General features: G+C 41.4%; 1 protein-coding gene and 1 long non-coding RNA gene across 5 annotated transcripts; one reads left to right on the top strand and one right to left on the bottom strand.

Annotated features, from left to right (window-relative positions):
• Positions 1 to 10,650: 10,650 nt before the first annotated feature.
• On the top strand, positions 10,651 to 23,421 carry ELOVL4 (ELOVL fatty acid elongase 4). Its single transcript, XM_082405102.1, has 6 exons — positions 10,651 to 10,799; positions 14,667 to 14,854; positions 16,346 to 16,426; positions 19,312 to 19,483; positions 20,542 to 20,669; positions 22,984 to 23,421. Exons 1-6 carry the CDS (start codon positions 10,718 to 10,720, stop codon positions 23,257 to 23,259), a joined length of 927 nt encoding a protein of 308 aa, XP_082261228.1. The 5' UTR covers positions 10,651 to 10,717; the 3' UTR covers positions 23,260 to 23,421.
• Positions 23,422 to 43,494: 20,073 nt separating this feature from the next.
• LOC309634724 lies at positions 43,495 to 60,031 on the bottom strand. Of its 4 annotated transcripts, none has more exons than XR_014248371.1 (4): positions 59,148 to 60,031; positions 54,651 to 54,692; positions 54,197 to 54,428; positions 43,495 to 52,893 (listed from the first exon to the last, which is right to left on the bottom strand). It is a non-coding gene; the product is annotated as an uncharacterized lncRNA (long non-coding RNA). The 4 variants fall into 4 exon arrangements; XR_014248374.1 differs by lacking the exon at positions 43,495 to 52,893 and having other exon boundaries at positions 53,404 to 54,428; positions 59,148 to 59,273; positions 59,381 to 60,031; XR_014248372.1 differs by lacking the exon at positions 43,495 to 52,893 and having other exon boundaries at positions 53,404 to 54,428.
• Between the last annotated feature and the right edge of the window lie 69,472 nt (positions 60,032 to 129,503).

Below are 129,503 nucleotides of genomic sequence, written 5' to 3'. Positions count from 1 at the left end.
ATCCTGGATATAGATGGAACTTTAAAAAATTCTTTAAATAGGTAAAGCAATTTCAAACAAACATATATTGATAAGTAATTGAAAAACCTCATTCTATGCAACAATTCCAATCTTTTCCAACAAGACTGTTACTAGTGCCGCCCAAGTAGTGAAAATAACAGATTCATATTTAGTCCTTTTTACTTTCTCTTATCTGCTCCATAGGAAATAGTTAAAGGAATAGAAAAACAAAGGGATACAGATATTTAAGCACCTGTTTTGACATAGCCCTGTGCTTGTTGCTATAATTCTGTACCCATTTAATGATCTACATATTCCGTGAACAACCCAGAGTTAACTATTTTGTCAAAAATAATAATAACATTAGAGAATAAGTTTATTATTCTGCAGGTGGTTTCATCGTCTTGGGCATGGTCAAGGGCAAATTATTACATGGTCAAGGGCAAATTATTACATTTTTACATGGTCTTGGGCAAATTATTCCTGATTCTTTGGGGCTTGTATTTCTACCTGTACAATTAGAAGGTTTGAGACTACATGTTCTCTTAAGGCCATTTTATTGAATCCTTGTAATAGCTCCTAAAACAATGGCTTAGATAGTCTAAACTTAATCTTACTTTATATTTTTTTCTATAGAACATAAAAATTTTATCATACATTATTACAAAAGATTTTTCAGTTATAGACACTTTATCTTTGAGCATTTCTAACTTAAATTTGGAAGTATGGCTTAAAAGTTTTGCAGAATTGCTACAAATATGCAGGCGTTGGCATATGGGGAAAACAAAAGAATTAAACGGTTTTGATGTAAGTATGTCCCTTAACTAAAGTGGTAATTTAAAAAAACTTACTTTTGTCATTTATTTTTCTCCATGGAATATTGTCATTCTTAAACAAATACGTCAATATAATATTTTATTTGTGGTCACATTTAATTAGACTATGTCTTGGAATTTGAAAGGCAAGTTCATTAATCCACTGAAGGAATCAGTTACTCACTGTTAAGTGTGATTGCATAAAGGCATTTGTGATTTTGAGTGTTTGAAGCAGTATGTTCCTCTGTTTTCATTTTATTTGTTTATCAAATAAAACTTAGGCACAGGTATGTATTGTTAAAGAATTTCGTGTATTTGCACACCTGTGTTCATAACAGCACTATTCACAGTAGCCAAGAGATGGAAGCAACCCAGATATCCACTAAAGGATGAGTGGATGAACAAAGTGTGATATATACCTACAGTGGGATATTATTCAGCCTTAAAAAGGAAGGAAAGTCTGACGCAAGCTACAACATGGATGAACCTTGAGGACATTATGCTAAGTGAAATAAGCCTGTCACAAAGAGACGAATACTGGTGATTCCACTTACATGAGGTCTCTACAGTAGTCAAATTCATAGAAGCAGTGTAGTGCGGTGGTTGCCGGGGGCTGGGGAGAGGGGGAGATAGGGAGTTGTTTAATGGGTACCAGGTTTCAGTTTTGCAAGATGAGAAAGCTGCGGAGGTTGGTCGCACAAGTGTGAATATAAGTAACACTAATGAAATGTACACTGAAAAATTATTGAGACGGTAAAGTTCATGTGTTTTTTACTACAACTAAAAAAAAAAAAGGAATTTCATATGTTATACAATTAATATAGCACCTCTAGAAATAATCTTTCTTCGGTGTTCAGTGCCGAAACAGTTGATTCTTCTATTTTATTTTTTCAGCTTACCGTAAAATGGCTTTCTTTGTAGAGTATGCATAGCTGTTGCTTAAAAAAAAAGTACCCACGTGACTAGACAGTAGCAAAGAACAAGGAGGACAACCTTGGCTTTGTATTTTGTTTTACAGTATTACCAAGAACCTCACACCTCGGGGAGTAGGCCTGGCAGGCAGTGATATTTCCATGAGTTTAGAAGTTAAACAACTTGCAGATGACAGTGTCGTGGAAATGGGTCCAAAGAGGTTGTTTCCTCTCTTCGCCCAGTGCTCTCGTCTCCCATCACGCTCACCCAGCAGGAGAGCGGCGTCCTCTGACCTGTGTACCTTCTCCTATTTTACCTTCTCTTATACTGCTTTCTTATGGACACAGTATTTAGAATGCTAAATCTGAACAAAGTCATCATACCACCAGAGGTAATCTAAAGGAAAGCAGCTGAAATGCTTAGTGGTTCTGTAAGTGCTGTCATATGAGAGTAAACTAAAAAGTGATTTTTATTTATATAAATGTATACATAGCTAAATAAATATATATAAACATAAATATTTATATATTTATTTATAAATATATAAATATATATAATATATACATTTATATAAATATATGTATATGTAGTTATATATACATGTATTTATAAATAAATATACATAGATAAATATATATACATAAATGTGTATATATGAATATATATCTAAATGTATATATAACTAAATAAATATTATAAATATATAAATATTTATAATATTTATAAATAAATACATACATATAATATATACACTTATTTATATAAAGGTATAAATGTTTTTATACATTTATACAAATATATTTATATGTATTTATTTATATGTAAATGTATTTATATATAAATAAATATACATAAATGTGTATATATATATGTGTGTGTGTGTGTGTGTGTGTGTGTGTGTGTATATGAATATATATCTAAAATATAAAGAGTGGTGATTAGCCTGAGAAGGTGAAGTTGACTTCCATATTATGGACTAGCTAGGACCGTAAGAAAAGTATATTCAAAGGGAATTATGAAAGTGTTTGCCAAATTTCATAATGCAGCAACTGGAAACTACTGTTAATTATTGAAGAGGAATTAATTAAGAATTGGCCATGGATCAGCTAATAGAACTGTGAGCAAAGAAGGTCTCGGCTCAAGTGCCCATTAAAATGCACATACATTGTCCAGTAGTTTCTCAATCTTTTTTTGTTAAAGGGAATCACCATTTCAGTTTTCTTAAAGCCTTAGGAGCGTTGGCAGCACTAAGGGTGATGTCTGGACTTGGATCTCTCCGATTAGCACAGGGAGGGTGTTTTATGACTGCTTTTTCTCAGAAGCCCAGCAAAACGTGAAAATGGGGTGAGAGGGAAAGTACTTATCTGCATTCTTTGTCTTGGCTTCTCGTATACGAGGCATCATTCTTCTATATCATATATATATGTATATTTAAGCCTATTTCTTCATCATAGAGTTGTTAAATAATACCTACCTCATAGGCATGCTGTGAACATTAAATAACATAAGGTGTACAAAATGCATATTACAGCATTTTATAGTCCATAATGATCCTATACTGGAATCATTACATCCAGCAAATACTGTTTTATTGCTCAGTCATCACAGTGAACATTGATCGAATGCTTACTGTGTGCCAGGCTCTGTGTCCAGTGCTTGGTTTGTGTTGTTACATTTTATCTTTATCTTATCTACCTACTCCTTTGGGCTCGGTATTGTTACCGTCCCTATTTTCTAAGCGAGTAAACTGACCAGACCTTATTCCATCTAGGACTAACCCTCCCAGATGAAACCTCAGAGTAATCGGTCTTCAGGTCACATCACACATTGATTCACTCACCTCATCCATGTTATTGGCTTTTCTCCTTTGAAGCTTCTGGATCTGTCCCTATTTATCTGCAGCCTAGGGGAAATTTTATAATTTCTCTCACTTTCTACCTTTATTGTGTTCTCTGTTCAGGCGAACTTCGAATCAAAATTCTTTTTTTTTCCCTGCTTTTTAACTCCTTTCTCCATTCTTTCAGGCTCTTGGGTGAGTATTATACAGCTGAGTTCATAAAACTATGTGCTGGCCATTTGCTTCTTCAGACTCCGCAACTCACCCTGGCCTTACTGGTGATGACCTCTGCTCCCTCCTATCTGCCCATCACACTCTGACCTTCGGTCTTTTTAAGCTCAGCCTCTGCCTGGTTTACATCTGAATTCTGCAAGAGCTGCCCTTTCCTTCCATTCATCCAGGTGTTCTTCCAAACTCAAACCAGCATCCTCTTCCCTGAGCACACGGGGGGTTAAAGCAGACAGACATTCCCCCGGTTCATCACCCTGACTCAGTAGGAAACTCATCCCTCAGTCCTCCAGCACCTTCAGAATGTTTCATTTCTACAGTAAGTCTTAGATGGTTACCTGTCCCCTTGTATCCAGTTGTGTGAAGACCTTTCTCCTCTGCTTCTGCCTTTTTCACCTCACTGATACCCCAGCTCTCCCTTGGCTTGGAGAATATATTAAGCATCACATTTTCGACTAGGACCTGGAAGAGACCTCACGGTGGTATTTAGTTTATCCTTGTCACAGAGATAAGATCTTTCTCAAACTCTTCTTGACAACAGTAATCTATGTTTTTCATTAAAAATTTCTTTTAACAAATGTTCGAAGGCATTGTTATAAAGATACATCAAGGAATAAAGGCTGTAGCCCCGGCCCTCATGATATTTGTAATAAATGGAGGAAGACATTGACTACCTCCTTCAGAAAAAGACTGCAGTTTCTCTTTGGGGTGCTTTTAGTGTACAGCGTGACATGGAATCACTGTTGTTTTTGCATAGTCAGTAGAGGCAAATGGATTTATAGCAATATCACCTGAATATTAGTGATTAGCTGCCAGGTGTTAAAAAACATGGAGTTGATTTGCAACTGTTGGTTCTAACTTATTAAGGAGGGGTGACTAGTTATAGAGAATAATGTATAGTATATACTTCTTGATGTCTTGACTGTACTCCCGAAGCTACTCCATGTCTCTAGCTGGTTGTTGGACTTGTGTTTTTCTTTTGTTTATGGGAGGTTAAATAGAGGCAGATGTTGTTAGAAAAAAAGAAGTGGCTGATTTATTCAGGTAGGCTCTAGGAACAAATAAATCAAACTTACATGACTTGATTATATATTATATAAAGTAGGCCCACACCTCTGAGTAGGCTAGAGCAGTTCTTCTTAGACTTCAATGTGTTAATCACCTGGGAATCTAATCAAAATACAGCTCTGGCTTAATAAGTCTGGAGTGGGGCCTGAGATTCTGCATTTCCAGTAAGCTTCCAAGAGGTGCTTTTCCGTTGTTGCAGGGACCACACTTTGAATAGCAGGAGAATGGAGTTTTCTTAATGTTTTGGGTAATCTGCTACTATGAACTACGATGGAAAAAGAAGAATTTTTAAATATTCTTAAGCTACTGATTTTTAAATTTACTTAAGAGAACCCTAGTTATTTATTTATTTATTTATTTACCCCAGCAGGGACTTTGTATTTCTTTTAGAACGATATTGATCAATAACTCTTGCTCATTTTCCCGGAATGAAAAGGGCGGTTTAGAAATGCCTTGAATGTCGAGAATGTATACACGTGTGACGCTCACCGTGCCGTGCCGCGGAGATTGGTACAACATTGTACGTCGACTCTACTTCAGTAAAAAAAAAAAAAAAAGAAGAAGAAGAAATGTCTCGCAGCGCTACGCTCACAGTAGCAGTAGCCACAATAACAGCATCTATTTTCTAGACACTTGGTGGCCTCCATTGCGCTCGGCCTCGGCCATTTGCTGGGTGCAGCCACTCTGGGAGCCTTTGTAGCTGTGCACTTAGCACATGCAACCCCTGTCCCGCCTGGTGTGGGACACACTTAAGCAGACAGTGACAGCACAGTTGCATGGCATATAGAGGCAATCACAGTGTGCTTCAAAAGTTTCAAAAGAAATACACATCTAATACTTTCAAGCGTGCAAAAAGGGTTCGTGTTGGAGAGGCTTCCTACAGAGGGTTTTTTCGTTGGAAGCTCAAAGCAGCTCTGTGATTTGGGGAATCTTATCATCCCCGCCCCCACACATTTTATTAATACATAGGAGGAAACTGTGGCTCAGAGAGTTTCAGGTTCATAGGTGTCATGGGCTAGGAAATGACCGACAGAGCTGGAATCCAGCTGCTCTTCATTCCGGTCTTGTCCCTTGCTTGCCCTGTGCCACACTCCCTCTGCCTCGTGTGACTCCGCAGGTCATCACCCACCTAGCATTGTTTCCTCCTGTACTCGTGTGCCCTTTCTTGTTAATTCTAGGAATTTGCATCTTCTAAACATTAAAATTTTTACTGATTTTTCTTTTGGGAGATGATGACCAGCTTAGACTACTTGGGGAAGAAAGTCCATTCTCACTGGTAGAAATCCTGAGTTCTAAAAAGCTTTAAAAGAAATAAGCCTTTCAAAGAAAGAGGAGGCCTATAGCAATTTTTAGGAAGTTGCTTTAATATATATAGTGATAGTTTGTTGTAAGACTCAATTACTCTTCTTTGTATATAAGTAGACGTTTCTAAGGACTTGGGTTACTTGAAAACTATTGGACTATAAATATTCTATTATTTATTAAAATCTGGTTTACATTTTCTTAAAAAGGAGCTTTTTTAAAAATAAACACCTTTTTTTCCAAATAATTAAAAATTTAGAGTTAGACTTGCTATGTATTTGCTCTCCTGGATAAATTACAAAATGTGCTGTATTCTCAGTATATAAGTTAAAAAATATTCTGTCTTCTCACTTTAAACTCTTCTCCTAAGACGAATTACTGATGGTAATTTTTCTTTAATTTGGTTTAACTCTTCTCTTGGGCCGGAGGAGGATTCAGTGGTTTGATTATCGTCGGTAGCAATGACAGTGCTGACACGTATTGAGCCCTTATTCTGCGTCAGACACTCTACATGCAGAGTCTGATTCCTCCCGACGGCCCTGTCATCACCCGAAAGGCCAGCGAGACTAGGTGACTTGCTGGGGCTTATGCAGCTGCTAAATGAGGAAGCTGGGGTTGTCAGCCTGCTGGTCTGACTTGAATGCCCATATCCAGAACCTAGGGAACTCCTCTAGGTCAGGAAGAAAAGGCCTGGAAGACATCGAAGGGCTTGACTCTTAGCGGGAGGGGCTCAGATGATCCCTGACGTAGGACACACCTGCATGGAGGGTGCAGAGGGAACGGGGTGCAGCGGAAGGAAGGGCTTTGCGGTGTCCACGTGTGCTGGGAACTCTCCCGTTTAACCATCGCCCATCCACCCTGCGAGATGGTTATTATTTCCTCATTAAAAAGAAGAGGAGAGAACAGTTGACTCTCCGTCCGTAGAGTCTGTCGCCCACCCCATGGATTTCAAAACACTGTCCTTTCTTGGTCCTCACAACATCATTTTCTCTTTTCCTTCCTCTCTGGTTGCTTCGCAGCCACGGATCCCACTCTTCCCTTAAGTGTCCCCCAGGGTTCAATCTTTGTTCCTTTTATTCTCTCGTTCTATGCGCTCTTTCCCTGTGACCTGAACTTCTGCTGGGGTTCTCATTGCCGGTGACTCCCCTGTGCGTCTGCAGCCCCGGCAGTCACCTGCAGCTCCAGAGCCTACTGGATACCCCCACCTAGGTGTCCCATGAGTGCTTCAAACACAAGCTGCTTAAAAATGCACCCGATCGGACTTCCCTGGTGGCGCAGTGGTTAAGAATCCGCCTGCCAATTCAGGGGACACGGGTTGGAGCCCTGGTCCGGGAAGATCCCACATGCCGCGGAGCAACTAAACCCACGCGCCGCAACTACTGAGCCTGCGCTCTAGAGCCCGCGAGCCACAACTACTGAGCCCGCGTGCCACAACTACTGAAGCCCACACGCCTAGAGCCCGTGCTGCACAACAAGAGAAGCCACTGCAGTGAGAAATGAGAAGTCTGTGCACCGCAACGAAGGGTAGCCCCTGCTCGCCGCAACTAGAGAGAAGCCCTCGCGCAGCAACGAAGACCCAGTGCAGCCCAAAATAAATTAATTAATTAATTTTTTAAAAATGCACCTTATCCTCTCCTTCCAGATCTGCTCCTCTTCCTTTATGCTCTGTCCTGGATCCATGACTTTACCATCTGTGCCACCAGGCAAGTCAGAAATCTGGGGGTAATCCTGAACTTTTCTTTCACTCTCACCTCTCACGTCCATGTCAACCACGACATCTGTAGATTGTGCCCCTGTGACTTTCATATCTGCCTATCTTTTCCATGACCAGTGCAGCCCCCGAATCCAGGTTTCCCTCATTTCTTGCATTATAATGGTCTCCAAGGCTGGCTTCCCATCAGCGTCACCAGGGGAACTCTGAGGTCGTAGTGCTGGGCCCCCCCCCCACAGAGATGTTGATTCAGTAGACACTGGGGTGAAGCCTAGGAATCTATATTTTTAACAAGCAGATGATCCTTCTGTGGGCAGCCTAGCAACAGACAGATACCTGAGAACCACTGATCCAGCTGGTTTCCCTGCCTTTCCCCTTCAGTCCATCTCCCACTGCCTCCGTCATGATCTGCTAAAAGCCGAATGTGGTCTCCTGTTTCTAACCAATGAAGCATCTCCCCATTATCTACAGGATAAGTTCCAGCATCTTCAGCATAGTTTGTGAGACTCTCCCAGGTCTGATCTGACCTGTAAATCTCCAGTCATTTCCTGCCATCTTTCCTTGTATATATGCTCTACCTCAGGCCTGCTTAGTTTACAAAATGAGTGCTTTATCTCTTGATTTGGGGCTCTTTATACATATGGTTCTCTCTGCAAGAAAGCCTTCTGCCCTCCCTGTCTGCTTGGCAAGTCCCTCCTCTTTCCTTCAAGGAACAGTTCAGATGTCAGCTCTGGAAGTTGCCCTTGTCGCCTCTCTCCTGTCCCGCCACTGTTCTCAGACTGGCCTCTGACATTGCTGTCATCGTCCTGCAAAGCAATTGATTTTTCATGTCTGTCTCCTCTAATAGCTGGGGAATTCTGAGAGGTCAGGGACCACATAACCTGTTGCAAATCACTTAGCTCAAAAGGGATGGAGGGTCTGACTTGAAAAGCTGTTCTATATACCATGCTGGGTGATTTTAAGATATAAATCAGGTAAAGAATAAAAGACTATTGGTGGACGGTGTTCAAGGGAAGCCCCACTTCAGATGGACCATTTTTCCTCCCATTTTTAAAATAAAGGTATAATTTATGCATGATAAAATGAACTCTTTCCGTGGATCAGTTTGTGAGTTCTGACAAACACATACAGTTGTGTAACCATTCCATGGCCTTTTAACATGGATAAAATTGTGTGATTGCTGACCAGACTAATGTTTGTAAATAAATCAGTCCCACTCGGCATGAGCTTTATGAAACAGTCAAAATGTTCTAAATGGAAGCTATTTCCTGAGAAAGAAGTTAACTCTTAAGGGTCTGGAAGGTTAAGGTAATGTGTCTTAGGAATTCTTATTATTGAAATAAAGTTTCTTGCTCCTAAACTTGACTTGCTATAATATTTAGCTTTAGGTTTACTTAGCATTAAAACTCAGAGAGGGAACTCATTACCAAGGGAGACAGCTTTTCTACTTACAGAAAAAGAGACCTCATGGTTAGAAATGTTCTGAATTTAGGTGTAATTTATTTCCCTAAAGCTCTTCTCACTGGTTCTCTGGCAATAGAGCATAAATCTGATATCTCTTTAGTATTTGATGAGGCCTCGTTTTTTCCAGGCTAGACATCCTCGGTCCTTCCCCAGCATTTAGTGTCATGTCTTCCAAAGCATCACGATCCCCCGACCAGGTCTGCCAGATGCACCACCTGTGAAAGCGTGAGCCTTGGTTTGTTTCTTTCTTGTCCTTCTTTCTGCTAAGGGGACTCTTGTAGGTCCCTCTTGTTTTCTTTCTCCTGAAGGAACATGATGGATAGTCACAATTCTATTTGAAAATTTTCTTTAAACCTATAATTTAGGAAGAAATTGATGGGAGCATTTCTCCCTTAAAATGAGTGGGTGTGGTGACTGAGTGGCCCTGGAAGAGCTGTTGGGCCACAGGAGTCTCTTGGCCTCTCTGAATCTCATTTTTGAGATAAAGGGATCATTTCTAAATCTAAAATTCTACACATCTAATTTAGATCAAGGCTTCCATGCAACATGAAAGGCTTAAAATTGTTAATAAATAGGCTCAAAAATAAGAGCAAAATCATCAAGATATAAAGGCATAGACCTGTTAATAAACATATTAATAATATAAAATATAGAAGGAAGACAATTTAGCAAACAAATCGACTGGAGTCCAATTTATATTTCTACCATATTCATTCCCCCACACCCCCACCAAAAAGAAGAGCTTTTCAAAGGGAGAATTCCCAAGAGTGTTACGTGAAACCCATTTGAATCTTGGTATTCCTTGATGACAGAATTTGACTTCAGTGGTGGCAGGAGGGATAGGGTTTCAACAGAATTTTTCTTTTTTTTTTTCCTAATAAATTCATGGTATGGAATCCCACCCATAACTGTGTAGGAGTAGGGTATTGACAGTGTACCAGAAATATATCTTCTTTTACTCTAATATGTGTAATCTACATTTGGATTCAGTGTAACTCAAATGAATAGAGGATTTAATTTACCTTCAAAAGGTTGTTAAAAAAAATAAACACCAAACTCAGGAGGAGAGGTCAGACGTATGGTTACCAGAGGTGGAAGGTGATGGGACGGGGCATTGGAGGAAGGTGGTCAAAAGGTATAGACTTCTGGTTATGAGATAAGCACTAGGGATTTGGTGTATGACGTGAGGACTGTAGCTAACACCACCGCGTGGTATGTAGGAAAGTTGTTAGAGTAAATCCAGGAGTTCTCATCACAAGGAGGAAAAATGTTTTCCTTTTTTTCTTCTTTCTTTTCTTTTTATTTTCTCTATATGAGAAGATGGATGTTAGCTGAACCTATTGTGGTCATCATGTCACAGTCTATGTAAATCAAACCATCATGCTACACACCTTAAGCTTATACAGTGATGATGTATGTCAGTTGTTTCTCAATAAAACTGGAAAAAAGCCAAAAGAAAAAGGTAAGCAAGTGCACACAGCTTTCTTAGAAGAAAGGCAACATATAAAAAATGTCATTTAAACATTTGTGTTAATGAAAAGCTGGGCAATTCATTATTTTATATAAAATAGTTCATTATTAACATAAAATAGGTAAAGCTTCAGTACTCGTGGTTTTTCTTTACTGTTCTAATCTGCCATCACTTGTTTTTGGTTCAAGACTTGGGGGACTGTTTAGTAATGGTGAATTTTCGTATCATTGTTTGATAGTATTGTGACCTACTCAGTCCTTCTTTTTCGTGGAAAAGGGAACATGTAAAAGAAGTGTAGGTTATCTTGTCAGATAGAAATATTAATGCACACAAATTCAGAAAGACACAGATAACTGCAAAGACGTGGAGAAATTTCATGCAAATGTTATCACAGAGTGGAAGTTGCTATTGTACTGTGATTTACGTTGCTGACAATGGTTACAACTTCTGTGATAATCAGTGGGGGTGGAATTTTTGAGAGCTCTCTGACCCTTGTAAACTGGAGGGCTAATCTGAGATGGATATGGTGTGAAATGTCGCCTTTTATAGGCTGGGCGTAGGGCTCTGTTAAGTGGTTGTCAAGTGAAGGCGTGACTTGCATTGTTGGGTGTTGTGTTTTTTCCCTGGAGGAAGCAATGTGGTAAAGACATTGAGCCCCATGGAGCACACATTCACTCAGTACTGGGGTGAGGTGCTGTTGACTGACTTAAGGTTAAAGCCGTGAGCCGACGTGGAGGAGGATTGGGAAGAGCTGTGGGGAAGGGTTGCTGGACTCTGAAGAAACCTCGACTATCAGTAACTATACTGTTGGGTTTCACTGAAGGGATAGACAATAAAGGACTAATATGAAAAAAAATGATCTACTCCTCATTTATTCATCAAATAAATGTTCAGGCGCCTCAACAGGCCTGGTAATACAAGAGTGAGGTACCCAGCCCCGGCCTTGAGGGAGATGGCAGTTTAAGGAAGTTTACAGGACTGTGTGATGCCCTGTAAGGGAACACACGTGCAGGGACTCTGGCTGTGAGAAGTGGGTCCCCTGGCCAGCGGAAACTGCCTATTTTCTTAATCCAGTTTTCCTTACCTTCAATTCCATTCTTCCTCCTAAATGTTATTTTAAAAAGTAACAATTTTCAAAAGTTTAAAAAAAAAATCCCAAGGGATCCCCTAGTTTTCTGATACTCAAGGACGGTCCATGATGCTCTTGGCGTAGACTCAGTTGGAACTTCCTAGAAAATGCAGAATCTTCTTAAAAATGAGCTGTACCCTGAGCTGCTGAGTCAGAACCTGCATTGTAACTGTGCCCCCAGGTAATTCTTCTCCTCATTAAAGTTGGAGAAGCACTAATCTAGTTCCCCTTCATCTCTCCATCAGGAGATGAGGACCGATTATGCCCTTAAGGGCCTACCCACAGCTACAGAGCTGGCATTGAAACTCAGCCCGACTATTTACTGATGGAGCCTCCTGTACCTTCTTGGATGCGTCTGCTACTCCTTATCTGCTCCCCTCCACCTCTTTACCCTTCTCTTGGCCTCTCTCAGTGTTTCATCTTATCAGACCTGCAGCTTCTTACTCCTGTCTCTTTAAATACCTCTGTTGAGTGAGTTACTCATACTGTGCATCTGAAAGAAGGAGCTTATTTATTTATTCTTGATTTAGGGGAAAGTTTGGCCCCATTTCCCTAGTTTTTTCCTGCTTGCTGCTCAGAACTGCCTTTGAAGTCAAGAGGAATTCTGTGTGTATAAGAGTAAGACATAATCCGTGATGTCAGAAATTAGAGTCTCCTTACAGGTGAATTTATCTTCCTGTCTTTGTTACATAGATTCTCTCATAACAGAGTCCTTTTGCTCTTTGTATCCATGGGAAAAGCAGCATCTGCCCTCTGTCTAGTTTGTGGATGGGGGTGGAGCACCCCGGCAGCTCCTTCCCTAGTGACCTGAAGTAGAGCCAAGCTTTAGGATTTAGGGGGTTTGTATTCGTGTGTTTTTTTTCCCTATAATATAGAAAAATAAAGATCTAAGTCGAGGAATACCCCATGTTTCAGGTTGGCTTTTGGCATAGAAAGATACGGTCACAGAAGAATAATACGACAACAGTAAAGAAAAGGGAACCAACCACTGGTAAGACCATAGTGGCACAGTGCCTTCAACAAAAATCAGCCCCCCATCTTTTAAGTCACTCCCTCCTTGTAAGAGGATTACTCTCTCTCCTGTCTTTTAAGTACTTTAGTTTATTTTTAATTCTGGAATATGTTTTGATTTGAATGACAGAACCATAATTTCCATGAATAGATAGAGAGTAGGCCTCCTCTGTAAGCAATAAAGTAAAATCAGTTTTTCTGGTTTTTTTGTTGTTGTTGTTGTTGTTTTCATATGTGTTTTTTTTCAAGTCACTATCCCACCCTTCTAACAACTCTTATTTTATAGAAACCATGGTTATTGTGTCACGCCCCAACTTTGGAAGCTATGTGATTAAATATTTTTGTATTTGTGTTTCATGTCATGTATCTTATTTTCTGTTGGCAGCATATAGAAACAGACTAATTTATTTTTAGGTAAAGTATTTTGAAAGACAGTTAACTTATCCAGAGCTATTTTGCATATATAGTTTTAGTAAAACTGACAGTTTAAATAAGGGGACATTGTAATGAGCAATTAAGTTAAATCCATTTAGGCTAGGTTTTAGGAGATGGCTGAAAGATAAATTTTTTCTTTTACTTTTAAAAAAATATATTATTTTCCTCAAAATAGAACATAGAAATGTCTTGCATTACCAAGAATAAGCTAGACATTAGATTCACAACCTTTAAAATGCTGTTTAGCTTTTAGAAATATAAAAATTAACTTCAGTGTCCTTTTGTAATGTAAATTTTTGTCAACCTCATATTTTATCATCATGCTTCTCTTAGAAATGTTTTGCATTACCAAGAATAAACTAGACATTAGATTCACAACCTTTAAAATGCTGTTTAGCTTTTAGAAATATAAAAATTCATTGTCTTTTTGTAATGTAAATTTTTGTCAACCTCATATTTCATCATCATTTTTCTCTTAGAAATGTTTTATTTGTGGCAAAATTCTATTATAAATTTGATGTAGGGTTGCATATTTGAATTTAAAAACAGTTGATTCATTTAAAATGAAATAACATGTTACATTTTATATATATATACACACACACACATATGTAAGGTAAATGATTTATAGCTTTAGAGAAAAGTACTTAAGTTGGTTATATTCATGGGAAAAAAGGTAGACTCATGTTCTCAAGGAAAAACAAAAATGTCTTGAATATGTGGTTGCTGTTTAAATAAGTTACAGGAATGTAATGATCTCTAACTTAATCCTCAACTTAATACACATATAACTGTACTCTTGTCTTCAGTATCCAGAAATATTCCGGGGAACGGCTTCCATGCTCCAGACCTCTTCAGTTTACTAAGTTTTTCCTGCCTTCGGCATAGGATGGAGCAGCTTCCAAACTGTGCTAATAAATTTCAGATGTTTAATATGAAAGTCAGGTTTCTCCTTAAAGTATTTATTTTCTGTCTATGAAACCTTTGATTAACTTTTCATCCCAAGCCTCTTCTGTATTTTCAATGAGCTTTGTTTCTTCTTTCTGTTCTCGAGGTTCTCTGTAAAACATATAATGTGTGCCTTATGTAATGAAACTTCATTTTCAAAAGGTACTCCCAGGAATTGGTCTCGTTTCTTTGGTTTTTACGTCATGTATTTTTGTTGGGCCTCTAAGAATCTGTATTTGGTCAAATTAGGGAAACTAAGTTGAAACATTATGCTTCCTAATAAGTTCATTTTATAGAACATTTATTGTATAAGGAATTTTATGTTCTCTCTGTAGATAAACGTGTGGAAAATTGGCCTCTGATGCAGTCCCCATTGCCTACGCTTTGTATAAGTACCCTTTACCTCCTATTCGTGTGGCTGGGTCCAAAATGGATGAAGGACCGAGAACCTTTCCAGATGCGTTTAGCGCTCATTATCTATAATTTCGGGATGGTTTTGCTTAACCTTTTTATCTTCAGAGAGGTAGGTTTACTAAAGTTCACCTTATAATTCCCCAGGTCTATTGCAAACTAAAAAATGAGATTGTGTAAAACTATCATTGTAATGTTGTGCCCTAAGATAAATGTTAGCTACTCTAAGAGTAAATTTTATGTTATTGACAGTTTTCATTTTTGGATAACAAAAATATGAAACATATATAAAGTGTAAGACAGTTGTTTAAAGTGGGATTTTGAAGCAGACAGACTGGATTCTAAAATAACGCTGACTAGCTTTTCTGACACTGGAAGTTATTTAACTTTTTTGAGATTCATTTTCCCCATCTGTAAGATGGGCATAATACCTAACTTCTAGGGTATCAGAGATAAGTGAGATAATTTTTACATAGTGTTTGGAACACATTAAGCACTCAGTAAATAGTTGTAGCTGTATGTTTATAATTCTTACTCAGCAGTTTCAGGTTTGGTAGCTGATGAAAATATGCAGATGTGAAATACCGATCTCAAGTTTAAAGCTTATTACATGGTGTCATTGTATTTTAGGTTGGACGTGAAGTGAGTTAACTGTTACACAGCTGTTGCTATTAACCACTGTCCACCTTTCTGGGCAGCAGCAAATCCTCCATGGCGTTTTGAAAGGAAACCCTAAAGGCTAGATCGGCACAGCCGTTTCTTAGGTTGTAAGAGCAAAAGGAATTTGTTTTCCAAGAGCCTCTTCATTAACGTTCTGTGTGAACCCAGAGCACTAGACTGGTGATGCTAGGAAAAAGAATAGTATCTCCTTTTTTATTTTTTTTATTTTTAAAATTTTATTTATTTATTTATTTATGGCTGTGTTGGGTCTTCGTTTCTGTGCGAGGGCTTTCTCCAGCCGCGGCAAGCGGGGGCCACTCTTCATCGCGGTGCGCGGGCCTCTCACTATCGCGGCCTCTCTTGTTGCGGAGCACAGGCTCCAGACGTGCAGGCTCAGTAGTTGTGGCTCACGGGCCCAGTTGCTCCGCGGCATGTGGGATCTTCCCAGACCAGGGCTCGAACCCATGTCCCCTGCATTGGCAGGCAGACTCTCAACCACTGCGCCACCAGGCAAGCCCCAGTATCTCCTTTTAAAAAGCTTTCTTTAATTGACAGCTTAGCCTACAGAAGCTCAACTTCATAAAAAACTTTAACTTATTTGGATACTTTACCCAATTTGTTAGATGCAACCCACTCTGGTTCAAGAGTAGAAATCCACGCAACTCTTGCTGCATGGTGCATCACAGTTTTTCTTAATATTATGAGGAAGATAGTCTCTGTCTCAGTCCAAATGTCACATGTCATTTTAAATTTAGATTTCAATTTTGAAATAAATTGACAGATAGTAAATTTTAGAAATTCCAATATTAAATGCTTAATGCATTGAAAAATTTTAAGACAGTATTGCTTCTAAAAATATTTTGGAAGTTTGCATATTGTAGGTAGTGCTTATAAATGCTGTGTCTACTAAAACTTTACTCCAAATATTATTCCCTTTTTCCAGTTACTCATGGGATCATATAATGCAGGATATAGCTATATTTGCCAGAGTGTGGATTATTCGGATAACGTTCACGAAGTCAGGGTAAGTACCTTAAAAACACTGTTAATCAGTAGAAGTTGGTTTAATATTGTAGTCCCTAGTCTGTGAAAAACATTCTTCAGTATAGTGGTAAAAGTGTACTGGATTGTTTTGAGTCAATAAAGCTATGTTTTTTTTTTTAAAAGTACATAATTGAAAATCTGTTTTCATCCCTCCAGTATCTTCTCTCATTTGGTGATGTGAGAGTGAAGGTGTGTGGGATTACTAAAATGCAGTACTCAAAAAAATAAAAAAAGAAGTTCTGTGTTTAGTATAAAGATGATATTTTAGACTTTTGTTTTTTGGGTCAAGAATAGAAACTCTTAAAGAAAGTTGAATTCATTTGTTAAGAAAGTCTGAGGAGAACGAACATCTTATAAGCTATGTAATGTTTAGTAAATTAAGCATAGCACAACTTATATAGGTATAAACTCAGTTTTTATCACATTTGCAGAAAAGTAGACTAGTGATATAATGTTATCATATTTTACTTTGCAGTCACCTACATCAGTAAAATTACCATTTTACTCAAGTCGAAGAAACAGTAAATTATCTTATTTTGATAACTATTTATTGAACTCCTCTTGTGTACTGTGGTTCATATTGAACATTACATATACATGAAACATATTTATATAGCATATATAACATATATTATATGTATGTGTGTGTTTTATGTTACATGTAATATATGTAAATATAATTTGTAGTAGCTGCCCTTGGAAAAAAGTAGCTCTTTAGCATTGGGGTTGGACAATATAAGTAGTAGTATTCATCAAGACCCAACACCAAATTGCTTTAATGTAGTTATCATTTTATGTCTCTGTCTTCATTTCCCTATTAGGAGATATAACGTGCCGATGAAAGAAAAATCACCCCTTTTGGTTGTCATTTTGGTTTTATTCATTCAGCAAATGTGTATTGAACATCTGCTGTATGCAGATAGTGTGAGGGGCCCTGGGGACCCAGGTGGAAAGGCAGACAGGATCCCTGCCTTTGTGGAGCTGACATTCTAGCAAAGGTGGAGAGGCAGACACTAGTCATGTAAACAAATGGTTAACAAGAACCTAAGACCCGTGATGCGACTGAGAGAGAATGAGAGGAGCCCCTTTATATAGATTTCTTGGCTACAGTAACCTTGCTAGAGAACCGTCCCCCTGGGTGGAGCGCTGACTCTGGTCTTGCTCAGGTCGGGGAAGGGAAAGGGAAAAGCGCTGGACTTGCTTGCTGTGAGGAGTGAACTTAGGTAAACCCTTTGGACGAAACAACTTGCTAACATTTTGGGGATAAAGTTTTAAAAATACCACTCTGGTCATTGTGAGCCTACCATCCTGGTATGCGTAAACGATCAGTTCTTTAAAAATTGAGCTATTGTGAGAACTGAATTCAAGTAGGAGAAAGGACCAGAGTGGCAGCAGATTGCATTTGAAAATTTCCTGGCTCTCTCCTCCTCTCTGATATGAGATGTGGCAGAATAAGTGTTTTACCCAAAGACTCATTTTTGTATCCATTGTTATGTAGCTAAGAAGGATCTCTTCACTTTGATGTAGCTATTCAGTTTACAAACTAAAGAGAAGGATTATTTATTACTATTCATGAGTTGTGGCTAATTTAGAGGCCCAGATGGGGGGAGAAACAAGACATTATCTCTTCCCTTCTAGATAAAGTTTGCTGCACCAAAATGTTATACTTTAAAGTACTAACATAATAGTGAATATTAAATATAGTGTTGCTGTGAGAAATTCCCTATTTCAAGCCTATTTTCAAACAACTTTATCATTTTCAACAATAGTATCACTCAAGCAAATTCAGTAAATAATTCTCAGTTTGTAAATACAATACTATTTTTTCTTTGGCCTTTCTCTTTCTTCCTTGCCTACACTTTAAAATTGTAACTTTGTTTTTCAAAAGCAAAAAGCCAAACCCAGACAAACAAAAACCCATGGCATCCAACAGGTGCAGGTATAAAATGAGGAAGGTCTCTATCAGCTCCGAAACACCTAAGCCTGGCTGTGAGTGAATCTGCCAAACCCCTGACACACAGAGGCGTATGAACAGATTTCAGTTACGTACCGCTGCCTTTGGTATTTGTGCACAGGACACATGTCATAGAAAATACTTGGCATAAAAAAGATGAATTTAGGTTACTATTTTAGTAGGATTCTTGGAAAATATTTTGAAACATATATACAGAGGTCACCTCTCACTGGGTCCTTGGATCTCTAATCTCAGCATGTAATGTAATCTTTCTGCACCATCTGGTGTCTTAATTAGAGCCCAGGAAAAGAAAAGACTTATTTATGTAAGCAGGATTGTATTTATGACCTAAGAAATATTTGTTGTATGTGTTTGTTTGTTGCAATTTATCATTTTAAAGATTTTACTGCCTAATAAAAACTACTGTGAATTAAGTATTTTGTTGAATATGTTAAAGTGAGAGAGAGAGAGACAGACACTCACAGAGCCCAGTTGATACCCAAGCACACTTTCAAGAATCTCTGAGGTATGATATAGGCTAGGCATGAACAAGTGAAATACCTTTACAAAGTAAATACCTCAGTTTCTCTGCCATGTTGAAAATCATAGCAATGTGCAAGTGTTTACAGCTCTGCGTTCAGCAGTTGGGTACCGGTGACATCCAGCTATGGAACAGACTGAAAATTTTCTCTGAATTGTTGGCACCGTGTAGATATAGATTTGGACTCTTTCTTTCCCATTATCTTCCCTGTGAATAGATGCCTAGGTTTCACACCCACTTAGACAGAAATGATTCTATGCTGCCTACATTTTGTGCAGTGAAGATTGTTGAGGACTTAGAATGTGTAGAAAACCATGTGATAGTGTCATTCTGGTGTTAGTAAAATGCTTTTTTCCCTTTCTTTCTACAGATAGCTGCCGCTCTGTGGTGGTACTTTATTTCTAAAGGCATTGAGTATTTGGACACAGTGTTTTTTATCCTGAGGAAGAAGAACAACCAAGTCTCCTTCCTTCACGTATATCATCACTGTACAATGTTTACATTGTGGTGGATTGGAATTAAGTGGGTCGCAGGGGGACAGGGTAAGCATGTTCAGGAACGTATCCCCAAGTAGTAAATTATGTAAATATGTAAGATGGAAAGTAGTGAGAATTTGACTTGGTCTATAATTTAATTTACTTTCATGGTTAATTATTTCTGTGTTAATTTCACTTTAAAGAAACTTGAAGAAAGTAGAGCTTTCGCTTTTTATCTGTGACGACTTTCACGCCTAAAGATTTGCCCCAGAGATAAGCATAAACGAATCCCAAACATAGCAAGTTATATTCTGATAGGGAGCAGTTCTCGTGGTTCTGATCCAGAGGATACCAAGATGCAGCTTCTCAGTCTGAAGGCTTTGTCTCCTGTCCAAGCCCAAAGCCCACTCCTGCTCTCAGATAGGCCCAAATGCACCTGTTGGTTCTTACTCAAAGGAAATTGTGTGTAGCCTTCTCAGTGTTGAAGAGAATCTGAATTCACAGTTTGGCCAAGATCTGCCTCCAGCTTTTCAGATGCCTGTACATTGGAGATGATTCACATCACTGAGCTGTAAACAGACCATTCCTCTGATGGGGACCCAGGGTACAAGTCAGTATATAATAGTACAGTTCACCTTGCTACCTTCCATTGAAAACTATTTAGAAAACTAAGAAATAAGTACTATTTTGTTGTAGCTGTGTATATCAGCACATGTAAAGGCAATAATGAAACATTTACAAATCTGCTTAAACAATTATATGTACCATGACTTTTTTCCCCAAGAGTAATAGAGTGCAAAGTAATACTGACAATAGTTCTGTATTGGGGCCTACTTAAGCCACTGGAGTACCCTCATTTGAAAACTTGCCACTTTGAAAGTCCTTTGCATTTAAAGAATACCCCTTTTTATTTATATGGTAAAAGCCTGAGTCTAAACTTTAAAAATACTTGGCATGATCTGAAGAGAAGGCTTTTCCATTAGAACTATTTTACAACTTTTTTTCCTCATCTGTACTCAAGATTAAATGTTGGAAAATAATGTAGATTCATTTATTTTATGTCCAAATGGTTTATCACCTAATACAGGTTTCTGTATCTTGTAATTACCTCTGTTTTTCTAAAGCATTTTTCGGAGCCCAGCTGAATTCCTTCATCCATGTGATTATGTACTCATACTACGGGTTAACTGCCTTTGGCCCATGGATTCAGAAGTATCTTTGGTGGAAACAATACCTGACCATGCTGCAGCTGGTGAGTTAAATGCTTCTAAAGTTTTTTCTGGTGAAACACTGAGAATGTTTGAATCTAATTAATTGTAAAGTGTTGAGTCATTTTCGGCAATTTTCTGTTACCAAGTCGACTTTCTCTGTGCTCCAGCTATAGGAGTTGAGACTGTTTGGTTCTGAGCTACCTGTTCATAGACCTAGTGGTCATGGCCACTCGTTTTTTAAATGTCCTTAAAAGACCAGACTCAGCTCTTGTCTAAGAGAAATATCCTTTAAACATATCTGTGAAATGGATGAGTAAAGACCTAAGCACACCACAAAGTACACAGACTCATTTATGATTAGAAAAATAATCTAACTTCTTTCTTAGGCTTTTTTTTTTTCCACTTGAAATGTTACTACTGCCTCTCTTCATCTTGCCCTTACATAAATTTTCTGTTGTCTATTCCATTTTTCCATCCTTGTGAACAGATCCCATACGTTTAGAATATGGAAGTTGTAGGAAAGGCACAGAGCCAAGGAAAGGGTGGGGTAAAGGAAGGGGCAAAGGGGGACTTCCCTGGCGGTCCAGCAGTTAAGGCTCCGTGCTTCCACTACAGGGGACGTGAGTTCCATCCCTGGTTAGGGAACTAAGATCCTGCATGCCTCGTGGCACGGCCAAAAAATTAAAAATTAATTAAATTAAATTCAAAAAAAGGAAGGGACCAAGGACCAGAGAACTCTTAATTCCCCGACACACAGTCCTTAGAGAGCAGAGCTCGGTATTCTCAAATGCTAGTCTTCAGAGCAGGCAGTTCTCAGCACCTACCCCCAGTAGGACTTCTTGTAGCATCTGGGTGCGTCAGTGCAACCTTCCAAGCTAAGCACTAGCCCAGTAACCAAACTGGAAATCCAAAACCAACCTGGTAGCTATCCTTAAGCCTTGGAATTTATTATAATTTGCCTTAATCATAGCATGTACACAGTTTTATCAGTGGAATCACATTTGGAAACATTATTCATCTCTGCTTTAAGTTTCTAAACAAAAGGCTAACCAAACAGGAAGCACAACCTTTGGGAAATGCTGGGTGTGCAGGATTCATCTGTAAGTAAAATGCTGCAGGAACCTTCCTCCAGTTTTTGTGTAAGCCGTTTATATAGCTTGTGTAATTCGTTTCTCTCAGTAATTAGTAGATGGTCCCAAGAAAATGAGGAGGTGACAAAACTCATGTGAACTCTCCATCTCTGCTTTGCTGGAGCCGCACCTGACTGTCCTTTAGCGATGCCACCCCTCACACTCACCCTTCTTCCGTGATGCACGTCCTAAAAACCATTGTGAAATCAAAAGTTCTTAAAGTCTGGATTTTGCCATGGAAAACTCTTAAAGTTTTTCAGTCTGATAGAAATTTGGGGCTTACATGGGATAAATTTTAAAACTAATATTTAATATAGTAATTAATATTGATAATGCTGTCCTTTAAAGAGAAACCACAATTGCCCTTTCCAAACAGGATGTTAATTTTGTGAAGGGTAGTGTATTTCCAATCGAGAAGTTCTCACAACAGTTAATCGTGTATGTTAATCTTGTAAAAAGCTGACCCTTGTTAGTACCATGGAATTCATAATTCTTATGTTGAGAACCATTCACTCTTTTTACACTTATTCTCAAATATCTACAAAATTTTACCAAAAAATCTTAGTCTTTAAAGGCTTGTGTCCCTTCAAATGCATATTTACCTGTCTGCTATTCTGTAAGAAACAAGTAATGAACCATTTTGTTAAGCTCATTTTTAGAAGTGTATGTACCGGCTTGCTGACAACTCTGTGGAAAGAAATCAGTCTAAAATATGGGAGGAAAACAAAAGTTGAAGAGCCGATAGTACCATTACTTTACTCTCTTAGGCCATTGATATTCCCTCTCATTAGGTAAAATTATTCAACATTATCCAAAAAATAATTCCTTGAGCCCAGACACCAGGCCAAGGGCTCGGGAATCATGGAGACCAACGCAGAGCCCCGCCCTCGGTTGTACACGAGTGGAGAGGTGGACAGTCCAGAAGTCAGCAGATGCAAAAGACATAATTCCTACGAAACAAAAAAACGCACACAAAACAAAACCCTTCGGTTAAAGGGATGGAGGTACCCTCTGGGTGGAGGTGCCTGGGTCTTAGCAGGAAGCCCTAGCTGAGGACATGTCCTTTGAGCAGCAGCCTGAGCGAGGGGGAACCAGAGAACTCTTAAGCCTTGGTTGGACCGTGGGGCGACAGCGTGGGCCTGTCTTAGCCGCACGGGAGACGCTGAGGTCGCGACGAGCTGCTTGCTGCCCACGGTGAACGTACCCGCGCTGTTCTGTTTTTCAGGTTCAGTTCCACGTGACCATTGGGCACACAGCGCTGTCCCTTTACACCGATTGCCCCTTCCCCAAATGGATGCACTGGGCTCTCATTGCCTACGCGGTCAGCTTCATATGCCTCTTCCTCAACTTCTACGTTCGGACGTACCAAGAGCCTGAGAAAGCAAGAACTGGAAAAACAGCTGCCAACGGTGTTTCAGCAAACGGTGTGAACAAATCAGAAAGCCACCCAGTGGTAGAAAATGGAAAAAAGCAGAAAAATGGAAAAGCAAAAGGAGAGTAAAGTGAACCGGGCCTCACCTGGTGTCAACAGCGAGGAAGCTCTCTCTTCATAAAAGATTTCAGGGAAACCAGAAGTAAATGAGGGTTTGGGGATGGGGAGAAAAAGACAAACGCGCTCTATGTATTAGTAACCTTTAGATTGAGTAAAGTGTTAAATACAACACCCGGATGTTTTATTTATGAAGTTTTTATTTCAAACACTTTTTTTTTTATTAGCCTTGATGTTGTCAGACCAAAGCAATCATCACGTGACTTTGGAGGCCCCTCCCCCCTGTTCATATTCGTGTGTACATTGTATGAGAGTTTTCATGTCTCTTCATTCTTCAGACTGATAATCACAAAAACATGGTCTTTATGCATTTTTTTTTTTTTTTTGGCTGAATTGCTCCTTACCTACTGATGAAAATCAGTTACCTTCCATCTTCTGGTCCCAAACTGGAAATGCAGATACTTTAAAACGTGCACATTTGAATTCATTTTGCTGACTGGAGTGGTCAAATCTCTCCACCTCTAGTCTGAAGATACCCTTTTGGTTGGAATTAAATTTTTAAAATCTGATGATCTCTGTAGACTCTTAGAGGCTTGATGTTGATGGCGTTGGTGAAAATAAGAATTACAGTAAACTCCTGCCCGGCGAGTCAAAGGTCACCGTGACCTGCAGCACAAATCACTGTGGGAAACAATTTTTGTGATGAAAAGGCAGCCTTTCAATACTCCTGTTACTACCAGATATATATTATAAAAATTAAGATTATTGTCTGGAACATGAAACGACTCATGTCTCTATTAGTAACATCATAAAGTACTTATATTTATGTGCTGTTAGAAGAGGGTATGTTGATTTTTATCAGGCTTTCCTTGTTTTGATTTGTGGCTGTTACTGATTTTTCATATGTGGAAATATACCTACCTCTTCTGTTGGAAAGAACATTTAAAATTAAATAAATTTTAATTAAAAAATCAAGGAGTCCTCTAATGTAGATTTTAATATTAACTTTCAAATTCACTAACACTGTTTTGTGTTTTTTTTTTACAAGTAGTGTCCAGCAAGCTTTTCTGTGAAACTATCCTTCTCTTTTAAAGTGTTTAATTTTGGAGTGATATTTTTCTTGTGACAAAGTTGCAAGATCTTATTTGTAACTAGATATGAAGTGTAAACCCATTTTGGTGCAATATTCTTGACTCCTTGGTGCTAAAGATCATTAAATTCAGTGCTTGATTGTTACAAAGTGTTAATTGCTAAGACATAAAATGAACGCAAAAGGGAGAGTAGCCAGAATCAGAAAATTAAATTTTCTATTTACAAATGAAGTGTTTCATGTAATATAAAAAAACAACTGGAAATTCACTAGGAAAGAACTTGCACTGTGTCTCATTACATAGGTTAAATTGCTGGTGGGTATTGCACAGGGATCATTAGAGAAAATGTGACCAAAAAAAAAAAAAAAAAAGGCATGAATATTTTTAAGTATAAGTATCTTTAACATGTCAAAACTGCATGTGCAGGATGTAATGCTGTTTGTGCAGAGTATTTCAGAATATTTTGTAAACTAGAAAATATTTATTGTGCATTAAAATTACACACTTCTTTCCCCCAAGGCATGCAGACATGAGAATTACAGAAAATTTGCAGCGCATATAATAGTTTGGTCTAAGAGGACTCAACACTTTTGCTTTTGCTGCTCAGTGTGTAATGACTAGAGATTTGTAAATCTTTGTGAACATTCTGTACTGGTTCCGCAGAGCTATTCATTCCCTGCTACCTGATTTCAGCACAATAAATATACTACTGCTGTGGGAAAAATGATTTTTTTTTTTTTTTTGGTTAATCAGTTTATTATAATGTAAATTACCTGCTAGATATTTATTTGATTCAGTTGTTAATATTCTCAGTTCTTCCCTGCTGCCAGTTTCTAATGAAGAAAAGAAATGAAACTAGAACTTGGGTATCAACAATTTCTGGTAAAAAGCTTATTTTTTTATGGTAGCATATTTTTACTTTAAAACTTAGTTGTCTTTGGAAGAACTTTTTGATCCAGACATAAAACATATCATTTTCTTCTGAATTCTTTACATTTGTCACTTCAAATGTAAGCTTTTTTCTTTTTAAACTTTTTATTTTATATCGGAGTAGAGTTGATTAACAATGTGTTAGTTTCAGGTGTACAACACAGTGATTCAATGATACATATACGTGTATCTATTCTTTTTCAAATTCTTTTCCCATTTAGGTTGTTACATAATATTGAGCAGAGTTCCCTGTGCTGTACAGTAGGTCTTTGTTGGTTGTCCATTTTAAATATAGCAGTGTGTACATGTTAACATTTTTAATGCTGTGCTTTTTTTTTTTGTTCCAAAACTAAGTTGGGGAGCCCTCCTGTTCCGATATTTAAACCCTTCGATCCTTACTATACTTCAAGTTTCTTTACCAGAGATGATTTTAAGATGTGATAAATGTAGCCTTTTCTGGTAGCCTTCATAATTTCTCTATCACCCCGCTAAATATGCATGCCTCATAAGTAAAAATCAGTGAAGGAGGATTGCATCCTCTTTTTTGGTAAAACTTTGTCACTAACTAAAGAAACGTTTTCTTATTGTAGAAAATAGGGAACTTACGAAATATTCGCATTGACTAGAAATAGCTGAGGCATGTTAGCAGTGCGTTTTCCAGTAGAATCGACAACTGTGGCTCTGCCTTTTTCCCTTTTCTGTGTTACTCTTGGCTCCATTCTGCTGGTGGATGTTGACTGGTGACTAGTTTCAGTTTTAGCATTATTAATTTAGTCATTCTCTTCTTCTCTCTTTCCACACACACTCTGAGGCATTCAAAATTTTTTCCATATGGATTATTATATTCACATTTCAGAACGTGGAATCTAGCAATGCTTTGTTATTTATCAGGAATATTTTAATTTACAGGCTTGCTCCATATAGGGGTACCCTGTCAATAAGAAAGAGAACCTAGAGATGGAGGTGATTTCTGCTGCTGTATCCATTTGATAATATAATTCAGGCATTATATATTGACCGTTGGGGCATCGCTTTTGAATCCCACCTTCCTAAGAATGTGACGGCACACTGAGCTGTTCGCAGTCTCTCGGCTCTTTCCTTGTTATAGCCTTAATCTCAGCCAGCCCTACCTGTAACACTGTCCTTACTGAGAAAAAGATGACTACAGATGTACAGGACGTAAGTGGCATGCTCCGTACAATACTCGGTGACCCAGACTTGGGATCCTGCTGGATGGTAAATAGGGTCACAGAGCTGAGGGGCACCGAGATGCTGAGCTAGCTAGCTGCATGGGCGCCCAGCGTCTGAGCAGTAAACGCAAAACCTGCGTAGTGAGATTGGTCACCTGCGACTCCGCATGCAAGCAATTTTGACAGGTAACCTTGGAAAGCAAGTCCTTAACAGTGTATTTTAGAATCCATCCTTAATCTTAGGTATTTTAGACAGAGGACCGCTGAACCAGAAGAATCATTGTGAAAAGGGAGAGGTGTAGGAACACTTCTCTTGTTTCAAAACACTGCAAGTCACACAAGTATTTTTCAAGTCGGTTTTCCTGATATAAATGACAGAGGGAAGGCACGGCCGTGAATTGAAAGGCACAGCATTTTTTTTTTTTTTTAAGTTTTTAAAATAGGAGGATGTAACATAACTCTACATTCCTGAAGGGGACTCAGAGGTCTGAATTAAAAGTTATAATTGATACACAGAACAAATACCAGATGAAGACTGAGGTTTTGGAATATATCACTAAAAGAGCACTGTGACGTATTAAGAGATGGTAATAGCTGTGTTTAAATGGTGATTAATTACCAGGAATTTTAGGTGGGCAAGGGATGATCTGAATTATCTCTTGGTGTTCTTTTAGACTTATAGGTCTAAGTTTTGCTGTATCCTTTGAGAAATTAAACATTTTTCTACCTGTTAAAAAAAAAAAAGCCCAGAACTTAGGTCTCCGTTTTTCTGTCTTTTTCATTTTACCACATAAAGACATGTTTACATGTCCACATGTGAACACATTTTCCTCCCCACCTTTATGCCTGGTCTTAAATTGAAAATTCAACTAGAATTTTTTTATTTTCCCCATTCTCATAGGTAAGGTTTTCCCAGTGAAAGTGACGTTAAAGCAATTATCTCCTTTAAGAATAAATGCATGCTGAAACAAATCACTTGGTATCTCTCTACCTAATTATAATAATCTAATGCCGCTTTCAGAAGGTCATGTTGTAATTGAACATCTGCACAAAGAATATGTCCCAGTTAAAAGCCACTGTAAGAATAAAAACTCTTGGAAGTTTTAAATAATACAGCCATCTCTAAAAAGATAGATAGTGTCTTGAAATTATTGGATATCCCACTTTAAATACAAGACTGTGGGCTGCAAAGAGTATCTGTCAGCCCACAGGAGTGTTCCGTATCCTCTGGCAGTCTCCACGTATCCCTGAATCCCTTTTCTGCAATTTTAGAGAAGCCGGTTAGGTGGTTCCTTTCCTCAGTTTAAGTTTTTTTTCTTTGAATTTGCCACGAGGAGAAAGGAAAGCATCCAGTTGAGATTCCTTCTTTGTCTTCCCTGATGCATCAAGTTTAAACTGAGTTTCTCCTCCCTGTGAGAAAGCTATCCTAAGAACCAGTCTTTCAAGAATAATGATTACCAAGCTATTTGGTAATGAGAGGGTGGGTTGCTTATGAGTCTTGCACAGTATTATGTAAGTGACATCCACACCTCGCCTTTGAATATGACTTGTGTTCTAATTTCACTAATAAATCTGGGAATCAAATACAACTTTAAAATTTTTCTAAGCAGGTTATACACACACACACACATATGGGGAGAGAGAGAGGGTTTATCAACTGTACACATATGGTTGGATTTCAAATATTTTCTGAGTTCAGTTCTCATAGTGAAAATTTAATAAAAATGTTACATGGTCACATCAAAGCTATATTTATTCAACAACATGTACGTGTTTTCAATGGGCTTGAATTATTACTGCCAACCCTTGTAAAAGTGGTATCTGGTCTTTTTTGCCAGAAAAAAAGAGTATGGTAGCTTGTGAGGCAAAAGTGCAGCCAGATGACGTGGGGGAACAAATTTCTAACTTAGAGGTGAGATTTGGAATTTACATCCTAGAGTCTTCCCTACATATTAACTACTTCAGAAATCCAGCCGCATCTTTAGGTTAGTGTGCTAGATGTTTACTGGCTCTATGAATCCATTCCTAACCCTTTGAAATGTTCTTCCTCTTTCCCTCTCCTGGTGTTACAGTCTGGAGGACTAAAAATTACATCTCTCAGACTCACGAATATAGGTTTTGTCAATGTGAGGCACTCACGAAATTTTTGGAAGGCAGAATTTGGAGGTGGGTGCCATCCTTCTGTAATAATGCAATCATATAAATAGACCCCTTACAGAGATAAATAAGTGTTGGCAACAGCTGAACTACGTGTTCTACTATCTTGGCACCAATTGTGTGAAGGCAGGAAGTGGTAATGGTGATAGCAATCATGGCAGATGTGGTCATATGAATTTGAAGTCAGAGACTTAGGGAGTGGCCTCCTGACTTTTATTCCTCCAAGTTACCAGTAATCATGTAAGCTTCTAATCCTTTGAATTAAAGCTCTTTCTGCTTGAAATACCTTGAGTGGTATCTGTTTCATGCAGTGAACCTTACCTAATTAAGTATTCAGCACCAAAATGTAATCAGGAAATGGACTGCCTAAGGTAAGAATATGGAATTGGTTATCTGACCTAGTTGAGTTTATAGGCAGTGACAACTTCATGACCAGCGGGAAACGAGATACTGTTTTCCATGAAGCAAATAGCTGACTTTTTCACCTACGGTCACCTAGAACGAAGTAACTATTGAAAGCAAAGTCTTTGGCAGACTGAGTGGCTGCAGCATTGAGATATTATGATAGAAATGAGGAATATAAAGAGTGAGATGGCTGCTTCTGATTGTCCTGCAGAGCTTTCCAGAAAGGAAATTAGCTCATTCTTGGCTGCCCTGAGAGGCCCTCTCATATCTTGCAGCGACAGATCTGAAACGTCTTAAAATGAGATCCAAAGTGGGTTGCAGAATTACCACTGAAGTTCACAGCCGCAATAAGTGAAAGTTGTGGTACTAACTGGGAAAGAGTGGGACCCAAAGAATTGGAATGGGGACATATGGATGGGTTTGGATGAATCTGAGAACCTGAATCTCTAAATCGCCTTGAATATTTCTAGCCAAGAAAAGCAGCACTTTCTTCCTTGTCAGATATTAGTCCTTTGCTGCTTGAGATCCTGTAAGGACTTCAACCAAGGTAGTTACCTTCCAAAGCAATGCTGATCTTCCTTGTGTCTGCTTTCTGATCTTTCAGTGTCATCCGATCTATAAGGAGAACTAGATCACAGCATGCCCCAGGGGGAAAAATACAGAACCTATCCTGGGAAGAGATAGCTTAGAATTATAGGATTTGGCTAATTTTCCCCTGCAGGAATATGTAAGAATTGATTCTATGAATGCAAAGCAAGCAGAAAGAAACATATCTTTGGGTTGGACTGAAATTATTTTTAAAAAAATTTTTAGGGGCTGAAATTATTAATATGGTTTCAATTACCAGAAATTCTTAATTTGAGGACATAGCTCAACAGTGAGGAGTAGCTTTAATGATTTGTCAACTGTTTAACCTGGAATCAGGAAAACCTGGAATCATTGATGGCCTACATCAAAGTGAGACATATGTTAGAAATTCATTGCAATAATGGAGGAGAGAATCCAAAGGCTAAGGGTGTTAGGAATGCTGGAGATTATTTATCATGTGCAGCCCACTTGATAACTCTCTCACTGTATTTGAGAAATACATTGGTAAATACACATTGGTGATATGTCCTTGAAAGCTTCTGTAGTGGCTATTTTCTGTAGGCTGTGTATTGTAAAGAGGAAAACTTTTCCTCTACCCTCTTAGGTTGGTGGCTGAGACCTGCGAATTAAACTGATAAAAGACAGATTAACAGGAGAAAAGGTTTATAGCTTTTGTTGTTAATATTTTAAATTTTACATGCATAGGTGAAGAAGTGAAAAACCCAAAGAAGTGGTTATACTTGGGGGTTATATACCATTTTAACAAAAGGAAATAAATTGTGGAGAAGTGACTAGACAAAGGAAAGGGAGTCTGGGCTTCTAGGGCTGATACATTGTGGGAAAGTAACTAGGAGACATATGGGGGAAACTCGTGGTAGATAAGGGTTATTTCATAAGGTTTTTTAATGCAGACTCACCTCTGTGCCTTCTCTGTTTTCAGGGATAAGAGTTGTTCTCCTTTTCCTGATACAGGAGAGGAGGGGTCAGCTTCACAAAGGAAATTGATGCCCTGCTGTTAGGCAGTCCGAGGGAGGGCAGAGAGCTCTTCCCTGTGTCTGCTTTTTCTCAGTTGCCTTCAGCTCAAAATAATCTTTATGTCAAAGTGGCGTATTTTGGGGTGACGTATTCTGATCCCCCTCAGGATGATGAAGGAGGGAAGGTGCTGTCTCTGAAATGCATTCCCTGACTTCAGTAGGAATGATGGTATTGCAGATTGCCAGAGGCCAAATGCCAGTACTTAAATGCCAGAAACAAAGTGGACATGGTTACGGTAATGGGCAGCTGAGTCTGAGTGCTTATTATTATTATCGGCCCCACCATGTGGCTTTCTGGATCTTAGTTCCCCGACCAGGGATCAAACCTGTGCCCCCCTGCAGTGGAAGTGCAGAGTCTTAACCACTGGACCTCCAGGGAATTCCCCTCAGTGGCTATTAAAATGGCTTTATCCATGAGTATCTATGGTGGCAGCTAATTTATTAGGATGTCCCTAGGCCTGAAATAGATAGGCAACCTACTTGATTTCTATTCCTCACTCTAAAGTTAGTGAACACAGGCCTGGCTCGAGTCACCACAATAGAGTCTCCTCACCAATTTTCATTTCCTGAGTCAGTTCATAGACCCCGAGCTTCCTAAATGAAGGGGATGTTGGATTCCCTTGAGAAGATGCCCTGTGACGTTGTCACAAGGATGCACTGTAAATTCTACTAGCTTTTGCCAAAAGGGAAGGGTAATAAGCAGACTTTGGGCGAATTACTAGGACACTGAGCAGATGCTGGTCATCGGGCACGAAAATTGCTACTGTGACCATCAGTCAAAACAGGGGCTTAAGGAGGCCAGGTGATAAATGTAGTTTTGGCCCGAGTCCATCTCACAGTGGCCCTGAGGATCCCCGAACCTATCCTCTCTGGTTCCTGAACGTATAGTGGATTAGTCATTCTCAGTCTTTGGCTGAATCTCGACATTGGTTCCCTGTCTCATGGAATGAGGGCTAATACGGATTAAAGGCCCAAGTCAAAGCCCCTAAAATATCCCCTCCTTCCTGAAACAGTGGACCAAAAGCAATGCCACATTTCTAGGTGAATGTTAGAGGTTCATGCCAGCATCATAGGCATGAAGGTTCAGGAGTGATGATTTTTATCATACACTCATTTAACTCTCCTCTTTGACCTGACCAGAAATTGGAGAGTCTTGGAGAATGACAGTGGATTATCATTAACTTCATCATGTAACTCTGAGTTCAGTGGCTGTTCTAGACGTAGTCAACTAACTGAAGCAAATCAGTATAATTTTGGCATCTGATATTTAGCTATTAATCTATTAAATGTTTTTCTTCTCCTTTCCAGTACAGAGATAACAAAAGTAGTTTCTTTCCCCTTTATTCCTTTGTGATCTTACTGCAGGAGAGTGTCAATTATCCAGTATCCTGCAGTAATCTAGGAACCCTGTTGGTCTCATCACGCCGTAAGATATTGCTTTGGCCCATCATACTATTAGATATGGTGAGTAGGAGGTAGAGAGTACCATGATTCCTTGGTGAGGAACAGGTGTGCCCAAGGGGTGGTGGGGGAGGGAGGCATGTAAATTCAAGGGCCATGACATCAATAGTTTGGGGCAGGCCAGTGGTCTATAGCAGGTTGAGAGATTTCCTCCTCAGTGAAAGACAATTGCTATACTTTGTTACCCATCACTATTAAAGAGGTGAATTTCTTAGATGGGTAAATTTCACTGGACCTTTGAAACAACATGCATACTCTTTTTTTTTTCTTTTTTTAATGTATCTATTTATTTATTTATTTATGGCTCCGTTGGGTCTTCGTTGCTGTGCGTGGGCTTTCTCTAGTTGCAGCGAGCGGGGGCTACTCTTCGTTGCGGTGCGCAGGCTTCTCATTGCGGGGGCTTCTCTTGTTGTGGAGCACAGGCTCTAGGTGTGTGGGCTTCAGTAGTTGTGGCACGTGGGCTTCAGTAGTTGTGGCTCGCGAGCTCTAGAGCGCAGGCTCAGTAGTTGTGGCACACGGGCTTAGTTGCTCCGCGGCATGTGAGATCTTCCCGGACCAGGGCTCGAACCCGTGTCCCCTGCATTGGCAGGCAGATTCTTAAGCACTGTGCCATCAGGGAAGCCCAACATACATACATTTGAGGGAGCTGCTTTGCCCCACTTATCAAGTAACCCATCAGGCTGCCAGTTCTGAATGGAGCCAGAGTAAGAGAAGGCTTTGTTCCTACTATGGACTGCAGTGCAAGTTACTCTGCTGTTTGAGCCTTAAGATCCAACAGATCAAATGGTTCTTGAAAAATCTGACAGAAAGCAGTCCTATAGGGGCCTCTAGCCAGCCTTGATTTAGAATTACAGTGCAGTCCTCTAGGGTTTTAGAGCAAAGCCACAACCTAGTCTCCAAATAACTTTTCTTTTAAGAAACAGATCCTGGGGGACTTCCCTGGTGGCGCAGCGGTTAAGAATCCGCCCGCCAATGCAGAGGACAGGGGTTCGAGCCCTGATCCAGGAAGATCCCACATGCCGCAGAGCAACTAAGCCCGTGTGCCACTTGAGCCTGCACTCTAGAGCCCGTGAGCCACAACTACTGAGCCCACGTGCCACAACTGCTGCAGCCCACGTGCCTAGAGCCTGTGCTCTGCAACAAAGAGAAGCCACCGCAATGAGAAGCCTGCGCACCCCAACGAAGAGTAGCCCCCGCTCGCCGCAACTAGAGAAAGCCCGCGTGCAGCAACGAAGACCCAACTCAGCCAAAAAATAAATAAATAAGTAAATAAATTAAAAAAAAAAAAAGAAACAGATCCTGGACCACTTTTGGACCATGGCAGAAATCTGTGTATCTGATCACAGACTATCGCATGGTCATGTAAGCCGAGCTGCCTGTCATGGACTGGGAATTATCTGAGTCACCATGTCATAAACTAAGGCATGCACAGCAGCGTGCTTTCATCACGTGGAAGGTTATGAAGCCACAGGTAAGTGGCATGGGCAGTGCCTCAGGCTACCACTACATCATTCCTGCTGCAGTGTCACTTTTCCCTCAACCCACATGATTGACCTCTTGAAAGTTCCTTTGAAGTGTAGGTCGATTGTGTTTGCACACCTCTGATCCCTTCTGCCTTGTTTTGTGTCCTAGGATACTGACCCATATGGACACTGCATCACTTTGTCTCCCTTGTCAGCTGGCTTCCAGTTGGTTCCAATCAATAGGAGATCAATACGTGGATGGATGGATAGAGTGGGTAGAACATCCGTTCCATGCTTTCTCCCTACTTGGGTGTTTCATCTCTGACCCTAGCTACCTCTCCCCACAGCCACAGCTACTGCTGGCAAGTCTCTTACCATAGTTTTAATTCTCACGGAGCTCCAGGAGCACTGTTTTCTTCTCTTGTTTCTTCACGTCGACGGGTGATAGTAACATCATACCCTTGCTAGTGTCTGGGTACCTCACCATCCTTTGTTTGTTCCTTTAACCTTGCCTACACCTCTATAAACGATCTCTTTATTAAAGGCTCTTCATTTAAACCATCTGGGATAAATTTTAATTTATGCTGGAACCCTGATTGAGAAACTGAAAAAGAAAATAACTGAGCCTGGTTACAAACTGTTCCACATAATATATGCAAACAAGCTGGAAATGCACTGTGGCAGTGTTACAGCTTCATTTAGGACTGGCCCTGAAAGATGTGTGGAAGGAAGATCCTCCCAATGAAAGGATTTGGGGCAGTACATCTGGTCGTCCACTGTTCCTAGAAATTACCAAAGTTATGAATTTACATTGGCTTTTGGGCAGTTGATAATGGTTTGGCCAGGTGTTCAGTAACTTGTAAGGAGTAAAATTGAGGATTGATGACAAGAAGTGTTGAGAAGCTCTGAGTGTGACATTACTGGTGTCCTCTGTAAATGCTCACCAAAGGCACCCACTGTAGAAGAGGTTCTCAATAAACAGAGGGACGGGGCGCCCTGGATGTTCTATGGATATTAGCCTCTTTTCCTAGCACCCTATATGTGCTCACTGGGCTCATAAACCAAACGAGCAGGGTACAATGCAATGGGCTAAATGGTGGCCCCCAAAGGTATCAGGGCCTAAACCCGGGAACATGTAAACGTTACCCTGTTTGATAAAAGAGTCCACGGAGATCTGGTTAAGTTGAGGATCTGAAGATGAGGAGATAACCCTGCATTATCTATGTGGGCCTTAAATGCCATCACAGGCGTTCTGATAACAGGGAGATGCGACACACACAAAGAGGAGAAGGTGATGTGAAGATGCAGGCAGAGATTGGAGCAATGCTGGTCAGGAATGCTGGACGCCACTAGAAGCTGGAAGAGGCGAGGAACGTATTCTCCTCTAGAGCCTCCAGAAGGAATATGGCCCTGTTGACGCCTTGATTTCAGACTTCTGTCCCCCCAGACTGTGAGAAAATAAATTTCTGTTGTTTTAAGTCAAGAGTATTGTGGTCATTTGTTCCAGCGGCCACAGGAAACCAATACCTACAGAAAGGAAGGTTGTACTGGGGCTTAAACGGTATGGACTTCTCAGCAAGGCTGGTCTGGCTGGACCACTGCTGAGTGCCCAGCTTGCTGTCAGCAGAGACCAGTGCTGACCTCGTGATATGGGCGCATACTTGGAACAGGAGCTGGCTCTTAGGCTGGGGACCTCCCCATGCCAGAATGAGGAGGACTGTATTTTGAGGCACCAACACCTATATTATTTGCATTAGTTCTCACCATAATTTTTTTCAAGAGATAAGCTTTCCTTTTTTTCAGTGAGGGTATCAGAAGTGAAAGTTGGTGCTGTACTACTATGAATTTTATGGATGAGAGTGGTAGAAAGGAATGGGGGTTTTGATTGTTCCATATACAGGCTTTCCAAACCCCTTTTTTCAACTCAACTTTTCATCCCCAGCCTCCATCAGTGTGGCATTTTCTGGGGGTAACGGAGGGAAAGCCAGCTCCCTGTTTCACTAGAGCCACCTCTGCCTGTGACTTGGTGACAGCTTCCTCTACTCTGCCTCATGCTTCCGTAATTTAACTACCCAATTTCCATCTTCCAGAAAATCGTTGAAATCTCTCACCTGCTGTGGCCCCTTCATATTCTCCCCATTGTTGTGGGTTTGGACATTTTACCAATCTTTCACTATCTTTGAAATAGAGCCTTGAGAGGGAATGAATATAAACAGGTGACCTTGATCTACCATCTTGAATCAGAAGGCTTTTTAATATTTCTAAAAAAGAAAACATTCTTGAAACAAGGGGGGATTTCAAATCTGAGCTGTGTTACTGATATAACCTTCAACAAGTTACTCAATCTTTCTGTTTCCTCATCTATAAAATGGAGATAATAATATCTAACTCGAAGAGTTAATATATAAGGATTAAATAGAAGAATGTATCCAAAATATTTAGTATAGTGTCTAGCTCATAGAAATTGCTTAATGTGAACTCCTTGCATTTTTCCTGGCATCTCCTTAAAAGTTCATTCTTCCTCAGATATGATAGAATTGTTTTATTTTTATTTCTTAATTTATTTTCTGGTAGTAATGGGGAGGGTTAGGTAGTTTGCAGGGTTGTTATTCTTTCCACAGCCATAAAAAGAGTATCACTGCCCTAGGCTTTTTTTCTAGTTGCAAGTGATCCACAATCTGTTTTTATGTTCATCTCCAAAAAAAGATAATTTTTCCCTCCCAAAGAAACTATTATTTTACTTATTTAAGACAATTCATGATTTTCTTCTTGTTTCCTATTCATAGCTTAAAACCTACTTCTGAAGTGGTTTTGCTATAGTTAGAAAATAGTAGAACCTTTCTTGTGAATTGATTGTATTATGCATCTTTAAATTTAAAGATAATATAATACTCTGTATATATTAACTGCTTAGTAAAGCATTCAGTGTATTGACACTTAGCTAGCGTATTATGATTCATCACAAATCACTTATAATGATGCTCTGAATTTGGGACCTCCTTAGAAAATATTTATAAGGAGATGGAAATAAAATCTCCAGTGCAGAGGGAAACCTTCAAATTAAAGAGTTGTTGTGGTGTTAACTGTACTTCTTCTGTCCTGATATTATTGATTGTGGACTAATAGACTACTACTAATAGACTAGTAATTTGAATTCAGGCAAAGAAAATCACGAAAGGAAAGAGCGTGATTTCTTAACCAAGTACTGAAGCACTTCAAAATTTATTTAATAGCACAATAAATTCAAAGAACTGTCTATATTAGCTTTTATTGTTTTATATTAGGAATTAATTTTCACTTGTTATAAGACAGTGCTGGAATAGATCTGGTTAGAATAGCAGGAGAGATAATCAGATTAGGGGATCCTGGTCAGGCACTGTGACAATAATAGAAGTTAATGACTTTAAATCCAGAGGGACCTGCCACGGATTCCTGGATTAAGGAACATTACTAATACCATGCCAATCCCTGTATACATCTATAAATCTCCTGCAGTTTGAACTTAAATATGATTTTTGAATAAAGGTGTTATAAACATCCGTGTGCAGGTTTTCGTGTGGACCTAAGTTTACGACTCCTTTGGGTAAATACCCAGGAACAAATTGCTGGTTCATGTGGCAGGAGTATATTTGCTTTTGTAAGAAACTACCAAACTGTCTTCCAAAGGAGGGGTACCATTTTGCACTCCGACCTGCAATGAATGAGAGTTCCTGCAGCTCCACACCCTCGTCAGCCTTTGGTGCTGTGTTTTGGAGTCTGGCCATTCTAATAGGTGTGTAGTGTTTTTTCACTGTTGTTTTCATTTGCAGCTTCCTAATGACATATGATGTGGGAGCCTCTTTTCATATCCTTATTTGCTAACTGTCTATCTTGTTTGGCGAAGTGTCTGTTCAAGTCTTTTTCCAGTTTTAAATTTGGATTGTTTATTTTTCTTACTGTTAAGCTTTAAGAGTGCTGTGTATATTTTAGATAGCAGTCCTTTGTCAGATATGTCCTTTGCAAATATTTTCTCTTAGTCCGTGGCTTGTCTTCTGCTGTCTTGAAGAATCATTTTTTTTATTAACTTATCATTCTCAGGGCAAACAAACTAGAGCAAACATATTCTAGATTTGTTTCATTCTTGCTGGTTAGACAGAAATTATGATTTTATAAATATATTAAGTCATCACAATCATAGACTATCATGAAGGCAACACCACTTGCTTCTTGGAATAATCAGTCACAGACATTTAACCACTTATATTTCTCATGAATACAAGTAGTTTAATTTAGATATTGTTAAATGAATCATCTTTTTTTCTTTTTTTTTTGCTATCGTTGTGCTGTAGACTGGGCAGGCAAAGGGGAAGAAGGAATTCTTTTTTCCAATAAGAATTTGAAGTGGCTTAGTTCATCCCATATTTTATTTTTGTACTTAAAATTCATGTTAGTTTGCCCACTTCTCTATCACAATCGAGTAGTTCAGGTTTTAGTGAGAATTCAATGAGATACTGCTTGAAAAGCATTTAGCCTAGGGCCAGGCATATACTAAATGTTCAATAAATAGTCAGTGTTATCACAGGGTTTCCATAATATTGTTGCCAGTGTAGTAATGATAGAATCTTACTATCATATAGTTGTAATATTACATAATAATTTTCTTGACTAATAACTTGTCTCATTTTGATTTTTACTTATCAACAATTTTGGGAAGCAGTGCTCACCTGCTATGGACTTCACAGCACCACCTGGCCAGCTCGGTTTAGGAAAGGGATTAACTTCATTATACACTAGGCTGGGAGCCTATTTCAGGCAGTAGCATCAGGAACAATTGATACACATATTATATGCAACTAGAAGAAAGGTCTGATTTTCCTATTCATGGAATTAGAAGAAGTGGGTCACCGTGACCTAATGGGACTTCTTACCACTGTGGGTGTAGAATAGTAATTATTTTCTGGTGAGTTGAAAGGGTCAAGAGTGACATGGAGAAGAGTAAAAAAATAAGATAGATATGAAGGTTATTTAATGTTTTTCTTATAGATTTACTAAATATTCAGTATAAATTAATACATTGCTTTAATCTTGGTCTGAAACTTTTATTTAAATATAAATAAATCTTGATATGTAAGTTTTATACATATATATGTATCACTGTGGTGTACGTTCCTCTTAAGATACTTCAACATGGCTATAGAATTGTATCAATCCCACCACCCGCAATTAACTGTCTTTCAAAGACAATTTTGAACATCTTTGGTGATGATTAAAATCACAATAATTTATAAAGTTTGTAAAGGTTGAGATAAAGGTTAAAATTTCAACAATTTCTGCAACCTTTACCATTTTGTATTTGGATTTTAAGTCAGAGGTTTCCTAATTGTAACCGTAATTTATATAAACTCATGGGAGTTCCCTTGTATGTTATTTGTCATTTTTCCCTTGTTGCTTTTAATAATTTTTCTTTGTCTTTAATTTCTGTCAATTCAATTACTATGTGTCTTGGTGTGTTTCTCCTTGGGTTTATCCTGTCTGGAACTCTTTGCACTTCCTGGACCTCTTTGCGCTTCCTGGACTTGGGTAGCTATTTCTTTTCCCATTTTAGGGACGTTTTCGATTATAATCTCTTCAAATATTTTCTCGGGTCCTTTCTCTCTCTCTTCTCCTTCTGGGACCCCTATAACACGAATGTTGGTGCATTTAATATTGTCCCAGAGGTCTCTTAGTCTGTCTTCATTTCTTTTCATTCTTTTTTCTTTATTCTTTTCTGTGGCCGTGAATTCCACCATTCTGTCTTCTAGGTCACTTATCCGTTCTTCTGCCTCAGTTATTCTGCTATTGATTCCTTCTAGTGTATTTTTCATTTCAGTTATTGTATTGATCATCTCTGTTTGTTTGTTCTTTAATTCTTCTAGGTCTTTGTTAAACATTTCTTGTATCTTCTCGATCTTTGCCTCCATTCTTTTCCCAAGGTCCTGGATCATCTTCACTACCATTATTCTGAATTCTTTTTCTGGAAGGTTGCCTATCTCCACTTCATTTAGTTGTTTTTCTGGGGTTTTATCTTGTTCCTTTATCTGGTACGAGGTCCTCTGCCTTTTCATTTTGTCTGTCTTTCTGTGAATGTGGTTTTGCCCCACAAGCTGCAGGATTGTAGTTCTTCTTGCTTCTGCTGTTTGCCCTCTGGTGGATGAGGCTATCTAAGAGGCTTGTGCCAGCTTCCTGATGGGAAGGACTGTTGGTGGGTAGAGTTGGGTGTTGCTCTGGTTGGCAGAGCTCAGTAAAACTTTAATCCACTTGTCTGCTGATGGGTGGGGCTGAGTTCCCTCCCTGTTGGTTGTTTGGCCTGAAGCAACCCAGCACTGGAGCCTCCCGCCTTTTTGGTGGGGCTAATGGTGGACTTTGGAGTACTTCCCAAAACTTCCCAGAACTTCTGCTGCCAGTGTCCTTGTCCCCGTGGTGAGCCACAGCCACCATCCACCTTTGCAGGAGACCCTCCCACACTAGCAGGCAGGTCTGGTTCAGTCTCCTATGAGGTCACTGTTCCTTCCCCTGGGTCCTGATGCACACACTACTTTGTGTGTGCCCTCCAAGAGTGGAGTCTGTTTTTCCCCAAGTCCTGTTGAAGTCCTGCAATCAAATCCCACTAGCCTCCAAAGTCTGATTCTCTAGGAATTCCTCCTCCCGTTGCTGGACCCCCAGGTTGGGAAGCCTGACGTGGGGCTCAGGACCTTCACTCCAGTGGGTGGACTTCTGTAGTATAAGTGTTCTCCAGTCTGTGAGTCACCCCCCCAGCAGTTATGGGATTTGATTTTACTCTGATTGCGCCCCTCCTACCGTCTCATTGTCACTTCTCCTTTGTCTTTGGATGTGGGGTATCTTTTTTGGTGAGTTCCAGTGTCTTCCTGTCGATGACTGTTCAGCAGTTAGTTGTGATTCCGGTGCTCTCACAAGATGGAGTGAGTCATGTCCTTCTACTCCGCCATCTTGAACCAATCTCTGTATATTTTATGTATCTTTATTGAAGTCTTCATTGTGTTCATGCATTCTTCCCCTGAGCTTGGTGAGCATCTTTATAATTATTAATTTGAACTCTTTATCCAGAAGATTACTTATCTCCATTTTATTACAGTCTTTTTCTGAGGTTTTTGTCTTGTCCTTTTGTTTGGAACATATTCCTCAGTCTCCATATTTTGCCTGACTCTCTGAGTTTGTTTTTTATGTATCAGGTGAAATGCCTACCTCTCCCAGTCTTGAAGCAGTAGTCTTGTAGGAGATGGTTCATGGGGCCCAGAGGTGCAATCCCCCCTGGCAACCAGAGTTAGGAACTCAAGGGCATCCCCTGTGTGGGCTGCACATGCCCTCAGCTGCAGTACAGGTGGGTGAGCTGTGGCCAGGCACAGAGTGGGTGGATCATACCCACTGGAGCTAGCAGATTAGAAGGAAAGTGTCAAAATGATGCCTGCCAGCACCAGCATTAGCAAGGTAGAATGAGATCACAAAAATGGTTCCCCCCAGCCCCTCCATCCCTGGAGAGAGTCTCAGCAGATTCCTGCCTCTCCAACAGATGTTTTAAGATTAGCAAGTGGGTCTTCTTCTTTTGTGGTCTGGGTGCTTTTCAACCTGTTGTTTTGCACTGGGTCTCGGGGTGAGTGAGTCTGCATCTGAGTCCTTTAAAAGCAGGTTTTCCATTCCTTACAGCTCTGTGGTTCTTCTGAAAGTAATCCCATTGGTTTTCAAAGCCAGGCATTTTGGGGGCTTGTCTTTCCGGTGAGCTAACCAAGGGTTGGGGTGCCTGATGTGGGGCACAAACCCCTCACTCCTCAGGGAAAAGTTCCATATTTTTGAGATTCCTTTTAATTGTGGGTCACCTTGCCTGGGTGAGGTTTCTGGAGAGAGTGTGTCCCCTCTTATCCTACCAGTCTAGCTGTGGCCCTTTCATCCTTTGTCATGGAGGTGCTGTTCATCTAGTTTTCAGGTCTTCTTCAGAGGAAATTCTTCCATATGTAGCTGCAGATTTGTTGTGTCTGTGGGAGAAGGTGAGTTCAGGGTCTTCCTGTGCTGCCATCTTGATCTGCCTCTCCTAGAAACTCTTGATACAATGTAAATGGAACATACCACTTCTCCATAAACCAATTGACGAATTCATTGACTGAAACATATGCTCATGGAAACATGAATCTGGGAGGATGTTTAATTTAAAATCACCTTATTTTGATTATGTATAAAAAAATAATCAGGATACAAACTAGAAAACTCTGAGCAAGTTCTTACAGCCAGCTAGAGCCTGCACTAGAACTCATGTTTCCTCTTTCCTAGTCTGTAACTGTCATCTTTAACACCAAAAGACATCAGTATATGTGAAAGAGGTAGATAAAATAATAAGCTCAAAGAACTAGGTAATTTGCCAGCTAGTTTCATATCTACTGGAAATGATATGAAACATTTAATATAAGAACACGGTACAATTGAAAAGAATATTTAAAACAAATATTCTTTTAACATAAGAACACAGTAGTGGTTTAATATAAGAACACGGTACAATAGAAAAGAATATTTAAAACAAGCACAGTGGGTTTTTACTATGAGTTACACATTTCTAGAGTTAATGTTGCAGAAATAAGATTGCTGATATGGTGCTGGAGAGTGCACTAAATTTTCATTAGTTCCTTTAACACATAGTTGTGGTAAAATGGCCAAATGCCAACATACCACTACAAGAGAGTACATAATAAATGCTCAAGAACATTAAGGAAAAATTCAAACATGTTAAAAATAAGACCTAGTTGAGACCAAGTTGAACCAAGTCATGCTGTAATTATTAATTTATGCAAGAGTAACTAACTAGGTGTTTACTATCCATGAAGGACGACGACAGAGTTTGCCTTGCTAAGCAAGTTTGGATTCATTGCTACGAGTTTAAATTGATACTGTGAGAATGCTCCTTGGGCGTAGTGATATTACACAATGCACTAAACATCTGTATCAGTAGTCTCCTAGTTATTGTTGGGTTGTGTTTCAAAAATTTGTTGGTCATTCATTTATTTGGCCCTCTAGCTGAAACAATGTCATACATAGATATTAAACTTCAGGCCTAATACCAGGGCCTATTGAATTTAAAGTTCATCTGAAATTAAAAGTTGTATTTGAAACTTAACCACCAAGAAAATCAGCAGCATTTATCTGGGAAACGGAGGTGCCTGTTCCACAGCTAACAACTCCACCACGATGGAAACAGGAACCCACAGAGGTTTAAACCATCGCTGGCAGGTCTAACAGCTTAGAGCAGGTCAAGGTCTGGGTATAAGGGGCAGTAAGGCAGGCAGGAAATAGACCAATGGGAAATAAACACCTCACTGGGTAATAAGCCTCTTATAAGATTGCAAGTTCTTTGAGGGCTGAGACTGTACCTTACTTGTCTTTGTTTTTTGTTGTTGTTGTTGTTGTTTTATTAATTAATTTATTTATTTTTGGCCGCATTGGGTCTTCGTTGCTTTGCGCGGGCTTTCTCTAGTTGTGGTGAGCAGGGGCTACTCTTCGTTGCGGTGCGTGGGCTTCTCACTGCGGTGGCTTCTCTTGTTGCAGAGCATGGGCTCTAGGCACGTGGGCTTCAGTAGTTGTGGCACGCAGGCTCAGTAGTTGTGGCTCGCGGGCTCTAGATTGCAGGCTCAGTAGTTGTGGCTCGTGGGCTCTAGATTGCAGGCTCAGTAGTTGTGGCTCGCGGGCTCTAGATTGCAGGCTCAGTAGTTGTGGCTCGTGGGCTCTAGATTGCAGGCTCAGTAGTTGTGGCTCGCGGGCTCTAGATTGCAGGCTCAGTAGTTGTGGCTCGTGGGCTCTAGATTGCAGGCTCAGTAGTTGTGGCTCGCGGGCTCTAGAGCGCAGGCTCAGTAGTTGTGGCTCGCGGGCTCTAGATTGCAGGCTCAGTAGTTGTGGCGCACGGGCTCTAGATTGCAGGCTCAGTAGTTGTGGCGCACGGGCTTATTTGCTCCACGGCATCTTACTTTGAAAAGATGTTTGAAGCCTTAGGGTTTGGCAAAAGCAACTGTTTAAAAATGGCTGCTGTGATTTGTCTAATAATGGCTAAAGTCATTAATATACAATTCAGCCCAGGAATAAACTGAGAGCTTGCACCACATCCATGAACCAAAAGAAAAATAGATGTCCCATTTTCAGAAAGCTTCAGATCTTGGAAATAAAATCAACAGTCCCTGAAACATAATGATTATTATTGCTACTATTATTAACTACTATTAAATATTAACTACTATTATTACTTCTATTGATTGAATACCTATTATGGCCTTCTCAACATTGCCTCATTACTCTGTTTATGCCAGCAATTTCAAATTATCCACATAAGTTATCAGCATTTTATTTTATAAATATTCTCAATTAAATGAAAATTTCTTTCAGATCAATAAACATTTATTGTGCATTTCCTTGGTATAAGATGCTATCCTAGGGAATTGGTATGTTCAGCCAGTGAAACTCAAAACTACTGATTCAGGAAGGACCATGTTTGGCTGCAAGTAAGAAAAAACAGAATTAATAGTTTAATAGCTTTATTTTTTTTCTTACAAAATCAGAAGTCTGGAAGCTGAGAGTACAGATTTGGTGCAGTAGCCATTTCTTAACAGGTTGAAGAATGTAATTCATGTAATTCGTCAAATAATTTTTATCTTTTTTCTCTACTGATCTCAAATTTATTTAAAATTTTGATATTTTGTTCATCAGGTATTTTTTGCACTAATTCTGATTTTTTTAAAATGTTGCATTAAAATGTTAATTTTGATTACTTTTTTTTTTTTTTGTATCCTCTTAAATTTTGTGCCTGAAGCAAAGACCTCACTTGCCTTCCCCTAGTTCTGGCCCTGCCTATCAATTACTATAACAATTCTTGTTAAACACATGTACATTCATTATTTTTGAATCTACCCCTTGAGATTTTTTGTTTTTTTTTTTTAAATGTTCTGAAGCATCAGAACAAAGGAAGATATTTCAGAAACAAAAAACAAACAATTTGGAGTTTGTGTTTTCAGCTATTGGAAATGGGAGTAGGACCATAAAATGTAGCTGCCTGAAATAGGACCTCTTTATTAAAGACATGACTCTTGGCCCTGGCTTCACCCTTTAGAAGCTGTGAACCAACGTGCAAGTCAGAAATCCTCTACTGGCCTCAGTTTCTTCAGCCCTAAAATGAAGTTATTAAAATCTGCCTTGCCTGTCCCTCAGAGATCTAATGAGAGCAAGAGTGTGGGGAAAAAATGTTTTTAAATGGAAAAGGGCAAAAGACATTTGTAAACTGTAAAGTACCCATTGCAGAAGTGAGCTGGGGACAGAGTGAAAATGAACAACTAAAGAATCAGAGTCACAGCATTTTGGCTATAATCCAGGCCAGCCCTCTCATTCTGATGGTGGGGAAAGTGAGGCCGGCTTGCGCACACCTGAGGCCCTACCTCAGGCCGGTAAACAGTGGCAGAGATGGGGCAGGACTCAGGTCTGCTGAGACGGATCTAGGTCCTGGGCTCTGTCTTTTTTTTTCTTTTTTTATACAATTTTTAAAGGTTACACTCCACTTACAGTTATTACAAAATACTGACTCTATTCCCTGGGTTGTACAATACCTCCTTGTAGTCTATCTTACACCCAATATTTTGTACCTCCCCCTCCCTACCCCTACATTGCTGGTCTCTTCCTCTTCCTCTAATTATGATCTCGGAGATATCAGATTCAGGGTAGAATCAGGACAGGTCCTTCTAGAAAAGGAGAGACAGATTCATGTCCTTAATGAAAGAGGAAAAATGAAAGGTGCACAGGGAGGGAGAAGAGATGGGAGACTGAGAGGTCTTGTGTCTGAGGTGTGGATAATTTCACCCGGCACTAGCAAAACTGGCGTTTCCAGGCTCCCATTATGAGGCGTGGCCACACGGACAAATTACAATGACTTCGACTGACCAGGTTTTTCAGTTCTGGTTGGTTTTGCCTGTGGTACATAGACACTGGCTTAACAGAGAGGCAAAGGTGAAAACAGGGAAACCATGATGTAAGAATTAGTGATTTATGTTTATGAGTAAATTATCTTTGAAAACGATATTTACATTAAAACGATATGGCCGTTGTATAACAATTTACTTTAGAAACTAAAGAAAAGCACCTGAAAAAAGGATTTTTTTGGTAATAAACTAAATTCCTTCTCTAAATGTCTTCATTCTCATGAAATTAAAACTTTTGCTAAGCTCCACCCAATTCCTTATTGCTATACGTGACTCATCAGCCTAATTATTAGCTTTTACCTAGTACAACGTGTGCTCTAATGACAAGTGAGAGAGTTTTTATGGACATTAGTCTTAAATGGAAAAAAATTATGAAAAGTAAGAGTAAGAGGACCGAAATTTGGCTTAATAATCATGTTAAGATTATTAATATGATAAGAGATAATAATCTCACGGCACACAAAGAAATAGTTCAAAAATTAAAGGTAAATGGCATCTTTTATCTATTGTGAGCAATGATTTTTAAGGGGACAAAATTATCTGCATCGTCCCTGAGTCATTCCTAAAGTCTCATTGATCCTTGAGTATTTATAACACACTGAGAAGCACACCAACTATTTTCTGGTTTGTGTAAATACTTAGCCTGTTTCTGCTGGACTCCACCCAAAAGACAAATTAAATTCCACTGACCTGTTCGAAATAATTATTCTAAGCCTCTAGCAAAATTACTACATCACTTTAGCAATGTCAGATTTCCTAAAGCCTGGCTACTCCTCATGAAAATATTAGGAATCCTACCTGAATTGTTTTGTCACAGATTGAGTAGCAACTACGCTTCATTCCTGAAAAAAGATGGGTCTATCCCATTTGAAGGGAAGTGTTAGGATCTACACTCCTGCCCTGAATGACTCATGTTCTCTCCATAGTTTAAAAGAAGAGATGGTGTGTATTTTGCAGTCTTGAGATGGGCATTTTTAAAGGTTGTAGTACTGTAGGAAACATAACACAAGACTATTTTTTAAAATTTTATTGCAGTATAGTTGATTTACTATGTTGTGTTAGTTTCAGGTGTACAGCAAAGTGATTCAGTTATATATATATATGTACATATATATATATTCTTTTTAAGATTCTTTTCCATGATGGGTTATTACAAGATATTGAGTATAATTCCCTGTGCTTTACAGTAGGTCTTTGTTGGTTATCTATTTTATATATAGTAGTGTGTATATGTTCATTCCAAGCTCCTAATTTATCCCCTGCACATAAGACTACTTTAATAGCATCTGCTTTCTGAGAAGTTGGGCTCACGTGGCTGCTATCATCCTATAGAACATATGGGTAGGTGGTCCCCAGTGTCATGGACAATGTTTTCTCTTCCACAGAACTTGGGAATCTAATGCAAGAAAATTGTCACTCTGTGGAAGAAACATTTAAGCCATAATACAATGTCGTTCATGATAGGAATCTTCAGATGCCAGAATGAGGAAGAGAAGAGGAAAGGAAGATCACATAAGCTAGGTGCAATTGGGAGATAATCGCCGGAGATTCTGTCCTTTGCCTGGTTACCTGGTTCAATGCTGGGTTTAAATTCTGTTTAAAATTGTTTGTTTACTCCATTCATATGAGACAGGAAGGATAAAATGTTATCCCTTAGAAGGAATATGGAATCATATCTCCTATGACCACCATCTCCACCTTTCCCATTCCTGCACCTAACAATCAAACCCCACACACCTGTTGATTATATAAAGAAAACATTGGCCCCATGAATGGAAAACCAACTTGGATAGGTATTAGACGAAGCTGAGTTGTAAAGGCGAGAATAGGTCAGAGCAGTAGTTCTAAAACTTTACCAGGTATAACCATGACAGGGAGAGATTGTTGAACACAGATGCTGGGCTCTACCTCCAGAGACTGTTGATTCAGTAGGTCTGGGTAGGGCCCAGGAATTTGCACGTTTGACAAGATTCCAGGTGATGTTGATGCTTCAGTCAGTAACTACACTTCAAGTAGTAGGTGTTTAGAGAGGCACCCCTAAGACCGGGAGACTTTACTGCAGCATACACAAATTTGGCCATTTCCATTATTATTTTCCCTTCCCATCATTCCATGATTACCTTTCAAATCTTTTAGGGGGAACCAGTTCTGATTAAGAGGATCAGGTACCCAGTAAGGAGCTCAGTGCTGCTATTGAGCATGTAGATCAAAAGAAGGAAAAATGTCACTAGGCCAGGTCGAGTCTGACCAGGTATCCAGTGTAAGAGAGTTAAAGGGAAGCTAATTTAATTACTGCGAGTTTATAATGTTCAGTGCCATGTACAGCAAATCCCTCTTATTAGCTCTTTTTTTTCCCCTGTTTTGTTATATTTGTTTTATTTTTTTAGATTTCACGTGTAAGTGATAACACACAGTATCTGTCTTTCTCTGTCTGACTTATTTTGCTAAGCATAATACCCTCCAGGTCCATCCATGGTATTGCAAATGGCAAATTTTTAATTCTCTTTTTTATGGCTGAGTAGTATTCCATTGTATATATATATACCACATCTTCTTTAGTCATTCATCTGTCGATGGACACTTAGGTTGCTTCCATATCTTGGCTGTTGTAAACAATGCTGCTATGAACATTGGGGTTCGTGTATCTTTTCAAATTAGTGTTTTCACGTTCTTTGTATATATACCCAGGCGTGGAATTGCTGGATCATATGGTAGTTCTACTTTTAGTTTTTTGGGGAACCTCCATACTGTTTTCCACAGTGGCCGCACCAATTTACATTCCCACCAACAGTGCACAAGGGTTCCTGTTTCTCCACACCCTCGCCAACATTATCAGTTACAGACTTTTTGCTGACGGCCATTCTGACAGGTGTGAGGTGATATCTCATTGTGGTTTTGATTTGCATTTTTCTGATGATTAGTGATGTTGAGCATCTTTTCATGTGCCTGTTGGCCATGTGTATGTCTTCTTTGGAAAAATGTCTATTCATGTCTTCTGCCCATTTTTTAATTGGGTTGTTTGTTTTTTTTGGTATTGAGGGCGTTGTAGCAGTGCACTCCCCTGGGGTCCCCAGAGCTGTGTGCTCTAGGGGTGCCCCCTATGGGGACTGCAGTCTGGTAGGCGTGGCTCTCCCCCAGTCCGGTGGTTGACTGAGGAACCCCAGGGGCCCCCAGGGCTAGCGCTGGCTCACGGTTGGGCAGAGCCAGTTTCTGGGGTGGTTGGTTGCAGAGCCGGGGTTCCCGAATCTAGTTTCAACCTGCTGATGAGGGGGGTCGGTTCCTGACATGGGTGGCTGTGGGTTCTGAGGTGTCTTATGCTGGTACTGGCCCACTGGTGAGTGGGGCTGGATCCCAGGGTAGTTGATTGAAGGGACCAAGATATCTCAGAGTTGGTATTGGCCTGCTGGTGGGCAGAACTGATGTCCAGGGGGTCTCAAGGCTAGTGCCTGCTCACTGGTGGGCAGAACCAGGTGCAAAAGTCTCTGGCTGCAGGGCCCTGGGAGGGGTCCCAAAGCTGGCATTGGCCCGTGGGTAGGTGGGGCTGGATCCTGGAGCTGCTGGCTGAGGAGTCCAAGGCATCTCAGAGCTGGTATTGGCCTGCTGGAGGGTGGGGCTGCAGCCCAAGGTATCTGCCTGATGGAGGGTGTGGTCATGGCCCCGGGGTCCTGGGGCTGGTATGTTGGGCTGGGTCCTGGGCCCCCTGGTGGGCAAGGCTATGTGCCAGAGCGGCTATGAGTTCCCCAGGTCTTAAGGCAGCAGGCCTGCTGGTGGGTAGGCCAATGACCCTACCCAGCTAGTTGCTTCACCTGAGGCATCCCAGGACTGGTGCCAACAGGCTGGTGGGTGGAGCCAGGTTCTGGTACTAATAAGCTAGAGGGAGGATTCCAAAACAGCACTTGCCAGCACCAGCGTTCACGCGGGAGAATAAGCTCCCCCAGATGGCGTCCACCAGTGTGTATGTCCCCAGGGTGAGCTCTAGTTGCCTCCTGCCTCCTTGGGAAACTCTCCAAAATCAGCTGGTAGACTTGAGCCAGGCTCCTATTAAACACTGCTTCTGCCCTGTATCCCAGAGCGTTTGCCCTTTAGGAGTGGAGTCTCTATCTCCCATAGGCCTCTGGGTCTCCCCACTGGCCTTCAAAGCCAGATGCCCTGCGGGCTCATCTTCCTGGCACAGGACCTTTGGGCTGGGGAGCCTGATGTGGGACTCAGACCCCTCGCTCCTTGGGGAGAACCTCTGCAATTGTAGTTATTCTCTGGCTTGTGGGTCACCACCTCGGGGGTATGGGTCTTGACTATACCATAAAGGGCTCTGTCTGTTTGTTTTTGTTTGTTTGTTTTTGTTTTCTCTCTTCCTTTTCTTCAGCTTTGCCTGAAATCTCATATTTGAGAGAGACGTATACAGACTTAGATATGACCAGACAGCTTTAAGGAAACCCTCGGAAATATCGACCTGGTACCTTGCTTAGAATGTTCCAGCAAAGTAGTCTTAAAAAAAAAAAAAAACTTATATGAGCTTATATGGTTATTCACTATTCTCATTGCACTTATGTAAATAATCAGACCAACTTTAATACGAACAAATTAGTTTTACTGTGATTATCTTTTGTTAAAAAAAATAAGGTAATTGCAGAGAGAAAAATGAGGTTTGCATTTTTGTCTGTATTAGATTTTAATCCTGTCAATTGTCTTTGAGGTTTTGTTATATACCTGTAACTGGACTGAGTCTTGAATTCTTCTAGTTTCCTCAAATACCTTGCTATAACTCTCCAAACCAGCATTTCTAATTTTCTCCCATCCATCTGATTTGGAATCACTAAGAACAAAGACAGCACTTGAATCTCCTTTGGAAGGTACTATACCAGGTCCTCTACACTACCCAGATGGCAGCCAAACTTTGGGGACTTGAGCCTAGGGTATATATCACACAGCTGAAGAAGTCTCCACCTGATATCTGGTCCTGTACACCAGCTGGAGATCTCTAAATCAAATTGACTAGGAAGAGAAGTAGCCAACATTGAGGCAGACATCTTCCTCCGAAGATGCTGGATCAAGATCTCATACTTTAACTAAACTTAAAACTCTCTCTTCTCTTTCTTTCCTTTACTCTGGAATTGGCCTGGAAATGCCATCATTTGTATCTCCCAGGCCATTGCTAAAGGGGATAACCTTTCAGACTGTTGGAATTGTCATCAAAAATCCTTATCTGTTTATGATGCTAGAGACCCCTGACCCATTTCCCTGTCTCTGGTTAATGATCCCAACTTGGGGAATGTTGCATCCAGACTCTGTACAAAAAAAGGGACACAAAACAAGGGTAACCAGAATAAAACTGCGTGTGTGGTCTACCGACACTTAACATTTTACTGGCATCCATGCTTGTCAGCCTTTCAGTCCTGAGCCACACATTCAAACAGGAATTATCAGGAGGCATTTATAGTTCAGGATTTTCTTCCTTTGGTAGGGCCCTACTTCCCTGGCCAGCACCACCTGCTGCACTTGGATTTATTCTTCCCGGGAATTTGAAACTCAGTTACTCAAGATCACTGAGCAAGCCACTTGGTTTAAAAAGGTGACTCCTTCAACAGGGTCTTCCTTTGACTTATTTGATTTTGATTGGTTTGGATCTTGGGGACCATGGCTCCAAAAAGCCCTCCAGACATCGAGAATTACCCTGCTTATAACAGTCGTAGTAGTCTCCCTAATGTGCTGTATTCTCACACTTTAAGTGCATGTTCACAGCCAATAAACACCAAGAAAATGATCTCCCTAAGACTGGAATATCAGAAAAGGAATGAAAAGAATGCCCGACTTAAAAATTGTGAACCTGAAGTCATGGCCTGTAACTATCACAGAAATTAAGCAAAAAAAAGTCATGACCTGTGAATACAACACAAAAGATCAACAAAGACTTTAAGAACTTCAGAGCAGTAGCTGAGTGCTAATGCCTTAAATTTTGATCACAGCTCTCAGTTAAGCTGAGTCTGATCAAAGGGGGAATTGTTAAAAAAGAGACAACATGCCCCAAATAGAGTCACTTGTCCTCAGCCTACATTACCAAACTGAGACTTAATACCTAATCTAATTGAAGTTTCAACCTTCCCCAAGAATGTAATCACTAGTCAGTCTGGAATTTCCTGGTCAGCACTAGTGAGAAAATCCACCTGATAGACCTCTTTTGTCCCCTAAAGTAAGGTGACCTTGCCTGAAAAGATCCGCTCTTTCCTTGGTCTTCCCCTCTTTCTGCACAGAAAAGTCTTCCATTTTGTCCCTCTCCTTTCTCTTTGCTAGATAGGATGCCGCCCGATTCATGAATTGTTGAAAAAAGCCCAATAGATCTTTACATTTACTCAGTTGAATTTTGTGTTTTAACAACATCCATGAACACACAGGTTGCAGTGATGAACTTGAGTCTCATACTCAAATCTGTCTTAACAGAGCCCATACTTTAACTCCATACTTGTATGCTCTGACTCATTATCAAAATACCTTAAAGACAGATGAATTTGATTAAATGAATAGAAGAAGGTAACAGAAGACACTAGTGTCTCTGTCCACTTACTGATACTTACGGCTCCATTCCCAGCTCCTAGGTCAGTGGCTAGCATGTACAAAGGGCTTAAGAAATCTTCGGGTCTTTTTTTTTTAAATAAATTTATTTTATTTATTTTATCCTTGGCTGCGTTGAGTCTTTGTTGCGGTGCGCGGGCTTCTCATTGTGGTGGCTTTTCTTGTTGCGGAACACGGGCTCTAGGTGCGTGGGCTTCGGTAGTTGCGGTGCTTGGGCTCAGTAGTTGTGGCGCACGGGCTTAGTTGCTCCGAGGCATGTGGGATCTTCCCAGACCAGGGCTTGAACCTGTGTCCCCTGCATTGGCAGGTGGATTCTTAATCACTGTGCCACCAGAGAAGTCCCAGGAAATCTTTGTTGAACACAAATTGGATTAAATGATAGTTAAGAGTCTTCTAAGGCAAGTACAGAAACAATGGAGCAAGAGAAGAAAAGCATCGAACAACCTAGTCTCTTCACTGCAAGCAGGAGATGAAAAATCACCTCACTCCTTGGAATTTCTGGAGTGATTGTGAGACCTGTTTCACCAGGTCATAATTTCCCTCTTGGCTTATGAAGTTAGAGAACCAGTCGCCACAGCTCGGGCTGGGCTGTCATCATCACCATCCTTTGTTGCCCCTCTGTAATTACACAACGCCATTGCAGCAGGTGTGAGTCAGGCATACTTACACAATCTTGAGTTTCCTGAAGGAGAAGTGCCATTTTGTTATATATCAACTCCTCTCCTGTGCAACCAGTAGATTTAATCTTGGATATTTAAGCAGATGACATGTCAGCAGTATAGACAGAGCTTTTATAAGGAAAGAAAGAAAAAGAAGATGTAAGAATCACTTTCTAGGTAGCTTATTCAATTACAAGAGAGACAAATTGCTAACGTGATAATACCATCTTCAGAGGGAAGTGTATCGGTGTACTAGATGAGTTTCTCACACCAAGATAAGATAATGAAGTATACGTATTGTGGGTGATGACTAAAGAAGGATAGTAATTTTTAAAGAGTATGATGGTGCAAATAGCCAAGGACGAATAGAATTGAAGGGCTCAAGAAGTAAATAATGAGGAAAAGCAAAAGCTGGTAAGAGGAAAAGGAATATTTAGTCAAAGGACTTGAAACTATCCTTTTTTGGTTCTATTTTTTAATTTTATTTTTTATTTTGTTTATTTTATTTTTTAATTGAAGCAGAGTTGATTTACAATGTTGTGTTAATTTCTGCTGTACAGCAGTGATTCCGTTTTATATATATATATATATATATATATATATATATATATATATATATATATATATATATATATTTTGGAGCCAGACTATAGTAATGACTGTTTTAACCAGATTTCCCTTTTAGGGGATTTGTCTTGAAAATTCAAAGCAAGATGATTGCTTTTGCTTGGATTCTGTGCTCTTTGGGTGGATTGAGGAAAACTGATGGAGACTAAAGGTCACCCTTGTCCCCAGTCACCCCTTAGTACTGCCACTGATGGTCGGGGCTACTAGCACGAGACTTCTGTCATTCTAGTCTATACCTGCCTTGCCTTGACCCCGTTAAAGCCAGTGAGCATGCTCTGTGACAGATAATCTTTGGTGTGGAGAAGGTTGTGATAGATACAGGTTCATTCATTCATTCATTCATTCAACAAGTAATCATGGGGCAACTATACTGAAGAAATTGTCCTTCAAGGAACTCAGGGTATAATCGGGGAGTCACCTCTGGATTCTAGAACCCAGGCTCTAGCTCAATTCCACTACCCTAGACATTACATGTGTTTCATGAAACATTACAAGCCATGTCCTGTGAAACCATCTCACATTTATCAATCCTTCAGTGCTGGCCCGACTCCAGCCATCAAGTCACTATGTGAAGAGTGGAACTGAAATTCTAAGGCCTAATTCTACAGTCATCGCTGAGGGTAAGCACTTCTGCCTTCTCTTCTCCTGATACAGCAGTCATCCTCGGAGGGTAAGAGTGGGTTTCTTTATTTTTAATTCAAAGCTGCTAGTGGATTTCAACGTCAGTTCATTTAAACATATTTATTGAGTGCCAAGCACATTACAGATAAGCGTCTCCCGGAGCTTGCTGTCTAAAAGAACACACCTTGACAAATCACTTGGGGTCAGTGGGGAGAAGAGCTTGGACTTCTCCCCAGCAGGAGATGACAACATCTATCCCACAGTCATCAGTGACGAAGTGAGTGCAGTCCAAGGTTAGATCATCACCGTTAGCTTAGGCTGTTCCAGATGGATACTCTTCCAGGGTACTTTTAACTGAAAGAAGGGAATCTCCATTTCTGCTACTGGGAATAGGGCGACTTTCTTGTGCAAAGGCCCTGGGGGAAATAGAACTCAGTTTAGCCAGCTATGAGCTCAGCAGGCCCCTTCCCCAGCCCTCGAGGACCACCGTGAGGATGTGGGCTCTGAGATCCTTCCCCAGACCCGCTCCCCGCTCGGCGGGTTTAATGTCCCTGTTGGCCACTAGAGGGCGATCAGCCCCCGGACAGCAGCAGTGTTTGAGGGACCACTGTGGTCACCTGAGCCCAGGGCCCACTTACCCCGACCCGGCTCAGGAGTCACTCCGGTGTGTTTAGAATGCCCTGGAAACAGAAACCATGAAAACAGTTAAAGGTAGGATGGCCAGACAAAATACAGGACCCCAGTTAAATCTGAATTTTAGACAAACAACAAATACGAATATTAAATCATTCCTTGTTTACCTAAAATTCAGATTTAACAGGGTGCCTCATATTTCTCTTTACTAAATCTGGCAGCACTCTCCAAAGATCAAAGGGGCCTGGGAAGAATGAAAGCCTTTCTAGGGGATGTGGAAAAAAAGACTGTTTTTACTACCTTCCTGTTACTTGACTCTAGAACAAAGCTTTGCATCCTTTAGACTAGAAGGCCTTGTTCTCTCTGCTGTTGGCAGAAAAGCAGAGATGCAGCCTGTGGCCATGGCTAGGAGAAGCATGAGGAGTGGTTCTCTACCCCGGAACACCTTCATTATCTTCTCCAAGGCCAAATGCACCAGTAAAGTCCTTCCTATGTTTAGCGTTTCTCCAAAAGATGTAAATATCTTTTTAGGAGAATGTCTCAGCTCAGGCTGCCATAACAAAATACCACAGACTGAGTGGCTTAAACAACAGACCTGTATTTCTCACAGTTCTGGAGGTTGGAAGTCAGAGATCAGGGTGTCAGCAGGGGTGGGTTCTTGGTGAGGGCTCTCTTCCCAGTTTGCAATGGCCACCTTCTTATTGTGTCCTCACATGGAGGAGAAAGAGCCCTGTTCTCTACGTCCCCTTATAAAGTTGCCAAGCCCATCATGGGGGCTCCCACCTCATGACCTTATCAAAACCTAATCACCTCCCAAAGACCCATTTCCAAATACCATCCTGTTGGGGTTAGGCCTTCAACGTATGGAGCTGGGGAGAACACAAATATTTAGTCCAGAGCAGAGGAAAAGAATATAAGCTTTGTCAATGGACTTCCCGAAAGAGTGCTTGGCAACCCGTGGGAAATCAGTACCAGACCAGAAAAAGGTATAGATTTAAAAGCCAGGATTGAGAGGCGTCAAGACAAAAATGAGGACCCCAAGAAGAGGGGGGGACCAGTGTTACAACTGCTACATTTCCAGTTGCTCATTTTGTCCAGGGCTGGAGCCCTTTTGGAGGATTTAGCATTTAGGATCTGAATCGGTGGCTCATGGCAAGTTAACAGTGACTTCTGAGGCCCGAATGCATGGCCATGATTACTGGTCACTGGCGGTAATAGTCTTCTCAGACTGAATAATCTCAATCAATCTCAAGGAGCATTTTCATTTCTCCGGGTAGCTGGAACAGAGTTCTAATGTCCTTTGTGTCCTAATAAAGTTGAAAGTAAACACGAGGGCTTGTGCTGACCATCAGCCAGCATGTCTCCGCAAGCTTTTCGTCTTGCTCGTGTTTCCTCTTCAGAGTCGACAAAGGTACATGGAATGCCGAGAAGGTTCTTAGGACAAATAACTTTATAAGAGTCACAAAAGGCAGCATTTCTTCTTTGCTTCCTTTTTCCCAAGGTCAATATCAAGCAGAGTTCCTAATTGCTGGGAGAGGCTGTGTCTGAGAGGATATTTAAATGACCTTGAATTCGCAGCACCTTCCTGCAGTCCTGGACGCTGAGGATTTTTCCCAAAAATTTAAGCTGATGACGTTAATACCAAATTAAATCAGCAGGGGGCACAATTTCTTCACAATGTATTTATTAGGCTTGGGGGGTTTTGTTGTTGTTGTTGTTTTATTCGAAAGAAAAACACCTAAGCTGTTTCTTTGTGCTGTTTTGAATTGGCCCTACCCCGTGATAAATAATCCAAATCTCAAAATGTCACGCACGTATTCATTTTCCACAGAAAAAAGGCAAACTAAGCCCTCTAAAAGGGGTAGGTGAATGTACAGACAGTGCCCTGCTAATGATATTATTTCTGCACCAGTAATTCTTTATTTTAAAAAAAATAAACAATCGTTGAGTGGGCATGTTCAGGACTGTACACGCAAAGCCCCGCAGGGGTATCTGTGGCCCATGTTTATTTCAAGCTCCTCCCTAGAAACTCCCAGCCTGATGGTGACCGCCCCTTCTCTGGGCCACTAGAAAATTAGGAGGAAGATTTCAGATGATTGATTTCGTCAAGATTTGGAGCAGTTACTTGCAGGGGCTGTGTTTGGCAGCTGTCTTGCACATTTTGAAACAGTTTGCATATTTGTAATACCTCCAAATCAGATTGACTATATTCTCTTTTTGATGTGCTAAAGAGGAACAGGAATCTATGCACTTGACTCGTAGCTGTGCCCATATGTGTGGCATACAGTGCCCGGCTGTCAGCTCCTGCACTTGTACTGCACTCAGTGCTATCTTGAATTAATCACCTTGTTTCTCTTGGCGTTAATTTTATTTTCTTTGCAAACAGAAACAGCTTCTCCCTATCACACAAGAATATTGAAAAGATTCCCAAAACCGCATCACTAAAGGGTTACTAAGAGCTCTTTAAATTTTTATTAGTAAATGAAGTACTAACAACAGCCCAAACTTGCACAGAACTTACTCTGCTTCAGGCTTGGTTTATTTGCATATTTCAACTCATCAAATTCTTCTTCAGAGAGGTTGAGAAACCTGCCCAGATTCACTGAGGTAGTAAAAGGTGCAGCAGAGATACAAAGACACACAATCTGGCTCTAAAACCTACGGGCAAGATGTAGGATTTTAAAAATTTAATTTCTGGAATAAGTCATAATTCACAGGTTTTAAAAGCAAAAATGGTACACAGTGAGAAGTGTTGCTTCCACGCCATCCGCCCTGTTCTGCCATCTCCTCTCTCCCTTGCAGTACACACATCCAGTATTTTCTGCAGTTACAAACAAAAACAAAGGCAAAATCTTATCCTCCCCTTCGTGAAACAAAAGGCATCAAATTGTGGTCCCTACGCTGAACTTTGCTTTTCGACTGAACCATCTGTCCTGAGACCTTCCCAGAGCACGACAGAGAAGGCAACCTCCTTCACGTTCAGCTGGATAGTATTCCATTGTGAGAACCTACCCTAGTTTATTTAACCATCCTCCCTCCACCTACAGAAGTGGCTTGCTTCTACACTATTAGTCAATTCCACCATACGTGCCTTGTGTGTATCCTTTTGTAACTGTGCAGAGACTTCTGTAAGATGAGTTTCCAGAAGGAGGAGAATTGGTTTAAAGAGGACAGTATTTGAGATACGTATTGCATAGATATCGCCACACAGTCTCCTCCCAAGATGGTACCATTTGCGCTGCCCCCAGAAACCCTGAGATTGCTCGTTTCCCAACGGTCTCACTCACAGGGTATGTTGTTGAACTTTTGGATTTTTACCAATATGATAAGTGAGAACAGCATCTCAGCATAGTTTTAATTAGCATTTTAAAAATTATGGGTAAGTTTGAGCATGTGTTCATTGGCTTAAGGGCCACTTATACTTCTTTTTATGTGATTTGTCTATGTCCTTGCCTGTTTATCTTTTGGCTTGTTGATCTTTTTTAATCTCAATTTCTAGAAGTTTATATACATTAGAAGAAGAAACCATTTTTACATGATAGGAGTTGCAAATATTTTTCTTGTTTTGCATTTGCTTTTTATTTTGATATTGTGAGTGCATTTTTAATTTTTCTGTGCTTGAATTAAGGTATAGGACTTTATCAAAGATAAATACTGTATGATTTCACTTATATGTGGAATCTAACATATACAACGCACTAATGAATATAACAAAAAGAAGCAGACTCACAGTTATAGAGAAAAAACTTGTGGTTACCAGTGGGGAGAGGGAAGTGGGGCAACATAGGGGTAAGGGATTAAGAGGTACAAACTGTTATGTATAAAATAAGCTACAAGGATATATAGTACAACACTGGGAATATAGCCAGTATTTTATAATAACTATAAATGAAGTATAACCTTTAAAACTTGTGAATCACTATATCGTACACCTGTAACTTATATAATATTGTACAGCAGCTACACTTCAATTAAAAAAAAGGTACGGTTTTTATGTTATAAGTTAATAATTATTCAACGTTTAAATAGATTTATTCAATAAAAATATGTTGAGAGCTTACTGCTGTGCTTCCCACCTTGTGCTAAATGTTTGGGACAAAACTGCTCCCCCGGGAATGTTCCTAATCTGGTGGGTGAGATGGTTGGATAAGTAAATTATTCCAGGGTGCCAGTGGTAAGGGTGACAAGAGAAATATGAAAAGGGGCTATAAAATTACAGATGGTTTGACTAACTTTGATAAATTTGTGAAAGATTTCATAAAGAAAGTTATTTTTAAGCAGGGTCTTGAGGGATGTGTAGGAGTTTGACAAATGAAAGGGAAGGAAGGGTAGGTTAAGTTCTCATAGCTTATCTCCTGAGGGATTAGGTCCATTGGTAGCATTTGAACAACTCTCTCCCCTCCAGACAAGATAGTTTGATTTTTCTTGTATCAATTTGCCAAAACACAGGTAATAATCCCAACTATCTCTTAACTAAATAAGAAGGGATATAGTACTCTTACCTGAAGGAAACTTACTATGTTTAGAATTCTGCAAAGGTGAGTAAGCTTGTGGTGGCTTCAGACTCTCGATGTCCACCTAATGTCACTCTCTTCTAACCATTTGATGTCAACTCTGGTATTTCAGCTCTAGAATGAAGAAAAGAAAAAAGGCCTGAAAAGGCATTTAGGGCTGGTGGGTCTATAGTCTTTGATCATGGCAACTCTAATAGCTTTTTCTTTTAGATGAGTCTCACAGTTTCTGCAGAACTGGAAATTGTCTTCACAAGGCCCCCCAATTACCTCTTCACTGGCCATTTCAAGTATGAGCTAAAGCTGAATCACAGGCAGGGAGAGAGAGTGGACTCAGATGCTGACTGGTCTTCAGGAGTAGGGAAAGCTGGGACTCACCACGTTGGTTCAAGTGGCAACACGGTTGTTGCCTACCCAACCTATTCTGCCCTCTGTCTCACCAATGGATCTCCTTTCTGGTTCAGAGAGGCAAGGAGACCCGCTCAGCAGTATGCTCTGACTAGTCTGGTCTAGTCTAGGCCAATCACGCCAATCTAGTTCCTCTCTTTCAAAACTGGATCTCTGGCCTCCATTGAAGTTCAGGGTGGTGTGACCCTGTTAGGGCCAATAATGCACAAGGGGAAGTCTGCTGGCAGGTTTCTGGGAAAGCTATTGCTTCCTAAAAAGAAAAAAAGACAAGATAGCTGGTGCCTGCCTTCACTGCTTCATCCTGCCTTGAATGCAGACGTGATGCCTGCCACTGCAGCAGCCATCTTGTGACCAAGAAACTTGCAGAACTTTTGCAGGGACATCAGCCCTGACATCATGTTGCTGACTGAACATAGCAGTTGCCTATGTCTAGACTTCTTAGCATGTGAGGAAAATAAACATCCTCCCTCTCTGTTGATCAGATTAAGTTCTCATAGCTTATCTCCTGAGGGATCAGAAAACCTGTTGATCAGGTTTTCTACCAAGCGGTCAAGCAGCAGTATGGTGGCCACTTAGAATATGATGAGGTTGGCTTGCCACACTTTGAAGGAGACATCGAGCCCAGGTGGACTTAGACAGTCTAAGATCAGCGTGTGTCAGCTACCTGTGTCCCAGTCCCACAGGACTACACCAAACCGAAAGGGCCCAGCGATGATGGTGACACGAGCAGTGGGACATTCTGTTCCTGAGGACCACAGCCAAGCAGTTTTAGAGTCTGCATCTGTTTCTGAAGACAGGGGACGGGTGAAAAGTCCCGTGCCTCCCGGGAACCAGGGGAACAGATGAGAAACTGCCTGTGGCATCTCCCACAGGTAGGGCAGTGGATGGAAAACAGCTTGGTGACATTTCCTCTCAAAACTGCCTCTCTTGCTGAGTTCCTAAGAGGATGACAGACGTTCACCAAGACAAGTCAGGCTGCGGCTGGGCCTTGCCTCCGAGGCCTGTGTGAGGACCTGGCATGCGGGAACCATGGCAGAGTTGGCCTCCTACAAACCGCAGATAAAAGCCTTTCTGATTGAGAGAGTTCTCATCCCAGGGTAGCACGGGAAGAAGCACTTAAGCTTGTTAAAGGACACATGTTTTTCGGAGGAATAATATGTTCTGTTTAGAGTTTTATCTTTTTTTGTTTTTTTTTTAAATGGGAATTATTTATTTATTTATTTTTGGCTGTGTTGAGTCTTCGTTTCTGTGCGAGGGCTTTCTCTAGTTGCGGTGAGCGGGGGCCACTCTTCATCGCGGTGCGCGGGCCTCTCACTATCGCGGCCTCTCTTGTTGCGGAGCACAGGCTCCAGACGCGCAGGCTCAGCAGTTGTGGCTCACGGGCCTAGTTGCTCCGCGCCATGTGGGATCTTCCCAGACCAGGGCTCGAACCCGTGTCCCCTGCATTAGCAGGCAGATTCTCACTGCGCCACCGGGAAAGCCCTAGAGTTTTATCTTTTGCTGAAATATTTCCCAGTGTCTCATAAGACTAATTACAAGGACATTTCCCTGCATACAAAGGTAGTGCCGAAGTACATCCCCAGGCATTGGCAAGGACTGATTCCAAGGTCTTGAGTGTGTGTGTGTAAACATGTGTGTGCAGACAAAACATTGGCAGCACACATCACAGACCCCCAACACACTGTATCAACCTGCTTTCTGCATCTGACTTTCAGAAGTGATGTGTCTTTTGACATGTTCAAATTCATCCTCAGCCATACACACTGGCTCGTCTCACTCTTATTTCTTAAATAAATCATACAGATGTTGAAATGTGACATTCCAATCTTAACAAGCCTTAAAAGAAACATTTTTACAGCCCTCGCCTCTTCATGCCTGAAAGAAAAGCTCAAATCACTGCCAAAATGGAGCACAGGTAACAAGGCTTGTTCATTTTTCACCCAAACTAGCACCGCTTGTTCATCTGTCACACCTACCACATCGGGAGACGTTACAGTTACTCGTGATTCAAAGTCTTCATAGCACATCACCTTAATGTCCTGGAGTGGAATTTATGATGTCTGTATATGACTCATCCTAGATATCCACAGAGAGATAAACAAGGTGGGCTTTTTATTGCAGAGTGGAATAGATGCTCTTCGAGTTGGAAGGGAACTAAAGATCTGAACTTCACCACCCCCCATGGTACTGGCGAAGGCAAAGTAATTAATGCAAACTGTTACTGAACCAAACTGGGGTCCCCTGGCCTGCACACAGTAAAGCCAATCTACTGACACCGGATTGTGGTGAAGGAAAGCGCAGCACTTATCGCAGGCGCAGGTGCCAAGCAAGGAGTCCAGGGCAGCTAGTGCCTAAAAGACCCGAACTCCCCGAAGGCTTTCAAGGAAAGGGTTTTAAAAAGGGTGGGGGAGGGGTTTTGCGGGGGAGGGGGATGTGATCAGCTCCTGGACATTCTTCTGATTGGCTGGTGGTGAGGTAATAGGGGGTCAACATCATCAACCAGTCTGGGGTCTACGTGCTGTCGGTCAGCATACAGTTAACTTCTTCCACCTGGTGGAGGTTTTAGTATCTGCAAAGCAGCTCAAAAGATATGGCTCAGAAGATTCTCCATAGCCCTTGAGGAGGAACTAAGGGTCCTTGACTTTGTTTAATGACTAAACAATTATTATTTTGTCTTGCTTGACTGTCTGGCTTTCTTTCTGCATTTTCTCACCTCTCTGATTAAATGTACTCTTTCACTAAAGTTTGTCTACAGACAAAAGGCAGGTGGAGGACAAGGGTGGGAGTCTCTTCTGGGACGGCTTGGTTACACAGCACCCTTTCCCCATGGGCCCAGGACAAGAGCACACGGGTGTCCCTGGGCCACCTCCCACTCCTGCCCCATGCAGCGCCTTGTGAACATGCATGTGGAAATTCCAGCCCGGCTGACCAAGCCCTTGTGCAACCAGACTATAACTGTAGAGCCACTTTTCACCATTTTCCTCCAAAGGGGATACAAGAAAAAATGTTTTCAGGTCTGATTTGCAACCTTTAAAAAAACTAGCCTACTGAATTTTAGAATCTGCTGGACAGACTGGATGAACTTTCTGGAGTTCCCACAGAAGGAAGGGTCTGAAGAACACCAGGCTGGGGGAGGTGGGAGTCGGGGCCCAGAGGCCAGAAGCAGGAGGACTCAGTGAAAGTCCAGCATCTGGCCGTGAGCCTAGCCCTCCCCAGCTCCAGGCTCATCTCTCTTCCCGGAACACTGGGAACCAGGCTTATCCTATCCAGGTGGGAAGGGGAGGACACCCCTCTGGAGAAACAGATGTACAGACACGAATATTTGAGGGTCACTTGACAAAATGACCACCTCTGCCCACAACCCCACAGCGAGGTTCACCAGAACAGGAGGGCCAGCCCTGCACAGGGCTTCCCTCGACTCCGCGGGTCTGCTCTCATATGGATGAGTAAGAACAGCTGAGGATGGGATCGATGCAGCTAACATGAAAGAGACAAAAAAGATGAAAAGGAGCCCAAAGGAGCTGGGAACTATCCAGAGAGGAGGAGAAACAAACTCCCCCAAACATCTTGCACTTGAACTCCTCAGGGAGAGACAAGAGGATACGTTACATCCACAGGATGCAAACTGGAGGGCTCTTGAAGTCAAAATCGGAAACTGAAATGGAAAGAGTCAGTAAAACTGCTAGGAGATAAATTTAAGGAAATAGAAGAGGAAGTAAAACAAAATAAAAACACCATCACACACAAAAAAAAAAGAAAGAAAGAAAAATACCCTAAAGAGTTCTAATAGGAAAATAGTAAAGAAACCATAAGAAAATTGGAGGATCAAACTAGAAAATAAACTTCAATAATTAGAACTTCTGAAAGAGAACATGGAAAGGAGGAAATGACTTAAAGAAGTCATGAGACCACCGCTATATTTAAAATAGATAACCAACAAGGACCTACTGTAACACTGCTCAATATTCTGTAATAACCTAAATGGGAAAAGAATTTGAAAAAGAACAGATACATGTATATGTATATGTATAACTGAATCACTTTGCTGTACACCTGAAGCTAACACAACAATGTTAATCAACTATGCCCCAATATAAAATAAAAATTAAAGAAAAAAAAGTCGTGAGATATTTTCAGGAATGGAAGGATGTTGGTTTTCAGATGCACGTGGCAGCCCAGCCCAGGGAATGGGAAAAGCCCGCGACCAAGGGCTTCCCAGAGGCTGTTCAGAGTGCCCGGTGACCACCCAGCTGGGTGTGAGCCCCGATCTCTCATTTGTCCTCCAGGCTCCTGCTGGGACTGGACTCTTCTGAACTGCAGGCCGCGGGTCCAGGCTGGACAGCCGTGAGTTCTGTCTCAGAGCCGGAGCTGCCCCTGCAGCTCACTTGCCGTCTGAGGACCTGCTTCGATGCAGACGCTCCTCCTTCCCCCCCATTTCAGAACGGGACCCTCATCCGACCACGGCTATCACCCCGTCTGCAGAGTGCTCTGTGTGTGGCTCTCTTGTTCACCAGAGAAAACCCTGGGATCAAGCTGCCTGCTTGGCTGGACCTCTTTCACTCCACCATTGGGAAGCTGGGCAGCCCCTTCCAAGGCGGCCACGGTGGCAGAGTTGCTTCCTGGTCCCCACCCTGCCCGTACTGACCACACCCCCGACCCCCACTGGTCCGTGTGCCCCGTGGCTCCGCCTAAAGTACTTCCTTCAACCTCACCTCATGATCTTATAGTTAAAATACATGCTGAGTAATGTCCATGAAAATAATCAATAAACAAAAGAATAGAAAAGAGTTTTATTGGAGCCAAAGCAAGGACTAGCCCAGAAGCCCACTTCCCAGATGACTCTGAGAAACTGCTCCGAAGAAGCAGGGTTTTCAGCACAGTTTTATATCTTGTCAGAACAAAGAACATTAAACAAGTCAGGGATACATTTCTTCAAGGTTTAAAAAACAAACAAACAAACAGAACAACACGTACAGCATGGCCTTGGCACCTGGGAAGGGAGTTATCGTCAAAGGAGGACCAGCACTGGCATCCCAGGAAGAGGGGCATTTAATCTCTATTTTTAACATGGACGTTCTTTACTTCTGGTCAGTGTGCCCTTTTCTTTAATAATTAAAGCAGATGTACGACGTATGTTTGACAGGCCACGAACAGGCTATTTCAGTTAGCGTGAAATTCACGTTAACTCATGGATAAGCCAGAATGCCTTCCCTATATCTCAATGTGTAAAAATCGTTTTTATCAGTACTATTTCTGGACTATGTATTTGGGCCAGAAGGAGCTCCAGGCCTTACACTATCAATATAAGATCTCAAGAAGTGAATTCCTATGTTAACAAGATTGGATTCCCAGAGAATTTGTTGGCCTAAAATATTTCTATGAGTCCATAATTACACACAGAAGCCAAATCACCCAAAATAAGGTCATTGGACAAGGAAGGCGGTGAAACACTAGAGGGAAACCCAGGAGGACTGCACAGAGGAAGCTCAGGGCGCTCCCAGCCACTGTCTTAGCCCTGGGGATGTGCAGAGGGCAAAGCAGGTCCTTTCCTCATCCAGCTTACGTTCTAAGAGGGGAGACACTAAACAAGCAAACCTCTCACTCACCTGTTTTATTTCACAAACATACAGTATGACTATGTGCTACATTCTGCTTCAAGGACTTCAAGGACTTAGAGCAACTCATTTAATCCTCCCAACAATCCTATAAAGTCGGCGCTATTAACGTCTCTATCAGAAGAGGAAACTGGGGCAAAGAAAACTGTGAGGACCTGTCCAAGGTCCCACAGCTGGCAAGTCACACATGTAGGTTGCACACGAAGGCTGCCACCTTCCCAGCGGCTGGCCTGCCCTCCTTGGGCAGAGGGAGGGGCTGGAGAGCCATGTGGGGTGCCTGCCCCTCTGGACAAGAGTGTCTTCGGTGACATGTCTGCATGGCTCTCCGTGTGCTCTGTAGCTCAGTGTCCTCTGCAAAATCTCAGGGGCGAGGGAAGTCTCTTCTCCTGTTCCACGCTCTTGATTGATTTTAAAAGAAATAGCAAGTTTCTTGCTTAACAAGTGATGTCAAACTCCTTAAACTACTCAAGGCCACAGTTGTCAGGAGCTGTGTCCACAATCGCCCTGCCAATTTTTACTTCCTTTCATGACTATAGCTTAGATTGTATAAATGACTTAATTCCCACCCTTTTCAAATATGTGATACACACCTCTGCTGCTTTTTAAGGTGTGACAGGTTTATCACTATGTGACTGTTTCTATGCTCATATTTACACTCTCTATTTGGATGTTTTTATAGTTGCTACTAAACATCACATCTGTAGGACCCCAGGAAAATATCATAGGCATTATCTACCCAGATAGATTAAGCAAAGGTTTCATCTTCCCTTTACTTTGGCCTCTACATTTCATCTGTCAGGGTTCTCATGATGCTTACCAGTGTCTACGTTTTTATTTATAGGGCTTGGTAAAGAAATTGCAGAACTAAAGTGCCCAACTTTTCCTCAGTCCTCTTGTGTTTTCTGCAATTAGGAGAATCTTTTTTTTTTTTAATTTTATTGGAGTATAGTTGATTTATATATAATGTTGTGTTAGTTTCAGTGTACAGCAAAGTGAATCAGTTATACCTATATATATCTCCATTCTTTTTTAGAATCTTTTCCCCTATGGGCCATTACAGAGTATTAAGTAGAGTTCCCTGTGCTACACAGTAGGTCCTTATTAGTTATCTACCTTATATACAGCAGTGTGTATATGTCAATCCCAGTCTCCCAATTTATCCCTTCCCCCACCCCCCGCCTTCCCCCTGGTAACAGAAGAATCTTAAAGTTAAAATGAAAGTTATGGTGAAAGCCTTTCTTGGCTGTGGCCAGCTGAGGACAGCTGTGGCAGCTGGCAGCCCCAGGTAAACTTATCTCTTCACTGTTAAATGCCATAAATTTTCATTAGGTGATCAATAGAAATGACATGATTGCTCAGGAGCTCAACCCTGATATTTAACTTTCCTCTCCTCGACCTTAACGAGGGCATATATCAGAGCCGTGGAGTGGGGTGACATTTACGGCCCTGCCACTCCGCTCTGTGATTAGACACAGATCATTCAGAGGCCGGGCTCTACGGGCCAGTGGTGAGGCCAACATGTTCTAAATGGCAGTCGTGGTCATCACAAAGCTGGCAATAAGAACAACAAACAATATCCTGTTTCTCAAGCTGCGCTTCCCTGCGCCATATCATCACAGGGTTGGTAGTTTGGAAGAAGCGTCTACTCTGTGCCAGTCCCGGAACCCAAGGCGGGAGGAGAGGAGGGACTTCTGGGACGATGAAGAAATAAAGACTAGCAGAAGTTGGGGGAGGAAACGGGAAAAGATGAAAGTCCCAGAACCTAAGTGTGTTCGTCAGGGTTCTCCACAAAGGGTTAAATTAGGTCTTGTAAGAGAGCAATCTGCGAACTTCATCTTTTTTAAGTTTTTAGTCAATTTATAAAACTTGACTCTTAGCCTTTAGGTCAAGGTATATCCGTGTTTTTCTTTTTAATTTTTAAAAATTTTTAATTTTTTAAAAATTTTTATTTATTTATTAATTTATTTATTTTTGGCTGTGTTGGGTCTTCGTTTCTGTGCGAGGGGTTTCTCTAGTTGCGGCAAGCGGGGGCCACTCTTCATCGCGGTGCGCGGGCCTCTCACTGTCGCGGCCTCTCTTGTTGCGGAGCACAGGCTCCAGATGCGCAGGCTCAGTAGTTGTGGCTCACGGGCTCAGTTGCTCCGCGGTATGTGGGATCTTCCCAGACCAGGGCTCAAACCCGTGTGCCCTGCATTGGCAGGCAGACTCTCAACCAATGCGCCACCAGGGAAGCCCTCCCAAAATTTTTTAATTTTTTAAACGTTTATTTGATTATTATTTTTTTATTGGAGTATGGTTGCTTTACAGCGTTGTGTTAGTTTCTGCAATACGGCAAAGTGAATCAGCCACACGTATACATATATCCCCTGTATAAAATATATCCATGTTTCTTCATCCCAATTTCCAGACAAAGGAGAAACCAACTAATTCAGAATCTCAAGTGGGATGTGTGCTTTACTGTGTAGCTGTAAAGGTTTCTCAGAGCTGTAAGAAAAGTGATCTATCCAAAGGATGTTTGTGATAGCTGAGAGTTCTAATACCGTTAGATCATGTTGCTGAACATTTGGGTCCAGACAAACTTCGTCATCCTTGAGACCATCTTTAGCTTTAGCAAATGTATCAACTAGTGAACCATCAGGCAAAAGCCACAGCCAATCTCTTAACTGCCAGGAGGGACCTTGAACCGAAACTGTTACAATCTGGTCTTCCTACTCTTAAGAAATGTACTTAGGGTCTTCCCTGGCGGTCCAGTGGTTAGGACTCCGCACTTTCACTGCCAGGGCCTGAGTTCAATCCCTGGTCAGGGAACTAAGATCCGCAAGATGTGCAGCACAGCCAAAAAAATTTTTTAAAAACAATTTTTTTTTTTAATTAAAAAAGAAATGCACTGAAGGGGCTGGTTACTACTCCATAAGGAACTGGGACAGTAATTGTCCTGCCCTCTGGCCGCATCCTCTCTTTCCTTCTCTGAATTATAGTTTCATTTTCTCATTGGCAGCTTTGCTTTTGCTTTTCCTCTGATGGGACAAATTTCAGATCCTGTAGAAAGTCTTTTGCATTAAGCATGGGTATCCATGTGGTATCGCTGCCTGACTTAGGATGGTGGACGCTCGAGATCCTTTCTTCCGGTTTGAGCGAAGCCTGGCTTGAGAAACTGGTCTCGGAGCTGACCACGTTCAGGACTCTGAGGCCCATGGGCAGAGGCAGCCTCCTGTGTTACTGGTCTCAGTGGCCTCCTGCGGGAGGCGGGGTAGCGTCAGTTTTGAAGCGTTCTGTTTCTTCTTTTCCTTGGACCCCTCCCTGGTCCTGTGTGTTGCGGGTAGCTGGCAAAGGGTACTTGGTAACACGGGATCCGCAGGTGCTGTATTTGGGCCAGTCCACTGTTCTGGTACATTCCATTTTTCCCTGGCCTTTACAGAATTGCAGAGGTAGTCTTGGAAACAGTTTACTGTACTTCTGATTCTCCTCTCTCCCCTGCTGAAAATATCTTGAGTCACGGTTACCTCTGATTGAGGGCAGTACATCATCATCTACATCAGTCTTGATTAGAGATCTTTTCTTAGCCTTAATGTTGACTTTGCAGCAATATTTTCCACAGACTTAGCTTCAGACAAAGACCTCACCTGTTCTGTGTGTACAGTCCATACTTTGGGCCGATCTCTCTTTTTTTTTTAAGGATGAGAAAAATGAATGCTTGGATTAGGATTTTTTTTTTCTTTTTTTAAATTGAAGTATAGTTGATTTACAATGTTGTGTTAGTTTCAGGTGTACAGCAAAATGATTCAGTCATCTATCTATCTATCTATTCTTTTTCAGATTCTTTTCCCTTATAGGTTATTACAAAATATTGAGTATATTTCCCTGTGCTATACAATAGGTCCTTGTTGTTTATCTATTTTATATATAGTAGTGTGTATATGTTAATTTCAAACTCCTAATTTATCCCTCCCCACTTTCCCCTTGGGTAACCATAAGTTTGTTTTCTACGTCTGTGGGTCTATTTCTATTTTGGAAATAAGTTCATTTGCATCTTTTTTTTTTTTAGATTCATAAGTGATAACATATGATATATGTCTTTCTCTGTCTGACTTACTTCACTTAGTATGATCATCTCTAGGTCCATCCGTGTTGCTGCTATTTCATTCTTTTTTATGTGGGCCGATCTCTATCAAGGTTACACACTCTTCATCTTCAATTCATAGCTCCCCTGCTTCTGCTAAAACTTTATCTGCTGCTCGTTTAACTTGAGCAGATCCCCAAAGACCTATTTCTAAGGGGCGTGTCTGTCTATATTCGTCAATGTCGCTGTTTCACCACGAGATATCCAAGTTCGTCTTTCCAGTCAGGTCTTCGAACCATGGGAATATTTTTGGTGGCTGCAGTAGGACATGAACAGCGGGATGAGGAAAGTACACATTATTAAGTAGGAATAAGATAGACTCCAATGTGTGGGATTCTCTGGGTTGGGTTCCTTTCCAGCCTCCCAGACCACATAGCTGGTCTCGGCATTCTCGGGCTGCTAGAATGCCTGACAGTCACCATGTCGGCCTTCAGCACCATCCCCCGGGTGTTGTACTATTGCAGAAGGCTGAGCTCACGTGTCTTGCCCTGGCGTCAGCACCTCAATGAAGCAGCGGCACTAACAGCCGGCCATGCCTATGATAGCAGCTGGGCCTCCAAGAGTCCCACACTGTGAGGCCTCAGAAAGCCACATGAGATCATCTGACTAGGCCTTTTCCCTCTTGATGTCATTGTTTTTATAAGAGCAGGGTCCAAAGTGCCTATCTACAACAATCACCTTCACTAAGAGGGGTTCTCCAAAGATTTCACAATTCACCTGTCTAAAATTGGCCTCTGGATGACCTGCTTCTCTCACAACCTTTCCCGTCTTAATAAATACAGTCAGCCCTCTACACTTGTGAGTTTGCCTCTGTGGATGCAACCAACCGTGGATTGAAAATATTCAGCAAAAAAAATTCCAGAAAGTTCCAAAAAGCAAAACTTGAATTTGCCACACTCTGGCAACTATTTGCATAGTATTTACATTATATTAGGTATTTTAAGTAACCTAGAGATGATTTAAAGAATACAGGAGGATGTGTATAGATTATATGCAAATATTATGCCATTTTATATAAAGGATTTGAGCATCCTCGAGTTTAGGTATTCGCAGGGCCACTGGGGGGCGCTGGAACAGATCCCCCCAAATAAGAGGGACCACTATAGTCCTATTCAGTTGACGAGGCTCTGAACCAGAGTTATCCTTCATTTTTCTCTTGTTCCCACCCCGTATCCAACCCAGCCAGAAATCCTGTCTCTGGTCCAAGCCCAGTCATCCCTGGGGAGGTTTTCTACAATAACCCCCTATGTGGTTTTCCCATTTCTATCTTTAGCGTCCCACCCCCCAAAACACACACACATAGTTTGGTCTTTAAACTATAGCCAGAGGATCCTTTTAAAAGGCAATTTGGATTGTGTCACTCTTTTGCCAATACGCTCTAAATGCACCGACCAACCCAAAGAAGTCCTTTCTGGGGCCTCCACGCCCTGCACAACTGTGTCTCTAGGTGTCTTTCTGACATGATTCACATACTCAATCCCTTGCTCACTCTACTTGTCACACTGGCTGGTCCTCACAACTCCCCTGCCTGTGTCTGCTCTTGTACAAGCCTGCCCCAGGTCCTTTGCACCTGCTGTTCCCACAGCCTGGAGCTTCTTCTTCTAGGCAGCCCAAAGCTGGATCCTCAATTGACCCACTTCCCTGCTCAGAGACACCTCTCCTCTAGAGAACTCTTATCTAAAATGTCACTTCCATCACCTCATCCTTCTTTATTTTTTATCATATCATTTATGGTGACCCAGTATCATATTAGATGGGAAAATTGGAACTTCAAACTGTCCTTATTTCTCTGTTTTTTCCCAAGGACAATTCTGCCTAAGGTAAGGATAATCCAGTGTACAAATAACGGGGACATCCATGTTCAGAAATTGACTGTAATTTGAACTCAGGTCCTGTTGCATCCCTTTGTGACTCCCTGTGGACTGTTGTAATGACATTCTATAATAGTCTGCCAGACGCAATTTAAAACTAAACTCTAAGTTCTTTTCCCCTAACGTTTCTGAGTAACAATCCCAGCCCTGACCATGCAGAGGGTCTGCAGGAGGTGATTTACTGGAATGGTGTATACAACAACCTGGGATTGGCACAGCGGCGTCAGTATCATATTTGCCAAATTATGTTGCTAATGAGGACATTTCCAGGGAGTTTCAATGACAGACTCTTCATTTACTTCCAGAGCTGCACGTCCAACTCCAACAGCCCCAGAAACAAGCTTGGTAACATCAGGACATAAATCACTCTTCAAGTGAGCAAAGAAAATATGTCATGACTTACATTTGCCCTATGTAATAGAAATTGAAGGAGAACATTTATTATTTACTTACTTTGTTTCCTTTAGTTTTTTTAATTGTTCTAGTTGAACTATAAAACTCTACCAAATGTTTGGGCTTCCCTGGTGGTGCAGTAGTTAAGAATCCGCCTGCCAATGCAGGGGACACGGGTTCGAGCCCTGGTCTGGGAAGATCCCACATGCCGCGGAGCAACTAAGCCCATGCGCCACAACGACTGAGCCTGCCCTCTAGAGCCCATGAGCCACAACTACTGAGCCCACGTGCCACAACTACTGAAGCCCATGTGCTTAGAGCCCGTCTCCACACAGGAGAGGCCACCGCAATGAGAAGCCCACGCAACGCAACAAAGAGTAGCCCCCGCTCGCCACAACTAGAGAAAGCCCGTGTGCAGAAATGAAGACCCAACACAGCCAAAAATAAATAAACAAAAAATAAATTAAAAAAAAAACCAAAAATCCTCTACCAAATGTCTTAGACTGACCTACATAGCAGAGTGAAGGAATTTGTAGTGGCAGTTAGAAAACTTAGATTTGTTTCCAGCAATGTGTAAACTTGTGGAAACAGCTTGCCATCCTTCTGTCCCTTATTGTAGTGGAGGATAATACAGTCAAACACTGTATTCCCATTTTCAGGAAATAAAAGTCCCATAGGCTTCCTCCTTTATAGGAAAAGAAACAGACAACTTAAAATATAAATAGAAAATACATTTATGGAACAAGATTTGACTGTCTACAAATCCCTATGTAAAGAGGGAGTTTCTCTAAAATTCTGTTTTTCTAAGTTTCCTGCATTTCTTCATGCATTTAGCCCACAAATATTTATTGAGCATCTACTATGTTCCACACACTTTGCCAAATAGAGCTAGGGCTAGGCAATGCAGAAGACAGATAGGGATGTACCCGTGTATTACTTTTATAATTAAGTTAGAAGACTATATTCTCTCTGATCAAAATACTCTTGAGTTTCATAAAAGTTTGAGGGAAAAAGTAGAAGGGATTGTCAACATTTCAAGAACAATCTTGTAAACTAACAACTCAAACAAACTGAATAGTTGGGTTGCATCTACATGGCTATGGGAGAATCGGATGGCAGAAGTTCAGAAAATATTTGCAGCTTTTGAAACTGGTCTCTGATACCCCTATAATAGTATTTATTTTAGCTCTGTGGTTTTTTGTAAATCTCTTTCATGAGGTTCTATGAACCTAGTGACCTCCCCATTGCCAGCGCCAGAGCCTCTATTGCCAAGAGCAAGGCCCAGCAGCCCAGGAATGGTGAGGCCAGAGGTCCCACGCCCTATGGAGGAATTGCTTACTGTGCATTTTTGGAAAGGAATTTGCAAGAATGAATTCTTCATCTCATATGACATTCGTGGAAAGATTTACTTCAGGTCTGGCCTTAAAAAAATTGAAGATATTGTGCTTCCCTGGTGGCGCAGTGGTTGAGAATCTGCCTGCCAATGCAGGCGACACGGGTTCGAGCCCTGGTCTGGGAAGATCCCACATGCCACGGAGCAACTAGGCCTGTGAGCCACAGCTACTGAGCCTGCGCGTCTGGAGCCTGTGCTCCGCAACAAGAGAGGCCGCGATAGTGAGAGGCCCGCGCACCGCGATGAAGAATGGCCCCCGCTTGCCGCAACTGGAGAAAGCCCTCGCACAGAAACAAAGACCCAACACAGCTATAAATAAATAAATAAATTTTTTTTTTAAAAAATTGAAGATATTATGGGAAAAGAATTTGAAAAAGAATAGATACATGGATGTGTATAACTGAATCACTTTGCTGTACACCTGAAACTAATACAACATTGCTAATCAACTATACTCCAATATAAAATTTTAAAAATAATAAAAAATTGAAGATACTGATCATGGAACCTCTGATTCCCCTTTCTGTACCTTTCTCCTTCTAAAAGATAACCTCCTCAGTTTCCTGATGCTTAATGTGTTTTGTCCACAGGCAAACCTGCTTCTTGGGAATGATTTTGATAGAGTCATTCACACCAAAGTTCAAATGTCTAATGCGTCTTTCTCCTTTTCCATAGGCATTTACGCTAACAAGATTCATCACTTCAATCAAGGGGGCTCACGTCTGGGGGACTTCCCTGGTGGTGCAGTGGTTAAGAATCCGCCTACCAATGCAGGGCACATGGGTTTGATCCCTGGTCCGGGAAGATCCCACATGCGGCGGAGCAACTAAGCCCATGCACCACAACTACTGAGCCTGTGCTCTAGAGTTCGTGAGCCACAACTACTGAGCCTGCATGCCACAACTACTGAAGCCCGCGCACCTACAGCCCGTGCTCTGCAACAAAAGAAGCCACCACAGTGAGAATCCCGTGCACTGCAATGAAGAGTAGCCCCCACTCGTGGCAACTAGAGAAAGCCCGCGTGCAGCAATGGAGACACAACGCAGCCAAAAATAAATAAATTAATTAATTATTTTTTAAAAAGAAGAGGAATCACGTCTGAATTTCTTGACCATCTGTTAATTGGAAACATAGAGTGACTTTCAGCTCTGATGTTCTGTGGTTCTAAATGTATAGCAACATTAAGGGGACAAGGAAGAGGTAACATTGCTGGTAAAATTCTTTGGGGAAAACCCTATTCTCTGTTTGTGTGATTTTCCTTACAAGTAAGGAAACACCTAGAAGTATTTTAACCAGTAAAGTCACTTAATTACTCATGTAACAAGAAGTCTAGAGGTGGGAGTTTCAAGAGTGTGTCAGCAGCTCAACACGGCTTGGCCACCGCCTCAGTCTCTCTGATTGTCTTGTCTTCCCGTCGCGGCTCCCCAGTGGTCTGCTGTAGCTCCAGGCGTCAGATCTACAGGAAAGTGTTCAAAGAAGGAAGGGGAAGGGGAGGGCAGAGGGCTGGACTCAAGGGCCTTTCGCCCTCTGTCTGAGAGGAAACTCTTTCCCAGAGCCCCCAGCAGATCCCCTGACATCACACTGGCCAGGACTGCGTCATTCCGCCCCCTCTAGTAGCAAAGAGTTGACAGACACCAATCCTGAGTTATAGCCTAGGGTTAAGTCATATTGAGACCTGAGCAAAACTGAGATTTTGCTAGCAAGGAAGCAAGGGAGAGCGCTGCTGGAAGGCAGTGCACCTGGAGGGTGTCCGCCTCAACCTCGTAACCACAACACCAAGGAGCTGCCCTGAGCAGGTCTATGGCCAGGCTTGAAAATAGCTGAGTCAGACACCTGGGCTCTTTCCAATCCCCACACTTCCCAGTTTCTTTCTTGCCAATGTTCAGGTTAAGAGGGAAGGAGGTTGTGACAGAGAACAGACGGTGATGTTCTAAATTAAAACAGAAACGAGATGTTGTAGCATTGTGTTCAACTTGCCTGTTCTTATATGGTCTCATACTTTTAATTCTTTAACTTGAATTTACCCTGCTAACCGTCTTCTTCATTCAGATCTGCAAACTTGCTAGAAAAAAGCAATAGATTTTTTTTTTTTCTGCTGGTTGGGCTACTCTCTCACCAAAATGGTCCAGAGATGATTATATTCAGTTTTATTTTCAAAATCTCCACTTATCAAAGGCTAGCACGCTAGGAAAACAGATGGTTTGATCGAAGGCTTCTTTTGTTGTAGGCAGGCTAATGTTTTAAACGTCATGCCAAGATTTGATTTGAAATTGTAAAATTGTTGTTTTCCCAGACTGAGCTTGGGGTACTATCAAAATTCTCAGATAGTCTTCCTGAGGGGAAAGCAGAATTTGTGCATGAGGGCTAATTGAAGAAAAATAAGAATGTTTAAAGGACATATTTTTTCCCCAAAGTAAAAATAGTTTTATTGATTCCAATGGAGAAAAGAGTCTCCATTTTTAGGACATATGGTACCTATTGCATTCAATAGAAGATATCAGTTTACTAGTTCTCACTTCTTTTTTAGCTATTAAAATACTGATATATTAGCATCACTGTAAAGAAGCAAACTTAGATTCATCTTTCTAATCTTTCATCTTTTATAATTGGATAGAGTTTGAGTTCATGAAATTTGTTTATACACATCATTTCATGTTATCTTTCAATTAACCTGCCAAAAATATTATTTTTCCCATTTATAGATGAGAAAACTGAGATTAAAAAAATAAATAAATAACTTTCCTGGACTTCCCTGGTGGCGCAGTGGTTGAGAGTCTGCCTGCCAATGCAGGGGACACGGGTTCGAGCCCTGGTCTGGGAAGATCCCACATGCCACGGAGCGACTGGGCCCGTGAGCCACAATTACTGAGCCTGCGCGTCTGGAGCCTGTGCTCCGCAACAACAGAGGCCGCGATGGTGAGAGGCCCGCGCACCGCGATGAAGAGTGGTCCCCACTTGCCGCAACTGGAGAAAGCCCTCGCACAGAAACGAAGACTCAACACAGTCATAAATAAATAAATAAATAAATAAATAAAAGAACGTGAATTTCTAAAAAAAAAATAATAATAACTTTCCTAAGGTCACAGAATGTTAGCCATGGGGTTAAGGCTAAAATGAGATTGTTATAGCCACTGCAGCTCTTACGAGTGCCTATCCTATGTCAAGCACCATATGACACTGGAAATAATAAAATAATATAATCAGATCTAACATTTATTGAGCACTAGATGCCAGGCCCTGTCCTAAATATTTACACGCATTACTTCATTTAATCTTCTCAAAAAATCTATGAAATAGGAATTATTAAAATTCCCATTTTGCAGATGTGGAAACTGAGTTCTAGAGGCTTGGATAAGCTCCTACTGCTAGAAACAGGGAGTTGCTGGCTCCTAATCATGTAACAAGCACAGACGTCTCTGTGCATAGGCTGCAGGAGCTGGCCACAGGTGACCTGGGCAGGCTGGAGGCATGTCTGGATGCACTAGCTGCCATGATATACAGCTGCTCTTTGCAGCCCTGCTGCATTTTTTCATGACTCTCAATTTGCCATGTTGCAAACCCAAGTCAAAGAAGCTGAAGCAAAAAAGGATGTCTTTGACTCATGGAATCCAAGCGACGGCTGAACAACCAAACCACCCACCACGAGAAGGACAGGGATACTACTGGTCTCAGGCACCGCTGGAACCAGGAACTTCAGTGCTGATTGAGTGTTTGCCGTCTCTTGCCTTTGTTTCCTTGTGCACTGGCTTCATTCTTTTTCACTACCGGTGGCTTTTTACAAATGGCAGGAATCTCAGTCTCCAATAGCTCATGAAATTCATCTTTTGACTTTCACCAACAGAGAAGGTCCGACTCTCTTGGGTCTAGTTGGAAAAAATTCCACAGAAGAACTCTGATTGGCCTGGCTTATATAAGAAGCCATCCCTGGACCAATCAAATGTAGCCAAGGAGACACATCCTGCAAGAACATGTAAGAATTGGCATGTACAGTTGTGCAGTTTGTGTATTTCACACAGGTGTCTACCCAAAGGACATGTGGGGCTTGAAATCAAGCCAATACTCTGCTCACCAAGCCATGCAGCCTGGAGTAGAAACTGTCCCAAAGGAAGGGATGCCCTTTGTTTCTCTCAGACACTGGGGCTTGTCAAGCTGGGCACCCATTGGGCTGCATCCTTTTTTAAAAAAAATTGAGGTATAATTGACATATATCATTATGTTAGTTTCAGGTATACAGTGTAAGGATTTGATATTTATATATATTGTGAAATGATCACCACCATAAGTCTAGTTATAACTGTCATAGCTATAAATTTTTTTTCTTGTAATGAGAACTTTTTTTAAAAATTAATTAATTTATGTATTTATTTTTATTTTTGGCTGTGTTGGGTCTTCGTTTCTGTGCGAGGGGTTTCTCTAGTTGCGGCAAGCGGGGGCCACTCTTCGTCGTGGTGCGCGGGCCTCTCACTGTCATGGTCTCTCTTGTTGCGGAGCACAGGCTCCAGACGCGCAGGCTCAGTAATTGTGGCTTACGGGCCTAGTTGCTCTGCGGCATGTGGGATCTTCCCAGACCAGGGCTCGAACCAGTGTCCCCTGCATTAGCAGGCAGATTCTCAACCACTGCACCACCAGGGAAGCCCGTGATGAGAACTTTTAAGATCTACTCTCTTAGCAACTTTCAAATATGCAATACAGCATTAGTATTAAAGTCACCATGCTGTACATTGCATCCCTGGGACTTATTTATTTTATAACTGGAAGTTTGTACCTTAAACCGCCTTCATCCATTTCACCCGTCCCCTGCCCCTCCTCTGGCAACCATCCATCTGTTCTTGTGTCTAAGAATGAGCCCTCATCCCTTTTCACACAACAGCATTGATTAGGTTTATGGCTGCCTTGCGTAAAATATGACAGCTTATAAGGAAATACTGTATTTGTGGATGGAGGAAGAAAAGGGAAGTATTAATTTCAGAAAAAGGGAAGATAATCAAACGATGAGGGGGAATTTAAGCCACTGGTTGTACTCTAAGATTTCTTGCTTAGAACAATGAGTGGAAATAGAAATAGGAAACTATTTCTATTTCATGCAAATTTTTTAAAAAACAATTCCACAATTAAGTCACAGAAAGGTGATAAATAGAGGCTATGATGTGAGCAAAACCCAACTACCATTTCGAGGTCTAACAGCACCTTGGGGAGTGGCTTGTTACTTTTCCAGGCAAATACACATCCATTCAGAACTTCTCTCGCAGTGGATTTCAATTAAACAATTTCATGGTTTTTACGTGAAAAGACAGTCTGACATCTCATAGAGATGCGTGATAGTCTGACAGTCTCTGCTAGCAAAGGGCTACAGGAAGCAGCTCTGGTTACATTAAAATGATGTTTTTTAGTACCAGGTTTGTGAGGCTGTAAAAGCTTTATGTTTTACACAAACTTAAGCTCTTTCTCATGGGTCAGGGCAAGGTTTTCTCTGGAATACAGTCATCCCACCTCACCCCAGCAGGCCCAGCTTGTTCTCTAAAGCCCTGGGCCATGTGGAGGTGGTAAGACTGTGTCTAACGCTGGGCAGAGAGAGGCTGCGCTTGGGGGCATGACCAGCCCCCCTGGTTCAGGGCAGGCCAACCCCGAAAGCACCATGCCAAGGGTCCCTTGTATTTATTCTGGGATGACCGATTCCCAAGCAATAATCTTCTTCCCAGGTACCATCTCAAGGGTGTGCGCTTTGCCATCATCACCAGGCAGAGAGCGGCAGGGGAAGAGTCTGATATTTCAAGGCTGAAAGAACAGACTAGCAGTTTCGTCCGCTGCAGTGTCTCCCTGTCTTAAGCAGACTCCGAATTTTAGACTCTCCGAGGCCGCTTCCGTTTTCCTTGGCCCCTTATTGTTCCTTGTTTTTTCTTCAGTTACCCTTCTTCGAGAGCCCAGGCTCAGGCGTCTTTGATATCCCCACATCCTCCTCCTCTTCCCTTCTGCCTCCTCTTGCCTAGTGGTCTTTCTTTGATTGATTAAGTAGTCAGGACCTAGAGAAAGGAACATCCAGGGAGCATCGGAGGAGGAGAAAGTTGTACCAAAGCCACCTGGAGCAAGGATGGGTGGTACCGACTGTCTTGATTCTCCTTCTTGCCTTCATTTCTCTTATATCTCTATTTGCTTCTTAAACTTCACTCATCCTCTCCTCTCCGCTTATTCTTTTACCTCTCTTCCTTTGTCTTCTCTACCTGCCACCAAGCCGTCCTTACAGACTTTCTTCTGTTAGGAAAGCTAACAGCCTGCTCAGCACATTTCAAATTTGATTATCGTTTGCTCAGTTAAAACCATGTACCCTTTAGCAAGGAACTCAAGAGATTTCCTGGGGGATGTGCGGGGTCCGTGGCAACCATCAGGCTGCACACACGCACTTGTTCTGCTGCCTTTCCCTGTGTGTCGAATCCTTTGGACCAGCGGAAGTCACATACACCACTGCTGGTGGCGGAGAGCTTTAAGGGCCTGGAAAGAGGACGGCTTTAAGCAGAGGCCACCCAATGCACATGCATGCATTAAGCATGTTGATAAGAAATAAACATTTCCTGTTTTATGCCACTGAGGTTCTTGGGCTGTTTGTTACTGCAGCTAATGTTGCAGCCTAGCTGTTACAGAACAGGACCTGATGACAACCAGGCAGACAGAATGACATGTTTCCTACTGAGTAACCCTCGTGGAACATTTGCAGCATGAAATTGCGGCTTGCAACTCACTGAGATCAGGAAGGTAGGCCAGCGACAGAGGCTTCTTCTGGTGCTTAACATCTTTAGTTTTACTTATGCTTCAGACAGGAAAGAATGGTACCAAATCAAGGACAGGCTGCTCTGTGATATCTTGTCCCCATTCTCTGTTCTCCGGCCTTCAGCAGAGGCTGGTGTTTGTTACTGGTGTCCCCCGGATGGGGCACTGCTCTCTCCTTTATTGGTTCTATGCCTGTTATGCTCCCCCAGTACACTCATCCCAATATCAGAAAGGCTCCAGAAATTTCCCTGCCTTAGACCCTTAGCCCCAGATAGAAGGAAAAATTTCTCTCCTAAGTTGCTTACAAAATCCTTATGTCTTATCCCAGGCCTGATTATTTCCCAAGATGACTGATTCTGGGAGCTGCTTCTCCTTTTGAGGAAACTCCATCCTCATCTTCACGTACCATGATCTGATCTATGGCCCCAACAAGACCATCACCCAATTGTACTGGATAGAATAAAATAGGCTTTGCTGTGGTAACAAACAACCCAAGACTTCAGAAGGATGGCTCAGGGTTCTGAAAAGGTCTTCTGTGTGGTCTGTGTACTGGTATTCAGGAAAACTTTTGAGTGTGTTTCGATAGTGTTTATTTTTTAGAATTAATTGAAATTTATTAATTCCAGGCATTTCCTATTTCTTGCCTGGAAAAATCCATTCCTTTAAGTGTCAATTTCTCTGTGAAGTTTCCCCTGAGTCTGGGCAGGATGAATCTCCTCATTCTGGTAATTCCACAGCACCGTCCTCCCTATCAAAATTACCGCATTATATTGTGATTTGCTTTTTTTTATGTCTCTCTCCCGTTACTCGAAGATACCTTCCTGAGGACAGGAATTAGGTATATTATTCCTGTGTCTCTCCTAGTGCCCAGCATGGTACTTGGGATGTAGGAATAATACCATGCATGTCAACCATGTGGACGAGGGGCATTGAAAGGCATCATCATTTCTCCATTCATTCTTGGGCTGTGCATGTGTGTTTCTCTATTGCGGGGACATGGAATATAGTCATATCTGTGTAGCATCACGTATGAAGGGATGTGTCCAAAATGGTCCATAGTGAATCTGTCAAAACAGTTCATGGGCTGAAATATACAATAGGCTTGAGAACTATTTTTGCAGACAATCACATCTGGAAAAGGAAGTGTGAGGTGCTTATTCGGCAGACAAGGTTTCCATACCCTGTAGTAATAACCCCATGTTTACCTCTGCACCAGTGCCTTTATATTTATTTATTTTTTTTAAGATTTTTTTTTTTAATGTGGACCATTTTTTTAAAGTCTTCATTGAATTTGTTACAACATTGCTTCTGTTTTATATTTTGGTTTTTTAGCCACGAGTCATGTGGGATCCTAGTTCCCTGACTAGGGATCAAACCCTCAGCCCCTGCATTGGAAGCTGAAGTCTTAACCACTGGACCGCCAGGGAAGTCCCTGCCTTTATATTTAAAATCAGAACTTTTAAAAAAATCTTCTTTTTTTTTTCCTTAACGGCACATAATACACTGTTGTATCCTTAAACTGGCAGTTCGCGATATTTTTAGTAGAAAATAAAGGAAATGGTCAATTTTTTTTTTCTTGGTAGGGATTTTTAAGCCCACATGATAAACCAACATTTTAAACATATTTCTTCTTCTGAGTTCTCCTTTTCTGGTTTCACCTCTTATTTTATTTTTATTTATTTATTTATTCTTTTGTGAGATGAGCATGGTAAACCTTGTTGAAAAACAACAAAAAAAAGAGGGAGTGGCAGATTATAACTGAGTTATTACAGAATTGCACTGCTACATCTTTTCCCCTATTATAGGCAATGATATTTTGTCATTTGTCAACTTCCTGCAAATATCCTTCTTTTCCCCCACGAGTCAAAAATGTCTTCTTTAGGGCATACAGGATAAGTTGTAATAACACATTTGATAGCTCTAAATAATTCTCTGCTATCAATGTACACAGTGAATGTTATTAATGGGAGACTCTTTGCATGGGCCCTGAAAATAGCCAATAACTCAACTTGTCAGCATTTTGATAACTACAGCCTTCAATTTAACATGAAGAAATATCAGATTCAGTTTAGCAGTTTCAAAAGCAATGAACACAGATGATGAAATTTCTTCTTTCAGGCAAAGAGACTGCAAATTATTATACATAGACATTTATTTCTAATAATGTCATTTCAATTTACTTCTCAGTTGCCTGATATTAGAAGTATTTGTCCGGGAATTGGATGAGAATTTAATCATCATTTCAGAGCTCCAGGCCCATCTCAGGGACCAACTGAACATCTTATCAGCAATTGAGCGGCAATGCTACTTATCCCTTTCCTATACTTTCTTATTTCCTTTTTCTTCTTACCTTCCAAATTTATTTCTCTTTTTCTCTTTAAATTTTTATTGGAGTATAGTATAGTTGATTTACAATGTTGTGTTAATTTCTGCTGTACAACAAAGTGAATCAGTTATACATACATCCACTCTTTTTAAGATTCTTTTCCCATATAGGTCATTACAGAGTATTGAGTAGAGTTCCCTGTGCCCTACAGCAGGTCCTTATTAGTTATCTATTTTATGTGTAGTAGTGTGTATATGTCAATCCCAGTCTCCCAATTTATCCCTCCCCCCACCCCTACTGCCTTTTCCTCCCTGGTAAGCGTAAGTCTGTTTGTTTTCTACATCTGTGACTCTACTTTCTAATGGGATTGCATTCTGCCTCTAAAACCAGCTCTGACGTAAAAAGCAGGCTCACTCTTGGGGACGGTACATTTTAACAAGGACCAGTGACATGCTGGTAAATGTTTATCAACGTAGCTGATTTCAAGCTACCAGCATGTTAGCGCTGAGGGCAGCCTTGGGGAGAGAGGTCCAGGAGCACACCATCCTGTGGTACTTCCATTATACAGCTAGAGCGTAAGAAAATGACCTCACGAGCATAGATAACAGTAAAATGTAGCGACTTTTAAAAAAATTACCTTTGTTTCTAATATAATTTATTTAATTGTATTTTAATATAATTTTTAGTAATGGCTGCAACAACTGGCTTGCAAAATTCCTGATCATTTAATAATTTTTTCCCAGGATATTACAGGAGCTGACTTCAGACACCATTGGATAGGACGCTTTTCTCAACCTGCCTTCAGTACCCAAAGCTTCCCCATCCAGCCTTGAACCCACACAGGATCGCTTTGACCACTTCTTTGCTAGTATCTTCAACCAGGAACATCTGTTGTTTGATTGGAATGACTAGCTGTTTTGGTTAGTGGCAGAGAAGTACAAAGGTTTGTAAGAAAGAGTAGATAGACCAGAAAGAAGATTGGGACATTCTTTAACTCCTCAAAACCTAGAAACTTTTACTAAGTATTGTATCTTGAGTTGCAGGTGAATAGCCTGCTTCAATTTAATATTCTTGTATTTGGCTCCATCGGCCATTTCTATGCCTCTCCACCTCCCAAGTCCAGCTTGATTTCAGTCACTCATTTTCTGGCCTATATGTCTCCTTCTCAGCCTTCTTGAATGTGCAAAAAACCTTTGAAATCCCAATTCATACCAGAATTGTCTCTTGACTTTTGGGTGAAAGGTGATGATTCTACCACCATTACTCCACTCCTTCTGCCTCCACCAACCAAATCAAATTTGCTCTTTTGTTTAAAAAAAATAACATCAAAAAACATGTATGGGCCTTGATTTTGTGAATATCTTATGAAGGTATTGACTATTTGCATTGCCCTGTTCTTTTACAAGTCCCTTTTAGACTGCCTATTCTTGATGGGCAGCGCTTGGAAATCATACCCGTTTAGTTTTCTTTGCATCTCACTTAGTAAAGAATCATGAACAGCTTTCTAAATGCCTTATCATAGCTTCAAGAATGGGGACATTTATGATGAACTGATTGATAGGTGTAGAATCATGTTTGTGAGTGACAGCATATGAAACGATCAATCTATCTTAGAGCAGGATCCCTCATTGAAGAGTGTCATGGTGAAGATAGGAATGCTTTCAAATTTCTGGCAGTCTCCATGTCTTAGCACACTATGCCTGCATCATAGCCTATGCAGAAACTGTGCCAAGCCACACTCTCAAAAATCCACAATCATTGTGTCTTTCTTTAAATGTCTTCTAAGTTATGAATATATAACGCATAAACAAGTTCTAGCTATTTTGCGCATTAAGAGTAATGAAACAATATTTCAGTTGCCTTATCCTCGAAAACAGAAACAACAGTTAGCTTTTATTTCTAAATGTTTAATTCATCACCACAACCATCATCATCTGGACTACAGATGGCAGACGTGCTTTCTGGAACACTATTTTGAAGTAAACAGCGTTTCCTTGAACAGTTTTATAAAGAGAATACACAGTATTTCTATTCCTCTCAGCACTTCTCTGCATTTTGCCCAAGTTTACAAGCATATTTGGGATGAAAATGATCTCACTAAAGAACAAGTGTATTCTGTCAAATTGGGTTAAGGAGAAAACCTAAACTGAAGACTAGAGGAAAAATCCTTTTAAAGAGGTTCTTTTGGTTGGGTTGGGGTTTTTTTGTTTGTTTAATTTACATATAGCTTACTCAGTCTTTTTGTGTCATTTCCATTCCTGTTTTCTTTGCTCATAAATACCTGACCAGACATAATTCACTAATTAACAGGTCTCTAAGTAGATTGAGTTTGCTGCCTTAGGGGATAGACACCAAAGGCCAGAAACTCCTGAGTTGGCTGGAAAGGCTCCAGAAGTGTGTAATCACACACTTGGGCTGAAGAAATAGAACAGACTGATATGCAAATGACAGAAGCAGAGACTGAGGCCACTGGGGGCAGGAAAGGAGGTAGACAGGAGGTGAGTCTCCCTCTGTCTTCCACGTCTGAAAGGCTGGCTTTAGATATGATATTTATGAACCCCGGGGATATGCACAGATCCAATGAGCTCAAAAATCAGAGCAGGCAGATGTTAGTAAAGCCAGCTTATTGGAATTTCTGGAACCAATAATCTCAACCATTTGACATGAGCCTTTAGTCATTGGAGTATGAAACATAAACCAAAATTTTAAAGAAAAATAAAATAAATAAAACGAAATGGCTGGAAACCATCAAATTACCGAATTCACTGTGCTTTCAGTAATTTACACCTGTCTATAGCATGAGTACTGAAGTTTTATTTCTGAGGTTTGCTGCTAACAATGTTGATTTCTGGGCTGCAAGATAACTGGGGCAAAGGTCACTAGGGATCCTACTGAATGAGCTGGCTGTGTCCTTTTAGAAAGCAATTCCATATTTTGTATGGTGGAGGTTAAAGTGGGACAGATGCATTGGGGGCCTGAAATGTTTATGACTGTTAATTACAGATTGTGATCAGCATTTTATGTCCTTCTCTATATTTCTTTGCTCCTAGGTCGATCTGATACTTGACCACAAAAGTAACCAGAGGGAAAAGTAATATATTTTTAAAGATAGATAGCACCACCTAAATTATCACCTGCAGTGAACGGTCAGATGTTGCTGTATGTTACCTTTTCTCATGTCGGCCCCCCAGAGCATCCCGATTAGACAGCTCAAGCTCTGCTTCTGACTCAGGGAATCTTACAAACCTGACTTCATTTATTTAAGCATCTGCTCTGGGAAAAGCACAAGGCTAGGCAGTGAAAGTAACAAGCTACAAAACTTTGAGTAGAAAAGGGAAAAAGATGTGTAGAAAAACAAATTATACTTCGCAATTTTGCAAAGAACTAAGTGCAGGTAAGCACTCCTGGCCTTGGAGGAGGGCTAGAACCACAGTCCTTTTGTTTGGCCCACTGGTTTTTCTTTTTTAAAATTGATTCAATATCTTACAATTAGGAGATTACACACACACACTCAAATTTTTATATTTCTATATTGTCTTGAAAAAGTCAGAAAGTCTGGGCGAGTATTACCAGAGGGCCTCAATCCCCCAGGTCTGAATAGTGATCCTTAGATGGCCTTGAGCTCTGCAACTCAAGACAGTCTCCCCAGGCCCTAGGGAGTAAACGACTGGTCCCGTTCCAAGCATGGCTCCTCCAATTTATCCTCCTTGCCTGGACAAGGAGACATTTGCATCTCTGTCTTTGAATTCTTCACAGAAGTTGTCCTAGAGCCTCTACTAAAACTGTGTGACTATGAGCAAATCATTTATCCTCTCTGTCTTCTGTTTCCTCATCTCTAAAACAGGGATGATAATAGTACACCTACCTCATAATGTTGAACTGAAGATCATACAACCCTGAAAAAGTGCTATACATGCGTGAGCTACTGTTGTTAATTTATTATTAAATAAGTATATAATTATATAATTAATTAATTGTTAACTGATCTAAAATCATTAAATCATATGATAGTTAAATGTTATGAATTCTACCTGATTTTTCTTCATTGTATAATATCATCAGCAATAGGTCAAGAGTAATCAATAAACTATAATTTACGGATGCAATTTGCTGGTGGGGTCAGAAGCAGATTTATTACGAAATTAACAAAATGTCAGAGCCCCTCACTTTAATGGACCATTTCCAAGGCCTGGGAGAGACCCTAAAAATGAGTTCACATGGTGGTATGATTTTCTAAAATTTGTCAAAGTAAGATATTTTCACCAGTTAAGACAATTGTCTCTTTCCACTCCAATTTTTCCTTTGTTATACTTACCCTAGGGTATCAGGGGTTTTAGAATGGCCTGGGTTTGGGGAGATACAAATAAGGGAGTTGAGTTGAGGAAACATTTATTTTTGGTTTAATGGGGCATATTTATGTAGCTTATGGTCACTTCTGGCATTGTTATTTATTGCTAGGTGTCCAGGTATATGAATGGCTTCCAGGAATACCACCATTGTCCGCCATGCTGACTCAACCAATGGTAACACGAAGTGTAGGGTTAGGGATGGTGCTGCAACGTGAAAGTACCCTATCCACTCAGCCCTTGATATAAGGACCACGTGGAAGAAACAAGGTTTGGAATTTATGGACCGCAGTTAGTCTGCAGAAATCTCTTTCAATTATCAGGCACGCAAAGCAAAACTGTAAGTGGAAGATTTGGTTCACTACAATACTTACCCAAATGGGAGTTTTGTCAGAGATAAATGAAATAATTCAGAATATACAATTTTAACTACTCTATACATTTCTTTCTTTTTTGATGGGAATCATGCAAATGAGAGTTTGCAAGAATTCTTGTGTTTATAGAGCAAAACTGTGGCAGTACCACCGCATCTGGAATGTCTGTGTGCGACATTGCATGTCTTCTGCTTTCCAGCAACAGGATCATGCATTAGCTTGTCCAGTGCATCTTGTCCTGACAATAATTCCAGATGAAACAACTTATAACATTGTTACTGATATAGTGAGTCCGCACACAAAATCGCCCAAATGCAGTTACAGGACCTGAAGAAAAGAGCGTCCCAGTGATAAAAATTCCTACACATATCCATCAACAAGTCAATGTATGTAGAATACAAGCTATTTGATAGATAACCAACAAGGACCTACTGTATAGCACAGGGAACTATACTCAGTATTTTGTAATAACTTATAAGGGAAAAGAATCTGAAAAAGAATAGATATTTAATATATATGTATAACTGAACCACTTTGCTGTTCACCTGAAACTAACACAACGTTGTAAATCAACTTTACTTCAATTTAAAGAAAAGTTGTTTGACTACCAGTTTATATAGTTCTATACAATGTAGGAGCAATTTAAAATGTATTTGAATTGCACTTAGGCAAACCTTAAATTCAGGTTAATTTTGTACATTTTTATGAATTATTGACTACATCAAAATTTAAATAAAATGGAAAGAAGTATTCTACTGTAAGCCGAAAACCTATTCTGGAAGAAAGAAGACTGCACGAGCTTTAAAATGTCCAAATTCTCTTACTATGTCTTAAGGAAATGGAAATCTCTCAGGAGCAAAATCATGAAGATAAGGAAAAGGATCAAAGTAGCCCAAAGAAGCAAACAAATGTAGTAAAAATCACAACAGAAAAGATAAATATGTTCATGAAAATGAGAATACTTTCAGAAGGAATAACAGTGAAGGAAAAGAAAAGTTAAGAGGAGAGAAATTTTAAGTCCACCAGAACACTCCAGATGGTCAGCAGTCAGCTCATCTTGAGGAATGAGTTGATTTTGTTAGGAACCATGTCTTTTTTCCTCATGTTGTTACAAAAGTCAATAAAATGTTTAACATTGTTAATGACAGTATTTTTTCCAAATTGTGATCCCAATAATATATAGAGAGAACTGAACAGAATGTAAAATAAGCAAAAAGGTGAGTCTCAAACTTGGAGAAGAAAAAAATTGTAAGTGGTTAAATTATTTTGAGATACGGGCTAGCCTAGCCCAACACTAAAATTGCATTAATTGTTTGTAAACTGTTTTCAGTGAGACAGACACAACTGACACAAGATGAGTACTCAGTCTGAATGACCATATTGAGAATTCTCAAGTCCTGGAGACGACACAGAATTCAAGGATGCTGTGTTTACTTGTTTTATATGCAAGTCAAACAAAACACACTGGACCAGGGTCTTAAAGAACAAAGACAATTCAGTTTTATTCCTGGAGTGCTAAAAAGTAGTTACAGTTGTTAAATTTTAAGTGAAAGAGTTTTGTCCTTCAAGGGTCATAATGAAAAGTGAAGTTCTTAAATGATAGAAATTTAATGGAAATCATCTAATTCTTGAATTTAATTCATTGCTCATTGCTGCACCAGGACTTGGAAAGATGTCACAGCAAAAAAACCAAATGTGACTTATTTATCCAAACACTTTACAAAAAAATAATTGAAATAATGGAAGAACATGTACAAAATGAAGTGGTAGACCAGATACCACCTACCACTCCATTACTGTAGATTCTACCCTGGTCACTGGGTAATAGTGATGCACAATTTTTGTGAAAGGAAATCCTATGAGCAGTTTTAAGCTACTATATTGTATTGTATTTTTCGCCAAATGAAAATCATCTATTTGTGAGTTTCTTCAACCAATAAAATATTTTCTGGACAATTGCAACCTGTCATGGGAAGACATTTGCCATCAGTTGTGTGGCAACCTAGCAGTTATGGGAGACGCGGACGAAGATCTGTGTGAAAATGTAACATGTGTTGTTCCTTCTCTTCACCCCATCAGGCAAAAAGTTTCCTCTCAGGACCAGAAATTCTTAATTACTGTGGTATTTTATAACAGTTTTGTTTTCTTTTCAGGTTCATCTGGTTGATGGGGCAAGTGAAACACACATGCTATCTTGGATTACTTTTGAAGAGTAAGTGTAACAAGATGGTCCACCCCTGATAACACTGGGGCTAGGAATATAGATGGGGCAAGACTGGCCTGTTTATGTTTGCTAGGGCTGGAGAATGCATTCCCTATACTGGTCTCTTTACTACTAAATATTTATATTGAAAATTCCCCATTAAAAAAGTTAATGTTTTTTTGGTTTGGTGGTAAAAGGAAAAAACTGATTTTCTGTTCATTCAAGTTATGTTCAGACCCAGATTTATTTATTGACTCACTTCCTCCAGCAGAAGCTTCATCAAACTTTGGGGGAAAACCTTAAGTCATTTCTTGCTTTTCTATAGATTTTGTGCTCAAAAGCTGATGGGCTATAAGAAAAGCAATAAAGATGAACAATGAAATAAATAGACATATTTTGGGGCACTGAGAAGCAAACTGTAGCAAAAAATTTTCAGAGCACAATAAAAGTAGTAATTCATTAAGAGATAAACTTCTAATAGAAGTAATAAATAGTATATTTGATTGTTTGCTAATCCAACTAATGGAAAAGCATGAATTATATGAACAATGAAGAAATATTTATATGCTTTGCTGATTGGACAAGAGACACTAATATCAGTGAAGGTAACCTACAATTCATAGCACAGTTCCATCACTACAGAAAGCTTCCTTGTCCCAATTTTCAGACAACCTCCCCACCCCTACCCCCATAACCAGGGGCAACCGTGTTCTGATTTTTGACTCATAGCTTAGTTTTACTGTTCTAGGGTTTAATATAAATAGAATAATATACTGTTTACCTTTTGTGAATGCCTTCTTTCAGTCAAAGTATTATTTTTGAGATTACTCGATGTTGTTGTATGTACGAAATGGGATAGAGGTGAAAATACCCTCCTAATGACTCCCACTTTCCTGTACCTTGTCCCTTTATAATGTAAAATTGCTACCTCTCCCGTCAAATGACAGGATTTATATCCTACCGCATGATCCTGGGCTGCTTTTGTGACTTGATTGACCAACAGAATGTGACGGAAGTGATACTCTTTGACTTGTGAATCTAAGCCTTAAGAGAGCTTATAGCTTCTACTTTATGTCTTGGAAACCAACAGTCAAATAAAGAAGTCCAGGCTGTCCTGCTAAAGAGACAGACTGCTTGTAGAGAGACAGAAGCCCTAGAGGATGGGAAGACCACCTGGATAAGGGGACCACATGGAGGCAGGTGCCCAGACCACCACCAGCATCAAGGCCCCAGGAGGTGGGTGAGGCTCTCTTGGCTCTTTCCGTCCCTGTCCAGGCAACAGCGGAATACAGATGCAGGAGTCAGCCTAGGCAAGGCCAGCAGAGGTGCCACTCTCTCAACCCACGGAATTGCGACAAATAATAAATTGTTGTTGTTTTAAGTCATTGTATTTTGAGGTGATTTGTTATATAGCACCACATACAATGATACACAGTGGTTTGTTCCTTTTCTTTGAGTAGAATTTCATTGAATGGATATGCCGCCATATAATTTAGCAATTTATTTCATTAATTGTTTTTCTCTTCTGGTTTTGACAGTTATGGAACAGTTGCCATGAAAATTCTCGTACAGGTTTGTTTTTTTTATTAATTAATTTATTTATTTATGGCTGTGTTGGGTCTTCGTTTCTGTGCGAGGGCTTTCTCTAGTTGCGGCGAGCGGGGGCCACTCTTCATCGCGGTGCGCGGGCCTCTCACTGTCGCGGCCTCTCTTGTTGCGGAGCACAGGCTCCAGACGCGCAGGCTCAGTAGTTGTGGCTCACGGGCCCAGTTGCTCCGTGGCATGTGGGATCTTCCCAGACCAGGGCTCGAACCTGTGTCCCCTGCATTGGCAGGCAGATTCTCAACCACTGCGCCACCAGGGAAGCCCCCAAGGTTTTTTTTTTAAATGAATATATTTTCATTTCCCTAGAAGCTGAGTTGCTTAGTTATATGGAAAGTATATGTTTAAACTACCGAATTGTTTCCCAAAGTACTTATCTTCATACATTGCCAGCAGCAATGCATGAGAGCTACATTTGTAACCCTCCCCAATACTTAGTATTGTCAGTTTTTTCTATTTTAGCTATTCCAGTTAGTGTAAATTATACTTTTGATTTGTATTTCACTGATGTTTAGCATCTTTTCATGTGTGCATTGGCCACTTTTATAATTATATAAACATAATCATTTACATTTATAATATAATTATAATTATATTGTGAAGTGTGTTACAGTTTTTGCAGTTTTATAAAAAAAATCAGCTCATTTTCTATTACTCACTAGTAGGCATTCTTATATACATTGGGTATGACTCTTTTATGAGATATTTGTATTGCAAATATTTTCTCCCAGCTGTGGCTTGCCTTTTTATCATCTTAATGATAGCTTTTGATGCAGGGAAATTTTGTATGTTGATGGACAATATTTTATAATTATTATATTTTGTCTATGAAATGTGCCATCTCTAAGGTCACAAAGATCTTCTATGTTTTCTTCTAGAAGATTCTGAGTTTTAACTTTTAGCTATATATATTATTTATATTGAAAAACATACATGTATGTACATGCCGAGTAGTCGTCCGCTTCTCTGATTGAACCCTGACAATTACACAGCTCAAGCAGCAGGGAAGCTTATATAGCAGCTTAGACCTGGAGCAGAACCTCCTTCCTTTCTCAATTCCACTTACAATTTCTAGGATTTTAGGTTAATTGGGTGATAGCGGTACACCTTTTGGCTTCAGCTAGAGGGAGGTTTCCCACATGCATATGTTAGGTTGTTCTGTTCTCAGTGGACTCCCAGCCCCTCATCTCTCTTCACGTGCTTAGAAATGGAAACACTGACTTTCTCTTCAGTTTCTTTGGAGTGTAGCTGTCTTAGTCCGTTCAGGCTGCTATAACAAAACACCATAGACTGGGTAGCTTATAAACAACAGAAATTTAGTTCTCACAGTTCTGGGGGCTGGAACTCTTAGATTAGGGTGCCATCATGGTTGAGGGAGGGACTTCTTCTGGGACGCAGACTCTCCTTGTTTCCTCCCATGGTGGAAGGGAGCCCCGTTTACAAGGGCGGTAATCCCACTCTTGACGATAGAACTCTCATGATCTAATCATGACCTAATCACCTCCCAAAGCCTGCACCCCCTAATACCATCACCTTAGGGGTTAGGATTTCTATGTATGAATTTGGGGGGGACACACACATTCAGACCATAGCAGTGGCCCTTTACCTATCAGTAGCTATTTGAACAGCAATCAGGTGTTACGAACTCAAGAAACTGAGGGTTTTAAATTATGAATTTTATGTGTTTTAAACACAAAGCTTTGGAGAAATAAAGGAAACAGAAGATAATCCTTCTTTTCTCCATCCCAATCACAAATCAACCCGTTCTCACTGCATATGGGAAATTTTTATAGCATATTAGCCTTGGGGTTTAGTATAATGGTTTAGTTTGATTAACGAATGGAATTAGTTTGGAAAAAATATATCAAGGTTGAAGGCATCTGTTTTATAAACAGAAATGCAAGTGAACTTCTTGTTCCACAGACCTGGGGTGCTGGGGAATCACTCGTCATAGCTGTCTTCCCTACAGCTATGGGTTCCCAGCAAATGCTGGCATTCCAGGTCTGCATTGTCCAAAAGCCCATCCCTCAGATATTAAGAACACAGCTCATGCTGATTACAAAACCCAACATATTTTTATGTAGCTCGTCTCCTGGGAAAGAATTTTTTCTAATCGTTTAATACAATTTTCTTTATTGCTAGCCACTAGGCTTCTGTCTTAGCTTAACAAAAGACAGAAAGAGGAGTTAGAAGATAAGTCATTTTTCACATAAAGAACAGCCTAGAAGCATTTACAAATGGGAGCAATTTAGACATATCCCTTCCCCTGATTTACAGCAAAAACCTGGAACACCTGGATTACTGCCTCTGCAGCTGTTCCATGCTTCTTTTTGATTGTCTATTTCCCAGATGAAGGAATCAATAAACTCAAATGGAATTCAAATGGAATAAATATCATTGCCTGAATCACTCAATTCCGCATAGCTTCCTGAGGATTACGTGTTAAATGGTAGCCTTTCGTTCTAGAAAAGAAAGTTAATCAAACTGTCTTGCAGCTCCCCGGCAAACTATCTAATTTGTTCCCAGAGCATGTCTTACACAGAAGTAAAAATGGTTTGCCAGTTCCCAAGCTCGTGGCATTCAGCAAAACTCTCCAGGGACTCCAGATTTTAAAATATATGTCTTTCCTTGAGCAATCTTTTAAACCATTACTTCGTTCCTTCAAAAGTAACCATAACTTTTCCCCTTTTCACTCTTCCTAGGCCCGGCATGATCAATGACTCTTCAGATATAAAGGGGTATTGTTTATCATCTCAGAGACTGCATGTCACTGTAGTGAATCTGTTGGTTCTTTGCCAGTTATGCTGTGAGGTTAAAATGCCCAAGACTTAACGAAGCAAGTGGCATTATTGTACTAGTATTTGAAGTCTGAACAGAGATATTTCCTTTCTAGGGTGATTCTAACAACTCATAATTAAATGTCAGAGTACTAATGAAACACCAAAAAATTTAAAAATAAAATGAAAAGAGAGGAAAAAACTTTCGAGGTCAACCTTTAGCTTACAAGAAACTTAGGTCCATGTAGACGTTTATAAAGGTTTATAAAAGTTTTTCCAAACAAAGCTGAACATCCGCACATACGCTACCTTACTGAGCATTTGTCTTCTGCCTACTTGAGACCTTAAGTACAATTACTCTCAGTTTCCCCAGGGAAATCACTTACCTTAGTTCCAGACTGTTCGGTTGCCGTAGGCTGGGTATAGGTGAGACAGGCTGGGACCTGGGACCTGGGACCCTTTGCTGCAATGCTTGCACATGGACACACGTCTCCTTGAGCAACAAAATACAAAGAAGCTATAAGGGACTAAAAATAACTGCATGCATGCACAGTTGGGGCAAGTTATGGACAACAAGGTACAAAAAGACCCGAAAAACCCAACTGTCACTTCTGAAGAGCTGGGAGCAAAAACAGGGTACTTCACTCAACACCACCAAACGGGTGGGCAAACCACTAAGCCACCCCTCTGGTCTGACCCCTGGACACCCCCCTACCCTCACCCCATATAAGGAACCAGCCCCCCCCCCCAGCCACTTGGGGAGTGAGCAAGGGAAACTGTTACTTGTTCTCTCTCCCACCTGCTACAGCAGGGACCCCAGTAAAGCCTTGCCTGGCTTTCTTGTCTGGCCAGTAATCAATTTCTATTTATTGGGGAAGGCCAAGAACCCTGGTGGGTATCATAGGGAGGAACTGGGCCTGTTAATGAATCTGTGAATCTTCTCTCCTCGATGTAGCACCATAGAAGTCAGGACAGATGCTGATAATTATCACCCAACCAACAGATGCCCCAGGGTCAGCACAGATACTCCCAGTTGGGAGACTTATTTCTGTGGCCACACAGTCATGGGGAGGTCTCTGTAAGAGGATTACCTTTTCCAAAAGGGTCGGAAAATGAGTATGAGAGGAAAGAACTAATCCCGTCCAGCACAAACTACTGTTTCACCCTTGATCCTGGATCTCAGATAAAGCCTGGGATTGTGGAAGGAAGAAAGAAGCAGTGTCAGGGATCTTTCAGGTCTCTGATCATGGCCTGGAGCTGTGGGACCACTTCTGTGTTCTCTGGCTTGAGGATTTCATTTCATGTTGGTGCTGGGTCCTGCCAAGTATCATCTCAAAGCCTCACATAATATCCATCCTCAAAAGCTGTCTGAGTAGCCTTCACTTACCTTCTGCAACCCCTTAGAATAGAGGAGGTCTGTTGAGTCAGAATTTCCTCTGGTGTGTCCATCGAACTAAACCAGCCCTGGAGAGAAAAACAAATACAACACAAGGAGACCATCATAGAGAACAAAAACAGAGAGCACATGTAGGAACGAAAGGTAGCAGAGAAACAAAAGTCAATGGCCCCAAATTGATGGGCTTACAAAGTCTCAGGTGAGCTGTCTATAAATAAAGAGTGAGAGAAAATTAGCCCATGCTTATTTTTAAAAATTCGAAATGAACCCAGAGCATCTCAAAGTACACAGTTTAAGGGATTAATACTAAAGGTCCATTACAAACTGTGAGTTTATAATTAGTGTAAAAACAAAGGCTTAGTATTCACTATGAAATCTTTTATTGCTCCCTAGGATGCTCAACTCTGAGCTCCAAACAGATGCCAAAATATGTACCATTTTGTCGTTAAAAATAACATCGTTCAGCCTATTTACCTGATTCATTTAACTGTTGAATACCATTTGCTGCTGAGTGTGCTATGGGTACTGAGATATTATGTATTTGTCTTCATGCCGTGTGGGTCTAGACCATTTTCTCTAGAGAGATCTCCTTATTTTTTATTCCTTTCAATTTATACCATAATTTATGATTTAGGCTAAGAAGGTTATCTACTTTGCAAGTTATTGCCAGCATTCATCTGTCACCTGGAAGCTTGACAGCCTCTTGCTAGCAGGAGGGTACACGAGGAAGGCAGGCTCATTTTGACGTCCATCACTGGAAAGATATATTTTCTGCATGAAAATTGCATCACGCTTCCAAACCCAAAAGAGTTTTTGTACTGTTTGCACGGCCTTGTTCATGTTGTCATTCATTACCAGAAAAATGGAGACTTGACCATATAAATTGTTGCATTTCACTCAGATTTTGGAACGCTTAAAGAAATGTTAATTATTTGAGCTGTTAGGTGACAAAAATGTAGCTTTTTAATATGAAAACATATGTGACTACTTCTTAGGCTTGAATGATAAAAACAGTGTGAAAGTATAGAAATCATAATTAATGATAGTTTTTTATTATACAAGGTAATATCCTTATTAGAGAAAATGTAGAAAATGCAGAACAGTATAGAAAAAATAAAAATTACCTATAACATCAGAGCTGAAGTTAACAACTTCAAATATTATTGTCTTCTCATTATATTTGTAGCATTAGATAATTTTTTTAAATTGTGATCATAGTATGTGTACAACTTTGTAGGTTCGTTCTAGATCCACATTGTCCCATATTAAGTATTCTTCTAAAACATGACCATGAATAGTTATATAAAAACCTATCATGTGTTTGTATCATTATTAACAATCTTCAACTGATATTCCAAGGAAGAAACAGAAAATATAAACTTTTCTATATCTCAGACTGAGAAAATGTTTCACCTAATTATGTGAGGTAGGAGTGAAGTGATATATTAATATTTGGCATATGTTTAGTTGTAATTCTTAATAATATTTAGTATCAAAATAACTATCTCCGTGTTTGTGCAATTTCCTTATTTGAACATATTGCACTAACATTTATATGATCTTCCAGGATTTGCTCCAAGTGCTTTCTTACATATCAGTTTTATTGTAGAGTTGGTGTGTAGTTTTTTCATTTATGTATTTTTTCTTTTTTATATAGATATAGATATATATAAATACATATGTACACTGAGGGAGCCATGGGGACTGCTTAAGCAATGCTTTAAATGTTTTGTTTGATTTTTCTCTTTGTTGTTGTTTTGTTTTTGTCTGTCTTTTTAAAAGAAGATCTGCCATTTAAAGGCTGCCTTGCACTTTTCTGCCTACAGAGACCTTGGTCACCTTGATGCAGGCGTCTTCCTTTAGGAAAGTCAATTGAGTGGTGTCCCTTTGATGATGTAAATACAAATGGTTCTCGTTATTCATGGTAGTTCTACAAAGTCACTGCAAACACTGTATTAGTGAAGATTCAACAATTGCTCCTAGGGGAAATACAGAGTTAGGTTCCTAAGAGCCTCTGGTCACAACATGTTCATTAACTGATCAATACATATCTTTCTTTTATGTGTGTTTCTGTTCAAAGAAAAGTTATTTAATATACATTGTTGATTCATTAACATTGAACTCACGGCCGACAGCACTTTAACTCACGCCTGAAGGAAGCTTGTCTAACACACGAATCTTCTCTGTAAGGCACAGCACAGCCTTCTGGTGTTTAGATACACTAGTCAGCACTTTAGCATTACACTTGGGGGCATTTAAAATAGCCAACAAAAGGGGAAATCACCAATAAAATGCACAAAAATGCAAAAAATATGGGACCAAATAGACCACAAAGGGCGATTTGCTTACAGTAAAAGAGCTGAAACAAGAAAGGAAAATAGGTATTAGGAAAAATGCTTTCCTCTAGCATAAGGGAAGTGTGCAATAAAATCCTCTGTGGCCAGACCAAATCTGGCCACAGGTCTGGTATTATTTCTATTGTTAGAAATAATACCTCTTAAGGTATAAATCTAGTGTCTGGAGAAATTTTGCATATTTGAAAATTTCTTTCATCAGAAGAACTTCCTGGGAACAAAATCATGGAGAAGTCCATTCTTTCCCTGTGGTAGTCCAACATTATTAAACTTTACCTGATGGATAGCCAATGACTCTAGTTGAGCTTCTCTGCCAGGAAAGTTGGGAGGGACTCTTGAAGGGAAACTAACCATAGGGTCTCCTGGCCTGGAAATCTGTGCTCAATACAGAAATTCTAGTTTGGCATGGAAGAGGAGTTGATCTGAAAAGAGTAGCAGAGACTAGCACCTTCTAATCTTAGCCACCCTGGTATTGGGGCATTCTTTGGGAACAATGACCATGTGAATATAAATAACAGGGCCATAGCTGTGGTGCCCAAGATTAGGGCATTTTTTCCCCAAAGTGTGGCACTTAAGGAATGGCATTATTCTCCCTAGATTAATTATTGTAATCTTTGTAGGTTTTTTAAAAGCAGCAGAATTCGTTGAATTCTCCTGATTTTCTTCCTGAATTTCTGGCCAAGATTTCCTCAACCAGGGATTTTGGAGTATTCCGTGGGCTTGGTCCTGGGAGTATCCACTGCAATAGCTGCAGATTTCTTTTGCAGAAGAATCCATCACCTTTTCTATCTTGCCTTCCTTTCCTCTGCTGAATTTAATTCCTTGAGTTCCTGGAACATGGTCTTGGGTCCAGTTCTTGGCGATCCCTTTTGCCCCAATGATTCGCATCATCCATGACTCTCAAAATTAGATCTTTAGAGCCTGACCTCTTCTCTGAGCGTCTGACGCCATAGAAAACTGCTGACTTGGCATCTCAGCCTGAATATTTAAGAGAGGTTTTAAATCAGAACTATCCAAAACAAAACTTTATTTCTGTAGTCTTCACTCACACTTTTTTCTCCTCCTATCTTTCTATCTCAGTAAAAGGCATTACCATTCATCCAACTGCTCAAAACCAAAAGACTAGGAGTCATCCTTGATTCATTTCTTTATTTCATCTATCATATCCAAACCACCAAAGTATTCTGTCAGCCTCTGAAATACGCGTCCAAATGTCCATTTTTCTCCATCTCCAGTGCTACTATCTTAATCCTTAACCACCATGATTTCTTGCTGGGATGATCCCAGTTGCTTCCCCATGACGCTTTTGCTTTTACTCTCTCTCCATCTCCTTCCACCAAGCACACAAAATTGATGTTTTAAAAATTGGGTTATATCACACCTCTGTTTAAAACCTTCTAATGGCTCAAGTACATCACCCAATATCACTGTTTCTGCAAGGCATTTCCTCACCCCCTTTTCTAATGATGCCTGACCCCTCCAGCCACCCTCTATCACATGATCACAGTATTCTCTTTATCATACTCCTATCAGTATTATTTTATTTATTCTTGTTTGTGTATTGTCTGTACCTTCCCACCCCCTCCCCCCTGAACATAAACATAGGGTAGTTTGACTTTCTTGTTCCAGGAGTATCACAATGCCTCAGCATGATGCTTGGAAGATAGTTGGTTTTCAAGAGACAGTTGTTGAATGAGTGAAAGAAAATCTTTCAAGGAAGCCCAGTACATAAAAACAGAGCTCAGAGCAAAGTTGCTCTGGTTGAATGGGAGGAGCTGGGGGAGGGAACTAGTGGTGGTGGTGGTGGTAGAGGGACCCTTACTTGGCCCTATTCCAGCTGCTTCTGAGGCTGCTTGAAAAACAGAGTGAAAATCAGGGGTGGTGTGGGGATGGGAGGAGCCAGCAAGCTGGAGCTGTCTTGGTCAACAATTTTTAAAAGAGTTTTGAAACACTGCTGAAATAAATCAGTAAAAATAGTAGCACTTAACTCCAGTGTTTATTCATGGCTCCAAACATTGCTTGCAAAATGTCTTTCTCTCATTGATATAGCAGCCTCAAATAATAAAAAGCAAAACCCCAAAACTCCCTTTGCTGCAGCCAAAACATTTTTGGTAGATAGCTCTATGATAAGTATTTGAATATTGCTTGGGGCAGCTGTCCGCCGGGGCACCAATCCTTAACCAATCAGAAGACAGTCTCCAAAAGTTGGTAGTCAGTCAATAACATTGGGGAAGCAAATTATGATCATGGTACTGTCTTCTGGGATCAAGTTATTTATTTTATCATTGACATTGTCAACAATTCACCACCCAAGAAGTTCTCTGGTTTAGAAAATTGCAGGTGACAAATTTCTTATCTGAACATTAACAAAGAGAGTATATAATAAATTAAGAATGAGATGTAAAATTTCAAGAAGTTAGTTTCTCCTATCATCCAAAAATAAATAACAAACATTTTGAAAAATACTGATTCATAGGGCTACCTTTCCCAAGGTATTTATGTGTACTGACCTTACCTTAAATAAATGTATGATATTCTGATATTATCAAGGGAATATGTCTCCTTTGAGAAAGACCACTACACTCCTCTAAGCCATGATGACATGAATCCTGGACAGATGGCTAGCCTCCCTCACAAACCCCAAAGCTCTTTTCAATTCCTGCCTCAGTGAAAGAACTAATTATTTTAGATAGTAGATTTCCTGGTTGCTCTTTTTTTTTTTCTTTTTTTCTCCTTTTCTTTTTTTCCTGGTTACTCTTGAGAAGCTGATATTTAGGATGAGAAATAAAAGATTTTTAAAGTACTCTACGTTTTCAAATTTATGTAAAAACTTCATTTAAAAATGATTTTTACAGAAACAGACTCACAGATATAGAGAACAAACTAGTGGTTACCTTGGGGTGAGGGAAGCAGGAAGGGGCAAGATAGGGGTAGGGGATTAAGAGGTACAAACTACTCTATAAAATAAATAAGCTACAAGGATATACTGTACAGCACAGAGAATATAGCCAATATTTTATAGCAACTTTAAATGGAGTAAAATCTATGAAACTTTTGAATCACTATGCTGTACACTTGAAAGTAACACAATATTGTAAACCAACTATACCTCAATTTTAAAAATTATGTTTATTTCCAAATGATGTTTTTACTTAAGTACTGTAACTGCAAGAATAGAATGATAGGTAGTGGAAAACGGAACCATACCTTGTAAGCATAGGCACAATACAAATATTGATTTGTTGACAGCTGAAAGTAGGAAAAAACAAGGAAGGCAGAAAGGGCAAACCATTGGTATTAGTCAGGACTTTTCAGCACTAGATTCAGAAGATCCATCGCAAACTGGCTTAATCCTTAAAGAGGCCCTTATTGGCTCTCAGAACTGAAACACCAGGAGCAGAGCTGGTTTCAAACACAGCTGGAATTGGGGGCACAAGGGGTGTCACTGGCTCAGTTCCTCGATGTGTCTCAGCTTTTCCTGCACTGTAGTGACCTGACAACGCTCGGCTCCGCTTGCACGGTTTTTACACCACTAGCTGCGTGAGTGGAAAGGAACACGTTCCTCTCCCTCACCCGGGCTGGCAAACGTGTCAGGGGGTTTTATTGGCTCTCCCCGAACCCATCCCTGCAGCCCATAGAGTAGCACCAATCAGAGAGCGCTGCGAAGAGCTGGGAGAACCCAGCCAGGCACAGGTGGGAGTTACAGGACCCAGACTCAGCCCGCGGAGTGAGGGGTGGGCGGAAGCACGTGCCGCAGCTGCTGCTGGTACGAGCAAGGCTGTGTGGACTTGTTTCTTCCGAGGGTGAGTTTCTTCACCTGAGCCTCGTTTCCTCGTGGAGAAAAATGCCTAGTTCATAGTGTTGGAAGGATTGAATAAGATAACATAATTAAAGCACCTAAAAGGACAGTAGACTCAATGCTTTTTTTTTTTGGAGACGAATTGAATTCTTTCCTTTGTAAAGTCTTTCTATTTTTTTATTTAAAAATTTTATAGAATTTTAAAGGTTACTTTCCATGTACAGTTATTACAAAATACTGGCTATATTCCCCGGGTTGTACAATACATCTTGAGGCTATCTTTTTTTTTTTTTTTTTTTTTGGCTGCATTGGGTTTTCGTTGCTGTGTGTGGGCTTTTCTCTAATTGTGGCAAGCAGGGGCGGGCTCTAGAGCACAGGCTCAGTAGTTGTGGCACATGGGCTTAGCTGTGCTGCTCTGTGGCATGTGGGATGTGAGATCTTCCCGGACCAGGGATCGAACCCATGTCTTCTGCGTTGGCAGGTGGATTCTTAGCCACTGTGCCACCAGGGAAGCCCCTCTTTGAGGCTATCTTAAACCCAATAGTTTGTACCTCCCACTCCCCCGCCCCTGTATTGCCCCTCCCCCTCTCCCCACTGGTATCCACGTTTGTTGTCTATATCTGTAAGTCTGATTCTTTTTTGTTATATTCACTAGTTTGCTGTAGTTTTTAAATTCCACCCATAAGTGATATCAGAAGACGAATTAATTCTTATTCCGTTTCCTTTTTGGCAGTTAAGAGTTCAGGCTTTGCACAAGTAGCAATGACCATTGTCACCAGTAGGTGGCAGTCGTGTGCTGGACGGTAATGAGCTGGATTTTTGGTCAGTGAAAATTAAGAATTGGCTGAAATGGTGATTGGCACTTGGAGGAAAGCAGTGGGGGCTGTGGGTCCAATTGCTGCTGCCCTGACACCGGCCGTTGTGACCTTGATCAAGGTCTGAATTGATCTCTGACCTGAATTTCCTCGAGTAAAACTTGGAGACCAATTCTCCATGTGGCTTTAAACATTTTTTTGTTTCTGTAAAAAGTGAATCTTGTATTTCATACTAACAATCTCAGAAGGCAAAAACTGCTCAGGAGTCTTGGTTGTTAACATATACTGTCTAAAAATATGACTGCATGAAGCATAACCCCTTCATTTATTGCTAAGTTTCTGCTACCCTGGGAGGCCTGAAAGTGTTCATGTAATTCTGTAAGGTGACTAATGGGCCCGCAGAGATGCTCTTGAGTTATACAACAGCTTGGAAAATCCTCCTACGAGGCCTGCAATTCGGAAACCTCACTATTAAAAAAGTCACGTTGAGTGGGCTTCAAAAGTATTTTCCAGTCATGTAATTGTGTTTTAATGGTAGGTTCTTAAAATGACTTGGAAAAGAAGGAGTTCAGAAAATTTCAGGTCTGAAATATGCTGGAAGTATCTGTGGCAGCAGGAGAAATCGAAAATGGTGACATTTAATTGGGCTTAAGAACGAAAGTGATGACTCCACTTTTGCGTGACTCAAACCTTATAACAAAGTTGAAATAAGACGATGTGATAAAAATGAGCATTTACCTGGTATAATATATTGGGGGAGGATATTGCATTTTTTTTGACACAGAATTCTTTACTACAGGAAGTTATGTGCTGGATCCATGTTAGTATAAAAATCTTTGCAAAAGGGAGACCCAATTGAAATTCTAAGGGTGTTCACACATTGTGCATTCCGTGGAGATGTGGAATGGCCTCATCGGAACACTTGACCTTTATTTCTCAGCATGCTTCTTTGTCAGGATAAAGCCTCTTGAATTCTTAAACCTGGCAGGTGGGGGTGAGGATTTGTTGGTGAGGTGTGGATGAGATGTGTTCTCAGGTTTCCTTCGTTTTTTATAAATCCAGACTGCGCTTTGCACAGTGCCACATAAAAGGGGAAAGAGAATTAACTAAGGTATCATTACGCAAATTTCAGAAACGGAGACCTGATTGAAATTAAAAGGTGTTTATTTGGGGTTTGCTAGGACTGTAGCCGGGGAGACACAGATTCAAGAAGCACTTGAATTGTGCTGTGTCCACTGGACTACAAAATGGGGGGGGGGGAAACCCATATAAAGGCAAAAACCACAAGGTTACAATTAGTTACATGAGTTGTTTATCAGGAATTATCATTGGAGCTGGCAAGAAGTAAGGGTGCTTGTTAAGTAAGGATTTGTTGGGGTCCGAAATGGTTGCATATTTACAGGAGGAGACCTTGAGACCATAAGGTTGCAGCTGGCAGGTTGTGTTCTGAATACGGCTGGTGGTATCCTTGGGTCTGGTACAGTTCAAAGAAAGTTGAAGTTCTCAGTGGTGCAGAGACGTGTCAGACCAGATCCTCAATAGTCACCCAGCTCCATTTTTGTCTGCCTGAAGTGTGATCACTGCGTTATCATTGCAGTTTGCCATCGGTATTTATTTTATTTTGTTGCTATAGAAGGATCTGAAAGAATGAGAGCTGTTTTGTGTTTACCTCTCCATTTTTCCTCCCCCATTTAAACGAGGGGGCTGGGACTTGAAGATCTCTTGCTTCTGGGTGATGGTGGTGAGGTTGGAACAGAAAGCCCAGGTTACTTTCAGGCCCCAAGAGGGCTTAAGACACGGCATGCTGGGCCCCTTCCCAGGGTTTCTGATTCAGCAAGTCTAGGGTGGAGTCCAGGAATTGGCATTTCTAACCGCCAGCCTCCCTTGAATACTAGATGCTGCAGGCCAGGACCACAGGTTGAGAGCTATTCAACAGCCTAGAAACCTCTCGCCCCAGCAGCCTAGAAACCTCCCTTTTCTTTCCGAAGCCTGGAACCTGAGCTTCTTGAGAGGGTTGTACTGAGGAGCATATGCACGTATGTGGGGAAGGGATGGTTGAAGGTGACTGTTGAGGGAACATGGAAGCTCTTGAAATTGAGGGACAGGACATTCCCAAGGCTCAGGGAAAACATGGAGGTCTGTAGATCCTGAACTTCTTGAGGATCAGTGCCATTTCCTTAGCCTTGCCCCAGGGCTGGACTGAGGTCAGGTGAGAATGGGGCTTGATGGGAAGCTGCTTTGCCCAGCACCAGATGATCCAGGGCACCTGTGACACAATGAGAAATTTGCTTATTGTCTGGGCACCAAATAAGCCTTTCAGATTTTGATGTAAACCCTGGGAGGAGGAGGACACATAACTAAATTTCTTGCCAATTTGTTACCAAGTCTAAGTTCATATTGCTCCCCACATGACTGATCAATAAATTGAAAGGCAAGGTGTTGGGGCAAGGAATAGCAACTTTATTGGGAAAGCCAGCAGACTTAGAAGATGCTGGACTAGTGTCCCAAAGAACCATCGCACCTGAGTTAGAATTCAGGCTTCTTTTATACTCAAAGGGGAAGGGGTGTGGCTTGTTGTTGCAAACTTCTTTGGTGCCAGAATCCTTTGTTCTTGCAGCTGTCCAAGTAGGTCTGGTTACAATGTTCCTGTAAACCTCCAACAAGACAAATGTTATTCTCTGTTCTGCAACTTTTCATCTCTATATGAATGGAAAATTGTTACACCTTTCTATCATGTATATATCAGGCTAGAGGCAACATTCTTTTACAGAAGGTGCAGAGCCAGCATGACTAAGCACAGGCAACAGAGCACAAGGGTTAGAGCTAAAGGAATAGATTCAATATGGAGTCAGGTTTGTTCTTCTCTGTTCCAAATTCAGTGGCATAGGGAATGGCAGTCAGATTTGATTTGATTTGAAGAAAGCAATTAGATATTTCTTGCCTACCCAACTTTGAGTCCATTCCACACCCACTACACAAGTTTCAGACTTATAACACATAATCCACATGCATTAGTATTTGAGGCCTCAAACTAAGTTCTGTCCCTGCAAAGCTCTGGGTCCCACTTGGAGGGGAGGAACCGGGCTTCTTCCAACAGCTGTGCAAATCTTGCCTGACCCAACACTGGGGGCTGAAATCCAGTCAGGCTGTGAGAAAAAGGTGACTTTTTCTAATTTTCTAATGTGCACACACAATTCCTGCATAATATTACATCATGAATATATTACACTTTAGGCATTTTCCTGTTGACTTTCACATGAGTTCTACCTTTCACCGCCTTAACAAATATCCCTGTGCATTTCTCCTGCCGTTGTAGATACTTTCAAATTAGATACTTAGAAATGGAATTACTCAACTACCCGACATTTTCACTTGACTTTTCTCAGACATTCTGCCCGTTAGAGATGCATGTGATATTAGAAGCAGTTTGGTTTTAAAAAAACATGCAAAAACTTTTGAGAGTGTTCAGGCCATCACCCAAGGGTGTAAATTAGCCCACGCAGGTTGCTTTCCTTTAATTTCTAGTTGAGATACACTGTCCTGAGCAAATGAAAGAAAAATTAGAGGAGAATGAGTGGAGAATTACTAAAATAGGTACATTTGGAGTAGGGATTAGGGAGCAATGCTTAGTGACTTAAATTACATAAAGGCACTGATTTCCTGAGGGTTGAACACAGGGGCATTAGAAGACAGAAAATTGTTGAAGATTAGCTTGTATCTCAAAATTATGGGTCAGTCCATTCCCATTTCCCACCAAGAACGAGGGAAAAAACACCCACTTTCTTTTCCTTGTAACCCAGGGCTCAGGTGATGTGTGTTAAGCCCCATTATGGGTTAAACAGACTTTGGGGGATCACATGGAAATTTAGATATCATTGCAGTTTTGTTTCTACGGGGGATGGATTTCTCTTTCCAAACAACCGATTTCAGTATATGCTTTTGGTGCCTGACCACTTATCAGGAGCATACGTTATGTGGTTAAAAGCTCAAACTTGAAGGACCCTGGCTTTTGGACTTTAGTAAGTACAACTAGAATGGCTGAACCAGGAAGTAACCATGCTCCAAAATCTCTAAGAGAGGTTTCAAATGTATTTACTACAATTCTTGTGCTGGGGTGGTTTGTGGTCATTTTAAAAGCTAGGCTTTTAACGAACTTATGTGCAAAACAGAAATAGACTCACAGACATAGAAAACAAACTTATGGTTACCAAAGGGGAACGGGGGGTGGGAGGGATAAATTAGGAGTTTGGGATTAACAGGTACACTCTGCTATGTATGAAACAGGTAAACAACAAGGACCTGCTGTCGCTGTCGTAGTAATATAAAATGGGAAAGAATCTGAAATCATATACATATATATATACACATAACTGAATCACTTTGCTGTGCACCTGAAACTAACACAACATTGTAAATTAACTATACTTCAGAAATAAAATAGGCTGTAACACCATGATGTATCCTGTCTTCTTTCCCCTGTAAAACAAGGTGAACCCCCAGGGCAGCTCTGTGGAAAATGGCTTCAGAAACACAGCCAGTCCGGGCCCCTCTGGACATCGAGAGTGGCGGGAGGAGGCTTGCACCACCAGCTGCAGGAAACTGTTCAATTCCTGACCTGGTTTTTGAAAATATTCAAGGAGAAAGCAGGGACACTAATACCCACACTAGCCCAGCTACGTAAGACCGCCTTCCCTTTATTATTTCACGTTAGCCACATTAGTTTGAGTAGCAGGTAAAGCATCTTTCAAAAGACTGTCCTCTGCAAGGGAAGTCATCTGTTTTACATTAATCGTCCATTAGTCTCCAAGGTTCCATCCATTAAAATCCTCAGAGTCTCATTGCGTGTATTGTGCCAAAGTCCTGCTGTCAGCTTTCAATGCAGAGCTGTTTTTCCACATCTGACTTAATTGCTCTAAGTGCCATTTCCTTTGAGACAGCTTGGAGCTTGCCAATTAATGCTAACTTTTCTTCCTTGCTAGGTTGAACAGATAAGCCTTGGTGAGGACAATCCGGCTGCTATTTACTCTAATTTATTAGATACCTTTCTGCCTCAAGCTCACACAGTGAGTATTTTTACGTCTCTACTGTTCTGTTTGCCTGATTACTTGTGAATACGTTTGGAATGGACTTAGTTTTCTAGAGTGAAAATGGTCCATACATTTACAGCCCATCCGTGCTATTGTGATGAGGGGTTGAAATTCCGTTTTCTCCTGATTAGTTTAAACATGTAATTTTTTAATGCACTCTGAAGAACAGCTTGGATGAAACTGACTTTGTTGATGGAAAAATTAAGCTTTCATCCTTTCAAATTACAGCTCAAGAGGCGGAAGCTTATGAGTTTAATTACTGTAGCTGCCTTATTATAACTGACTCACCTACCTTTAGCCCCACGGCTGCTGTTTTGAAAAAACACATTTAAACAGAGGAAGAGCAGAAATCATTGAGATGACCAACCTTATAGCAGCTTTTAGAAATTTTTGATAGGCATGGAAACAAATGAAAGTATGTAAGACAGAGAGGAACAGATTAACAGATTATTTTTAACTCTATATAGAAGTACTAGAGGCTTCCCTGGTGGCGCAGTGGTTAAGAATCCGCCTTTCAATGCAGGGGACACGGGTTCCAGCTCCGGTCTGGGAAGATCCCACATGCCGCAGAGCAACTAAGCCTGTGAGCCACAACTACTGAAGCCCATGTACATAGAGCCCGTGCTCCGCAACAAGAGAAGTCACTGCAATGAGAAGCCCGCGCACTGCAACGAAGAGTAGCTCCCGCTCACCACAGCTAGAGAACGCCTGCGCGCAACAACGAAGACCCAACGCAGCCAAAAATAAATAAATTTTTTTAAAAAGTACTAGAAAAACGAGTTTTGATTCATTTTTTTAAATTGTACTGTATTACCACTTATTGCAATTTATACATTTAATTAACATTTAAAATAGCCAATCAATTAACATAAATTTTTTTTGAGATATCCTATTACTATATCTATGAATTCAGATTTTAAATAATGATTGTTGTCATTAATTGATTTTATTACAGGTTTTAAAAAAAATTTTACCAGGATTTAGTTTCATCTTATAACTGAGTTTGTTAATGAATGGCCCTGTTAATATTTGGTAAGTACTTGGGTATTGATTTGCTTGATTATATTTAAGCAATACAAGAAAGAAGAGAAAGGAAGTAGGAGGAGGAGGAGGAGGAAGTGATAAATGCATCCCAACTGATGTACATTACAGGATATAATGAAAATCAAAGATGGAATTTTGTGTTTTCTACTCCTTGAAGATTGTTGGGGAAAGATCCACTTTTGCCCTCAGCAAACTCTTTAGAACAAAAATGAGCAACCACCCTGGGAAACATTTAAAATAAGTGAAGTCTGCCTCTGAGACCCTCCACCTTCCTTGCAAGGGACCCCTAACCTGGCAGTAACCTCTCCAACACGCTGTCCTCTACCCTTACCCATCTGGGGGGGGGGGCCAAGCCTGTGTCACATCTCAAATGGCCTTGGTTGGTACCAAGGTATTAGCAAAGCCAGCTACTAAGGTTTAGGATTTTGATCCTTTCAGAGGGTTCTCATCTTCATCTTCATCATCATCTTCAGTCAACAATTTTGAGAGCAGACTGTGTACAGAGGCTGGTGGGCCTATCAGAGTTATATCTTCCTAAATTACGACCCCTGTCGTAATTTTCTTACTGGGCTACCTCCTCTGATTAATTCTACAGGTTTTGTTTCTGCATCGTGGGTACAAAGGGTGGCCACATCCATCCATCTTTATAGAGGGAAATCTTTATCACCCCCAAATTACAGGCTAGTCTATTTCTAGAAAATTCCTTCAGTAGGTCATCTCCTCTGTAGGATATCCGTAGGATATTCCTTGAAAAATCCTATCAGCTTTTCCCTCAACAGTTTTCAGGAATAAAGTTTAGGAAAATTCCAAAACACAGTCTAACAGATTCAAAGACATATATCAGAGATTAAAAAACCTCATACACATCCCCTTGCCCTTCAGAATAACGCTTCTTAACGCTAGTTAGCTTTTACAGTGTGATTTGTATTAGCCAGTGGTGATGAGATTAGAACAGCCAAATCCACCAACCCAACTAGGAGTATTGTACATCCTACAATTCTGTGTCATCATCTTTTACATCATCTTCTTTGTTACTGTTTCATTTACCCAGGAAGGTGATGCTTCCATATGTCTGTGTTTCTGAACTTTCACCCTACTGTTTTGATTGAAAGTCTGGAGTGTTGTCCACCCATGTGGGATCTTGCTGGAAAGGATATTCTCTCCAAGGTCTTTGCTTGGCGGTTCAGTCATGCTCTTGTGCTAACTCTCAGGTGTCTTTGTATCAAAACCCTTCTTATTATGGTTGAATCTGTTCCCCACCTATGGCAGACACACCATAGGGTGATCCCCTGAGTCACACCCTTAATTCCCTCACCATGAGTGTGGGTGCAACCTGTGATCTGCTTCTACCCAATAGAATATGGCAAAGATGCAGGATATCACTCTGTGATGGTATTATTTTATATGTTAAAGGTGAAGGGATTTTACAGGTATAATTAAGGTTGATAATCAGCTGACTTTAAGTTAAACAAAAGGGAGTTTATCCAGGGTGGGCCAGACCTAATCAGGTGATCCCTTTACAAGAGGCTCCATGACTTCCTTGAAGTTACAGACTTGAAGAAGCAGAGACTGTCCTCTCTCCATTGCATGCTTTGAAGAAGCAAGTTGCTGTGAATTCTACAGCCACAAGGAAATGAATTCTGCCCATAGCCTGAAGGAGCTTCGAAGCAGATCCTTCTCTAGGTGAGTTTCCAGATAAAAATGCAATCCAGCCAACAGCCTGATTTCATCCTTGGGAGGCCCTGAGCAGAAAACCCAGTTACACCATGCCCAGATTCTTAACCCAGAACATGTGAGATAATAAATGAGTGTTGTTTTAGGCTGCTAAGTGGGAGGTAATTTGTTGTGCAGCAATAGGAAGCTAATACCCACCCTTGCAATAAAGATGTTGTATTGTTTTTATTACCCAGCATCCCTTGTACCATAACTTACATAGATAAACCTTAACCCATGGACTACATACAAGGTCTTCTTGCACTTTGTACCCAAGTCACACCCCAGGTTCCAAAGATGACTTATATGTAACCCTCATGTTTCCTATATGCTTTGATGCCAGATAACCGAAAAGCAGATTTGGTCCCCAGCATTGGGAATAGTTCCTTCAAGTACCTGGACACATCTGGTCCCTCTGGTCCCTTTACATGAGCAGTTCTCAAACATTTTGGTCTCAGGGCTCCTTTTTATCCAAAATTATTTAAGACCCCAAAGAGATTGTGCTTATGTGGTAATGTTTATCACCTACTGTATTTGAAATTAAAATGGAGTGATTTTTAAACATGAGAACACACAAGCACACATTGTGTTAGCCATCACAACAATGGCACCATCCCTCCCCATGAAACTTCTGGAAAACCCCACTGTTCTCTTGTGCGAGAACAAAAGTAACAAGCTAAGTAACATCACAATGTTATTATAAATGGACATGCAAACCTAAAAGGCTCTTGAGGACGCCAGAGATCGCTAGACCACACTTTGAGAACCATTGCTTTATATTTTCAGTTTTTACCTTTGTTCTGTTTCACATAGTAGTAATTTTTCCCCCAGCTTTATTGATATAGAGTTGACACATCACATCGAATTACATTGTATTAAGCAAACTCAAATAAGCTTATGAAAGAGATGAGGTAAACATTATTAAAAAGGAGAAACACAAAACCCCAGCTACATGATGGTGCTGGTTATCCCTTCCTCGCCCCCTGGACGCACTGTCAGAGCTTCTCTGCCCACTTCTGTGCCCCGGAGGCTGACCTGTACAGGCAGCGTCACCAGCTCCCGGCCCCCCGGCTTCCAGGTTTGGCCAATGGGAGAGCCCAAGGGGAAATGGGAGGACGGGGGAGAGCGAGGCTGGGATCATGCAGTTCCCCACTCCCTGCCATATTACAGGTCACCGGCAGCCCCTCGCCCTGGCTCCAGCCCTCAGCTGGGCTCCAGCAGCAAAGTTCCTTCTCTTTCCCCTTCAGGGCTGGAAAGGCAACGGCTTCTTGTCGCTGTTAGTCCCCAAGGGGGTGGGTCTCACCAGTTTTGTTGGCCTCTCTAATCCTTCCCACATTCCATTCATTATTAAACTCTTTTGATTATTCTGTTTCCTAAGGGATCCTGGCTCACAGGGTGATTTGAGACAATTCCCTCAAGGTACAGGTCCCCAGTTTATTTAGCTGTACAATGAAGGGGCAGCATTTGCCAAAGTGGTTTCTGCACGTCCGTCTCACCATATTCTGGTTTGTATTCTGTGATCAAATACGTTTGGGAAACACAGAACATAATGTCCCCTCTTGGAGAACCACAATTTATGGCACCATATCAAAAGCCCTGAGAGGTCGTGAAGTCGTAAGCCTGCTTAGCTCAGCATTTCCCTGACATCCCAGTGGAGCCACAGCTTTTGCAGAACACCTAGTAACATCTAGTGAACTCTGGACTAGGTCATCTCCGGGTCTGCCTCATTCTATGGAAAGGTCTCTGAATGCGTATCAGCAATGGTGGGAGTATTTGCCGGTTGTCCATCTATCCTGAAACGAGAAACACGCCCACCCATGGTGGTCATCTTACTCCAGGCACATTAATGGTGAAAACCTAGCTCCAGTCTCGCTCTCAGAGGTTCAAGAAAAAGCCTCCAGTGACAGGCTACCTCCCTTTCCACTCCTCCTTATCCTCACCCCGTGCACCCTGGAGTGGGTGATACAAGTGGGAAACAGGAGACCAAAGCCAATTTGTGGAGGTTACGGAAGATGGACTTCTCCTTCTGTGACCTCAGTCTGAGGCTGAGCTGCCCTTCTGGCTGTGACTTTAACATGGTAAAGAAGCACTCCTCTCATTATAATCAGGATTGTAAGTAGGATTCCAGAAATAGCTGAACGCAAGTTTAGATGGAGTGCAGTGGCATCTGAGCACAGTTGAGTCTGGTGATGCAAAATAAGGTGTAAATCCTACAGAAACTCCCCTATGGGTCAATAGTTGTCATGAACAGCAAAGGCTCCTGGCAAGATTTAGGGTCCTTCTCGGCTTCCCTTTACAATAAGTAGTTACCCCCTTGGTCAGTTTCCAGAAAAGCCAACATACATCCTCACCTTATTCTTATTGCCGAAGCCCCGGTATCAGGCCATCCCACTCCAGTGGCACAAACATGGGGACCTATCCCCAGTTCCAGGGGTAAATCCTGACCGAACAAAGCCAATTTTTTTTTTAAACATTTTTCTTTTTTAAATTAATTTATTTATTTATGGCTGTGTTGGGTCTTCGTTTCTGTGCGAGGGCTTTCTCTAGTTGCGGCGAGCGGGGGCCACTCTTCATCACAGTGCGCGGGCGTCTCACCATCGCGGCCTCTCTCATTGCGGAGCACAAGCTCCAGATGCACAGGCTCAGTAATTGTGGCTCACGGGCCCAGTTGCTCCGCGGCATGTGGGATCCTCCCAGACCAGGGCTCGAACCCGTGTCCCCTGCATTAGCACGCAGATTCTCAACCACTGCGCCACCAGGGAAGCCCCGAACAAAGCCAATTTGTACGGTCCCATCCTCTTTCCAAGGACAGGTTTCAGGGTGGGCTTATGACCCTCTTCCGGTCAGTGGGACCTGTAAGAGGGGTGGTGCACTGGAGGGACTTTGGGGAAAGTGTCCTTGTTTGTGAGAAAATGAACATCAGGCGCTGTGCTCCCTTTCTGCCACTCAATGTTGTTTCGTTTCTGGGTGTCTCACTTGGCCGTGCTGCAGCCATCTCGCTTCCACAGGGAGAAGAGCCTGAAAATACAACTGATGCTAAAGACAGCAGAGTAGAGGGTGAGAGGAACTGGGCAGACGGCATCACTGAGCCTCTGACTGTGCGTATGTTCCCTTCCATGAAGTTTAAGCCAGTTTGAGCCGGTGTTTTCTGTCTCTTGAAGCTCGAACCTTTCTGACAGATGCCCCCTTTAACGGAACTACTCATGGCCATTATTTTCTTTCTCAAATCCTTCCCAGGAATCCCCCATGAACGTGCAGGAAGCAGCAGAAGGTGAAACCCTGCATTTCCATGTTCTCAGGCCTACCTCCCCCTGTGCCCCGGGTGTACAGTGACAGCGGCAGTCCTGCCCCCGCAAGGTGACATGTCGGAGCAGCTCGGGAATGTGGTCCTGGAGGACAGCACTTGTCTGGGAAGGCCATCCATGGAGCATTTCCCTGCAGAAGATTTTGGAAAGACAGATACTCATGTGAATTTCTTGCTTCCAACAGCTTCCCAGGTGGAGTCTTCCCTTGACACATACTTTTAGTTATTGTGTTTACACGTATGGTTTCATGTATGCATGGCCGTCATATGTCTCTATTCTATTTGGAACAACTGGGAGGTGGGACTTTATCTTTGACATGTGTCCCTGGTGTGTAAGACACTGCACTGTAAGTTATGTGCATTCAAGAAATACTTTCTCACTAATATCCCTCCCCATCTGTAGTATACGGAAAGAGCAGCATGAGAAAATGAGTCCTTTGTCCCTGGATCAGTCAGAAGTCAATCAGAAAACAGAAACCTTTCTAGGTTTTTCAATTAGAGTTGCTAGAGGGACTGAGGTTTCCAGCTGGGTAACTAAAGATCAGAAGGTTGCTTTGGGCACATCTGGGAGGGCAGGGCAGGGTCTCAAGGGAAACTGGGGCTGCCCGTGGTGGGTGTTCCCCAGGATCTGAGCCACTGCCTGCAGCTGATACCAAGGAACACTGGCTTCACCTTCTTTACTGTCTTGGACCTCACGTGGGGGCGCCTCTCACTGGCCAGATCTAACCTGGAGCCATGTGGGGAAAGAACTTCTGGGGAAGGAGGTTCCTGGTTTTCCTGTGAGACACAGAGAAGAATGAGGTAGGAGGTAGATGGGCTCCTGGGCTGGGCAACTGGAATTTGTCAAGTGGAGTCAGTTGGAGCTTGTTTTCCCTGACACTCCAAGGACAAAGCTAATGGCAAGAGCAGAGGGGAGCTGAGCTCTGCTGGAGTAAAAAGATAACCCCATCTTTCCTTCTTGAGGTCAAGGAGACCTCTCCAACTACACATGTGCAAAAAGCCTCCTTGGGGGTCAAAGAGGGAGGGGGCACTAACCCATAATAAGTTCCGTCAATCTCCCAGAGACCCCCTCGCTGGAATACATCTTGGCTAAAAGGTGCGCATGCCTATCGGGGAGGGCCCTGGGTCAGGTCAGATGTGGGAAACGAAGAAAGATGACTGGCCAGAGGAAAACAAAGACCGGGAAAAACTGCCCCTGTACGAGTGATTTAACTCACCTCTCTGGCACACTCCTCGTTAGGGAGGACGTCCACACTCTCCTCTGGGTGTGTATTTCTGCTTTGCTTCTGCTCTAAATAAACTGCTTCTTTGTTCTCTTTGCACATACTGTGCTTCCAATAAATTCTGTGCTTGCTTTACAATGTCTCTCTGTGGAATTCTTTCTCCAAAGAAGACAAGGACCGAGGTCCTCTCACCTGCCGACATCAGGCGTATGTATCACAATGAAGCCGAGTTGTCTACAGACCACCCGGCGGCCCTCCGCCCACACCACAGAGGCATAGAAAAGAAAATCAAAACAAAAGCAAAGAACAGTTGAGAAACAACTGTCTTTAAATTATGCCAAGGGTAAGATCACTCTGGCAAAAAGCATTTGCTAAGCAGTTAATTGGTAAATGTCTGCTGTGCAGAAGCGGGGGCATGTTTTTTTTCTATTAAATTATTTCTTGCTCACATCTCACTCAGGTGCCTGGATATGACGCTGGAGCCAGATATAGCAGCATGGATCTCACTGGCACTTTCTTTAGAAGCTTGAGATGTGGAGCAGCTTTCTAAAAATGTGAGGTTCTAAAAACCCATACAGATCACAGGAAAGTTCCTCATCGGCTTGCAGCAGGCTCAAGTCCACGGTAAAGTGACAGACACAGTTTCCACCAAGAAATGAGCAAACTTTCTCCTCTTGTATCAAGAGGGAAGACATAGAGTTGGAAGAAAGTGACCATGTTTCTAAACTTCCACACACATCCACACCTACAGTTTTCTCCTGATGATCTTCGCGTTTAGAGCTCACTGGGTTTTCTACGAGAAGCCTGGGATAAAGGGAGAAAGAACAGCTAATTGACCGGAAGCTAAATGTAGCCAAACAGAAGCCTTTGTACTCATGGACCAAAGACTCTGGTGTTTCTTGCGGAAGCCCGATGCTTTGGTTAAGAAGAGAAGCCCAGGTACAGACCCAGCTTCCCAGAGAGAAATCTGCAGTCCCCTTAGTGCAGGGGTTCTGGAAGCTTCCTAGGTTTTGCATGTCCTGGGGCAAACACACCAACACAAAAAAGCACTGGGAAGTCAGAGCCCCAGAGAAGCAGATCTGGGTACATCCTGTGGTAAAATAATTGGGTGGGAGGAGAACAGGGCAAGTGTCCATGGTAATGAAGTTCGTGGTCAATTATTCACCTTTTCCCCACCCCTTTCACATATTAGCATAGAGCACTGAGAAAGGATCATCTGCATATGTATGTGGTCCAGGCAGCGGTAGGCTGAGAGGGGGCTAATGACATTCTAACCACCTTCCCTGCCCAGCAGCAAGTCCTCCTCAGAGCTGCGGCCCCAGTTCTCAGGGCTTATGCCTCAGACTTCGAGCAAGACTTCTGCTCAAACTAGCACTTTCCATCAGGTCTGTGTTGCTGCGGTCCTGGGATGTCTCTGCTGCCCTCTCCCGGGGTGGGGCAAGCTACCTCCTGCAAGTGAGGCTCGGGCCTGCCTTTCCACCCATGCGCCCTGAGAGGCACGGTCCTTCTAGCAGCTCACGCGAAGGCCCTTGGCATCCTGTAGGCCCTCTCTCACACCCACCCCTCCCCCGTACCTGTATCTGGCCCAATGGAGCTGAGTGCATACACTCAGGGCTTAATGGGGGACGTCTGAGTAAGGTAAGTAGATGCCCTATAAGGAGAAATTAGTGTATTGACAAGCATGACGGCACAGTGTATTCAAAATTTTGATGTGTGATAAATCAGGTATGTTGTTCTTTGCCACGTCAAATGTTAGGGCTTCTTATGCTAAAAGAGGGCACCCTATCCAAATAATCCTCTAGGGTCTCAGTGCACCAATAAACATGTTCATCTGGGGGGAATTAAGAGATTTGCAAAAAAAAAAAAAGATTTGCTTTGGAGCCAAAAAAATAGCAATACAATAACTGCTACATGGTAGAATTTGCAAAGCAAATATTTTGATAGTGAGTATCAATGCTTTGTATTGCCTTAGTTGGTTTAATTTTAAAGACATGACTATGAAGATAGTCATAAATATGTATCTTTGTGTTATATTTTATTTTCTAATTTCATATCTGGCAACTGGTATGTGTCTCTTGCCCTGCTGTGCTACGTCCAGAGTTTTTAAGGAGCCAAATGAGTGGCAAATCTTACAGCGTAAAGACTGGGGAACGGGGAAGCCCTTACAGCTCTGTCCCAGCTGTTCAGATATGGGCCACAATCCATGGAAAGAATGATAGACAGTGGACCGTGCAGCACAATGATAATCGAGCTATTTGTAAAGCAGCTCTGCGAGCCTAGACTGTACCCACGTCTCTGTTCCCGGGACAGTGCGGAAGGCATTGCCCGCAGAGGAAGAGCCAGGCTCTGTGTCTGCTCAGCCCCCTAGTAACCAGCCCCACCCTCTGGGGTCAGGCTGCCACCCACAGAGAGCTCAGGTGCCAGCTGAGTGCTTTCAGGGCCTGAAACCTGACCCCGTCAGGTACTCCCGGTGTGTGTGACTTTACTAACGAAGTTATGCACGCTCTCTTCTCTTTGCTTTTCCTCACGTATGAAAGGGGGCGATCACAGCCCCTTGTGGGTTAATATAGGGAAAATGCTTAGCACGATGCCTTCTGCGTGCTAAACATTCAGTACGTTTAAATACCATTATGCTTTATCTGTGAATAGCCCCTGCCTGCAAGCAGCTTACAATCTAATTGAATCGTTTTGAGAACAATTAAGGCTTGCTGCAGACCACGAAAAGCAGAAGAATTAAAGAAAAGGAGAGGAGATGAAGGCTTGAGCTAATTAGAACAGTCTTCGTGGAGAGAGTGGGACTCGATATGAGCTTTAGAGAGTAAGGAAGATGAAGAGACAAAAAGAAGGAAGGGTGCTCTGACAGGGGCAGGAAGAAGCCAAGGCCTAGACGTGACAACGACTGTGTTGAAGGCAGGGGGTGGCGAGGACATCAGCCCGTGCGGAGTAAGAATTACAGGACATGGTACCCATGGGGCTGGAGAGACAGAAACCGGCCTGCTAGAGCCAGCGGGCCACCAGCCTCCTCCTGAAACCATCCGGAAAGGAGGCTGCAGGGCTGTGATTCTTCACGTGCGGTCCCACACTAGCGGCCCCAGCGTCACCTGGAAATCTGTTGGACAGGAAACTTCTCAGACCCCGCCCCAGACCCACTGATCCAGAAACTCCGGGGGTGGAGCCTTCCAGGTGATTCCGATACGTGATAACATCTGAGGACCACTGGGCAGCGGGTGGCAAGACGGTCCCTCTCCCCACCTATTCTTCCCACTCTGGCAGGTGCCCCCTCCCACCGGCAGCCCCAGCATAGGCTGGTTGGCATTCACACCTCAAACACACTTCTGTCAGCCTGAAGGAAAAATTCCAAAGAATGAGCAATGGACGTAGAGAGCAGGCCCTCCACATCGAAGGTGACTTGCAAACATTCCGCCCTTGCATCTTCAGTGTCTTGTGGAGTGGACCTTGGGCAGTGAAGAGCTGGATAAAGAATTTTGGCTGATGGCTGGTACACTGCACTTAGTAAGTAAGCGCTTCATTTTCTTTCAAAGGTCTACTTACGAAGCTTTATCATAGGAAATATTGGAATGGCTTAGATTGTTCCAGAATACGAGGAGGCTGTAATACAGCCTCCAACCCAATCTAACTCATTTAAGAGATAGACACTCTAGTGATGGTTATTCTGAAACAATCCAGTCCCATCAGCCTCGTGAAAGCTCTTGCATTATCACCGGCTAATACAGCTTTTTCGTCTAAATGCTGGACTTGTGCAGGTGGCCATTTGGAGGATGAACTGTGCTATTTGCTGTTCTGAGCAAACTAATGGCTCCTAGATATAAAAAGCCATTTCTACCTTTGTGGGAGGTAGAGGGTCATGTGACTTCCCTCAGAAAGGAGTCTTAACACTTCTAACCACGTTTGCACAATTATTTTCAAAACGTAGACAATAAAACAGATCGATTGCTTTCACTGGCTTCCTTCATTTACCTTATTGGATCATTTGCTTGGTGCTTAAAACTCAGAGACAAGTCTAAATTCATTCAAGGGTCTACTGCTTCCGAAATAATTTCAGAGCATTTCAAATTGCATGGCTTTTTTTTTTGTTGACACATAAAATATTTTTACCTTAGACATAGTTGCCTGTTCAGAGAAGTACATAGATTTTGCAGACAGGGGTGGGGTGGGGGAACCAGAGGACAGAATTGGGCAGCAATACTTAAATCTTAAATCCCTGTTTCAACCCTTTGGGTAGGCAAAGAAAATTAGTTTATTATGTGTTGCTGCAAAACATTCATCTAAAAGCCTAGAGGGAATCACAGGTGTCCCTGTGTTCATTAGTCCAGTAGCCATCCCTTGCTGCAGCTTTGGAAATCTATCTAAACTGACAAACAAGAAATTAAAGCAGTGATGTGAACTGGTCTCTGAAACTCCTTTTTTCACTGTAAAATTCATTGCCCAATGGGTGAGGTAGAATTAGAAATGGTTGGTTGGTTGCTTAATAAAAATTCCAACTAAGATCATGTAAACTGAAGCTCCCGAGCTAGGATGTACTATTCTTCTCAGAGCTGAGAGGATGAGGAAGAGGAAGACAAAGCCCTCTGAATGGGGCGTTGTTCATTTCTGCTTGTCGGATGCAATCGATCTCCCAGTCCTGTCTTGTCTACCTTGGCACTGACACTCTTATATGATGGTGATTTTTGTTTCATTTTCTTACCATATCCTGGTCCAGAGCCTCATTATCCACTCAACTATCACGTCTTCCTGCTGCTTGTCTCACCTTGTCCCCACTTCGTGCAGCCTACACTTACCTGCTCAGTTTTCCAAGAATGCTGCCTGTCGTATCAGTAAACAAAGGATGCTGCAGCCATCAGACCATCAACTTCTGCGGCCCCCCACCACAGTGCACCCTGAGAGGATTCAGGATGGAGAAAAACAGGATACTGGGGGCTTCCCTGGTGACGCAGTGATTAAGAATTCGCCTGCCAATGCAGGGGACACAGGCTCGAGCCCTGGTCTGGGAAGATCCCACATGCCACGGAGCAACTAAGCCCGTGCGCCACAACTACTGAGCCCGCGAGCCACAACTACTGAGCCCACGTGCCACAACTACTGAGCCCGCGCACCTAGAGCCCATGCTCCGCAAGGAGAGAAGGCACCGCGATGAGAAGCCCTCACACCACAACGAAGAGTAGCCCCTGCTCGCCGCAACTAGAGAAAGCCCGTGCGCAGCAACGAGGACCCAATGCAGCCAAAAATAAATAAACTAATAAATAAATTAAAAGAAAAAGAAAAACAGGATACTGGCCCTAGATAGTTAAGGTGCATATCAAAGGAATGATTTCATTAAGCCCAGACTCTTGCATCTTCCCATACGTAGGAAAGCACTGAATTCATTCACTTGAGATGTCTGTTTTTTCTTTAATTAGCAGTAATATTTTGATGTTCAACTTCCTGGTTTCCCGTCCCCACCCCTCCCAAATTCCTATATATCCTGGTTCCTCCCTTACCTCTTCAGTCAGTGCAGTCCCTCAGAGCTATCTGAGAGCCTAGCTCCTGGGCTTAAGTCCTCAGTATATCTGCAGAATAAAACATAATTCTCAAATTTTAGGTTGTGCATTTTTTTCAGTGGGCACTAACAATTTCAGTGACTCCATACTGCCTTGTAAACCTTGTACGCTTGTATACATATATGTGAATGTAACATTGATATTGATATAATATTTGATATATATCAAGTATGATTTACGAATATACTATTTAACCTCTCCACAATAACTTTGAAGACCTCCATGAGGAGACCTCATTCTATCCTGCTCTCAAGGCACCTGGCACACTTTTTTGCACTGATTTGTTTACATGTGTACTCTCCCAACTGATCTGGAAGCTCACCCAGGGCTGCAGCCATGACTTACTCATTTTGGTCTGCATTTCCAAGGCCCGGCCAGTTCCTAGGATGTAGTGAGTTCTCACAAATATCTTTCAACTGAATGAATGAATAGAGGGTCCTGCCTTACCTGATGGAAGAAATTTAGGAAAGGACATGGCTTTCAGGCCCTGGCAGTCTAGGCCATCACCACTACATTAAAAATGGACTGGGTCAGGCAGTAAAATGACTACGGGAAAGAGGGTTCAGCAGAGTCCAGAAGATGGCTTCTGGACCAACTCAACTTGTAATCATAGAAGCTGCGGGTCTGACACACAAGGGACAAAGCAGGCTTCCGCTCAGAAGTCACCTCCTCTGACAGACGTTCTCTGGACTGTCTGAAATGTTCATCCCTCCCTGTCCCTCAAGCCTCCTACCTTGCTTTGTCTTCATCATTCTCATCACAATCTTACTGTTTATTAAGCACCCCTCTATCTATTGTCTGGTCCCCATTATAATGTAAAACCCACAAGGGTGAGAACTTTGTTGAATTCACAAGACCTATAACAGCACCAGCCACATGCTAGACCCTCAATAAATATTGGGTGAAAATAAACGAATCGATCATTTTTTTCCCCAGGAATTGATGAATTCTGTTGCTGCTTTTTCCAAGTATGATGATTAGTAATTTGATAAGCTTGGTCTCCTGGGAGTTTGAGAGGAAAGTATTATGAGATGGAATCAAAAGCACCAGTCAAAACTCAGGAGCCTGAGTGGTGAAGGAAAGAGGCCATCCTGAGGGCCGACCCACCTATGGCGGGTCACTGTGGTTCACAACATGACCTTAAATCGTGACACAGTGTGTGTTCATTGTTCCTGGGTTTATCCTTCACTCATGGACTTACTGAACTATCCAACTAATAGATCTTTTGCACCTACCCTATGGCAGATGATGCTGGACAATCTCTGGATACCCGGTGAAACGTAGGACGTTATACAAAACTTAGGCCATCAGTAAGGTTTTCTTTTTTCCTTAGAAGTCTGTTAATTATAAGTGGCATAATTCCTTGGACCATATTACATTTCATTTCTAGAGGTTGTTAACATTTACTTGTCTACCTCTATTACACCCTGGAAAAGGAGACGAGTGGCCTGGTTAGTGCATCAGATGGCTCTGAGCCAGCTATGGACCTCTACAGGGAAATCTGAGTAGACATGTCAATGGTGCTCCCTGGGTGAGGGTAAATGCAGCACAGCTTCTAGTCGGTGCTTCCAGTACCAAGTGCTCCCGAGTGAAAGATCCTGCTCCTGATAAACCGTTAATGCTCCGTAGAGACGACCACAGGTACCATGAAGTGTCAGCTGGGAGCTGCTCTGAGATCAAGGGCAAGCTGTGACACGCTGACCTCCTCCAAAACCTTAGGACACAAGGTCAAATGACCTAGACCTTCCATTATTATTATGTGACAGGGCTTTTGTTTCTTCTAATTCGATGTTTTTCTCAGATCAAGTGACAATTAATTATTGATTTGACAACTGTTCTAGTCAAAACAGACTGTTAGTGTGTTATTTTTCTGGTCCCTTTAGAAATTAAAATTTGCTAGCCCTTTCAATTATATCTGGGACCAAAAATATGTTTTCTAGAACTCAGTTTAGTTATTAAAGATGGGAAAATAGGCTATTACATAAGTGAGATAATTTCATTCTTTTACAAAGTTTGGGGTTTACTATTAAAGATTAAGAGTGCTATTGGAATCATACTTCGGAGTTTTAATGAGAGTGTGAGTTCTAATTGTTTTGTAGAAATACTTTATTTTTCCTTAAATACAGTTTAAGCTACAATAAGATAAACATTTCACTTCTCAAATTAGCAAAGATCTAAAAGTACAATAACACATTCCATTGCTGAGTGTTAGGGGGATAGGCTCTCTTACATTAATGGTAGGATATGAATTGATGGAATCTCTCTGGGTAGAAATTTGTCAAAACACTTCAAAATTTTAAAAAATTTGTATTGCATTAGGTGGGGCTGAGGAAAATAAGCCTCAATGCGCAGGGGTAGGGGTGAGGGAGCTGGGGCAGCCTGAGCCAGTTAAGGAGGAGGTCCATAAAAGAGGGTGACCAGACCCTGGGTGTCAGGGCACAGCAGGGTGAGAAGGGTGTCCAAGTGGGTGGACAGTTGTAACAATGGCCCACGGTAGGGCATCAGAGCCCAAGAGGGATGAGGAAAACATCTGCATGGTGTGGGGCAGCTTGGTACAGGGTTTCAGAGCCCAAGTAGGGTGAGGGGCCGTACTGTGGGGGAGGGGTAGCCCAGAAAAAGTCATTAAAACCCAGTGGAGATCCGGTGCAGAGTGTCAGCATCCTTATGAATTGAGGAGGGAGTCGGTACATGGGGGGTTGGGAGAGGGTAATGGCAGAGTATCAAATTAGTAAATATACTGAGTATAACATGAGGCAGGATTCTCACTGTTGGAGAATGGGGTTACAGACGTGGGAAGGGAGAAGACTAGAGTAAACCCTGTGGTGCTGGGTTATAATGGAGGATATTGGTGTGAACTCATGGTTTGTAAAAATAGTTATAGAAATAAGTATGACATAAATATATGTCAGTGTGTGTGTGTGTGTGTGTATGTGGGTACACATGGATTCCAGCTCTGTCCGCTGGGGAGGTCTGGGAGCTGCAACACCTCAATAGCAATGAACACACCTGGTGCCTAGATATTGGTTTCTAAACATCAGTCTGTACTCAAAGGAACCAAAGATTCTTGAACAAATGGCTGATACCAGGGCCGGGGTAGAGAAAGTAAAAGCTGATCCTGAACATCTTGTTATGCAAAAAAAAACACGGAAGTGCTCAAATAATGATGGGGTTATGTATGAAATAGAAAGCCAGCTTAAATGGGTTCCCATTGACCAAATCTGGATTATTTGAACATCAAAATAAGTATTGATACTAATGGATTGTAACCTATTGAATAAACTAGGAATCTAATTCTAATTGATGAACCGTTGTATTGTACTTTTTGCTAATTTGAGAAGTGAGAGGTTTATCTTATTGTAGCTTAAACTGTATTTAAGGAACAATAAAGTATTTCTACAAAACAATTAGAATTGTTCATAATGATATGAATGAATGAATGAATGCATTGAATTAAAAGTTTGAAGGGGAGTGGCATACATACATGGTTTCAAAATACCTCCCACAAAATATTTATTATAAGGGGAAAAAGAGTCACTTGCCTGGTCGACATCCCCTTAATCAAGCAAATAGGCACTAATACGCCAAATTGAAATCATGCACCATCTGATAGAATGAAAGAGAAGACGGCAGCAACGCCTCTGTGAAAGCTGGAAGGGTGCACACCTGAATCTAATCATAAGGAAACAGCAGACTAACCTCAACTGAGGGACATTCTGCTAAATAACTGAAATCTTCAAAAGCACCAAGGTTGTGAGGGTCAAGGAAAATCTGAGGAACTCTTCCAGAGTGAAGAAAGCTAAAGAGAAAACTAAACGCAACATGTGATTCTGGACTTGATCCTTTTGCTATAAAGAACATTTGGGACAACTGGTGAAATTTGAATGGAATCTAAGATGAATGGTGTATCGATGCTAACTTCCTGAATTTTGAAGTTTACGGTTGTACAAGAGAATGTCCTTGTTTGTAGGAAATACATAGTAAATTATTTGGGGAACTGGGGCATCCTGTCAGCAACTTACTTGTATATGGTTCAAGAAAAAAAAATCCTTTGCACTGTTCCTGAAACTTTTCTGTGAATTTAAGATTGTTTCCAAATAAAAAGCTAAAGAATGCATATAGGAATCCCAGTTTTGTAAGTTACATATGTAGATTTTTGTCCTATAGATATATACTTTCACATGTGCAAAATGTGTGTATAATAATATTCATTGATGCATTGCAAAAAAAGATAGTATACAGTAAGAACTCAGTAAATAGAACCTTGTTCTTATTACTGCCACTGTTCAACATTCCAGCCTCCTGCGAGATCACAGAGCCTGAGTGGGATGAGGAGGACATCCTCGTGGGGAGGAGACAGCTGGACCTGAGCAGAGTGTCAGTGTAGGGGCTGGGTTGGCCCAGAACAAGGTGTCAAAACTGAGCATGGGGGCTTCCCTGGTGGCGCAGTGGTTGAGAATCTGCCTGCCAATGCAGGGGACACGGGTTCGAGCCCTGGTCTGGGAAGATCCCACATGCCGCGGAGCACCTAAGCCCGTGAGCCACAACTACTGAGCCTGCGCGTCTGGAGCCTGTGCTCCGCAACAAGAGAGGCCACGACAGTGAGAGGCCTGTGCACCGCGATGAAGAGTAACCCCCGCTTGCCGCAACTAGAGAAAGCCCTCGCACAGAAACGAAGACCCAACACAGCCATAAATAAATAAATAAATAAATAAATAAATAAATAAATAAATAAATAAATAAATAAATAAGCTGTTTTTAAAAAAAACAAAAAAAACTGAGCATGGTTCTCAAAATCAAGTGTACAGAAACTGAATTCACTCTTCACCTGGCCTATTAGCTAAGTGGTACACTTGACTTAGAATGTACGTCTCAAAAGTTCATCTTGGAACTCATTGTGAAGAGAAGGCAGGAGATCTTGTATCAGTGGTTCCTAGCTCTGGCCGCACATTGGAAAGGGAGCTTTAAAAATATCCATCCTTGGGACTTCCCTGGTGGTACTGTGGCTAAGACTCCATGCCCCCAGTGCCAGGGGCCCAGGTTCGATCCCTGGTCAGAGAACTAGATCCCTGGTCAGGAGACTATATCCCGCCTGCTGCAACTAAGACCTGGCACAGCCAAACAAATAAATAAAATAAATAAATTTGAAAAAATATCCATTCCTGGGTCCCACACTCAGAGATTCTGATTTAATTGGTCTGAAGTGGAGTCTAGGCACCACTGTTTTTTGGAAGTTCCCGGGTAGTCCTAATGCGCAGCCGTGGGTGAGAACCACCTTCTGTGAGTGAAATGTACACATTCAGCTCTGAGGACTCTAAAACTTGGCTCTTGGGGTGCTAAATCAGTGTTTCTCAACAGTGTTCATTCGAACTCCAACTTCAGAAATTTTCACCACGTCTGTGTGTCATCTACACTATTATTAAGTAGTTTTCTTCCAATCGACCCTGTTTTACTTAATTTTATTGTAAAAATAATTTTTAAAAGAATAGATCACTTCTCTGTGTGGAAAATCAAGACAGCTTGCCATAAAGAGAAGGTAAGGGTAAAAATAAATACTTAAATTCCCCTCAAATATTGTTACATTCTTAATATTTAATATAAATGAAACATAAAATAAAGTAAGAATGATAAATTGAATCCATTTGTACAAAAAAATGAATATCTGCAATATAATTTCCCCCATAGGATTAAAATTATTTGAGCAGTCATTCATAACAGGCATCATTTGGTTGGATTTTATCTAGGTTAAAGTGGAAATGAGTTTCTAGGCCAGTGAGATGATTGGATTTTAAGTTTTACTGTTAGCAAGTTCAGAGACAGCCTACCAGCATGTCGTACAAAACTGAAAAGGACGGTAAAGGGTTATGTGAGTGTTGATTTCTAAGCCAAATGTTGTAAGAGGCTTTTGTTCAATGAAATGCTGCTTTAGGAAACAATTGTAAATGAGTTCCAGGTGCCACTAACGGACTAAGGGTCAGAATCACTCAACCTTCTTTGTTGCCCTCCCACCGCGACCCCCAAGTCCCAGCCACCTCCACTTAAAATCAGCAGGGCAGGCCACCGGTCTGGGAAATCCTCACCAGGCAGTTATCTACTAACCGGTTTTTACATGAGAGTGCACATCTCAAACACACCTCTCTTTCTTTCTTCTTCCTCCTTGGCTTTGAAGGAAATACTATTTCCTGAAATTCAAGACACTCCCTGAACCCAATTTCTAAGGAGACAGCTGTGCCCAAATGGTATTTTTCAATAGGGTGGTCTTTCTTCTCCTGTTTCTATTGCTTTTTTCTTTCCTTTGGTCTACCTCCCAACCCCGACTCTGTCCCCAGGGGTCGAGGGTCTCCCTCTCTCTCTCTCTCTCTCTAATCAAGGTGACTCTCACCTCTCGGGCACACAGGGGACCTGAGGAACCCGCTGGCCCAGGACAAGCTGCAGTGCACTGTGGGATACACGCTGAACTAGGAGCCAGAAAACTGGGTTCAGACCTCAGCATTTATGGGAGTAGAGAGAAATCCCTTAACCACTCCGATTCTTAGTATTCGCAGGCCAAAGTGGTGTTAACTGAAGACTATTTTCTCTGGCCCACCTTCAAGGCTTTGGGAAGGAGAAAAATGAAATGTATGAAAGCCTTTTGGAAACTGTAAAGTATCATGAAAATGTTAAAAATTACTACTATGAGGAGGTAGAAAATATGTACACCCTACAAAGGCTTGTGTCGTTCATACAGGGACATGTTTGTAGTTTAAAACAAGGTTTCTCAGCCTCAGGCATGTTGACATTTTGGGCTGGTAATTATTCATCATGCGGGACTGTCCCGTGCATGGTAGGATGTTTAGCAACATCTCTGGCCTCTACTCGCTGCATGCCAGTAGCACCTATACTGCCCACCCCACCTCCCCAGTTGTGACAACCAAAGATGTTTCCATTCATTTCCAAATATCCCCCGGGTGGGGTAGGGGGATGCAAAATCACCCCCCAGTTGCGGATTACTACTGTCAAAGTCAGAAGGCCTCCTTTGGGGAAGGTAATTGTTTCTAGCAAATTATCCTGAAACAAGCAGAAATGTGCATACATTGTTGGGGTTTTCCCTCTTAAATAGACTTATGATACGTAAAAATTGAAAATGACCATTATGTCCAACAATAACGAGTTAAAATAATCTGGCACAGCTGGATGACTGAGTTCTGCACAGAAACTACATTGCAGAGGCACATTCACTGTCAGAATATTCTGTACTGCCTGCCTGCATTTCCCGCCTCTCTGACAGTCGGGGCTGGAGGTGGGGGGCATTCGGGCCACCAATGATGGAATGGGAGGGAGTGTGTTCTCCCTCCTCCATGTCCCTCGTCCCCTTTGGCAGCAACCACGGAAGTCACGTGTAGAAGTGACAGTGCACAGGACGGAAGCGTTACCAAACCAAACTTGGATCCACTCGCCCAGCGCACAGCAAAGCCAATCTACTGACATGGGGTATGGTGAAGGGAAGTACAGAGCTTATCAGAGGCACCAAACAAGGAGTACAGGCAGCTCATGCTCAAAAGACCCTTTCAGGGAAGAGCGTTTAAAGGCAAAACTAGGCGTGAGGGTTGTAGGATGCTTGATCAGCTTTGGACATTCTTCTGATTGGTTGGTGGTGAGGTAACAGGGTGATGTTTTGGGGATCTCAACCATCAACCTTCTGATTCTAACCGTTCTGTGGTCTATGTGCTTGTGGTCAGCATGCGGTTAACCTCTTCCACCTGGCAGGGGTTTCGGAATCTGCAAAACAACTCAAGGATATGCCTCAGGATATTATCTATGACTCTAGAGAAGGAACTAAAGGTCCTTGACTTTGTTTTGTGGTTAAACTATTATTATTTTGTCTTGCTTGACTGTTTTCTTTTATTTCTGTATTTTTTTTACTTCTCTGATTAAATTTTTCTTTTTGGAACTCAGGGAAGGCCTAGGAGGCTAAAGCTATTCTACAAACAAGAGGCACAGGACACGGGCTGGGGAGAGGGGGTCTGTCACCAGGAAGGGCCCAGAGGGTCCTGCTTGGTTTCATAAGCATCCTGGGTCCCTGAGTCACTGCTTGGAGGGTAGCTGCTCTGGAGAGCCACTGGGCCCACAGTGGCTTTTTTATCAAGAAAAAAATTTTGAGCCACTAAAATGACAGGGTTGTTTATCCCTCTTGAATGGCCTCCCCCAAGTACAAATATTCATCCTTATAAAAGACTGGAAAGCTGGAAAGCAAAATGTAGACAGTAGCTACATTTCAGTGGTGGACTCATCAGTGATTTATTCACTCATTCATTTCACCAAAGGTTTCCTGAGTCCGCGTGTACCAGTGCTGTTACAGGTGCAGCAGTTCAGTGACAAGCATGGTGCTATCTCCACCTTAGGGAGCTCACGGTCATATGACAGAAGAAAGGGCAGGTAAGACAGTCTTCAAACAAAGCTGAAAACATTTGTAAAAAGAAGGTTCTAAACTCCTAAAGGAGAAAATCCTACACCCATAACCTGACGAGATAGAAATAACCGGGCACACCCTCCGTGTATCTTTGATGGAGCATATTTTGTACAACTTAGCACAGACTAAGATTAAAAACACAGAGCCCCAGGACGTTCTGTCACGCTTGAGCAGACTCAGTTGTGAACACGGTTTGTTGAAGGAGATTTCATTAGATTGTATAAAAGTGACACCTCTGTTTAGGACTAGATGTTTGTAATCTTTCTGCTCTATTTGCTGCATGAACATTCATTATTTTAGATCAAAGAAAACAGAGGAAACCACTCACACTTCCCCAGTGTCTCTCTCATTAAAATTAATTATTTTCCCAGTTTGGCACTCTTTGTTCACAATCATGTCCAGGGAGAGAAACAGGTCTTAGGAAACCCAATTATGTCTGAGGCCATTTCAGAATCAGATAAAAGGGATGGGGGCTGGGGCTTAAGAAAGGCCTGGCAGGGAATAACGTCACATTTCCAACGAGCTGCCATATTAAGAATTCTCCTCCTTGGGATTAGTTTTGAAAACACTTTGCCTTAAATACTGGCATTTTCCAGTTCTAATTTCTAAACCTGAAAAGAATGAATTTCATTCAGAAAGGAATAAAACAGCTTTCTGTATTGCTTTAGAGCACATGAATTTAATTACTACATCAGCCAATAAAGGGATCACAATGCATTCTGTGACGTATTTTGGTAATATCGTGCACCTATGGGTTTCACTTGTTTTATTTAATGAACCCATAACATACATATAAATGATTCCTTCAAACACAGGGATGTGATTCTCAGCTCCCTGAAGAATGAATATATTGATTATTGTCAATGCATAAACCATACCCAATTAAATGTTTCAGCAGAAACAATCTCATGGAAATGAGGTCCTAACAGCACAACTTAATGTAGTGTATTTTAATTCTCATTTGTTAATAGAACGTAAGAGCTCTGTGTTCCCCCAAACAAACATAATGTGTTTAAGATTTCAGAGGAATGGTAAAAATGAAAAATTACTACTCTTACTGGTAGACTCATCTTGACAGGACAGGAGAGTGTCAGCATCGAGTGAATATCTGAGGAGTCCAAGGAAGGCTCTGGAGAGCAGCATTCCACATTCCACTGTGGCCTTCCATGCATACTAGTTAGCTATGAGCTGTTGGTCTATACCTAGAAAACAATGACAACCCCCTTCACTAGGATGTGCAGCTGGGGCAGCTTTGCTGTGATGAAGACCCTGGAAGAGGCTTATGTAGACTCTTCCCCAGAGAGAGAAAGAATGGTCTGAGTCTGAGTCTGGTTCTTAAAGGATCTTACAGTGTTCAGGTGGCTGGGGAAGACCTCAGGAAAATGGGGGCTGACAGTGAGAAGGGGGGACTCTCTAGT

The sequence above is a fragment of the Balaenoptera borealis genome (assembly GCF_965194805.1).
Source record: "Balaenoptera borealis genome assembly, chromosome: 9".
In the NCBI taxonomy this organism is placed as follows: Eukaryota; Metazoa; Chordata; class Mammalia; order Artiodactyla; family Balaenopteridae; genus Balaenoptera; species Balaenoptera borealis.
Note: the sequence above shows the minus strand (reverse complement) of the source record. Positions and strands in the feature narration are given on the sequence as shown.

Bases quoted from the DNA above. Each gene is read 5' to 3' on its own strand.
- ELOVL4 (XM_082405102.1), top strand. From the start codon at position 10,718: ATGCTACACACCTTAAGCTTATACAGTGATGATGTATGTCAGTTGTTT. The intron at 10,800-14,666 runs GTAAGCAAGTGC...TTCTCTCTGTAG, and splicing joins AAAAAAGCCAAAAGAAAAAG to ATAAACGTGTGGAAAATTGG. The intron at 20,670-22,983 runs GTGAGTTAAATG...TCTGTTTTTCAG, and splicing joins ACCTGACCATGCTGCAGCTG to GTTCAGTTCCACGTGACCAT.